This window comes from Schistosoma haematobium, chromosome 1 (genome assembly GCF_000699445.3).
Source record: "Schistosoma haematobium chromosome 1, whole genome shotgun sequence".
Classification (NCBI taxonomy): domain Eukaryota; kingdom Metazoa; phylum Platyhelminthes; class Trematoda; order Strigeidida; family Schistosomatidae; genus Schistosoma; species Schistosoma haematobium.
The window spans coordinates 13496420-13601128 of NC_067196.1; the positions used below are offsets into that span (position 1 = coordinate 13496420).

At 34.2% G+C, this 104709-nt stretch overlaps 2 protein-coding genes across 5 annotated transcripts; both read right to left on the reverse strand.

The window, feature by feature from the left end:
• Positions 1–389: 389 nt before the first annotated feature.
• Positions 390–34862, reverse strand: SAAL1_1 (Protein saal1; the record flags this gene model as incomplete). 3 transcript variants are annotated; one of them, XM_051210623.1, is made up of 14 exons in its annotated part: positions 33550–34862; positions 28914–29100; positions 26858–26996; positions 24196–24482; positions 21482–21620; positions 20545–20646; positions 18417–18588; positions 15693–15888; positions 11967–12080; positions 9926–10173; positions 8504–8617; positions 7602–7835; positions 5185–5214; positions 390–1893 (listed from the first exon to the last, which is right to left on the reverse strand). In XM_051210623.1, the coding sequence occupies exons 1-13, from the start codon at positions 34738–34740 to the stop codon at positions 5206–5208; spliced, it is 3132 nt and encodes a 1043-aa protein (XP_051073185.1). In that variant the 5' UTR covers positions 34741–34862. The 3 variants fall into 3 exon arrangements, with proteins under 3 accessions (XP_051073185.1, XP_012797951.1, XP_051073186.1); XM_012942497.2 differs by lacking the exon at positions 5185–5214 and having other exon boundaries at positions 1813–1893; XM_051210622.1 differs by lacking the exon at positions 5185–5214 and having other exon boundaries at positions 1813–1893; positions 7602–8617.
• Positions 34863–47051: 12189 nt separating this feature from the next.
• On the reverse strand, positions 47052–99390 carry KIF6_1 (Kinesin- protein 6; the record flags this gene model as incomplete). 2 transcript variants are annotated; one of them, XM_051210639.1, is made up of 18 exons in its annotated part: positions 99317–99390; positions 92522–92610; positions 92234–92478; positions 90928–91075; positions 88167–88282; positions 85512–85644; positions 78842–78960; positions 77992–78079; positions 77581–77806; positions 76222–76365; positions 74862–75052; positions 73843–73960; positions 72412–72550; positions 71248–71538; positions 53148–53306; positions 52453–52772; positions 52003–52066; positions 47052–48650 (listed from the first exon to the last, which is right to left on the reverse strand). In XM_051210639.1, exons 9-18 carry the CDS (start codon positions 77662–77664, stop codon positions 48430–48432), a joined length of 1731 nt encoding a protein of 576 aa, XP_051073187.1. In that variant the 5' UTR covers positions 77665–77806; positions 77992–78079; positions 78842–78960; positions 85512–85644; positions 88167–88282; positions 90928–91075; positions 92234–92478; positions 92522–92610; positions 99317–99390. The 2 variants fall into 2 exon arrangements, with proteins under 2 accessions (XP_051073187.1, XP_012797949.1); XM_012942495.2 differs by lacking the exons at positions 47052–48650; positions 52003–52066; positions 52453–52772; ... (1 more) ...; positions 77581–77806; positions 99317–99390 and adding exons at positions 63664–63720; positions 67328–67383.
• Positions 99391–104709: the final 5319 nt, after the last annotated feature.

Here is a 104709-nt window from a genome sequence, read left to right on the forward strand (position 1 = left end):
TTTCATCACGAAATTTTAGGAATCATAATAACCGTTCATTAAGTGTTAGCTCCAATCATTCATTTTTTCTTTTGAGTCCAATCAGGAAAAAATCAGATCTATGGTTACAGCTAAATCATCGTGAGTCCGAGTCCCGCATGCGAGATCGTGGATGCGCTCCAATGGGGAGTCCCATACTAGAACGAAATGGCCGTCCAGTGCTTCCAGGTTTTCAATGATGGTCAAACATTGGTCGATTCCTGCTCTCAAACATAATCTCCAACACAACTACTATTTACATCCTAGTGATTAGTGATTTATAAACTCATTTCAGTCCACGATGAAAAATATCTTGTTAATTGAATAAACACTGTTAAACCCCCTAAAAGAAATTTTATGAAACAACCTTCAAAGCACTTTTCTTTCCTATTTACCGTACAACTTTATATCCAAATATTGAAACAGCAAAGAATCCATTCAAAAGAAATATCAACTTTTTTTAAAAACTAAACTGTTGATTTTTAATTGAATAAGGGTTAAGGGTAAAAAGCATTGCAATAAACCATACAAAGATTTGTAAATTGAAAGCAATAATCGAATAATTTGTAAAATGTATTACCGTTTTCTTGCTTACGTACATGCACATCCCATTATTTCCGTCCGTAATAATTGAAAAAGTAAATATAAACAATATTGTAGAATTGTATTATATTTTGCTTTAAAGAAAACAAAATGTTTGTCTAAATTAATTTATCAGAATAGCTGAAGGAACGGGAAATGTAGGTAGGTAACAGTGAAAATTTAAATAACTAGAAACTAATACCAACTAATGTCAAGGTTATATTCAAGGTTTTCCATGTATCTGATTCTTTCTTTCTTTTTGCATGTATGTATGTATGTATGCATGTTTTCTACAGTAACTAAGACGAAGTTTGCAAAAAAGACAGACAGTTTAAGTAATAAAGATTTTCATTTGATCATTTTTTTTCTCTTTTTTTTTTCTAGACAGAGTGTGAATCTAAAGTCTAGTTTAGTATAGAAATAAAAAATAAGCTGTTAATGTTTACATCTACTTTCATTTTACCATTAAAAGAGAAAACAATATTACTCTTCATTTCTTTTAATGTGATAAGAAGAATGTATGCACATACATAAACATAACAGAATCGAAGAATAATTGACTAGGGCATAAATCATTGTGAACTATACTAAATGAATGGTTGATTGGTTGGTTGCTTGAATGCTTTCATCTCTAAGATATAGATAAATATAAACTTTGAATAAATGACTTTAGAATTCATTAAATGTCATCAATAAACAATGTAACGCTTTGTTTTGTTATATTGATGGATGGAAAGAAAGAAAAAGAATCGTTAACAATAAATTAAGTGAATATGCATGCAATATATTGTCTAGTTTGTTATTCAGCAAGTGTAATTGAATGTAAACTATCTTGGTTTGTAATGGCGTTTGCATTTTTGTATTTCTTTTTTTAGTGGAGTCATGTCAGGTTGTGTGCTTTAAGCGAATTCATCCGGTTATAATAATAATGATGATGATAATAGTAATAATAATAGCGATAGTTGTGAAAGGGTAAGACATACATGAAGCCAAATGCAATTGTTGAGAATATATTTAATTTTGTCTGTTTGTAAAAGCTTATTGGTTGATTAGAGTAAAATGAAACTGAAGATCAGTGTAATCTGAGATTACAATGTTAGAATTCTTTCAAAATCAATATAAATATTTAATTGATTATTGATAAGCATTGATAATTCACTAATATATTTTGTTTTGTTCTGTTTTATTATTTTGTATTTGTCACAAAATATATTAAAGTTGAATAGTGAAGTCTGCGCTGACAGCATCAGAATAAGCCATTTGAGTAGGTGAAGGATCAGAGAATTGCATCATCTGGAAAAAATAATAAACATCACTTTAAGGGATAACTATAGTAATTTAGATAGAGTAGAAAGAATGTGTCTGGCAGTGGAATCCAGGATACGTAGTTCGTTATGTCTAATACTTTTCATTTGGATTTACCTGCGTCCTACAGTTAATGTTTAACCCAGGATTCAAAATCAGTACTCTTCAGTTTAAACGTTCAACGCATTATCTGCTAGGTTACTGAATCAGGGTAAACGACTTTTTCAATGGGTATGAACCGTAATTCAATTTGTACTGGTTTAGAGTATCTATTTGTTGACATTTTGACTAAATTTTGATTATTCTTAGTTGCTATATGTGCATCCTATGTAAATCGTCTTGATAAAGCCATAATATCACATGTTTATATAGAATAAATAAAATGTGGCTGTTTGATGTGTTTTAAAGCAGAACAAAACTTTCGTCAAGGACTCCATTTCTAGCCATATTTCATTTATTTCATAAAAACCTATAAAGTATTGTGTACATCAAAACAATTCAAACAGGATGTACATATTCCTGCTATAAATAATCAAAATTCAGTTAAATTATCAACAACGGGTTACTAGTCCAAACCTTTAGAAATAAAACTCAAACTACAGTAATTACATAAATGATTTATCGCGATTAAAGTATGCTATCCTCATCTCATGTCTAATTAGAAGTCAATCATGTAAACGACTGTGGCTTTTCTCTTTAATACTAAAGACATATTTTGAGGAAATGATCATAAAAATTAGGAACAAAAATAAAGTAATTAGTTTAAGTATTAATAAAACATGCGCTCAATCTATTTAGGGGTACACATTGTTGCTCAATTATATAAAGAGATCATTATACAAATTATTGGCTCTTATATCTATCCTTAAGTAATAATCATCAATTGTACCATTTTGAAAGTATAAATATTATTGGATAACAAGTTTGAGGACTGAAAAGAGGGAAGTTGTTATAAATTGTGCATTAATCTGGCGACTAGTGGGAATGATAATTTTAAACTACAGTTGTTTTAATATTATGTCTATTTTTTTCAATCTTCATACTTATACTATCAAATCTTATCGTTAAAGATAAAGATGCTCACTGTTAAGGAGTCCCACAATAGGACGAGACGGCCGTCCAATGCTTTCAGCTTTTCTATAGTGGTCTAATTTCAATTGACTTATGATCTCAACTATTAAAATTACTATAATATCCACAAAACCCTTTCTGATACTAAAAAATATTACATTCATTGTTATATCAGACAAATAAACAATCTCTACAAATTGTTATTACTAATATGTACATTAAATTGTGAAATTCAATGAATTTTACCATAAACTTGTTAAAGTATTTTTCATCTTTCATGTTGGTTTCCAACATAAGAGTCTAGAACTCCTAATAACTTGTAATCAAAATGATTTCTAGTTTGATTAGAATCTTCTAGCGTTTCTAATCATCTGTACAAAGCCAACTAATTAAAACTGAAGTTACCATCTTTCTTGATATTCAAAAAAAGTGTCATGAAACATCAATCATGGATTATATTAATTATATTTTGACAATGATTCTAGGACTATGACAAATTCATTGATGGAACTAAGTCTGGAGTTATATAAAATTTATTTTAATCCATCCAAATGCATGTTTCGGAGCATTATATACCTCAGTTTCGTAACGAGCTTAATAGAAATAATTTACTGTACAGTTGATTATTCTTAATAAAGAAGAGAACATTTTAACTCTAGACAACTTGTAATGTACCGTCAGCTATACGACATGATACTTATTCTTATCAACACAAATCTTCTGCACTTCATTAATGGGAGATTGATCCACTTTCTTTATACGCAGTCGTTTTTTGATAGAGTGAAACAATACTTAACCAAGTGTTATTTCTCAATCATTTCAAGTAAGGTAACTGATTATGTGAGATCAATGGTTACTTCCGTTTATTTTTTGGTTCACTCCACTGTTCACTGTAATTGTAGTGGACGAGAATTCAGGTGGAGAAAACCATTTTTTTATTTAATGCGAAATTACAGATTGTCTTCGTAAAATATAAAAACCATACATTAGATATATTGTTTGCACATCTTTCAGTTATCTTAAACATGTTTTGTGATTCTTTCAATTCAGTCGTTATTACAATTGATCTCTGCTTACTTTTTTGTTCTCTTCAATTCAATCTTCTTAATCTCCTGCTGACAGACATTCCACTTCTGATTGCTGCTACATACTACTCATATATGTCAGCTTAAGTAGGATACACCACATAACGAGTTATTGTTTGTGTCGTGAATGAGTTGAACTCCGTAAAAAAAAGTGGTTAATCGGCTCTTCTGTTAAAAAAGTAGCTACCTATTTGTCAGTCAATAAACTTTCGATTATTTTTCTTGTTTAAATAATGAGAAGAATATTTTATTTCCACAGACTGACATCATATTTGAAACTATTGAAGAATAAAGGATAATAGAGAGTTGTTTCATCCTTGTTTCAGATCTCACATCAGTATACATTTAGTCAACGAATGATTAGACTTTACTAGAATTCTAATTTAGTAACAAAGACTCTTCAGTTTATACTGATCCATGATAAAAAAAATTACCTTTAGATTGAATCATTTGCATGGATAGATATGTTATTGAAACAACAATCGTAAAATGCATCTATTTGAAATTATCTCGATTCATATTACTTAAAAGTAGTTATAACCACTACTAAACAATAAGGATAATTAGAAATAATAACAAATAGCTACGATGAAAATGTCTAAGTCTACAACATTTAAATGACCAAGCATAAACATGCACACAGACACACACACGCATAGAAGGATCTACACGTATGAAAGATGAAAATGAACGTATGAATGTACACGTATAAAGAAAAGTTGAATTATTCTATAGGAAAATATGGATTCATGTGATTTGATGGAGTCGATTGTTGAGGATGATAATAATGACAATGATAATGATCATGATCATTATGATAATAATAATTATTATATTGGAAGAGTGTAATATGAAAGTAATCACTTCATACTGTTCATCATACACATGCAATGAAAACTAATAAAGTATACATGTACAGATGATCAGTGTAAAACTCATGGAGAAATATATAAAGGTCAAGGATGAATACAAATAAGAATAATAAGGTAATATATTACGTTAGTTTACAAACTACCTAAAATGACTTTTTACTAAATGATAATATCAATCAGTGAAACTAACTAGGAATAAATTTAGAAAATCTACTATTATAGATAAAGTGCATCTATTTTAAGTAACTTACTGTGTTAGCAAAACCTATGAATTAGTCTGACTTGATTGATACAAGAAAATTGTGTGTAAGTTGATCATCAAAGTTCATTGTAAATTAATGTATATCATTTACAGATCACAGGATTTACGTACTCACCATCAAGTCAAACTGTTTATATAACCGGTAGTGATACTAAAATTCTGCCTAAAACAAGTTAAGTAAAACAGTATTGGAAGCTAGAATAAAATGTTCGAAAGTCGAAGGTTTTTTGGTGATGAAGCTACTGATCCAGTTTCTTAGCAGTAGTAGTGTAGTGAACGGGAATACAAGTGAGGACAACCAAATGTACATTACAGAATATCTTGGTAAAATCTGAGAACTATACAGTAAATACTTCATTTGCAAAATATCCATCAACTGTCTCAGACTTTGTTGTTCCTTCGTTTCAATATCGATAATTCTCTGTCCTCGTTCTCTTCTCTTCAATTTTCTCAACCTTCTGACGCCAAGCATTCCACTCTCGATTGGTAACACATAATACTTAGATCTGTCCTCATCAGTAGCAACCATCACGGTAGTGGTTCTTATCTTATTTTGATAAAAGATTTTTTTTAAATATAAATTTGGCATTCCAAAATAATAAAAACGTAGATCTTGAGTAGTTTTCGTGTATATCTTGCTGAAAATACTATGATCAATAAATTTTGTATGAATTTTCCATATTCACGTTTGAAAAGGAACTATTCCTTGAATTTTCAACAAGAATCCGTCAAAATACTTAAACTGTCCAAGTTGAATACGACATAATGATACCTTTATTGTTATGAGATAATTATTAATTTCATGAAGAGATTTCTTATAGGTATTCATTCAGTTTACACTGTGTCGTCATTAGTCCGATAAGCTCATTTTATATTTGATGTAAGTACTCCAAGTAATAGCAAACAGCTAAGTCACATTAATAAATAAATCACTACTATTTTATTCCAATGATAGAATTGACATCCTTATAGAAGCATACTAGCCAAATTACGTATAGAATGTTAATCAGGATACGTACTATCATAATGTGTAATGCTGACAATGAGGCAAATGTATATCAATTGTAGCTAACCCTTGAGAACCGTATTTTGGTCTAATAATAAAATTTTTTAACATTTTCACTTTTTTCTAGGTAATAGAGCTTTCTGGGGATGACGACGAGCTTGATTTCTGAAAATGTTCAACACTTCAACATTATTTTTTAATTAAAATTCAGTCGAGATCAATTCGCTGTTTCCTATTGTCGCGGTTCATATAAAACAGAATGAAAAACTAAGCACTTGAACATATATTAAAAAAATCTATTTCATCAATATATTGCACAACGTGTTTAATACAAATATTTTTAGTTTGATCAAATGAAGGATAAAGCCGACAACAATAAATAAAATTTGGCCGTTAAGAGTAGCTGAAGTTTACTTTTGTTTGGACATTGATGAATTAATCATAAGGCCTATCGAAGAAATGCTTAAACTTACGTTCTGTGTTCATCGTTGAGCATCCATACAGACTGTCGTGAAGTTATACACATCTGTATATTTTATTATTGTTATATCCTCAATAAGTTAAACCAACTATTATTTCTCATTGCTGTCTGTACAACAGCAAAACGGATCTTGCTCTAGACACAGTACTGTTGTGTATTCCTTCCGCATTAGTAGCTTAGTGTTTGTCAATGATGGAATGGCAAAGCAAAATTCAATAGTGTTGGATAAAACATTAGTCAGAATAACAGAAAGATCAGGTCGAACATCTTGTGTTCTTTAGATTACCCAGGTCTGAAATACTCGCTTAATTATAAAGCATTATGACCAATAAATTTCAATCGATATACAGTTATTAAGTAGAATGAAAGCTCACTATCAATGTAACACGAAAAGCAATGACCCAACTGTTTAATCAATATACAGGAAGTATGCAAAGTTATTCTGCCCAAAAATAGCTCTCAGTGTCATAGTTTTCATTTTTCCAGTTTATGTAAATAAATAGGAAACATAATTGTAGACGGTAGCGGAAATTTATTCTGAAAGCCTAAAAACAATCTTTCTATGGATGTAGTTTTATTTATTCAGTTTTAGTATCCAGATGTGACTGGATAATATTAACTCAAAACATTTTTGGCAACCGTTACATTATCAACAACGAACTGGTCTTGATTAGACCAAGACTGAAAACCAGGAAGTACTGGAAAACTGTTTCGCCTCAGTATTAGGGCTCCCCAGAAGTACATACTAGCAACAACACATTACAGGGCACCAAACCAAAGACTTTCATTTTATGATTTAAATTATGCACATTCTACCATCTCAAACTCTAATGCACCGACATCTGTATTTATAGTTACCAAACAGACAACATTCATAAGCAAGAGAAAGTTAGTAAACAACAATAATAGAATAACTTACAGAATTCACAATCGGTGGTGACATTATGGGAGATGACGGTGGTGGGGGCAATGTCACATTTTGAGCAACAGGCGCCATAGATGGTGGTGGCGGTGGCGGTGGTGGTGGTGTTGGCTTAGCAGGAGATGGAACATTCCGTGGTGATTCAACTGGTGTTTGTGTTTGTCCAGATGGACTAATTGTTAATGGCTGTAACATTTGTATAGGCGGTGAAGGCTGGTCCGGACGTTGATTCTATAAAAGAAGAAAGCACTTTTACAGTCTCAACGTTACAGGAGATCAGTAGCAGCTTGGATAGCTCAATCGTAAGCTGCTTTGACCGTGAAGCTGGTTGACACTAAATCATATACTCCAGGAACTATCACTTCTGTCAAGATCAGTTTCAAAAGCGCAAAACCTAGGCGAAGCAGAGTTCTTTGTTAACTACATCCAAACACCACCTTATAAACAATCTACTCATTCTTGGTGTTTTCACTTACTAATCTTCTACGGTTTGTCAACTGTCTAGTCGAGTGATCAATAAGTACATTATTCTCTATAGACCAAGAATTATGAGCGAGAAGTTACACTTCTAAGTAAGCTATACTGAAATTATCATCTACTAAGTATCATTTAGAAAGTGAATATTTTTGTTGTGCATCATCAGTTAGTTTAATATCAGACTGCAGTGAATAGACCAGTCGTCCATCTTTTTGGAAAACTGATAACTAGAATCTAAATGAATATATAATATAATGTAATTTTTATTGAAGCATTTGACTAGTACACGACCACAGTACAATGAAATTTTTAAGCTCTCTAATTGCTTACAACGCAATTTTGTAAAAGTCTACAAACTCAACTGAATAAAGTTTATTCCTAACACTTATTCAGTTGTTGCGTTATACCAAATAAACACTTACAGGTGCTGCATTCAACCTGATCACTGTTGTATTCGGCTGTTGCTGCTGTTGTTGTGGTGGTGGTATCGGAGCTTGAAATTGAGGTCCAGGCGTTGGTTTTTGCATTGCTGGTGGCTAAAGTACATGAGAAGTGTTTTTATCAGTATACGAACATCGTTATTTTTTCAACTCAAAAGCTATAACAACAAGAAAAACCGTATGACCTCTCTCTCACTTTCGCTGATCCAATTATCGATCAGTTCACTTATATTGCCAGTAGGGTTAATAACCTCCTGTCTACCTGTTGGCACATCGACCAATCAACAGCATGCAAGACTTTAAAGATTTTCGTTCCTCAAGTTTCATTTAACTCAATAGCTTATTAGAAGACGAAGATGGACAGCAGATCTATTCGTTGTTATAATTAATTTAACCAGGACCGAAAAGTCATACAGGAATATGACAACAATAATCAGACCATATAGAAACATATTTAGGGAAATATGATGTGTGTATAACTTAGTTATGTGGTACAAAACCATAGTTTTTAGTTCGGGGTTGTAGAGGTTGTTGAATTGCATCGAATCCATGAACCGATCAATTTTAGACCACCATTGGAAACCTGGGAGCCTTGGACTGCATGTGGAACCCAGCAGTGCACACCCACGCTGTGCATGGGGGATTTGAACCTAGCACCTTTGGCCTAACGCGAGAATGCTTGACCTCTAGATCGCTGAACCAGAATCCATTGGCGTTAATGTTTGACTTCAACCAATGTGCGATGTCGCGCGACCATTTTCCGTTGCCTAGGACGAATGGGCCGTTCAGTATTTCCAGGTTTTCAATGGTAGTCTGACATTGTTCGGATCATGGTTTCCATGAAAACCATAGTTATAAAGGAATAAATATATAGTGATAAATCTGGAATAATGATATATATGACGATGAAACATGAGTCACAATAGCTTTTAATAGGAGAATATAAAAGCACAACAGTAAAAGCATCCAATAATTACAATAAAATATCAGTAATAATCCTTCATATCATACTTCCGCACTGTTCGTCCTAATAAATTGGCAATCCTACATGGGTGGAATTCTAAAATACATTAGTTTACAAAAACTTGTCAGAAGACACGAATGTGTGTTCGCTTAAAACTAGTATGTAAACTTTTGAAGTCAGTCCTAGGAGAAAGGTAAGTGTATCTTTTTACTGTAACTGCGCTTCTGCACGCTCCAAGTTAAGAAAAGAAGTATAGATAGCTCTTATAGGTTGAAACTAATCATGCGAACGGGATATTTGAAGGACTAACTACCGTTTTTCTTTGAAAGACTATTATTAAATATAAACTATTGACTAACTTAGTAAGTCAATAGTGGTAATATCTCAAAAACACGTATGTCCTCAAAATGTTAGATTATCATCAATAAAAACCCATTTACTTGGAAATTTTGTTGTTGGTGTTGTTGGTGTTGTGCCTGATACTGTTGTGTATTTGGTGCTGTTGTTTGTTTTTGATACTGAACATTATTTGGTTGAACATTCTGTAGTTGAGGTTGTGAAGGTGGCGGTGTTCTTGGTGGTACACTAGAACGTCTATTAGTACGTAATTGAGATTGAACACGTGAATATAGATTTTCTGTTTCTTCAACATCTACACCAGCAGCAGATCGACCACGAATTTCAAGTGCTTAAAAAAACAGATACATGAAAAATTTTTAGCACTTTTTCTAAATAACTAACGTTACCAGGTGAAAATAAAAAAAGAAATAAGAAACATTGGACAGATGTTGTTTTTGCAACTCTTCACCTGTAAGTACCAACAAAGATCTTTAAATCTTATGGTGTGACTCAGATAATATAATTTAATGTATTAAAGGTAAACAAATTAAAAACCCAAATTTTGAAAATTCCCATATTGTGAATTAAAACAACATAGATAAGCGAATAATGCCGTTTTGAAGTGGATCCTCATCAGGCTTTACTCTAACATACAGTTGTTATTCTACGTATATACAAAATTATTAAACCAATCAACACATAAACATATGACAGGTGTACTAGTTGTAATAGGATTAACAAGGGCTTGAATCAATGTTTCATAATAGGAAATAGGTCAGTGACTTGAAATATTTGGACACTGAAGTAGCATTAATAAAAATTTTAAGATAATGTAATACGAAGTGTTCAATGAAGCGCATACTTGAGAAATGAAAAAAACCGGTGACTGATGAAAAACAAATGGAATAAGAGAATAGAAAATAATAAGGAGTAAATTTTTTCCTATTGCAGTTAATTCGGTCAAGGAAGAGGCAAAGGTGTCACAAATTTCTTATGAATACAAAGATTTGGATTGTTAGTTCGAATCCTTACAGCTTATGCTATATGTACGAGACGAGATCGAATCCCATAAGAAAAACTAGTCGGAATACGATAAATCACTTAGAATAACTTATTTTTATCCACTACGTAACCGCTATCGATCGAGTGTGGTAGAACGGAGCTGCATCTTGTTTTGATGATACCCTTTCTTAATCATAAAGGAGGCATTCACTAACTGGTTGGCTTAGCTGTCTGGTTTTGCGCTCAATACAGGTTTCTCCACAGGAGAAGCTGAATTCGTAAATACCCGTAAATGTTTTAATAGTTGAATTCATGTGTTGATCTAAGCTACACCATCATTGAAAACATGTAAGCACTGTATGACTACTTCGTCTTAGTATTGGACTCCTCAGCAGAGCGTATTCACGAACGCTCATGCGAGAAATAGGACCAGGTAACTTATCCTTTGGTTAAGGAATCACCATAGTTCGGATTGAGAACAACAGACAGAGGTTAGCTGCGCTAAACATTCTCTTCACTGCTCTATCTTGATGAGGATCCAATTGAAAACAATATTGTTCGCCTATATGTTATTGTGAAAATTTAAAACTGATGGTTTTACGATCCAACCTAGAAGCTGTGATACTTTCATAATCTAATATGAATAAACTAACTGTAAATTTGTTACTGATTTCATAAACCGTTTTCCATTATATACTTTACTACAATACTCAGTGTTTTAGTTTATACATATTTTGAACTAAAAAAGCCTTCATAATCCAGTATGAATATTTATAACTTAATTTAGAATGCATTCCTTCTCGCGAGATTTATAAGTAAGCAATCAGAGAGAATACTTGTATTAATTTATCGACTGCTTGGAAAGTTAAATATATATCTGTTACGATAACAAAGCATTGAAAATGCTCTTAGATTTGCTGTCATCCAAACACAAAGATTTTATATATCTAGTTTAAAGATTGTATCTACGGGATAGCTTTTGTTCAGTAGAATCACCTATTCTAAAATAGTTTGTTTTCTTTCTTCAACAACAATTGCAAATTTTCACATATATGTATGTGTGTGTGTGTGCGAGTATAGCAAAAATGAATAATGTGTAAACATAAAGTAAAAATAACAAATGGAAACACTTGAGCTCACCTCGTTCTAAACGTCGTAAATCAAGTGCTTGAGCCTTTGGTTTACGAAAAGCTGATGAAAGTTCATCACTACATTTTACCTTTCTCAATTGTGCAAGTTTTTTGAATGGATTTTCTACATTATGAAGATTAAAATTAAACAATTTATTCAAATACAATCTTGAAGTGTTAGAAATTATTGAAATAAAAATCTCAGATGATTTTTATAAACAGTAACACAGAAAAAGCAAAAATTACATTGTTACGGATACAAACTGTACAGTATTGAGAGACATGACTCACCAGTCAAAAGCCTAGTTTTAATTTCTTTACTCCATGTATACAACTACTTTGAAGATCGTCTAGCGCTCTAAGCTTCAACTAATTCTGCCTCCTACTTCCCTGGTACGACCAGGGGTATGAAAAGTTCGCTCTTCTTCTCGAAACGCTCTCATATAGTCACGCGTACACAGCCGCTGTCAGAAAAGTCCTACTCACTGCCTTCCCGCGACATTACTGTTGCGTACGAAATTGAGAGGACGAAAAGGGAATGTTCAGTGCTTTAACCGAGTTGGTGGATATGGAAGATCCACCTCCATACGTTGCTCCACTGCCTTGTGAGTCAGACTTTTAGGTCGAAGTTTACGAGTGTGGCTCGGTCTGAGCACCCAGGCAGTATCACAGCCAACACAAATCAAGTGACTTGTGTGGCGCATATGCATGTGGTACTCGTTTGTATTAACGTTTATGTGTTCAAATAAATAAATAAAAATCGACTAATTCTACACTTTGACTGGCTAGATTAACCTTGATTGCAGCCGAGACTAAACGGTTCAAAACGTATTCTCTTGAGTTCGAATAAGAAAACAAAGTAGTAAAGATTTTATTATCAAATTTCAATCACCCAGTATATCTCCTTTAAAGACTCATTACTTTATATACATGACTTATCAGACCGCAGTGCACCTCGAATTTGAAATCATACTTTACAGAAAATCACGCTATTAGAGAACAAGACAGTAATGAAAGGATAGTGAAACGTATTGCCATAGTTAATAGGTCTAACAGTAACTTACAACCCATTGAATGTAGAAATACAATAAATCACTTATCTGACAATGATATAATTAAAATATAGACATTAGCAATCTGCATGATAGTTCCGAAAGTTCTGATGTCTTCAATAACACATCTCATAATTTCTGTATCTTAAACGGATTATAAGCATACACTTTTATACTATGTAACTGACGTAACGGAAAAAAGTGGATACTTGGATTTATATAGAATCGATGTAATGTGGCTTGCAGTGGGATCCATGATTCGTCTTACCCGAGACTCATCAGTCGAATGCATCTGCATTCCATAGTTGATTAAATTTCACTCAAAATACAAATAACAGGGTCATTCAAACGATTCAAATCAACTTGATATACTTGGATTTTATCGAAACCCATGTGATTGGGCCGTAATTACAGAATGGGAGTTGTATTAACCTCTCCAAGCATTGATTATTTTGCATAGATCGTCTATGTAGTATTAGTGACTTGGTAATCGATGATATGATAATAGGGAGATAAAAGCTGAGAACAAAACTTAAAGATTGTTGGTCTAAAATGCAGTTCTACTTTTGCTCAGCCAGTAGCCAGAAGCGGACACAGCATCAAAATCATATTACGATGAACGAACTCGCTAACAAATACCTAGATTTATAAAAGTGACATTCATGGATAATCATAGCGCCAGTATAATGTGATTACGTACTGTCCTTGAAATTTTATTTCATACAGATATCATAGAAACTATATAGATCAAAAGTGATGCTTATGTCCTGCAAGAGTCGACAGTTGACTTTCAATTGTCTTATTGATTTTAATAGACTAATTAGTTTACTTCTTCCCCTCTCATTATTATAACAGATCCAAACCTTTTCTTATCTCTTTAATTACATTGTTTATCAGCCAGTTTCCTTGTTATTTTACATAGAAGAATTATAAGTTGCTTTATTCTAGAACAACAACTCGATTTATTTATTTGATAAACGTTTTCCTGCCAGAATTATTATTTATTTCACAGTTCTATAACAGATATTTAACCTTGTATATGTAGAGTAATACTGTGATTAAACTATGATGCTTAGCTAAAACGTAGGTTACTTAAACGTAATATGGGACTCCTCAGCAGTGCGCATGCACGATCCCGCAACCCGCGAGATTCGAACCCAGAACCTATCGGTCTCGCGCCAGGCACCTAACCAACAAGTGGATGCGCACTGCTGAGGAGTCCTGTACTAGGACGAAACGGCCGTCCAGCGCTTCCATGTTCTCCATGGTGGTCTAGCTTCAAATGACTTATGATTTCAACCAGTGAAATAGCAAATATCTCTCAAAGATATTACAACTACAGAAAATCATTTTCGTACAAAAAAAAACAAACTGAACTATATTTTAAAATAAACAACAGTCAAATATCAATTGTTTGGTCGTAAATTATGTAAAATGTACTTTCTATTCAATGACAAGTATTAAATGTCACTATTGTGACATTTTAATGAACACATGTTACGATATTATACACGTTATTTTTCTTTCTTTTTTTTACATCTTCGCAACACAGTATACACTAAACTATTCTATTTGGAGGGATATTTTTTTAATTTTTACATCAAATTCTTTTGACAGTTAAACTATATAAGAACTTGTAAATTAATTTCAATGTAGAGCATATATGCATAGTTTTGTTACATTGGAAAAAAAAGGACAGACAGCTTTTTGGATAGATATCAGAAGAAAGAATAAATAGTACTTGGCAACAATTAGGAAGGACAGCCCAGGATAGAATAGGTCATTTGGATTCTGGTCAGCGGCATATGTTTTCCAAGGAGTAACTGGTATAAGCAAGTAAGTATATCGCATCACAAGAAAATATTATTATACAGCCATTAAATCAAAATAATTGTTAAATTTACATCTTACAGTTGATTCATCGACTTGTGAAATTTAATCTCACTTATCAGATGATATCAGGTACGTTCTAGCTTTGTACTTTTATGAAGTGTCTAAATGACATAAAAACATAAATTTATAGGGTAAAAAATATTTGCACATTAAACTCACCCCAAGTAAAGTTGTACAGTATGATCAAATAATAAAATTCTATTTGTTTTGAAAAAGTAAACAAGATTCTGACTTTTTGATTGAGATCATGAATTGACTGATGTTAGACCATCATTAAAAACCTAAAAGCACTGGACGGCCGTCTCGCTCCATTGTGCCACTCCTCAGCAGTTCGCAACTACGATCTCACTCGTGGGATTCGAATCCAGAGCCTTCAGTCTCGCAAGCGAACGCTCTACCTCTAGACCCCTTAGCCGGAATCCGACGGTGTTAATGTCTAACCTACACCAATTCACGAAATTGTGCGACCATCTTTCATTGTACTGAGGCAGATACCTGTCTCTATCCGACATGGATTAGCTCCATTGGTTACGGCTTCTCATTAGAACCTCGAGAATTCTCTCACGAAGCTAGTAAATAGTGAACATCAGTGGATTCATGATCTCAATCAAAAACTTGATAATCTTCACAACCCTATACTAATAAAATTGTGACTTCTAAGAAAATGCAGAAAAAATTGAGATTAGTATTCATTAAAGTTGGAAGAGTAAAAAAAAAGAAAATAACCGTGAAGAATGAGTTCATGTTGTGAAACATAAGTAAACAAATTCAGAAAATTTAAATCTATTTACCTGGTTCAACATGACGTAGATCTGGTCTAAAGTCTAATTGTGGTTCAATAATCAATATTGTTTCAGCAGCAGCTTCACCCATATTATTTCTTGCAACAGCTTTAATATGTAATTCACCAGGTGTACCAACACGATGAAATTCTAAATTACTAATACCACCATCTTGAAATATTCTCCAATTTCCTCCACCTCCAGACTAATGATAAACAGGTGATTAGAAACAATGGGAATTCATAGTTTACATTGATATGTACGTTTTTATGTATTGAAAATGGCCTATTTTTTATGTTGTTCATTAATACATAAATTATGTGTTTAGGTTCAAATAGAATTAATTTCTCAGCTAAAAATTCACTCAGTAAATATTCTATTACCATCTCATCTTAAGCATCACCATTGCAATACTGAAAATCATGAACTTCAGAATCATACTGATGTTTATATCATTTTGTACAGCGATTAACTTATCAGTTAGAACTTGATTTCAGAAAACGAGCTAATCTTAATCATGTTTTTAATTCACTTCATTAATACTCGTTAAGCAATGATAAAGTTTATGATAGTAAAGCCAACAATCTGTATTGCTTCATACTTAAACCATCCAGCTTAGAGAGTGAAACATCTCAAACACTTGTATCTTGTACTATAAATATTCCTCATCATATCAAGATGAATAATTTAATATTATCTATTCCAACTTGTAGAAAACATGAAAATATTATGAACTACATAGACACCTATACATATAATTTTCCGTAGCTGACATAAAAAGCAAACTTTTAACATACTAGTTGGTTAGATTAAATGTATACATAATTTGTCCAGAACAACCTAATTGATACCTTATAGTTATCATATAGAACTCGAAATCTTAATGATCGATATATGGAATCCTGTTCCAACGTGATCTCCTGTTTAAGTAACTTAACACCATTGTGTGCGTCTAGATATTTTAGGCAGTCAAAGCTAATCCAAAAAAAATTCCAGACTTATTTGGTACTTGTCAATAAAATGTAACCGTGATTGTTAGGGCACAGATTTTCCAGTGAAATGGGATTGAACTCTCATCAGGTAGTATGTCTGACATTTTAACTGAGTTATTCATGATAGACAACACAAAATTGGTAGTTATATTTTGTCAATTTTGTGCCCCGTTTGAATTGTATGCTTTAATATCGATGAACTTGGTTTTCTACCTCCAACATCGATCAGATCTTTTGACACTTATTGGTTTTGAAGCCATCTAGGTACATGTTCCATGACCCTTGAATGCATTGTTCGATTACTCCTCCTTATGTATGTGTGTTATACTTTGGCCGATTGTGATCTGAACATCTACATTCTACAGAAGGTCAATCATGATCTAACTTCTTCGTACCACCACCTACGGTTACCAGGCGACCTTTGAAAAGTGATCTGAATGTCAGACATCAATGTATATTACTACATATCATAACTATGAAGTTACCACCGTTACAATATAGAACAACATTAGTTCTAGTTGGGAATGAAGAGTTTTACAATACACTCTCACTAATCAGCATATATTTATATTTAAATTTCATAAAAATCAATTGAATTTCCCAAACGTCTTAAATAATACTATTGTTGAGAGATACTTAAAAATATCCCGACTATGTAGTCTCATGCTGAGATTTAATTTTGTTGAGTTTTTAACTGAATACTGTTTTCAGTGAAAGTAATGAAGTAGATTGTTAAGTAGATCAACCTCCATCTCTTCAGTATTGACTTTATTTATGGCTATCTTATTTATTAGTTTAGAGCCTTAATGAAAGATGAGTTGAAAATATGTGTTCCTTCGGTCGACTTTTGTTTTTAATGACTTAATCAGAGTATTTACATTTAAATAACATTCTGTTATGAAAGAATAAGAATTAACAGAAAGGGGGTTTTGTGGATATTGTAATAATTTAATAGTTGGATTCATGAGTCGATTAAAGCTAGACTACAATCGAAAACCTGGAAGCACAAGACGACCGTTCCGTCCTAGTACGGGACTCCTCAGCAGCGCGCATCCTTGATCCCGCCAGTAGGATTCGAACCCAGGACTTCAACACACAATAGAATATGTCATACATCAACACTGTCAGATGCCGGCTCAGCGGTCTGGAGGTTAGGCATTCACACATGAGATCGATAAGTCCTGGGTTTGAATCCCGCGGATTGAATCGTGGATGCACACTACTGAGGAGTCCCGTACTAGGACGAAACGGTCGTTCAGTGCTTCCACGTTTTCCATTGTGGTCTAGCTTTAATCGACTCATTAATTCAACTACTAAATAAAGATTAAGTTTGAAATTAACCAACTGTATATAAATGTTCAGTATTATTTTTAAAATTAATAGTATGAGTACGAGTACAAAGAAAACTAAGTGATCAGATTATTAAGATGTAAATCACGTAAAGTTATGAATTTATGTGTGGACTAATGAAGTAAGACGTTTGTTGGTTGACTGTCATTGTGTTGAATGAACATCGTCTAGACTACACCCAGGTTCCATATACTTGAGCATGAACAGTGTAACTCAAAGTAAAGTGATCCAATTCGTTGTATAGCATATCGCTTGTGTATCCAGCGTAGTGGTGGTATAACTCTCGATTATCGTTCGGCTATATTATCTTATAAGTAATAGTATATCGTACTATAAAAGAATATAGAGCTATCTAGTTAAATAATAAAAGTTCAGTCATTTATAAACTTACTGAGGCTATCAATTCCCCATTAATATACCAGAATATTTTAGGCCTTGGATAACCACCTGCTTTAACAATAAATTTAGCTGGCGAACCTTCAGTGACAGTGACAGCAACAGGGAGAATATCGAATGACGGTGCAGATGGCGGTTCTTCTTCTTCTCTTTTAACTGTATCATAACTATGAGGGAATTAAATGACAATAATAAAAATAATTTATATCATCATTACAAAAGGTCTTAATTTCTCATGTTTCGCTGATATTCTTGACTGAATTTTGACCGGTATAGGTTGGCACTATGTACGTTCTGTGAGGACTACCTAAATATAATCAATCTTCATAACTTTTTATAGAACAGATGGGTTGTGGCTAGAATTGAGACTCTAGTTGTGCGTTATATTTAATTTAGAACTCGTCAGCTGAATTTATATACAATTTTGCGTCTGTATTCACACAGCGACTACAAACTTGATGTACAAGTACATCTTGCTGGAGGGTCCCAAATAGGAAGGAACCTGTAAGTCCTAGATAGATGTTTCATCCTAATATGGGACTCCTCAGTAGTGCTCATTCACAACATCACCACAGGGGGGAGAAATCAGGACCTGCAGGGCTAATAGCAAATCTGGAACATTAGATTACTAAGTCAATATCCAGTGGTGCACACGTATAACTTCAAATAATTCACGATATTACGCGACGGTTTTTTGATTTTTTTAATCAAACAAATAGTTAAAGACATAAGTTTTTCATATACATTTCATTACCAAACAATGATTTCATATCTTTTCTACCAAATTCTCTTTAATTAAGCCCATAAAACAACTGTACAATGTATGTTGCTATTACTTGTTGTGATTTTCTTCCATTTTGTGTCTCAACTTTTAATTCTATCAGTTTTCCAAACAGAAACTTAAAATCATTATGAGAATAGTTAAACAGTGGCTTGCAGTTGAATGAAAGTCGTGAATTTGTTTTAGATATGCTTACACCTTAATGTTGATGTTCATATTAGAAATCGGATTTTAGTACGTTCAATATGTTATCTACTAATCTACTGTGTCCAAATAATCACTATCTTGTATGTATTATTATCCCGTTGTTGATCTTAAGGACTGCAATCGTTTAATTTTTTTAAAATTGCTTATGATTCAATAGTAATATCAACATAATGCTCACAGGATGGATAAATGCTAAAAGAAATCGATCAACCACGGGAGGACTCACGGTATACCATGTATATAGTCAACTAATTCGTATTATAATCTAATATACATATATGCATAAATAAATAAAAATGAAAAATCATAAAAATTTGCTACCAGTTGTCAGTATAAATTCCTAAATGTAATATTTTTTATATCTGAAATGAATAGCTATTGGAATCATTTCATGATACTATGTGTATTTACAATGATTTGCTCTATCTAAGATTAATACATTTCTTAGACTTGACATCATGAACTGATTATAGTTAGACATTCATTGAAAATCAGTCAGTATTAAACAGCTTTTTCCTCCTAGTATTGAAAGGACAGTTCATAATAATAGCTTTGCTGCTCTATATAACACTTGTGTGGGGTTATTCTAACTTTCGAACAGACGGATAACTCAGATAGTATATAACTATTGCGACACTTTTACCGTCTTAATTACTCTGTTCTGTTCATAAGACATATCTCTTTTATTTATATCCTTATGGTTCTGCACTTTTATGTATTGTATGTGTTTGTCCATACTCTTGATATTGTCTTATTTCATGCTTATCTTCTTGTTAGCTTATGCATTGTCCATTATGACTAATATTAACACTTGTATTGAGTAATTTTTTGACTTTCTATCTTCTCTACTTTATATATTTCTGTTCATCTGTCTTCTAAATTAAATGTATGAAATACATACATCGTAACCGCTTTCGTATTCGAATTTTTATTATCGGAGTTGTATTGACGTAGTTAGTTGATAGAATCTATGTGAACCTAAGAAGTATGACTCATGTTTCATCACTATTGCTGTCATCACTCGTTCATTATGAAGTCAGCAATAGGGACTAAGACACCAATCCTGGTGTACATTAGAATATACTTAACAAGTTAATATAACAATTATATTAAATAAATTCATTATATAACCTACCCAGCCATTGCATCACTTTCCCAAGCATCCAAACTTTGAAGATATGTAATTGATTCTTTCGATAATACTGAACTAGTGACAATATGTTCATCTGCATTACATCTGTGATATAAATTGAGGTGGGGGGGGTAGTATAAGATATCTTATTTAAAGACAGAACATTTTCAATGGAAACATTCATTTGTCAACAGATTACACCAGTTAATTGACAGAATCAGCAATGTAGGACAAATAAGATTAAGTCTTTTATATGAGGGGTCGCAAGAACATTCACTGACATATAACGTAAATATACTGATTATGAACTAATTCACTAAAAATCACTTATATTTCAATAAATGGGTAAAATGGATAAAATCGATAAGAAACAACAGTCATTTAGAACAGTTTGAATCAAATAATCGTACCATTGAAGTTCATCAGGACACCGAAGTGTTCGATGAAACCTTATTTTCAGATAAACTGCTGTTCGTTTAGCTATTATTCAAAATATCATGTTAGTCAAGCAACGAACATGTTCTTTGTGAAACATTGTACTGCAAAAATTAAATAGTTTTTATCATGATTCGTAAGTAACTAATAAATTGATAAATTTGGTAAGTATGGATTGAACAAGCTTGAGATGTGAAATATCATCTATGCTTAAACTAGTATTTTTGTTTTGAAGCTCAGATATACTGTTTTTATTCATAGTATTTATTAATTCCAGGTTATATATCCTAATACACTCTACATCATTAGATCTGGAGATAAACTTTGTCGTTTTCTTCTTGAGAACATTGTTTTCCACATTGTCTTATAGGAGTATCATTTTCGTGAGTTGCAAAACTACTTATCAATCTAAAAATAAACACAAGCATACAGTCAATGAAATCAATAGTCTTGTCATCTACCATAGATATTCATGTAAATGAAAACTTAAACATTATTTACTTACTGTAATTCAACCACGTTGCTTTGTACCTGTCCTGCTGCATTACGTGCTACACAGAAGTATGCTCCATTGTCTTCTGGATAACAATAATGAATATCTAGCATAGCAAATCCCCGGTCCAATACAGCATTAAAACGACAGCCTATATAAAAAATGTTTCATAAAGGTTAGTGTATTAAATTAAAATGAATGAAGTGTTTAGTGTTCCATGAAAATAAATAGTTGCCTGTATTAATCAATTCTGAGGAAATAGAACGTTAATAAAGTGAACAGGCATGATGAACAAACGGTTTTGATCAAGTTTCAGATCTGAAAACAAGAAATTATGATCTCCCTTCATTTAAGTATAGTTATTTATGCTAAATATGCTTTTTTAATGACTGAACATGAAACAATGGCAAAACATAGGAATCAAAACCCACTACTGAAGGTTAGCGGACATGAGTTTAACAACTTCATACTTTTTATAAAAGGATTTGCAGAAATTGTGGAGCTTTCTTAGTTTACATCATAAACTGACATTGGTTAGATCACCAATGAAAGTCGTAAAGTACTGGGTGGCTGTTTGCTCTTAGTATGGGACTTCTCAGCAGATAGCACCCCCGATTCCACTGCAGGAGATTAGATCCAGGATGTTCGGCCTCAAAAGTGAACCCCCTGACCTCCAGGCCACTAAGCCGACATCCCATTGATGTGCATACCTAACTTCGATCAATTTGTGATATTGCGTAACCGTCGTCCATAACTTGCAGTAGATAAGTATCTACAACCCGACACAGTTGTAAGACACGGTAGTCAAGCTTAGATCATGTTTGAATCCAAATGTATTATTCGTAAAATGATTTTGATCAATTCTCAGGCCAATATATATTTTCACTAAAATTGGTCAACTTATTATAAGCACAAACGGTGTAAGGGTAACGAAGTTTATGCAGAATAAAATGGGTTCATCAATTTATTTCACATCTTCTTACTAGCTGTCTACAATCAAAAAGTGCATTTGTTAATATAATTAGAAACAAACTGTTTAACATACTTTAGTTTGTGCAGTTTAGATAAATTTTCGAAATGTTAATAGACGAATCATATGTATGAACAAATATAGTTGAGATCGATATGCATTTCTATGTTAAAGAGTAGTAATTCAGAGCATAGGATGTAAAGTTATAGTTGCTAGTAATCATACTCAAAATAAGCGGAGTTATTTGCCCCCAATGAGACTAATAGTTCATGATTTCAATCAATAATCTCCACAACCTCTATACTGGTAATAGTTGATTGCATAATCACTCAACATGATAAGAAAGAAAAGCAAATCAATCTATGAGTATATATATAGGTCAGGTCAGAAACGTTTGATATCTCTTGCTTCTACAAAATGGAGTAAAATTAGTATTGACTGTTTGTTAATTATTGTAAATTCATAACCTACATTTGCTCCATGTTCACTATCTAAAAGACACCTGACAGCTACACTTGTGAAAATCTTATTGCCCTTCAGGCATGAATTCCTATGACTATCTTCAGAAAACCTAGTGAAAATTCTTCTGACTATCCTTCTCACAAACTTACTAAATCAAGTACATGTTAGATCATAGATACAATTGGAGGTGATGTTGGATGCGTACTGATTTACCTTTAAATGGTATAACGAACACTCGTTATTGTTTATTGAAACCAACTGGGGTCAGTGAAAACTTTCTATCAGTGTCGCTTTGAATATTTCTTCAATTGTACCTGGAAACTCGTCACTAAATTACTACTTTTCGACATAGAAATGCATATTGATCTAAACTGCATTCGTTCATACATTTTATATCCCATTATTCTGATAACTACGATTCGTCTATTAACATTTCGAATATTCATGTAAACTGCACAAACTAGAGTATGTTAAACAGTTCATTCCTAATTATATTAACAAATGTACCTTCGGACTATATACAGCTATTAATAAGCTGTGAAATAGATCTACGAACTCATTTTATTCTACACGACTTTATTTTCTTGCACTGTTTAAATTCATCAAAGGATTTAGTTGCAAGAAATTAACATATCATATTGAGTGCTGAAGGTCCTGTATTCGAGTCCCTCGTGCGGGATCGTGGATGCGCACTGCTGTGAAGTCCCATAGCAGAACGAAACGGCCGTCCAGTGCTTCCAGGTTTTCAGTGGTGGTCTAGCTTCAATTGACTCATGAATTCAACTATTAATTTACTACAAACTCCACAAACCCCAAATGTAATAAAGAAAAAGATGTCATCTACAAAAAATTTGGTCAGTAGTCTGTCTCTTTGTTTTAATCAATTTTAAATTTTTTAATTCAGTACATAGTTCAACGATTGTATTATTGACGATCGCAATGAGGTACAGCTACAAAATCTTCCGGATAATCATCAAATGATAAAACAATCCCAAAAAAAGATTTTCTCCACTAACTCTAGTTATGATAGTTTGTATTAGCTAAAGCTAGAATACAAATATTAAAATTATTTATTCCAAAATGATAATGATTGATAAATGACATCAACTTAAAGATCTGAGCTACATGCTCGATGATATAACCTGTGATATGAACTACTTCTTTCATTTTCTCAATTTAATAATCATTATACGTGGATATTCACAACTAAAAGAAGTTTCAGTGAAACAAAACTTTAACCTCTTTAAACATTTGCATTACACAGTCGATATAAAAAAAGTATAATTATTCATACCCATGCTAACAGGTTTGCCATCTTTATACCATTCAACTGTTAACGAAGGATCATTTGTGGGTTCTACACATGTTTCGAAATGTGCTGGAGCCGATTCACGAAGGCCAACTTGTGGTGCAAGTGGTTTAAGAAAATTTGGTGGATTTGTTGGACGTATATCGTCATGATAACGATTAGCTCTATCTAATCCATTTCTTACTAAATGATCTTCCATCATAGCTAGATTTGCAATCATAGATTCTTCTGGTAATTGAGTTTCAGTGACAACTCCCTCTTCTGGTATAATTCTGAATAAATAAAATAAAATTAACTTATATGTTTGATAATTAAATAAAAAATGAAAACGACTAATAAACGGAGACTACACAATGGATACTTTTACGAGAAAATAAAACTTACGAAACAGTTGAACCGATTACCCTATCTAATTTAAAATTTCAGGGAACGCGAGCTAGAAAATGAAAATGGTTGACCGAAACTGCATTAACCTTTTCTTATACTACTTGAAATAAGTGCAAACAATTAGATAGATATTCCCATTTTAATATAAAACTGTAAAACTTGTTGACAAAAAAGTGAAATGCAGAATATAGTCTTTCGATCAACGAAGATAGAACTTTCGGCCGAATTTGTAGACATTACTTTAGACTGGAGAAATCAACACCAGACAGTCTCTTACTCATAGTATGAGATACTTCACTGTTAATCAACCAAAACCTTATCAGAGGTCGAATTCTGGAAATTCATATATATATATATATATATATATATATATATATATATATATATATATATTACAATAAGTGAGCTGTTTACAGATCAATATTAGATACCTAATGATTGTGTATCGTTGAGGCATTTCAACTAACCTCATTATTTGATAACAATGAGTTCTACCACGCATATATCTGTAATTTCTTATCGTCTGATTTCAAGAAACAAAACTCAATAGTAGGTCAGTATAAATAATGACCGGATTGGTTCATCTTAGTAAAATAAACTGTAACATTACTGAATATTCTGAGTTTACCAAGGGAATGCTACGCTTAACACATTTATAATTTTTATATTGAACTACTCTACCAGAGCTGATTGTTCCTAAAAATCATCACCGATATAAAGAGAGTTTACCCACATTGTGTAAAATTCCACAAACATTTCACTAATAACCTTGTGACTTGAAGCAATATCGAAACAATCCGCCCAGAACGCCTTTATATCAAAATAAGTTGATCACTTGCAATCATAAACATCAGTCGGAAGATTCAAACAATCAATAGAAATGAATAATTTCACTAATACTTACTCCGTTAAAACAAATATTGTGGGACTCCTGGATTAGAATATCACGAGACGGGATCATGGATGCGCATTGCTGAGGAGTCCCACAATAGGACGAAACGGCCGTCCAGTGCTCCCAGGTTTTTCATGGTGATCTAGCTTCAATTGACTCATGCCCTCAACTATTAAAATCACTATAATATCTACAGGAACCTCGTCTCATATTATCAGAAATTATCGGGTCTAAACCTTGGTAACCATACTTACAGACACATTAAATAGGGTTAGTGATGTGTGGGCAAGAATGATAATGATTGGTTGTTTGCTTAGTCAGACATGTAGATAGTCTGACAGGTGTCATGAGTTATATATTCCCCTATCCTTATAATTATTATTGATTGTTCATTGTTTTTGGATTGCGTCGGGTTTTTGGTGTGGAAATATATTTACGTTGTGGTCAGGCTAATCACGTTTCCTTGATCTGAGTTGTTTTGACGTCCTGTAGAATAGACATTTGGAGGGAATCTAGTGTAGGTATTCGTCTAAGATAAATTAACATTCCACATGTGTAAAAGTGGAAACCCAACCGTTATAACATTAGACGAAGTAAAACCGAGCATTGTAACAGTTAGTATCTTGGGAACGTTTGTATTTGTTGTTATAATATAATGTATTATTACATCAATCAATGAACTGTTTTGTGACCCAAATTAAAAACCCTTTACCTTCTGTACAAATCGCGTTTAAAATGAAAATATACAAGTTGATGATACGGTATGATATGCAGAGCGATTAGACAACCTCTGAGAAAACATTGAAAAAATGGAACTTTTAAATTGTACATATTCCTTAAAACTAACAGTTTCTATCGTAATATAACTAGTTAGTAGTAGTTATTATAATGAACGCGTAAATTTATATTGAAACTGACACATTTTTGTATTGAGTTATCTTGTTTCATAATATTTAATTTGATGAGTAGCGTGAATAAAGACAGTTCAACTACCATGAAATTAGTAATCTACACGTTACATGTAATCAAATTTATAGGTCGGTGAAATGGTACTTGTTTCACTGGTGCCAATACAAGTAGACCATTATGTCTCATACACAGTAAGACAATTTTTTTATCTAAACATGACAACCAGTTGCTGTTTTAATTAACTAAAATGTGCAGTTTATCACTACTCAATGATTAATTCTGATAATCACAAGATAATGAGAAAATTTTTTGGTGGTATAACTCAGTGATGATGTTATCAGTAATTGGATTTACCACATTCCTGTAACATCTTACATTGTCATGTAGAAGAAAAAAAAGCGCTGGTGAAAAATGAAACAGAAGCTTCATTGAAAAAAAACAGTGATTATAATCACTCACGTCACATGACAACTGCTTGATTGGTCTTGGCCCTGACTGTTCGTTGCTACACAGGAATAATCTCCATTGTCATCCTCATTCACGTATAGAAAATCGAGCACTGCGTAGCCTCGATCAAATGTCGTTGTGAAACGAGAAGCTTGGAAAAGAAAAAGACAACATGGATTTACTAAGATAAAATATTGATCCACTTGAAAGAATACACAATCTGTTATCTTAACACACTTCGTTACACACCAAATGTCTCAAACGTACTATGGCAAATATGTACTTCAAACATTTCTAACATAATTGGATAAACTAGTTAGTGTATCATGTATCGATTTATATTCAATAATTTTGATGTTAGATTATATTTCCTTGAAAAAGTATGGACCGAATTTACAAGAGAAACATTGAATTTACTTAAAATTCAATCAGAGATTTTAAGAATATAGTCTCATTAATATAAAGCCTAATGTGTGGAAGATCAAAACTGTGAAAAGTTGTACTTTTATGCTATTTTTGGCTGTTTTAAAACTGATTTAACACAGATTATTATGGAATATACGAGAATGAGCACTGTAAATTTTGTGTTGCTTACTTGTTACGTTTCTTTTGAATTACATTTGCATTGAATACGAAAGCAATTTTTTTATTCATACGTTATGCTGAAAGCGTATCCCATAGGATTCCCATATTTTATATTTGTTTCATGAAATCACCCTAGTTAAACCACCACTAAGAATCAAAAACCGCTTGACTGAAGCTTCGTCTTGGTATGGGGTTAATCATCAGAACGTACCCGTGATCACCGTCATGGGATCAAATAAAAGATCTGTGATTTCGCGCCCGGACCCTTAACCTCCAAACGAGGGGAGTCGGGATTCAGCGGTTTACATGTCTAACCTCAACCAATTCACGATATTATGTGACTACTTTCCAATATCAACTCATGTGCTAACTTAATTTCCCATGCACAAATACAGAGGGTAAATTGTTGGAAAAGGTACAAAGAAAAATGGTCAAAGAAAGCTACCCGTCTTGTCAAATAGAAAGACTAGCTGAGACTTAATCACGATCTACAAAATACCGAATAATAACTTTTTTCTGATGTCCTCAATTTATTTGTCTCTCAGAACAGAGGATTTACCAGGATACTCCAATATCCTAATCAACTACTTGTCTGGTGGCTACTGACTTTTCTATCGAATCAACAGGCAGCGGAACGACTTACAACTCAACACGTGGATGAATTTTTAATCAATCGATTTATTCAAAATAAAGTTCGATCAGCTGGAGACTTTCTGTAGCCAGGTGTAGTGAAGTCACCTCAGCCTCCTTTACTTCTCAAACTTAAATTGTGACAAATGTTGTCACAGTAGTCTTTATGTATTTATTCGCTATTTCTTCCTAACCTTGAGTTTTAATTGTTATCCCATAAGTTTCTACTTTTTGATTGCTTTCGTTCTTTTCCAAGTTCTTCAGTTTTCATATTATTAACTTTCTACTGATATATAGGTGTGAAGTCTTAGTATCTGTTTTCAACTCCACTTGGAATCGATGAGGAATGATGAGATGATTTCCTTGATTAAATCTGAATAGTTTCGCAGACTTAATTGCATTAATGAATAACGGAATACAGTAAGTTAAATTTGAAAATGTTTTTGGATACATACATTTCATAAATCTGTTAATTCAGACAGACAATAAGAAGCGTAGGAGAAAAACACACCTATTGTTATCTTTGATCAGTGTACATACGTACCAAGTTCTGGACTGCTCATTTATAGCTGACCGATTGAGTGTATCAAATCAAAATAAATTTCGTGCTTAAACGCATCAGGTCCACGTCAATATCATGAGTTTGTGACAGTAAACTAATGGTCCATATGAAATAAATGATTGTATGACCCTAGTGAAGTATGCTAGAAGGTCATTAAACTATTGTTCATAAATATACACTTAAAATATTCTATCAAATGAATTTTATAATAAATCTGTCTAATATGTATAAAAATCTAATGATAAATTAGGAGAAAATAGTATAATGAGGATTTACAATATAAATACATACCTGCTGGTAATGGCTTGCCATTTTTATACCACTCAACAATCAATGTACTATCACCAGCCGGACGTACACGAGCAGTTATATTAGCTGGTTCACCTTCTGCTATGGTTAGTTGGCCTACAGGATGGACAACAAACTGTGGTGAACCAGATGAGTCAATACCATCTATGCTAACCGAATTACGCATTGGCTAAATTAAAACAAAAACAATCAGTTGAATTAGATTGTAAAAAAATTTACAACGTTAGTGTACGTAAAAGTAATAAATCATATTTATATAAACAGAACTGGTTCATAAGCGAATCATGAGTGGAATGCGTGTGATTCTATAAAATATGTATATTCTCAACTTCTTAGTAATTCTGAACTATCAGGTAATATCTCCCTAATAATTTTCTTTATCTATTTTTTCTTCATCTGCTTTTCATGCATCATCGTGTTACGACTATTGAATTATAAACATAAATCTTTACTTATCACGTAATAACTGTCTACACTAACATGGAACATAATCTTTATAATATAAGTATTCATCGGGTTCTTTGGTAACGATTCTACAACAAAACAAAACTAGGATGTAAAGTTCATGATGAAGGTAGCTGACACTAGTTTCGATATAGTCATATGAAGTAATTTATTGAACGTACTTAGTGAATATGTTTTTGCAAATTTACATTATTTTGTTTCAGATATTTTTTATCAATGAAACTATAAACGAATTAACTAACTATAATTAACAGAAATTGTAGAAGAATATAACATATGTAGGCAAATGAATTGGTGGGTCATCCCATTATTTATTTCCTAAACATTAATATTGCAATTCATATGAATAAGAATTTTAAACTGATGATCTTCATCAATCAGTCAGCTACAAAATAAGACTAGGTACATATATTCATCGGTCTAAGTTGTTACACCCCATTAGCACAACAAGATAAATACCAAATTCATAGAAGTAGTTACTTCAATGGTAATAATTTATAAAAGAGAGATTGTGTATAAGTATACAATACAGGAAGAAAGCAAATTAATTCGTAGAAAGAGAAGTATAAAACCATTTTAGTCTCACAATTTAAGGGAAGACAAAGAGTGTATACACTGACGCCATTGTGATCGATTCTGATCTAAAGTAATTGATTTACATACTCAGATAAATAACATGAATTGATGAATATGAGAAGTAAAAGAATTGAAAATCTGTTGCTTGAAAATACAAACTGATCATATTTGCATCATTATGAACAGTTAAGAATCAGTTTACAAGAAATGTAAAAAAATATTAGGCAAAATGATGATTAATTAATTGTATTGGATGTGTAATTGGTACATGAAATAAGTTTATGCCAATTTATTTAATGTAAATTAAAAATGATCTAATGACATATAAAGGTGAAGAACTATAGGACAGAAATTGGAGTATGTAAAAGTTACGGAGGCTGTCGAGTTACATATACAAAAAGAAAAAAAAGTACTGATGGCAAGGAGATTTGATGATTCAGAGAATATTATACAGCAAAGTGTAGGTCGTACTTGTTATATCCCGACAAGAATAATGATTGGTAACTGTTGGGATCTGTTTAGAGATTAATACTATACATTTATTTTTATTTATAATTGTTAAGCAACTAAACTATGTATATTCATATTCCTCTTATTATAAGCTTTATTTTGACCTATGGATTATTATTATACAATTTACTGTTCTTACGTTATGCTCATTTTATTAATTACAGTCACAGCCATTTTCTGGCTTGATCTTGTACAAATGTAATTATCTATTTTTTATGTGGTCTGTTTGGCTTGTATATAAACCAATTATGTTTGAAATATATTATTCATATAGCGGAGGCTGAAATTGATTTTCTGGGTTCAACAGGCAGGGATAGCGGGAAAAGGATCAATCAGGACTCTAGGCTGTTTTTACAGGTGTATGCTTCATTAGTTGGTCGTATATGTCCGCGTATCTAAATTTGGCAATCGTATTCGCAGTAATCGTAAAGTTAAGGAAATAACAGTACTATCATGCTAATCATGAGGCCATTGCAAAACGGGCAAAAGAATATAATCATGTTTCAGATAAAGTTCAAGGTAGATACAACGGTCTATATTGTACCAAAATATAATATTGAATAAAGCCATTATTATTATTAGTAATAATAACAATAACACAAAACAAGTAATCAGTAAAATACAAGCTCAAGCAGCTTCATCAACAGAAGTGACACATTAAAATGGTATCTACTCATTTGTCATATACAGTGTTAGTCCAATTTGTATCTGTGATTCAGATGAAGTAGATAATTCGGAGCGCGCGATATAACCATTAGGCCTTTTTATCAAATACAAGTCCATTGGATGCAGTACAAAATTCACTGACTGAGTACGAAACAAATGTGACAGGGGAGAATCTTTTTTCCACAGGATAGTGAATCGGAGAAGAAATTCATTTTGATGTTTTCTAAAACTTAGAATGTAGAGATTTTGGAAACATAACGCCATAGATACGTCGATAGAACATTTAGGAACCCGCCTCCATACTCATACCTAGACGATTCATACTACAAAATGCTACACGATCATTTCCTTGGTTTACATTTTGATAAACGGAAAAATTAGGAATTTGTATTTGTGTTCCTTCAACTATTTGAATGAACTTTGAATTCATTAAATATCATAAATGATTAGAAATATTCAGTTTTAACGGTATTTCGAAAATTATATTCAAATTCAGTACAAAATGGTTGCTTGTTCCACTTGAATTAATGTATATGGTGGAGACTGCAGCAATCACCATACCTTCAACGTCCTACAACAGTTGAAAATCGTTCTTTGCAGAACCGTTGTTTGACAACATTAGTTAATGCACTAGTCACAGATGCTACATCTGCATATGACAGTAACGGAGTTGACATCCTACGTAGGGATTAAAGTAAAAATTAGTGTTCGCGAATTATTCTAAAGAGAGTTAGGTCGGCGAACAAACAAGACTCGAAGATCCTACTGATATAACTTTTCAAAGCGTACTGTGAAACATCTATATTCCTGATTAGAATAATTTCTGTAATACAGAAAACAGGGTAGATGGATGGCATAGAGGCTTTAGTCAACTAGTTAGTCTTACTCTTCTAAACGTATGGAAAATGATTAGTACTCTAGGAAAGGAACAGGGACTAACTGGGATGATACCCGAAGAGTTTGTGATAGAAGTCCAGCAACAGCATATATGAAAGAGGTTCAAGAAGATAACAGTATAGAATAACCTGGTAGTAAACGATTATGAAAACAAATTGATTACTAGACTATTTAGGCAGAATATTAAGGACGTTTAAATCGCCTATTTAGACATGTAAAACTGTTATAAAAATTGTATTGTAGATATACACAATTACAAGCACATTGTAAGAAAAAGTGTTAGTAGAATATTCTGACTAGTATATACTATATCGTGTATTGAAGCTTCAACAATCTATTACTTCTTAAACGAGGTTATATTTTGTTGTGATAATTCTTTTACATAACGAATAATTCAACCGAAATGATTGAACAAATGAAAAACACTAGTTCTTTGTATAAATTATCCTACAACGAAGTAATCTTGGACATCAATTATATAGTTACTGATTATTTGAAGGTTTTCAACTATTTCAGCACACACGTTAGATCATAAAAGGGACTATGTTATGATGAAATAATTGATACCTTTGTAGAAAATCATGTTCCATAAAATTAGTTATGTTTTGCACTTTCGTATGTAAATATCGCCAGGAAAAAAACTCACAGAGCTTAGCATAACATCAATTTGTAATTTGTTTATCCGCTTATTTCAGTAATTATTTAGAATCAGAGAAGGGTTTTGTGGATATTATAGTAATTTAATAGTTGAATTCATGAGTCAATTGAAGCTAGACCACCATGGAAAACCTGGAAGCAGTGGACGACCGTTTCGTCCTAGTATGGGACTCTTCAGCAGTGCGCATCTACGATACCGATTCGCTTCCAGGTTTTACATAGTTTTCAGGCTTCAGTTGACTAATGAATTCAACTATTAAACTAATAAGAAGTATGTTGATTAAAATATATATTTACATAAGTTATTAAAAGATAAACGAATAAGCTTCACATTTCTAGTCCTACAATTTACAGTGGATTTTATAATTAGTTAATTATTCCTCCATTTTAATTGAATATTTCCTTGTCAAATTTCTATTTTACAAATGATTATAAAAAAAATACACAAGGTTATTCAATTAAGTAAAAGTACCTCCTAAGTGGTATTCATTACAAAGTGATATTGTCTTTGTTGTATCATCGAACTCCTTCTTCATTAGTAATTATATAATTCGTCCTAGAGTATGAGTCTGCTTGACAAATTACTAATAAATGTAAGTTATTTTAATATTTTCTAAAGAATAACTATTGAATGATTCATGTGAACATAACTGATATTCTGTTTCCTTCTTAACTAATGAGAATATCAACGGTTCCCTTATAGAGAAATATCTGTGGAACTAACTAATTAACTATTCATCATATACAGTCAATTAATAAACAATTATCGATATATATCGACTTATCAAAAAGTATCAAATCTAAATATAGTTTAATTATCGAAATTATATTCAATGTTACTACTTACCAGTGATTTGACCTTAATTTGTTTTGACTGACCACCAGAAGGTATACGTCTGGGTACTTGTTGATCAAATCCTTGACTAGATACAATAGGTGGTAAAGTATTCTGTGTGTTGAACTGATTAGTTTGAACTTGTTGATAAGTTTGAACTGGCTGTTGTTGTTGTTGATAATATTGTTGTCTTTCTCTGTTATCAATTACTTGATTATTAGCTTGTGCACTCCAAGTGGATTGTGCAACTTGTGTTGGTTTCTGTTCAACTTGATTAAAATTAGTTTGTGAAGTGTAAGGTTGTGCTAGTGATTGAGGTTTTGATTGAATTTGAGAATAAACTTGTTGATTTTGCACTTGAAACTGGGGAGTTTGTGAAGGTGGTAGAGGATTTGACACGTGTTGAAATCTTGATGCCTGATTAAAATTCTGCTGGCCTGTTTGATTAACCTGATAACCGGGCTGAACGCTGATTGGCTGGGACGAAGGTGTTAGCTGATTGGTTGGCTGAAAGGATAATGCGCCTGTGTTAGCCTGTGGTGTAAATTGTGCTTGAGTTGGATAGGCAGTTCCTGGAGGAGCGTAAGACTGACTGGCTGGTCTTGCATATACCACTTGACCTGCTTGCTGTTGTGTTTCTGGATGGTAAGGTTGCTGTAGCGGTAATTGCTGCTGAGTTTGTCCAGACTGACCGAAGTAAATGACATTTGGTTGAGTGTTGTAAGAAGGTTGCGAATTAATCTGACTTACAGGATAAGCATTCAGTTGCTCCATGTTTGTAGTTTGCAAAGGAGTTGCAACAACTCGATACTGTTGCGGTTGTTGAGACTGTTGAATTTGCTGTCGATACTGAGTTGGCTGCATTTGAGATGCCTGACTAGAACCAATTGTGAAAACTTGGGGTTGCGCAAAATTTTGAAAACCTGTTTTATTAAAGTTGTTATCAGGTTGTCCAACTCCTGTCTGACTGGGATAAGCATAAAATGGGGGTGATTGACTTTGTTGCGTTGCATAATTATAAGCATTTGTGTGAGTGGATTGTTGTGGGGATACTGATGTTGGATAGGCACCATATGCTGGTTGAGCCAAGTTGACTTGGGCTCTCGAAAGATTAAGCACTTTAGTTGATGTTGTCATATTACCACTCTGAGGACTTATTTGAGAAGGTGGCTGGTACGCCATACCAACGTCTGCTGATGCCATGATTATCGTCACCGAAATCCAAAGAAACAACACTACCGTATCCAAATAACCGAAATACTAAAAACTTATAATTCAACTTATGTCCTCAGAATAAGTGAAACAATCGAAGCTATGTTAAAAGTAGTTTGTTTTTGTTTTTCCCAGTTTATTTATAAAGCACAGATTGGTTACTATAATGAAACCCAATCTAGTTAACCTATAAATTTGGTTTAAAATTGCCTACGCACTTTTGTTTCTAACGATTGTGGGTGTAGTAAAATCAAATTCATATATAAACATGTAAATGTGTTGATTGACACTGAAATACTCTGTTGCAATTTTTAAACAGTCCATGCTTTTTTTATGTAGAAAGATCGGTTGAATACATTTCAGTAAGGGGTTGACTATAGAATTAATTCATTATATCACTATATTTATGTTAATATTGACCTTCTTGTCACAAATACTTCAACAAACGTGGGTGTATCATATGACAGTTAATGTAATAGGTTGCTTCAATAATATCTTTTTCTCTTTTTAAGATTAATCTACATTTCAGTTTTTAGATACCTGGAAAATCACTTTCAATCTGAAAGTCAATAAGCAAGTTAAGCCTTCCTGTCAATAAAAAAAATCTAAGCTTATTATTCCAATATCGCCATGTATAAACTTTCTTATGAATAGTCTTAAACTAAAACGTTAATTTTTGTCGAAATTAATTTTTGATGACCAGTAAATAGTTGTAAAAAACGGAGAAAGATTGAAGGTTTTCATGGTGTAGCTTACGAAGTGTAATTAAAACTCAATAGAAAATAGATAATCATTTATTGAATACAATGCATTAATATGCGTTCTTTAGAACTAATACCATTTCCATATTTACGGGTCAGATAAATTCCAATGGTAATTTTAGTGCAACTATATAAGACGAAAAGTTCCCAGTATCAATTGATGATTATAAGAGTGTGTAATGTTGAATAGTTCCAGATTAAGATTAAATGACTAACTGACTAGTGTTTCTATATTTTCATTGGTCCTCCAGGTTTTAGTTATCCCACTGGTTTTAGTTACCTCCCCAAAGAAGTGGAAATGAGCTTTGAGAATACAGTACCACAGGACACTGGAGAATATGTGTATTTAGGGAATAGTATACCAGTACAGTGTTCATTGTAGACATATTCTTATTGACCTACACTACTCTTTTCCTATCACGTTTGGAATCTTTTATCTAAGCCAAAAGCTTTGATAAGCTACTACTAATAAGTAGCTTCATATGGATATATACAAATGCAGGTGTCAAAGATACATACATTCCCGAGGTATACATATAGGCATAGATGGGCACAGTTGCTAGAATGCTGTACATGTAATTACGGAAAACGTAGGAATGTCCACATCTCCCACAAATACACATATGTATAGAAGTTTTCACTAGCAAGTTTACGCGATATATGCATATATAGAATGCGTAAGCTAGGCCCCATAAATTCTATAGTATACAAATAGGCATAGATGCGAACGACCTTGGCCCTCAATCCCAGAAGCATTTGCACTGAATGAACATAAAGTATTCAAATCAGTATGTAAGTCACCATGGGCGATGTGCTCACTTCACGTTCTTACCACAAGTCTGTTTTAGTATCGACCACTGTGCACTAGTTACGTTACAGCTTATTTTTTACTCTCTTTCCCGCACGTGCCATACCTTATAGGCCCTTTCAGACTAGTGTGTTCAGGTACCCAAAGGGAAATTTTCTTTAGCGCCTCAGTCGTGGTCCCAATTCAATAAGAGCTCTCTTCTCATTCAATCAAGGTTAAGACAGAGCGGGTGATTAGTCTGATCTCCAGCTGACTATAGATTAGTTGGTCAGCCTGGTCTCCTCAGTGCCTTTTCTGTTAGTTTATGGGGAAAAAGATCACCCACTATCTAGGGGGCACGACGCCGAAGTGCAAGTCGAACTTTGACCCCCCATTGGCGATCCGTTTAATCTCAATTTGAAATGTAAATTAATTGAAAATGAATAATCTCTAAGAACCGCACTATACTGATGATTGAGTAAATCTATCGTATGTGACTCAAATTCTACATCAGCTAATAGAATAATTTCTGTATTCTGTTAATTAGTAATTCTGTCAACTTGATAACAAAATACACCTCACATAAAATCTAAGGCATAGATTCAATTAGCTGTTACTTTTTACAAGAGATTGATATAATCTTTCCCTAGAAGTGTTCTAGTAGTAATGTGATATCTAGGTTGTAATCGTCCCAGACGAACCTTACTATGAAGTACCTTAGAAAACCAGAGCTCACCAGACAGTTGTTTTACATTAGTACTAGACTTTTTAACAGTGCAAACTTACGACCATATGATGAGTCGAAGCTGAGACTTTTAAAGCACACGGAGAACAATTAGTCATTAAACCATTGAGTTGGCATCCAAAGATACACATATCAAGTTGAGTAGACTCGAGGCTTAAATTCACGACAATTTAATGGATCAGTAACGACTATTTTACTACTGATATAGTTAAATGTTGACAAACAAAGTCGAATGAGTGATCATTGATGTTTTCATATGAATTACGTATTGTGAAAGTTTAAATTGACATTCTGATTTCATCTGATCACATTTTGCTAGACATAGTGTTACTGATTGATATTGGTTTTTAACACCAATCAAACAAATCTTTAGTTGTCGTTGAAAGTGAGGTTATTAAATTTTGTGACCTAAAACTAGAGATAAGGTGTGATGAGTACTGAATTGAAAGTAATTCTAATAATTATGCAATCTAATGTTTTACGAACGAATAATCATAACTTTTAGTGAGAGTAGTTCAACGGGAAGAAATTATAAACGAGATGCCTCATTGGTCTCTCAATTTTAAAACTGAAAGTATTCGGTACTCATAATTCGATCTATCTTCCGTCATCAGTAATCACCATGCTAATGCATGTATAAGGTCGATTCATCTTCTAAATACTAATGGACAATAATCTCAACAACTATAAACGCTCAACTTAGTGTCAATGTTATCGAGATCAAGTTAAGTCATACAAAGAAATCTTGGCGTGCCGCTGCAACAAATAAATACCTATTCCAATTAAATCTCAACGTATAAACAAAGGTATTCTGACATTTATTAAAATGTTTTAAATGCTGTTAAGACAAGTACTTTTGGGATAATAAATTGACGACCAATAAATGGAATGTTTTGTGTTGGGTAAGCTATTATTCATAATGAATCTTCAATCATTTAAGTGAGTCCGCAATGACGAGTAACCAACTAAAAAAAACTAATCAGGATAATTGGCAGGACTATACCATCCTGATGACCTTCAGCGATTCTAAGAGTGATGTTGAGAACAACCAATTAGAAAATGATCAACCAGAATGCAGCTTTTTGTGAAAGCTATGTAAAGTACTAAAGAATGTCGAAATCGCAGACTTAATAGCATTGACACAGGTAATCAATCTGAAAATTCACAAAACCCTGAACTCGTTAACCGTAGCTCCTAACTCTAAAACTATCGAACGCTGAATCTCTGTAGAACTGATACCATTGCACCCCGAAAACACGAGTTACATCTTCTAGATTTGTTGCAGTTGTGACTTAAGTTCTGATAATTCATTCAATCATTATTTGTAGAGACAGAAGCTTTAAGTCGGCAAGGAATGTACCATAGTTTATAGATACCTTTGACCAGCATCTTCTGCAGAGTAAAATAATATCGTCCTTCACGTCTCCACTCTCTACGCACTGAAGTTCGTCATTATAGTATAATCTGACCGGTTAGTGTTGCTGACAAAACAAGAGCAATGAATCATCACATTTAAACTACGATGGAATGAATGAATGTGCATTGTTTCAAGACAATATTTAAAAGCGTAATTCGAAAAAGTAAGAGATACAAATTTTCAGCATCATATAATTTAATTATGAGGATTCAAGCAATCTATGGTGATAACAAGTGGTTAGTACAAAGAGTAAATTCGATACCTTTAATTAAAGATCACTCACGATCAAGGAGTTGACAACCGACCTGAGAAACGGTTCAGTGACTTCACTTTCAAAATAATTTCACCGCACAAATATATAAATTAAAAGCTAATTTGAACAGCTGTTGACCATTTCTTATTAACTATACTAGTGATTATATTTTTGCCTATTAAGTATATGTCATTGAATAATCAAATCAGTTCTGTTTTCCAATACAACAGCTGTGTATAATATTACGAATACTGTCAACAACGTTGATCGTATTAAAAGGATAACACATTTTGTTTTTTAATGAACATATAAATGTTTAAAGTGCATTTCAAAACATTATTTGCTATTGAATAACATTGTATTATTCTTTTTTGTATTAAATAAAATCTACATAGATTATAGACAGGGTTGAGAAAAACTGTTGTTCATGATATTTTCAGTCCTATTAATTTCAGATGATATGGAATAGGGCTATCAATGGAATCCAGAAAAGGCGTTTCGTCTCATTTAGGACTCACTTACTGTATGTACTTACATCCCACAGCTGATGCTCGTCCCGGGACTCAAACTCGGAACTATTCTCTCCAAACGCAACTTAGTTATTGACTCCGGATAGCCGTTCAGTTGTTCAATGGGTATGAATCTTAAATTAACTTCTAATATTTCGGATTATCCAGGCAGGTCCAGCTGACAGGTCTCAAATAGGACGAAATGAACATCCTGAATACCACTATATACACATTCCATCTATTCCAAACATCTTCGTACAGTTTGAGATTCTGTCTATTTGAGTAGTAATGAAGCATTGGTAACAATGTTTTATTAAGAATTGTAAGCCCAGGCTTTCCTATGAGTCCTTATAAATCTTTATAATAAGCCAAATAATCCTGATACCTCTAAGAGCTGAGTAGACTAATTTTAAATTTTCGCATAGTGCTTTAAGCAAATGTTTCTCATTGCTATTATGAAAACACCTTTCATTTTACTTTATAACATTTAAACTACAACTGAAAAACTTTTAAACTCAGGAAAGTAACTCATTCAGTAAACTAGGATATTAATTATTACAGTTCCGATACTATTACAGACACAGTTACTAAAAACAAATATAATTTTAAAGTTATATAATTAACCCTAAGAAAGTGAAGTACATTTAAGGGCGTCCAATCAATTGTCTGGATTGATGTAAAATATGTGCCCGGTCGGCGACTGTACATAATGGTCAACTTAATGAAACAAAGCCACAAATGAACAACGACTAGAAAGCAGCACAATCTACCAGAAACATTTATTCATCCTAACAATTTCGCGTATCTTAATATAAATATTTAAAGTTAAATTAACCACAACTGAAAGCAAATTAACTGGAATACGTCTCTAGGAAGCTATGAAGTAAGATTTTATATTCGTTGGTATTTGTGTTAGCAAGAATGATTTGTAATGCTGAAAGTATCAACTCCAAAACACTTTGTTTACAACCTGTAGTTTTAGAAGTAAAATGTCAGGAAACTAATATTTTATAGATTGATCTTACTAAGGAGATACTGATCAACTTGTCTAATTACAAACTGTTGAAATCCGTCCATTCACTAGCTCTTCCTTAGGATATCAAAGGTAGATCACTAATAGATCTTCAACGTCCTACGTTAGTTGTTGACTTAGTTCAGTTTCAAATGAAGTGATGTCACTTATATCCAGTATATTCCAACTTTTGGTAAAAGTAACCATACAGTTATCATTCGGAAGTTCACTGCTGGTATATTTTACCGTAATGATATACCCGTCCATCATAGCATCTGGGGGCCGATATAACGGGGTTAAAGTCAGCATACATATCAATAGACCGGAAAATCAAAACTGACTCAAAAGTCCCAGTTTAGGACTTATAGAGACATTTCAGAAAGCTCTACAATCACGTGATGTAAGCTTTAGTTCTTGATCTGTCCCAAAACAAAAGAAAACACGGTCCCCCAAGAATCAACAAGGAAATTAATTGTTTTTGAAGCAGAAGATACGATGTTACTGGTCACTGTAGGTTTTAACACCACAAAATCAAAACATCACTATAAAACTATCTGAGGTAGATATAAAACCACAAACTATCGGTCTCAAAGGCGATACGTGACTTAATATGTACAAGTTGCAGTTAAGCCTCCGAAGCGCCTTCCTCCAATATAATTTATAGTAACAAAACCTTTCAAAGCATCTCTTCTAAAATGATCAAACTTCAGGTGACAGATTAGGATAAAAAAGAGGCAATGGTCAAATTCTTTGGAAATATATGAACTCACAACCCTCCTCTCAAGACATATTTAGTTCCTGGATAAATGTCACTGGCTATTTTTCTCACTGTAGAAGAAATACAAGACGATATGCATAAAGCACTAAATTATTTAGATGGGAAGAAGTCAACAAGTCTGACGGAATAACTTATAAATTATGTAGTTGATCCTCTTATAGCAACTTTTTGATCTCAATCAGTGTATTCTTTCACTCTGCCCACTAACAAGGCCGAAACGCAATTCTTTAAATTATTGTTCAATAAGCCTGACGAGCATTGTTATAGAAATCTTAGAAAGAATGATCAAAAATCTTTGTGATCTCGGTCAAAAGCAACCAATTATTAAGTAGAGTAAACCACCACCTTAGGAATAATCTATCAAACATAATAAAGCTTCTACTCCCAAGAGAGAGCTCGATAGAAACGCTAAATTTCAGGAACTCTATTGAAAAGGTTTCACATGCTTGGCTTTATTGAAGCTGAAACGATTAGGGATTTCTGGACACTTGCTTGGATGGATTGAAACGTTTCCTCTTGGTCATTGATGGTTAGTATTAATCGACCCAAAAGTCTTTACCAGGAAAGCGGCACATATTGAAGCAATTCGGAGCTCAGTGTCAGATCTATTAATATTTATTCTACGTTTTAGCTCATTTTGGCATATAGTCAAATCTCACGGATTACATTCATGTTAACTCGTTTTTATCCATAAATCATGAAAACGGATTACATTACAAAATAAATTGAATGCAGTTGCAGTAAACTGAAGAAAACTAGAGAGACTGTTAATTATCCTACTGAGCTATTGTTTAGAACTACTCAGCAACGGAAACCTACGAAATCACATTGGATTCATTTCAATACCTTCATTTTATGAAGTTAATGAGACTCCTACAACTTGAAGAACCATTTCCGATGAAATTAATTTAAATATTTTATATGTATTTATCTAACAGTTGATTAATATTTATTTAATTGTAAGTTTTGATTTGACTTGTTAGATGTTACGAGATCTTTTAGTTGAGTCTGTCAGTGTTATATCTGCCGATATGCTTAACTGACTTCCGCTTTGTATGAGAAATCCTAAACACAAAGACTATTTCACTGGTTGAAATCATGAGTCGATTGAAGCTAGATCACCATGAAAAACCTGGAAGCACTGGACGGCCGTTTCGTCCCGGTATGGGACTCCTCAGCAGTGAGCATTCAAGATCCCGCACCCCGCGGGATTCGAACCCAGAACCTACTGGTTTCGCTCGCGACCACTGAGCCGGCATCCAACGGTGTTAATGTCTAACGTCAACCAATCCACGAAGTTGCGCTACCGTACACCATTGTCTTCAGTGAGTTCCTATCTCACAACAGACCTGGTTGAACTCCACTGGTAACGACTTCTCACTAGAACACCAGGAGTGTCTCCTGGATTTCAACCAGTGAAATTTCTAAAAAATCTCCACAAAACCCATTCTGATAATAAAGACTATTGATAAGGATTTATTTGACCCCTAAAATAGATCACTTTTATGTGATTTATTTACGATCAGATTTACATAAACCGAACTGACTAGTATTTAACATCGATTAATCAATAAGTTACTGAGTGAATACAATGTTTACAATGTAATACAATTTGTTATCAGTGACTAATAGATATAAGAAATTGACTAAGTAATGTATTTATTCCATCTGATGACGTAATTATATGTAATAGACAATTAGAAAAAAAAATTCAATCTTATATTATCATTCACACTCCAATCGATTTATTTATTGCTCACTAAATCACTTTTATCGTTGATCAATTTACAGCTAATTAATTATAAATATATTATTCTGTGGTATATTGTTGGTATTTCTGATGTACCAGTCTATGGATTGAAGGTGGGTAGATTTTGTATTAAGCTGTTGATCCTTGACGTTCGTGGGCTGATTTTTAGTAAACGTAAGAGAAATTCACGACACTCCAACTCTCACGATGAACACAACAGCGTCAATTATAGCTGAAAGTCAATGATCTGTATATTTCCAGCTTCAATTGAACAGTTAGTGATAACAAACTAGAACAAAATAGCTTTTTTGTAATCTTTTGTAATCTAACTATGGTGTGGGCGCAGTCATCTCTCACATTTTTTCTAATGAGTCTGAAAAAGCTATCTCTCACACTGCCAGATCTTTGACAACGACCGAAAGGAACTATAGTCAAACTGAGAAATGTATTATTTTATTTTATTTTAACACATAGATATTGGTGCAAGGAGGCACCAAATACATATGCGCTACACAGATCTCATTTGATATGTGTGAGGGGTGTGATACTGCTCGGGTGCCTAAACCGAAGCAGGTGATTTTCTTAGGGGGCCACACCCGGAGCCTTCGACATGGTCTGATCCACGAGGCAGTGGAGCATCGTAAGGAGATGGTAGCCGGTGACCAATAATTGGTCCATACGCCATTTGTTCCCTCTGGGTACTGGAGCCCATGGGCACCATTGGTTTGTAATCAGGGTTTTCCAACTCCCCTAGGTGGACTCTCCATGTCCACCAACCCGGTTAAAGCGCCAGACATTGGCTTTTCGTCCCCTCAATTTCGTAAACAACACCCGCGGTGCGAGAAGGCAGTGAGTAGGACTTCCCTGGCAGAGGCTATATACGCTTGGCCATGTGAGAACATTTGGAGAGGGAGAGCGGACTCTCCCCACTCTTGGCCGTACCAGGGCTCTTGGGGGCCGAAAGGAACAATAGTCAAATTGAAAAAGAAGCCCTATCAATTATCTTTACAGTGAAAAAAATTCCACAAGATGATATATAGTCGACATTTTACCCTAATAACAGACCATAAGCCACTACTTGCAGTTTTTGGGTCAAAGAAAGGAATTCCTGTTCATACAGCTAACCGACTTCAACGATGGGCAGCCACACTTCTGGGTTACGACTTCAAGATCAAGTATCAGTCTACTACCGCCTTCGGGCAAGCTGACGCATTGTCAAGATTAATAGGCTCCCAATCAAAACCCCCAGAGGAGACTCTTGTAGCAAATATAAAAGCTGAGAAAGATGTTCATCGCGTATTGGATGACGCAATCAATGAACTCCCAGTAAACTTTGAAACTATTAAGAAGACCACTGAAAGTGATAAGACATTGAGCACGCTTAAATGGTATCTCTCGACCAAATGGCCAAACAATCGCCTTGATGAAGAACTTTTGCAATATTTTCGTCGACGGGACTCACTAGTGGTTGTCGACTCATGTATTATGTTCGGTGATCGAATTGTTATTCCGAAGTTATTACGTCACAAGGTTCTCAAGCAGTTTCACAATGGCCATCCTGGAATCAATAAAATCAAATCGTTGGCTCGTAGTTATGCTTATTGGCCGTCAGTGGACAAATATATCGAGAATAAATGCCGCAACTGTCCATCATGTATTCAAGCTGTTAAAAATCCTTTGAAATGCGAACCTCAGTATTAACCGATGCCTGCAGGACCCGAGGTAGGAATTCACGCAGATTTTGCTGGTCCAATCCAAGAAAAAATGTCTCTAATTATCGCAGATGCATTTACTAAGTGGCCAGAAGTATACACCATGCCCGATTGTACATCAGAAACAATCCACAAGTTTTCTACCATGTTTAGCTGCTTCGGAGTTCCAGAGACCTTAGTAACTGATAATGGCTCGCAATTCATCGCAGAATCGTTTAATTATTTCTGTAGCACAAATAGAATAACTCATCTTCGTTCCCCACCCTATCATCCACAATCAAACGGACAAGCGGAACGCTTTGTGGACACTTTTAAACGAGCATTATTGAAAGGGTGAGGCGAAGGGACAACTGGACAGGTGGTCACAAAATTTTTAATGTCCTACAGAACCACTTCGAACCCAAATGTTCCAGATGGTAAGTCTCCTTCTGAAGCCATGTTCGGAAGGCGTATTCGGACCTTTTTCAACGCCATGTTACCACCCAAATTAGTGGACGGGCACAGTCACAATCCAAATATCCGGAACTTTAATGTTGGCGACGAAGTTTTCATTAAATTCTACATCGGGAAGAACCGATGGGAGCCGGGAAAAGTTGTACAAAAATTGAGAAAAGTTCTGTACAGAGTCCGAGGAACTTTTGAAACATGTATACGATTTGCAAATCAGATCCATAAGGACAAAAGCACGAAGAAGACTAGCAATAACCGGCCGAATTTTCTGTTAGAGTTAATCTTAGACACACCAACGCTACATATGCCTAAGGACACTGAAAAGAAGCCTCTGATATCGAAGACGACAAGAATAATGGAACGCCGCCGCAACTCAGTCGTCGAGCTACAAGTAGATCCTAGAAAGAAATCTTATTCGGGGGAGGTGTTGAGTCAGCTTTCCGAGAACTGCAACGAAGCCTCCAGAGGCCCTAAAGGAGCCGAAGAGTCTTGGCCAATCAGAGCATGATAGAGCTATCTAGAATATCAACGTGGCGTGCTACTATTGGTCAGTAGCATAATATGTCTTTTAGCGGATTGGTCAAAATATGATGTTGATTTAACAAATGTTAACATCTATAAATACCCGTGTTTTTCTGTACAAAAATGAACCTTTGGAGTAAAGCGTTTTTAACTTGTTTTGCGCCTTTTCTCTTGGGTTCAGGTCGCTGCTTAGTTCTAGCTTGCGGGTTACCAGAATAGCTTAGGAACCGAATAAAGCGTTCAAATTAACAAGACTTATCAAATACTTTTAACTAAATCGAATTTATGGGAATTGATTTAATACGTGGATCGCATTCGTCACGGTTTGATCTCACTTGAATTGTCATTGCAAACGAGGAAATAATAAACAATTACTCTGTTCTAGTAAAGAACTACTCAGGACTACCCACGAAAGATCACATCAGGAATTGAACGTAGGACTTGTAGTCTTACCGTAAACACTAAGTCGTTAGCACCACTTAGTTGGCAACTGATGATATTTGTACATCAAATTGTATCCAATATCTGACTTTAAAAGATTCTTGGGTATCCGTTATTTCCTAGCAGATTGTATCAATAATCTTTCTTTACTCTGACAGCTTCCTCATTACCAATGTATTTTTCAATCAGCCTAAAATATCCCATAAAGTTTTACACTTCAGATACATGTGTAAGATCAGTGTGATTTGAAAATAACCATGTTAGACTATTTATGAACCAAATGGATTTTGAATAGACTTGGACTTAGTAGAAGGGGGATTTGTATAGATTGTCGAATTTTCATGTTGTAAATCACAGACTTGTTTTCGCTAGGCCACCTGTCTCACAACTATGTAAGGAGTGAGACAGTAATTCACTTCATTCAATAGATGAGGGTTAGGCAATATCATGAAGTGATTGGAGTTAGACACCGCAACACCATTGGATGTCTGCTAATTTGTCTAGAGGTTAAGCCTTAATACATGAGGCATAAGATAATTTCCTCGGTCACCTGTGTTGAGGTCATTGATACGCACTGCTGAGAAGTCCTACACTAGGAGAAAAGGCCGTCCAGTGTTTTCAGGTTTTCAATGGTGGTCTCAATAAGAGTAGCTAGTGATTTGATCCATGGAAAGACCTGAATTTATTGAATTCAGCTAACGGCCTATTATTCCAGTTAATTCCCATGGTATTACTGATTACAATGTTGTCAGTTGATTTCTCATTCGAATAATGTACTTTATCAAGGTTTTTTATAAGGACTGTTGTGAAAAACAAATTTTAGATACTATAATAATTTCGATGGTTAAGATCATGAGTCAGTTGAAGCTAGACCACGTCGTGGGTTCGAATCTCGCATGAGGCGAGGTCGCGGATGCGCACTGATGAGTCCCACAATAGGACGAAACGGTTGTCCAGTGCTTCCAGGTTTTCTATGGTGGTCTAGCTTCAACTGACTCATGATCCTAACCATTGAAATTAATATTGTGAAAAACAAATTATAGATCATCTCAGGAATCGAACTGGAAATTTTTTTCAATAGAAATGACCTAGAATAGGAAATTCCTATTTTTTTAATTTGCCTTTTATTTGTATATTTTATAAATATGAAATATGGTGTTTACTAGATATGTATACAATCATCAAAATTTATATTCACTTTAAACAATAACATATTTTTGTTTCAAGGTTATTGCGCAAAATTTGGGCTGACCTTATTATAGATAGCCTGTATTGAAACTATTCAATCAATCTATAAAAATAGCTAAATAGAAAGGAAATACAAACGAACAAATGAAATAAAATCACAGTAAAACATACAATGCAATATGTCCCATGTTTGTGCATACACAATTTCTGGTTATCATTTCCCCAAGTTATTGATCTATAGAGAGTGAAATAGTTTTTGCAAATATCCATCCATTCAGTGTGAACACTATCTATCCCATATACACACTAACACAAATGTATTTCTCATGTAAAAAAAATGATGGTAGTAAATTTAATAGAAAGAAGCAATGACGGTGGTCATTACAACAGATAAAAATCAATAAATCGTGCACTTTTTTCAGACTAAGTACGTGGATCTGTAGTAAAAGATTTGGTAGTAAATATGTGGAAGCTATCGTAGAATGATCATATGCAATTGGAAATTATTGTCTTGTATTTAATCACTGAATTTTAGCGAATATTCTATACTGTAGTATCGAATCTTTTAGGTATGTTTATTACATGAATTTACAATTATTAAACATACTATTGTTTAGACATTAACCAATACTCTAATAGAAACATCTCCATAGTAAATTTTCAAGATGAATTTCGCACATATAATACTAATTTCCCAGTTAAATGGTATTTACTCCGTCATACCGTCAAATAAATCTAAAGTTGACTGACTTTACAGAACAATCAATGATATTAGGTGATTATCACATTGTATCGATAATTGACCACAGTCGAAAATAGTGCCTAAAAAAGTTTTATTTCAAAGGTGATTGATTTCACATGATTTATGGAACCTGAAAGTCACAGATTTGATTGTGAAGTTTGACGTACGCAATGCATAGGAGTTATTAGTTTAGGATAATATAATTGCTTAGTGTTTCTGATTCTAACAATTTTCCAACTTTTATAAAATCAGAATGAGGATAATATGTATCTGGTTCCAGTGACTTGAATGTCCATCGGTTGAATGTCCTTAATTAGTTAATTTCTGAAGTTAGAATACATTAGACTTGTAATTTATTGTAATACAGTCAAGAAGATATACAATTAAGAATCTATTCAAAGAGAATAATTAATTAGTAATTGGAGTTAGGTTTTTATCAGTTGTAGAATTGTATGAAAGTTGTTTTTATTCAGGTTTCAAGTTTCACAAGGATATATGAATCTACTATCCATTATATGAACTAGTTTGTATACAAAATAAATTATAGAAATGATCAACTTTGACTCATTGTTAAGAAAATACATGAAATACAATTATATCAAGTATATATAGATTATTCGATACAAGGACTTTTTATTTGTTGATTCATGTTTAAACGTTTTGAACGAATTTTCTCTCTAGCTCTTATAAATGTTAAAATATCTGCATCAACTACAGGATCACCAGTCATTGGAATTGAATGATTTAGTTGATAATTCACTGAATTATTATTGAGATGTTCATTTAACTGTACACTTTCAATAGATGATTTATTCAACTTTGAATCTGTATAAGCTATTTTCAAACAAAAAGTAGAAAAATGATGATCAGTTTAAGTTTTTACAAGTAAAATTATTATTAATTCAGATGAAAAGAATTGTCTGTATAGGTGTGAGGTTGTGATGCTTGTAAAAGTTTCATACATTAAACGAAAAATTGATACTAGTTGGATCATCTGTGAAAATCTGGAAGTATTGGATAGCTGTTTCATCCTGGTAAGGGTTTGTCAGCAACGCGTATCCAGGATCCCACCATAGGAGATTGAACTTAAGCATTCTATCTTGCAAATGGTCGCCTAAACTGTAAACTTCATAGCTAACATCGAACGGTTAATACGTTTAACTTTAGTAGTGCACAGTTTAAGCGTTCACACACGAGACCGAAGGGTTAGATCATGGATGCTCACTTCTAAGGAGTCTCGTGCTACCACAAATTAGTGCTTCTAGTTTGTTAGTGTATGTCTAATTAAGATTAATCGATGGTCCCTATGTCCTCTTTGGAAATAATAATATAATTACAAATCAGATCAAATATTCAATCGAAATTATGTTTTCAATAAGAGGTAATAAAGTGAGGATAAGCCATAAGTTCTTCATATGTTTACAAAAATAATAATGATAATCATACAGAAATATGTGAATAATAATATCAACAGTAACAATATTTAAATAAGTTGGTTTTAAGTTGTGTACGTACAAAAGGAAAGAGTGTTTTTAAACTAGTCAGGTGAGATTACCCTATAGTTAGGATGATTACCAACTTGCTGAGTCTAAGGATGAGCAAATTTCGTTTTTGTACATATTGATCTGACTTTTTACGCTGAATAGCTGATGCGACTGACGTTCGAAGGACTTTGTTTTGATACATCTTTAACAGACTTTAACTTGATAAGCTACAAAACGTACTGATTTATACTGAGACTTAGTCAGTCAGTAACAATGTAGAACTTTGTACGTACGTACATGATTGTCGATTCAAATCCCGTGGTGGTAGAGGCAGTAGAAGTATAAGGAATAATCGGGAAGATTAGGGTTCGAAGATGTCATTCAAGGAGTATAATCCATTGAAGTGAATTTAGAAAGAGAAAAAAATGGACATGAAGAGTGCAGAAGAGTAGAATTCGGGAGAGCACAAAGAGTGGATGCACATGCGCCATTGCAAACGATTTTGAGCCATGTCATTCAAGGTCTCCAATTATCGGTAGCCATCGTCTCGAGGATCTCAACATGGCTCAGTCCACTTGTTAATGACTTCATGAATTTATCCCATGTTTAGGTCTGGCCGCCCCTAGCTTTCTTCCGACATACTCCTACACCATAAAACATCGCTCGTTGGGGCAGTCGGTGGTTGGGCATACGTAACGCATGTCCCAGTCATCTCGACTGATGAAGTCTCACTACTTCATCAATTGACTTGCCATTCTTACCTAGTACCTGTTTTCTAACAACTGCATTACTATGAACAGTTTGAACTAATTGGACAAGTACTGAACCACCTCATATTTTCATATTAAGTTCAGATATTTTTATATATACAAAACTATCTACAACTCTACATGTAAGTAAAGCTCACGGATATTGTAGTTTATGTATGTATTTTAACAAAAAGATTCCCATAAGTTAACGAAGTTATAAATCCCAATAGACGATTTATAGTTCGATTATTACTTTACAATACCCTTAGTCCGTTTTTGTAAATTATGAATTTAGGCTAAATACACAGAAACGTACATTAAAAAGTAAATAATTTTACTACGGATAAAAAATATACACTTTTATATTTTCGGAAGGGGTTTTGTGAAGAGTTTAGAAATTTCACTGGTTGAAATCATGAGTCAATTGAAGCTAGACCACCATGGAAAACCCGGAAGCACTGGACGGCCGTTTTGTCCTAGTATGGGACTCCACAGCAGTGCGCATCCACGATTTCTTCCCCACTCACTAGTGATTGACTTGAAGAGACACTCCTGGAGTTCTAGTGAGCAGCCGTTACCAGTGGAGTTTAACCGGGTCTGTTGTGAGATAGTAATTCACTGAAGACATTGGTGGATGTTTCACTCAACTTCGTGGACTGATTGAAGTGAAACATTAACACCGTTGGATGCCAGCTCAGTGGTCTAACGGTCAAGCGCTCGCGCGCGAGACTGATAGGTTCTGAATTCGAATCGCGCGGGGGAAGAGGTCGTGGATGCGCACGGGTGAGGAGTCCCACAGTAGGACGAAATGGCCGTCCAGTGCTTCCGGGTTTTCCATGGTGATCTAGCTTCAATTGACTCATGATTTCAACCAGGGAACTTTTATATTTCCCATTAACGGAGTATAAACAACACAGAATATCAACTTATACAATATAACAAAAATAATTATCAAACGATAGCATATATACATATATTGTAAATGAAGTAAATAAGAGGATTGATCTACGATGATCATTAGTTTTGAACATATCTGAATGAACATTGGATTACATTATGCCCAAACTCCTAATAAATTGTGAATTAGTCGAGCCTTAGTGACATCATTTTGAATATACTATAATTCGTAAAACGTGTAATTTTCTCATACATGCATAGTCCATCGAACAAAGAGATGACAATAAGTATGTACACTACGTGGTAATTCCTCACGAATCTCATTTGCATTAATTGACCAGTATTATCTCTACTCACCAGATGTAACCTTTAAAGATTTTCTTGTTTCTAAAATCCACTGCGATAGTGTGGCTACGGTAAAACGTGAAATAACAACACAGATGGAGAGTTTGACTCCTGAAAACTTACAGATGTGTCATAAAAAATGGAAGAGAGGACAGTACTTCAAGTGTATAGCCATAAGTAGGAAGTGGATCGAAAAAGGATGAATTTAGTGTACATATTTGTAGGTCAAATCATAAACATAAATTAATTTCAAATAGTTTGGATTTCCCCACTGAAATTTGGTCAGCCTTGGTTATTATATGTGCAAATTTCGCTGATTGTCCCGATGTCGCCAATATGATATAAGTTTATATAGAATAGAGGAAACATGGATAGCAGTGGTATCCAGGACACGCCTCTCGTCCAATTATGGGCTTTAACTGGATGTACCTGAATCCCACAGTTGATGTTCACCCTGGGACTAGACACCCAGAACTGTTTGATTTAAACGTTAAAGCCTTAACCACTTATTCTACATAAACATTATAAACTGATATAGAGTTACAAATAATTAAAAATATGTGGAATATATTTATTATACAAAGAAGTTTTTCTTTTAATTTGATTTGTTTGGTCATTGACAATTATCAATGATTGATCATACGCATAACAAATAAATATGATTGAAAGAATGCATCAATTTACGGCAAGTAGAATTTATGCGTTACTTACATTGTTTTGAAGATTCAGATAGATTTTTATCTTCTACTGTGCAAACTGAGCTTGTGTCATTCAACTAAACAAAAGTAAAAACATGGAATCGGTTGAAATTGTTTTAAGAGTTGAAATTGCGAAGTGATCTTAGTTATACCACAATTGAATACTTCGAGTCACTGATTTCATAGATAATTGTAATAGCATAGTCCAAAATTGTATACAAAGAAACAGTCCTACTATCAGCCAAAAATATAAGTGAGGATGATTACTTGTCAATACACTTTGACTATTTATCCGTACAGAACTACGGATAGATACAGGAATTTTGATGAGTTATTATTTTTATACGTTAATGTTTCTTATCATCATTAGGCTAGATACATATAATCAAAATATATTATAACCACACTTATATTGAAATAAAAATATTTCTGAATGTTGTTTAGAGCCAATTATTTTACTTACCTTCACATTCTTTGGGTCATTCAAAGAATTTAAACTATTCGATTCATTCCGTTGTTGATGTGAAATATTATCATCACTTTGTTCAATACTCATTTGATTCCACCAAGATTCAAAATCTTGAACTAAACGCATTTTAGCCAATTCCAATGAATGTTGTAAATGTTCCACTCGTTGTTTCAATTCTTTGAGTGAACTATATGAATCTCGATATTCAGTTCTTTTTAATTCTAACTGATTGCGTAATTCTGTCACTAAATGTTGTGTTTTAGAATCATTTTGATCGGTTTGCATTAAGGAGTTGAGTTGAACACGAATAGCACCTGACAGTAAGTTCAAAAAGAAAATATTTATTAAACGAAGAGCAACTACTTGATTGCATCTACAATGAAACAAATGAACACTAGAGTGCCGTCTTGTTCTAGTACGAGGAATCCTAGCAATGTAAACCCGCAACCACGAAAATGGTTAAAGACAGGACCTTTAAGTACTCGATCATTAAACCATAAAGTTATCACCCAATGGTACACGCTTCTAAATATAAAATGACGGTTATCCAATGCTTTTACTCACAAATATTTCAATTCCGACGTCCATTAGTCATGACTCTCATGAGAAATTCGAGAAAGCATGTTGATTGTTATTCAGTCATAGGTGTCAGTGTTTTATTATAGAGCAAAGTATATTTATCCACTTACCAACTTCTTCTTTCGCCTTGGACATTTTACTTCCTTGTAGTTTTGCTTCAGCATAAAGTGACTTTAATTCTTCCTTCTTTTTGTTGATTTCATCTTGAAGTGGATAATCTTGCTTAAATATATTGAATGCTTCTTCACGACCCAAAGATAGTTGACCAACTTGATAAGAAAAAAATTATTATAAAAGCAATTTTCGGTATAAGGAAGGGCTTGTAGAGAATGAAATTTTCGTAATTTAAATCATGATGTGATCTTAGGTGGACAACTATTGAAAACCAGAAATCATTAGAAAGTTATTGCTTCTCAGTGTAGAACACATCGGTAGTGCATATCCCCAACCTCATCACAGGGAATCGTGTGATATCGTGAACTGATTAAAGTTAAACATATTCACCATTTAGTATAAGCTCAATAGTCTAGAGGATAAGTGTTCGCATGCAAGACTGAAGGTCCCGAGTTCCAATCTCTGTGGTGGGGTAATAAATGATCACTGTTAAAGAGTCCCATACTTGGACGGAAAAGCAGTTCGATGTTCCTTGATTTTCAGTGACAGTCCAAATAACATTATTTCACGATATGAACTATGAAAAAAAAATTTGGAATACAATATGTACACTTAATAATAGAAATAAAACAATTTCCGATGTGCACCAATTATTTAGTTTGTTTCCAGTAAAGATAGATATTACACTAATCACAGTTTCTTCCTTATACTGTTGTTTCCCTTCACAAAATTAAGCAAAGCAAAGACGACAGTATTTGCAGAATACGATGAGTTCATTGTATTTCGTTACTTTTTCTCCAACTATACACATACAGGCTAATATGCTTAACTGTTTTTAACAAAACATTGGAAAAAGTGAACTATCAATAACGAACAATTTATGTAGTGTGAAGGAATCTAAGAATTGCAATTTTAAGAGAGGAGCTTCTTTTTATAACGACTTGAATTAACAGTTCTGGAAGGTTAGGATTATTTCATTTGTTAGGGTTTTTGACAGTTTAGAAAGGAAAGGAGAAAGCACAAGTTCAACTCACTAGTTTGTAATTACAAATTATTAAAGAAAATCAGGGTCAAAATACTGCCAATGAATCTTTTTGAATACAAAGGTCAAGTTCATGCCCCCTAATTGTTATGACTTGTGTGGATTTTAATGAAGTTCATTTGAATTGCTTATTGATAAGTTTGAACTAAATCATTGAATCCACATTGTGCCCAATGCCTAATAGGCAATGAGCTATTGAACCACATAAACACCTTTTTGCTTGAAGGTATAGTTTTTTAATGGAATAATCTCAACAAAGGAGAAAAGCGGGCTTCTACTAGTTTTCATAATTAAAGATAATTAAACATATTTGCTAGTATGTATGTAATTGGAGTGAACGCAACGAAATACAATGAATTTATTGATTTCTGAAAATACTATCATTCTTATTTTGATTACATTCTCCGCCTAACAAAAGTTTATAGATGATTCTTGATTCGGTATTTTTTTTAAATTGATTTTTCTATTTAACCATGAAAATAAGGTCAAGAAATCTCGCCGTTTTTAATTAATCAACTATTAAATAAATTCTCCTGGAGCACTTATAGTGTTACACCTGGTCGAAAAAAAACTCTAACCAGAAAAATAATTCAAACCACTTAGAGTCTACCCTGACAGTTGAAGGATCTCCATTCAAAAGAATTATGGCGACTCGTGGTGAAAGTCGATATTCTTCGAAAGTCAGGAGGACAATGCTCCTTCTAACGACCAGAGCAACAAGCGATATAGGTACACCGAATGCTCGGACAATGTGGAAGACCGGGAGGAACAATCGGACAGTTACGGAAATGAAGAGTGCTTGGGATAAGCGAAACCTATTGGACAAAACAGGTTAGATTAAAAAGAGGTGCTGCTGTACTCTGGTCACGAAGAAGAAAATGCTCCTCACACTCAGGGGGTTTCTTTTATGCTGTCCAAAGACGAATGAAAAGCACTTGTAGGATGGTGGGCTAATAGATCAAGAATCACTAAAGCATCCATCAAAACAAAGAAGGAGGAAATCACAAAGAATGTTATCCAATGTGATGCACCGACCAATGATAGCAACGACGATGATAAAGATCAGTCCTACAAGAGACTGATCGTCGAATAGTACTCAGCAAAGCATCTGACCACCCTAATGGGGGACCTAAACACCAAGGTCGGTTTGAACAACATCAGGTATGGAGATATCATGGGACGACATTGACTGACTGGGAGAAAAGAACGAGAATGATGAGAGATTCGCAAATTTATGTGCATTCTGCAAAATGGTTATAGGTGGGACAATATTCCCACACAAACGAATACGCAAAGCTATATGGGTCTCAATGAATCACACTACACAGAATCAGATCGATCATATTTTTACCAACAAAAATTCAGAAGGTCATTGGAAGATGTGAGGACCGAGAAAGGAGCTGAAATAGTTTCAGATCACCACCTAGTTGTGGCCAAGATGAAACTGAAGCTAAAGAAGCATTGAACAACTGGAGAAACAGTATTACAAATCTTCAATACAGCCTTCCTTCGAGATACTGACAAACTCAATGAATACAAGACAGCTGTCAACAACAGTTTTCAAGCCTTACAGGACCAAAAGAAGAACTACTATGGAGGACAACTGGAAAGGGGTCAAAAAAGCATTAACATCAACGTGTCAGGAAGTGCTGGGCCGCAAGAAGTATCGCCATAAGTAATGGATCTCTATCAAAATCTTGGTCAGGATTGAAGTAAAGGAGAACAAGAAGACAGCAATTAACAACAGTCGAACAAGAACAGAGGAAGCCAGGACGCAGGCCAAATACACAGAAGTAAACATGAGAGTGAGGAGGACCATTACAGCCAACGGACAGAAATACGTGGAAGACCTATCAGTGACAGCCCAGAAAGCTTCAGGAGAAGGAAATATGAGACAACTACATGATACAAAGAAAAAAGGCTAGAAGAAAAATATAATAAACCAGAGAGAATAGTCAAGAACAGAGAAGGTGAGACAATCACAGTAATTCATGAACAGAGGAACAGGTAGGTAAAGCACTTTGAAGAACTCTTGATTAGACCAGCCCAAGCGAACCCAACGAACATCAAAGCAACACACACAGATCTTCTCATAGATGTCGCTCCACCAACGATCGAAGAAATCAGGATGGTCATCAGATAAATCAATTGTGGGAAAGCAGCAGGACCTGTCAATATACCAGCTGAAGCACTGTAGTCAGACATAGAATTAACTGTAAACATGCTCCATGTTCTATTCAGGAAAATTTTGGAGGAAGGAAGAGTACCGACAGAATGGAAATAAAGAGACGTCATCAAGATACCAAAGAAAGGAGGTCTCAGAAATTGTGAGAACTACAGAGGTGTCTCATTACTATTGGTAGCAGGAAACATTTTTAACAGAGTTGTAGAACCGGATGTGATATTGAATGGACCCCAACTTCGGGATCAACAGGGTGGATTCCGTAACGATCAGTCGTGTGCAAAGCAAAACACGACACTACGGATCACTGTTAAATAATCGATTGAATGGAACTCATACATCAACTTCCCTGACTACGAGAAAGTGTTTGACAATGTGGATGGGAGAACTTCACAGAACCTTCTCTGACACTATCGTGTACCTGAGAAGGCCATCACAATCATACGGACTACACTGCAAACTCATCAAGGAGGACAGCAGACATGTATTCCAGTCGGACTGGTGTCAGACGAGGCTGCTTGTTCTCCCCTTTTCTCTTTCTTCTGGTGGATGATTGGATTGTGAAGACCTCCACATCTAAGGGGAATCATGGAATACAATTGACAGATTAGATGCAACCAAACGATTTTAAATTTGCAGATGACACATATACACCAGCAAGTGCCGGTCAAGACATTCAGTGTAGCAGCAGCCCCCACCACATTGGGCCTCAAAGTTTACAAGCAAAAAGCAAGTTCCTAAAATACAACACAGAGAGCCCCAACCATGTCACGCTTGATGAAGCCCAGAAAGTAGTGGAAGCTTTTACGTAACTATTCGGCATCATCTGATGCAGATGTTAAGGCACGGATTGGAAAGGCGAAGGCCGCATTCCTACAACGGAATAATATATAAGATTTAAAACAACTGTCTTTAAACCAACATCAAAGTCACAATTTTTAAAACGAACGTCAAGACAGTACTACTATACGGAGCTGGCACTTGGAGGACTACTAAAACGATCATCAGAAAGGTACAGGTGTTCATAAACAGCTGTCTATGTAAGAGATACTATAGATCCACTGGCCGGATACCATCGATATCGTTCTACTTTGGGAGAGAACAAACCAGCTTCTAGATAAGAAGAAAATTAGGAAGACACCCTGGAGGTGGATAGAACATACATTGCGGAAATCAACAAACTGCATCACGAAGCAAGTCCTAACTTGGGATACTCATGGCAAAATTAAGGCATGCAGAACAAAGAACACATTGCGTTGGGAACTGAAGGCAGACATAAAATGAATGGACAGCACTTAGGAAACAAATTGAAAAGAGAGCCTAGGACAGAGTTGGTTGAAGAATACTGTCCGGAAGCTTTCGCTTCTCCATGAGGGGTAACAGGAGTCAGTAAGTAAATAGTTATTTCTGTCATCAAGAATATATGGCATAAGATTGTAATTTGATTTCAAGTTATGTGATTGAAATTAGTCATTAAGACACTCTAAATTTATACTTCGTTCTAGATGACATTTATGGACAGGCTGTAACTATCGCTATTAGGAGAATATTTCTCGCTTTTGGGGCTTTAGTCAGAATAATCGAATGTCACATTCAGATACATAACTACCTAGCTATTTAATCTACCGAAGATCGTCGTTATGTTCATCTGATGAGCGCTAGCCAAAAAGGACCTTGAGTCAAGAGAATTTTACAAGTTATCTCCTATCACTTACTATATTGTGAACAACACAGACCAACTCATAACCACATATATCTGCAAAATGAAATATTGTCTTTAGATTGAAACGTGAATTAAGTAGACTGAAAGTTTAATGTATAAAAGCTTACATCTAAAGGCTTATTTAAAATTTTGAAGATACTGATATTCTTCTAAAGAATCGAAGTAATACCAATTATTCACTTAGGCATTAAGTTCAAAACTTGGTGCCGATTGTTTTTCACTATTCAATACTTGACATATTGTTCAACTGAATGACTAAATATTAAGTATAACATATAGTGATATGACGGGATTAAAAAGCAAAATTGCATCCTTTTACTTATCATGATTTTTGTAGAACATTACTTCCGTTTGATTAATTTAATGTGATGATTTCTCAATGTAATATTTGTATTATTTTCCAGTGTGATATTTTATTCGTTATGACATTAATTTATTTGAATGTGATGTCTATCGAAGATACGACATTCTTGTACAAAATTAACGTTACCTATGCTCAGGATGACACGAAGTATGTGATTTGTTATAAGTCTGGGTATTTTGCATATGTATGACAGTATTTTAATTAATAATCGAAATGGGTGTACAATCAATGTATGAGTGTATTTTCGACTACAGTCGTCGTGCTTTTGATTTATTAAATCTTCATTTGTACTAATCTTGGTGTTCTTACTTCATATTTTGGGAATATTGTAGTGGTTCTTTATTTTACAAGTATAAGTAATAAGCGATTCTGACATAACAATTAGCGACGACCAGTCATAATACATAGAAACTATTTAGTTTTTATTGATAAACAGTATAAATTTGAATGATAAACAACAATCAGTCAAAACGGTTGCCATCTCTTAAGTTGGTCAAAACCAATCGATGTATTTAAAATAGATCAAAATAATTTCTAAAAGCTGTTACAACAGATTATAGTACCTATTTACATGTCTGTCAAGAAGTTCACATCATTAATAGAAGAATTTGTTTAAAAGTGGACAAATAACCTACATTCAATTTTGACTGTGTTTATGCATTGCTGTTTATTCGTACAATGAAATCAGCATGCTATGGGTCGATAAGTTATGAAGAAGTTCTTTTTTACGGAAAATGTTAAGACTAAAATCATTTTATGATCAGACTATGAATAGGTTAAAAGATGATAAGACGATTATTACACTGTTAAATTAAAATGGATTCCTTAATTTATGTAAACGTTGAGATTTTATAAACACAAGTATAAGAAAGTAGAACAGCGCTTCGAAACTTTAAGTCATGTAAAATATCAATCATCATATTGTATTTATTCTATGTTTCATGAAGTTGACCTTTCAAAAGTTTTTAGCAGATTCATTAGAAAAGTAAATTTTATATACATAGTTCCTTTTATCATTTTGAAGAGAGCAAGAACAAAGATTCTAGTAGGATAGCATGAATGTTTGATCAGATTGTTTCAAATTTTTTATGGAATTACATTATCTTTTTCAGGTCGAAACTGTCTTTATATTAAAGAACCTGGAACGTATGATGTTAACTCATACATAAATCAGATTTTTTTGGATAATGGCTAGCAGTTTAATACGTTTATTTTATCACTTGGATGTACTGGCATGAAAACTATTGATGTTCATAATGAGAATTGAACTTAGTATCGATTATTTGAAACCCAAAGTTTTATCGAGTCTTAGATTGAACATCAACTCTGAGATGCAGGTACATTCAGCTGACGAGTCCTGGATTCTACTGCCAGCCACTATCTATCTTTGCTTATAAACCACAGTTTTATTTATTAGGCTACAGGATAACAACAGTCTAATGAGTAACATACTGCCATTTTAAAGTGATCAGTAGTAAGTTCAGTTTACCATATAAACCTTGAAAGTCTGATCCATAAACATCTGGCTGATAAAATGTACATATTACACTTAAGTTAATACTTAGATTTATGTAGAATAAACATAATGTGGCTAGCAGTGAAATCCAGGACGAGCATTTAGTTTTTTTTAATTCGTCAGCTGCATATACCTGGATTTGAGTCGATGTTTACTCCGCGATTCGACCCCAGTATCTTGTAATTCAAATGCTTAATGGGTAATCTAACGAGCTACTAATTTCAGGCAGCTACTTACTCCTGCAATAGTTATGAATTTTGTTTGAATCTTGATCAGTCTTATTTGATATCTGTGCACCCTTTGTGGATTGTTGTGACATAACCATTGTATCACAAGTTTCTATGGAACAGATAGAATGTGACTAGCAATGAAATCTAGGACGCGCGTTTCATTCTATTTGGGACTGTCCTCGAACTCTAATGCTAACTGCACTTGATATATTTCCTATAAACTTATGACATAATGGCTATTTCAGAGAGATCCGAATAGGATGCACATATTTTAACTAAGACCGATCAAAATTCAGTCGAATTATCAGCAGCTGAATGATCCCGACAAATTAACTCTTTAAGGCATTTAAATTCGATTTCTTTAAAAAGCTATCTTGAATTATTCGCAAGATAAAGAATATGTGAGTGAAAAAAGTCTCCTTAATAACTTCATTATTAATCTCGACAGTTATCAATTCAAGATTATCGTACTACAAAAGTCAATACAATGCGTACACATTCAGGATAGAATTAGTTAGTATAATACGTTAAAATAGTAAAGTTTTGCACAGATTACGTTTTAAATGCAAAATATGTCCTTTGTGAAGATTTTTTTAATTATGTGTTTTACAGTTTATCACTTTTACAAATGACACGTTTTATATGTACTTAAATCGATGTAATGTTCACTATTGCCCGTCATAACAGTTTCTGATGTCATTATTTTACCCAAACCCACGGGAAAAAAACAAAATTCCGGGATGTTAATTTCAGCAGATCAGCCTAAATAATTTTGCAGCAGCAGTAAAAAGAATTTCAAGCATCACAATTAAAGATGATCGAAATGATGGCACGAAATTCTTCAGTCCAAGTATTCGAACAATGGGGCTCAACTACCGAATAACAGATCGATTAAACGAGTGAGTTTCACTTTGATCCTGATGCAAGCATCACATTTGAAGCATGGTTCAAGAAATATGAAACGTTTTGCAGGTTGATTTTTTTCATCACGATGACGCTTCTTAGGTGAAAATTCTTCTTCGGAAACTTGGAGCAGCTGAGTATGAAAAGTATTTAAATCTTATCTTGCCAAAAGACCCATGCCTTCACATTTGATACTACCATACAAAAACCAACAGAAATTTATTATTGTCTTTGAACTATTAAGAGATCTAAAGATGATTATGTTTCATATGCTATGTTTGTTGATAAGCAATCCGAGAATTTCAAGTTGCGATCACACTCAGACGAAGAATTTAAATGTCTTATTTTTGTATGCAGATTACAATCATCGTCAGATTCAGATATTCGCACCAGAAGTTTGAGCAGAATAAAGTCAATTTCAATATTAAGTTGAAAGATATTACATATAAATGCCTTTGTGTTATTCATCTTAAGAATGATACTAAAATGAATGAATGCCCGAATGCTTATCATACATCTGCTGTTAATCCTAATTCAACACCGAAGAAATGATGCCCAGACCCAAAGATCATCAAGAAAATAACGATTCCCTCAACATCTTCAGTTAAATACAAGCAGCAAGACTTATTTTTCAGGAGGTAAAGGAGATATAGTAAGCCAATCAGAAGTAGCTAAATGAGGTCAATCGATGGCAATCAGAAGTGACCTGAAGGAAAAGTGTATATCATTGGCTACGAAACGGATTAGTTTCCTAACGGCTAGAGCTATATATATATAAATGAGTATTTGCACATTTTGTTTGGTGGCTTAATATACTTTCTCATCCACTTTTGAGTAGTCGGCTGGTGGGTTATCAAATCTAGGACACTGATCATCATAACAAAAGTTTTTTTCCACTTATTTATCTAACCAAGTACAGACTCTCTGCTCGAACACTATTGTCTAAGTTAAATTTCAAGATGAACTGTCATCAGAGTTATCAACTTCAAGTTGTATTCGTTAGGGCTGTCCATTTACTTCATTTTTATAGAACCTTGTCATTGACATTAAGAAAAACAACTCTGTCATCATCTGACTTTTCAAGGGTTGATTTTCTATTAGGTAGTTAACTTGTGAACTCAAAATACTCAAACGATAAAATTCTGTTTGGTGATAATGTTGATAAAAATCACTGTGTTCTAATGAAATTGCACAACAATAAAAGTATGCTTGAAATGCGTTTCCACTTTAAATGTAAGATTTTACTTTAAGACTGGTCTGCGTCAACACCTGAACTGATAATAGGGAGCAAGTTAATTAAGTGTATCGACCACTTCACTTATTTTGGAAACTTAGTAAGCACTGATGGTTTGGTGCCTCATAGAATTTCGGCATGAATTCAAAAATTTCAACGAGATGATCGTCTCCTAGACTGTCTGATGATAATGACTGTCTGGTAGAGATCCGGACGTATAAATCCATTATCTTAAAAATTGACTGCATAAACAATTGATATCAAATGACTTACATTCTGGAACCATGGGTTTAACGATAAAATTTTGACTAAATTTGCTTGCTTATACTCTAATCCCTTATCAGGATCACTTATTGTAAACTAGAAAAACTGTGGAATATTCACGTTATTGAAATTGTAAAAAAATGTTCTGAAAAACTTTATTAAAATAAGGAAGTAACTGAACATAGCAAAATTCCAAAATCCAGGTGAAGACGAATAAAATTAGCATATTGTGTGAAACTTATAGTGAATGAAATGGTATTACTTTGATACTAGAAAAATGAACTAACTTTTAAAATTTTATCAATCCAACTATATTTTTACAGTTTCCACTACGAAATGACTTTAGTTAGAAAACCACTGAAAATCAGAAAGTGCTGGACAACTCTTGCACTCCAGTATACAACTTCTCTAACAGAGAGCATCCATGGCTCTGTAGCGGTTTGAACCCAAGACGTTCAGGTCTCTCAGTAATCAGTTCGTAGAAAAAACTATTTCTTATATTATTTCTCATATGTAGTTGAGAAAATGATCCTTTAATAATAAAAGCTGAATATCGTATTAGGAAAAAACAGCTGATATTGTGTCGGTTAGCATTAAATACATGAATGTCACATAATCACTTTAAGAAAATGAACCAAGTTACATTCGTCATATCAGTTTGTCAATTAACTAGATCATGTTATTACTAGTGTGTACTGATGTGTATCTCAAAAATTTACAATGATCTTAAATTATCATAAATCAACTTGATGACTTTTTAAGGCTAATTAAAAGCCAATTATTTTTAAAAGTATACGGGGGTTGTGGAGATTATTAAGTTTTCGATTGAGGTCATGAACCGATTGATGTTAGACCACCGTTGAAAACCTGGAAGCACTGGACGGCCGTTTCGTCCTATTGTGTAACTCCTCAGCAGTGCGCATCCCGCTCATGGGATTCGAACCTAGGACCTTCAGTCTCGCGTGCGAACGATTAGACACTAACATCATTGGATGTCGGCTCAGGGGTCCAGTAAGTTAAGTTAAACATGATTAGGAATCAGGTAGACTATTTGTTACATTGCTTGAGACTTGACAACACTGGTTAGTTCGGGACAGTGAGTGTACATAGTCTTTTTATTGAGAGAACATCAAATAATACTAAATTCGAAACTGCACATTTTCGATAGTTTGATGCATAATATATAATAATGAAACACAAAGAATTTTACAATCAATCCCACTAATTTTCAAGTAATTGTTGTAGGCAACTTTACCTGTTGTCTTTCACGAACATTCAATAGGAGTGTAAAAATGTGTTATTATTGTCTATTTCTTTTAAATGTGATATAATCACAAAAAATCAACATCTATCAAGTATAAATCGGAATAACCACTCTTCCCTGTCTTTTAACTAGGACATGTTTTAAGTTCTGTGTTTATCCCTCATGTACACAAGTATGTAACCATTTAAACTGTTAATTTGTATGCTTATACGTATATACTTTTGTAATACATAGTTAAAATCAAAGAATAAACTAATTGTTTGATAAAGTAATACATAAAATTCTACAATTTTATATAAAGAAATATATTATTAATAGTAAACAATTGTTTGAAGATGGTGATAAAAACGATGTGGCCTTTTCAAACTAAAAAAAAATTGAATGTACAACCAAAACCAAGTCAAACTTCAATTCAATTTTCAATGATCTAACTGATTAAAAAACACAAATCCTTCTGGTCAATTTGAGTATAAAATTTGAGTAAAATCTCCACAAAACCCCTTCTGATAATAATCATCTGCTCACTAGTGACTGACTTCAAGAAATACTCCAGGAGTTCTAGTGAGAAGCCGTTACCAGTGGAGTTCAACCAGGTCTGTTGTGAGGTATCAACTCACTGAAGACAATAGTATACAGTAGGGTAACTTCCTGGATTGGTTGAAGTTAGACATCAACACCGTTGGATGCCGGCTCAGTGGTCTAGTTGGTTAAGCGCCTGGTGCGAGACTGATAGATCCTGGGTTCGAATATCGCGGGGGGCGGGATAGTGGATGCGCACTGCTGAGGAGTCCCATACTAGACCGAAACGGTCGTCCAGTGCTTCCAGGTTTTGCGTGGTGGTCTAGCTTCAACTGACTCATGATTTCAATCAATGAAATTTCTAACATCTCTATAAAACTCCTTTTGACAAAAATTTTTAAACAAATTTAATCACTTAGTAAAATGGTCATAATGTATGAATTCGTTTACGCTATTACTAATTAAAATATTACTATTATTATTACTATTGTATATACCACTTAAATTTGGAATGTTATAAGTGAATATCAAATAAAGGCATCCATTGAATACGAATTAAAAGAACACAACAAATTTTAAACTGAACGATGGAGATGAAAAAATGAGATTCGATTCTTAGAGTGGTAGAAATGGTATTGAACACTAGTAATATAATAATAATAAATTCATTCTAAAAGCTATTTAAGACTACATAAAGTGTTTAAAGTAAAGGTAATTCAGAGTCAAATGAAGAAATTTTATCCAATTCTAAGATAAAAGTAATAATAACTATTCAAGAAACAAGTTCATTTAGAATAAATGTAGTATGGCTAGCAGTGCGTCTTGGAGTTCATTACTATTCATATTTCATATATTCTATATAAACTTATGACATTATGGGTAAGATCAAAGCAATTCGCACAAAATGTATCTATTCCAACTAAGATCGATTAAGATTACGTCAAAATACCAATAGTAGAGTAAAGCAAATTATGGCAGATTAAATTAATACCCCGGAAACATTCAATAATCATTTGAAAGCATTCAATATTTTGTAATCACTCTTTTTGTATTATGATTTTCCTTTCGGTAGAAGCGAGTCATAGATACAAATCAATCGGGATTGAGCAAATGACTTAGCAGTTTCTGAAAAGTATTTAAAAATGAATGACATCTATGTGATGTATTTTATAACGAACTGTGGGAAAACACTCATATACTGTTTAGAATAATTAAAATTGCAACAAAATACTATATTTCTTTGTCATCATAAAGTGAAAATGATAGTGACTGAGTACGAAAAAACTGAGAGACCGAAAGTCCTGGATTCAAGTTCCGTTTGTAAGATCGTGGATGTGCGTTACTGAGGAGTCTCACACTAGGATGAAATAACTGTTCAGTGCTCCCAGGTTACCAACCGCAAGCCTTAGCACTTATTCCCATTCCTAACCTTAAATTCTGACGCTAAACTTTAATCAGAAACAATGTGAGAATTTCTAAAAACCTATTCAAGCTTTTGTAATCTCTCAAGACTAATATTTTAAGATCTATGTAAACGAGATTTATTTGCCGTTGTTTTTTTGTTTGATGAACACATAGAAAAACTTTTTAAGTACTTTAAATGATTCAATAGCTATGATTTACAATCTGTATATTCCCTTACAATACTATCAACTTTTCCATAAACTATTTATTGATAATGACTTTTCTGATTGATTAACAATTAAAATTTATTGTGGTTATTTTAAGAATCCACCAAACTCATTCTGATACTACACTCTTAACATTTCTTCACATCATCATTATTCTGATAGGTTAGAAATGATGAAAAATTGATCAGTGTTATTGTAATAATCATTTCAAGTTTTTAAGAGAATTCAACTGTTAAAATCACAATCTCCACCAACACTGGATGGCTGGTAGTCTAACAACAATTGATTTATTATCTCAATCAAATATTTGAAAATCTCCACAACCCCATACTGATAATAATCATGTGCTCACTAGTGGCTGGCTCCAAGAAGGATTTTCTGGAGTACTAGTGAGAAATCGTGAGCAGTAGAGTCCAGTCCGTGTCGAGTAGAGATAGGTATCTACCTCAGACAATAGATGAATGGTTGCGCAAGACCATGAATCGACTGAAGTTAAACAATAACACCTTTGGATGCCGGCTAAATGGTCTAGAGGTTAAGCGTTCGCGCTTGAGACCGAAGATTTTGGGTACTGCTGATAAATCCCATACCAAGACGACACGGCTATCCAGTGCTTTCAGGTTTTAAATGGTGGTCTAGCTTACATTGACTCATGAATTCAACTGTTAAAAGTCACTACAATCTCCACAAACCCCCGTTATAATAAGAATTAAATTTAACCAACTAATAAAGCTCATGGGTCTAGTACAGAATTAAGTTCATCAATTTGAGTTACACAATTATTAATAGGTAGAATAACATTACTCAGTCACTTAAATCAAAGTTAAATGTAACAAAGTTTTATTCATTACTCCAATCCTATATAAACTAAATCATTTGTGAAATATAACATTTATAATATAATTAAAGACACTAACTTGAACAATTCAGCCTTTTGAAAACTTTTTTATTCTATATAAATTACCGAAATTCTTTTCAATAGTAGAAATACAATGACAGTAAAATATATGTACCACATTTTAAAATTATGATAAATTAATGTAGAAAAATGTAATAAGAAACAGTATGTCACACACACACACATACACACACACGAAATTACAAGATCCAAAGATTGAAATGATGATGATGATGATGGGATATTGTGGGGAAAAAAAGTTGCCAAACAATATAAGCATAAGCGGTAAGAAATGTAATGTATATACATATATATATACTTTCTTATGAATGTTAACTTATTCTATTTAACCTTTTTTGAAAAGGTCATTTCATAATAAATAAACTATTTAAACAAAATCATAAACCATTTCTACAAATAGTTCTCTTCTATTATTACTATTATTATCATTATTACAATAACCTTTAGTGAATTTGAAATTAAATCAACTCATTCCATGATAAATATACATGTAAATATACTCAGTGTATTCAGTAAATTTTCAATATTAAATGTAATTTATAGACTGATTTTGTTTTTGTTTGTTTATTTGCTTGTTTTCCCCAGCATATATTTCACTAATTCATATTTTTCTTATTTTAATTTAAGGTTGTTCTTTTTTTACCCGGAACATTTTTCTCTTTACGTAACGTAGAAAGAATCATGAACCAGTAATAAATAAATAAGGCCTTTCTAACATTACATTACAAAGTACTATAGTTTCAACTTTTAAAAAAAAGGGATTATTATTGTTAGTTTATTGCCTTGGATCAAATGTATTCATGATTAATTAATCTTAAGTTCTCAGTGAAACAAATGATAGTGAGTCATTCTCCTCTTTCTTATATTATTAAAAGATATATATCATGTTTATTGGAATGTTGTAGCCTATAAAACTGTTCTTTTAGATGCCAGCCCGCCAGCCAGTTTGATTAGAGAATTGCTAGTCCAAAAGCAACAAACCCATGGTTCGAGTTCTGAAATTTACGGCTGATTTTAAAGACATCATACCCCATCTTACTTCACGGATTTCCATCTATAGCGGTAAGGCCTTTTCTAAGTATTGAAATAGCACATTAAACTTCTCACGGAAAGGCTATGTATGACCCTACTTATGCGCTTGTCCGCTGAGCTCTTGAGTTACGCTCTTAGGTCTGTATAAAGACTACTAGTTCAATTTCTTTTATAGGTCCCTCAAGAAGAAATATCCTTCTGCCATATGGTCAAGCGAAAGGTGACAACAACCTTATACCTTTAACACTACCAGAGATTCTCTTGCTGATGCCTAACTGACTGCAGTACACTTCAGTTTAACAGCTGGTGTTTCGCTAAGTGTAAGGCTATTTTTGGTGATTGTAGATAATAATAATCATATAGAGTATTGCCATACATGAAGCGATAACGAGTTCACCTGGTCTGCGAACGGAACAAAGACTGTGACCAATGACCTATAAGCTAGATATTCTGATGCGTCTCCGCCTCGCCAACTAGAGAGAGAAGTCGAAGTCCAAACGGGGAAGTATATTCCGTAAGTATCCAGAAGCTCGAGCGATAACGACAAATACAAATCAAAAGTATATATAAAGCGTTACAAAATAGAATACTAAAATACACAACGGACCAATAGCGTTAAAGATTCTCCCAAGGGTGAAAATACGACATGAAGGTGAAAAGAGCACTTTTGGCGCGAAAACAAAGAAATTCACATTTTCAAAGTAAAACTACAAAATTAAGGTATTTACCAAGTGAGTTCCAGAGATCTAACATCCCCAACAAGTACGAATAATAATTATGTGCAAACTAGTGACTAACTTCAAGATACAATTCCTATAGTTCTATTGAGAAGCAGTGACCAGTAAAGTTCAACCAAGTTGACTTTGATACAGTTATCTACACATACAATTGACCAGGTTTGAGTAATATATTGAATTGATTAAATGTAGACATTATTATAACTGGATACCTACTCACTTGTCCGAAAGTTAAGCGTTCACGCGTGGGACAGAAAGAATACATTTTAAATGTGGAGAGTGAGCTAAAAATCAGATTTGAAAGTTTTAAGAAAACGTACACCGAATAAAAAAACAGAAACTTAAAGAGATGAAACGTATCTTGGAAGAGGAAATAACCGCCACCTGAACGTTAAAAACAACTTGTGAAACATGGAATGCAAAGAAATCTAACTGTTAAATTATAAGAAATAGAAAAGAAATCGAATATAAATACAACTAATCATCACCTGAGATAATAATTGTTTCTGCTAAACTCACATTTCTTAAACGAATTAGTCTAATTTTCTTCTGTGTATTTCAGTCTTAAGTAAAACAGATCAAATACACTCAATTTGAAAATTCTTGGATGATTACATGATATTTTTACTTTGCTTTATTTTACTTCATTGAAAGTATAAATATGAGGTAAATTTTCATGCTAAACAGTTTGTACTTTGATAACAGAAGAAATATAAATATAGATTAGTCAACGTTTTAACTTGTACTAAATGCTGTTTACTGTTATAGGTACGACTGTTTAATATGACTACAGACTAATTCCTATCGGCTAGTTATTACAACACAATGAAACTGCTGTATCGATGAGATGAAAAATATGAATGTTGTTCATAGAGACTAATTTCCTTACTTAATACTTAATACTATATCCATAATAATAATAATAATATTTTAAATGTTAACTGAGTCAATAAGTTTGAGTGAACCGGAGTTACAACTAATCAATGAGCACGAAATTTAGAAAATCAACAAATCAACTGGACTGACTGAAAAATACGACACATCCCTGAATTTTGTGCTCGTTTTCTTTATAACCACTAAAGTTTACATTTTAAACTGTTTCATTTGAAAAGGTTCATTATTGTATTGTTAATTGTATGATACTGTAAAAAATATTAAAGAGATTGAAATTAAGCTTTCGTTCATTAGTTTGAGTATAAACGTTTTTACTTAGATTATGAAAGTAATGAGTGTTCAATGAGCTTTAGTACATCCAAAACCTGAAAACCTACTACTCTAAAGATTTGTTAGTAAGAGTAATAAGTATATCATTAACTAATGTCAAAAAACTCATGACTGTTAACACAGCAATTCAATAAATTTTTAGTTTTTGCCAAAAAAACATATGACATAAACCTCCGGTGAAATATGGATCTGAGCTTAATAAGATAAAATAAGCAAATTATCTCATAGACCCTGACGCCATTCCTTATCGAGGTCCAAACCATTACTCAATGGTTGGCAGTTAATAGAAATATGAACAGAGGAAATTCCGCCAGTCAGCTGATTAATCAATTCTAATGCTAATAATGAAGAAAAAAATTTGTCACTGAGTATTAAAAGGCAACCCATTTTAACAAAGCTGTAAACAAAGTAGTTTGTTGAATTTTACAGTTTACATCATGGATCGATGTGAGTTAAATAACCATTAAGAATTCAATTGTGAAATTTGAAGATCATGAATCAGATACCAGATGAAGACGGGGATGCACAGTGGTATAAAATATAGGCTGGCCAGTGTTGAAAGCATTGAAAATTTTGGAATTATTTCACAGATTGTTATAAATATTTTTTTATTTTATTGTATACTTATTAGATAACTGGATTATTGCAAGGGTCCGTCGGACCTATGAGCTAACCTTGTACGATTTATTATTCTTTAATGATCGCCAATTAAATATCGGTTTTCAGCCATATCTCATGATTGTATGTGAAGTATGATTTCAAATTTAGTTTGCGTTTTAGTCTGACAATTTATATAATGATCCATATAAACTAAAGATACAAGTAAACAACATCAAGTGAATTTAAATTAAAGATTGTTTGAAACAGATGTAATGGATGACTGCAGCATGGTAACAGAAGCCTGAATTCTGTGTTCTCCCCTTTCGATTTAAGGTTATACATAGAAGACGTACAAATAGACAGTTAGACAGGAGTTAACCTTACGTTCGTTTCGGTCCAAGGTTAATCGCGTCGGTCGAGACATACCGGTGGTCAAGGCTTAGGACGCTAACGATAGCCGAAGTAACATTCGTGGGGTAAAGAAATCACAATCGGGATTCTCAGTCATAAACCTAGCAAGCGATATCAACGAACGTCTCATATACAAAAAAGATCCCAAAATAATTCATTCCTTTTTACAGACATTTCGTAACTGAATTTATTGTCTAACATGTTTTTCAAATCTTCAAATTACACTATCCAGTTAACTTGAAAAATAAAGAACCGAATTAGTAATCAACAAACATAAAAATTTTGCAAGCCAAACACTTACGTAATTTTCCTTTGACTTGTTGTTCTAACCATTTTGTCACATGATCAACTGCACGTTTGGATTCATCCAATAGTGTATTTGTTTGGGTTGTTCGAAGCGTTTTATGTTCTTCAATATTACTTTTATTTTGTATTTTACAAGATTCAGTTGTTAATGTATTTTCTATACATTGTGAATATGTATCTCTATTGTCATCATGATTTTGAATGTTTGTATTAGTGTATACATGTGGTGAGTAGTTCTTTGGGATACTTTTTTGCTTCTGTTGTTTTAATAGCTTAATTAATACACCTATTCGACATTTTTTTCAGTTCTTGTTAAGAATTGACAATTGAAGTTATATTTAAGTGTTACATAACATCTTTTGGAAAAATAATTTCTGGGTTTATTTAGAGTAAATGAAATTTGGAGATAGTTGAGGTAACTCGGAGGCATGTTTCATCGTGTTTAGAACTTATCAGTTATATGTGCCTGAATTCAAGAGTTGATTTCCACTCTGGGATTCCAAACCAGTGTCATTCACTTCAAGTGCCACTTAGTTACTCAGTCTGGATAGATCTTGGTTTTTTGTAACGAGTTTGAAATTCAATTGAATTTGAATGATTTGGATAATCTCGTTACTGATATTTTGATTGAAATTTAATGTCTTAGTTGAACTTGTGCCATCATGGCTATATCCAAGTGGTCTAAACATAATACTTATTTACCAGCTAAGACTGATCAAATATCAACCAAATTATCAAAATACGGAATGACCCTATACATTACAAATCCATATAAAACTACCAACTTTATTTCCATCAGTAGGTAGTAGAACTTTGTTATATTACATAATTTGTTTAGGGGATTTGACACTGTTAAGTACTATATACGGTGTTAGATGACTGAAGGTAATCAGTTGGAGTACGTACACGTAAGATTTCATGCTAGTTAGCATTCATTAACAAAATTATTCTACACTCTTAAGGGAACGACAGCTACCTGTAGGAATCAAACGGGAAATGTTAAGTTGGTGAACTTGTCAAACTCCTCCAACCTTCCAACATAAATTACCGCTTCTTGAATTAGATATCAAAGCCGTATTTGCTCAAATTTAATAACAATAATATATATATATATATATATATATATATATATATATATAAATTCTTCTGTAAAGGATACGAATTTCATGATCTCTTTGAGCTAAAATTTCACGTAACTGATTTGCTTCTTTGGTAGCGTTTGGTAAAGATGGAACTACAACTTGTTTGGCGGATGCTTTAATTGATTCAAATTTCTTAGTATTTTTCCAATATAATGCCTAATATATAAGTATTTATAAATTAGAAAGTTGTACATGTACACTATCAACATTTATGAACAGTAAAATGCAAGAACTTCAAACAATCTAAAATCGAGTTAAAACAACTATTGATTTTCAAGAACAAAGACCTACTGATTAATTGTGTCAGCATTCTAGTAGTATTATAATGAACGGAGACTTGATGGAGATAACCGTTTTGTTGTTTAATACGAAATTACAGAGTTTATTCGTAAAATATGAAAACCATACGTTAAATACTTCATTTGCAAATCCTCCATCATTTGTCTCATACTTCGTCGTTCCTTCATTGCTATTACAATTACTCTCTGTTTACATTCCCGTTCTCTTCGACTCGATCTTTTCAACCTTCTGCTACCAGGCACTTAACAATCAATACAAAACGTAGTTCTTTCAAACGTACAATGAAAACTCTACTTTTAACAAATACTGTGATTTTCTAACTAAGTAACAATTTATTACACTTATGAGCCCAGTGATGTTATTTCATATATCTCTTTCGATAAACCAAGTTAAGAATTTAGTCTACCTCCTTAATAACTAGTATGGTTTCCATCAAAAGTGAGGTTTCGACAGTTTGGCTTTTCACTTACTACTGAATACCATTTTGACATGATATTCTCATTCTACTTATTTTAAGCAACTGACCCATGTGTCAATAAATACAAATTACTTGACGGCACAGACTATTAAAATTTATGTCAAGTATTTTTAAAACAGACTAAATTATATCGCTGATGGATGATTTGGAGATTCTTTAGGATAATGCTCTATCTGTTCTGAGAATGTAAATCCTATTACAGGCACACGTAAATATAAATATAGTTAACTAAAAGAGGTCTGTCATCCAATTTAGATTATTTGAGTAGGCTTTCCTTTTCATAGATAATTTTTAACTTGAGAGTAAGAAAGGTGATTTCATTGTTGGCTCTCATTCGATGCCTATGTACACTTCGAAATAATGTTCTTTGAATAAGATTTCGTCAAACATTTCCTTTCAGAGAACACTGATTAGCTGTAGAATTTAGTCTATTAATTTCATTTTTTAGTCGATAAACTTGCAACTTATCTATAAAGAAAACTGAATTAAGAATATGCATTATGACATATGAACACCCTCAATGATGTCCATCCTTTTCAATCTCACCCTTTTTCACCCGTACTTTTACTCGCACCTTTATTAATATTAACTAACTAAAACAATACATTTATCATGTATTAAAGGAAAACAAATTACTGTATAATATACAATTGGCCACTTCATAACTTACATGCATTACTGAGAAACCGAAATTTATCATATGAATATTTGAAAGAATTGGAGCTGGTACACATACTTCTTCATTAGCTGATGGTGTATTTAAAAATTCTTGAATTAATTTCTCACATCTAAATTTCAGAAAAAAAGTCTATTAAATACTACAGTTTATTTCAAAAACAAACTCATTATAACTACAAGCATCATGAGAAACTTTGAGCCATCTAAGTTGCTACCAAATGAATATATATATATATATACGACTGGACCGTTTGTGATATTTCATAATCATCAAAATAAGTAACGCAATTAAAATGTGTACTAACTAAGAATCTTTCGAAAAGTTCGACCATTAAGATTCTCTTCTAACTTACTCTGTTGGTAGTGGTACTCAGACCAAGTTACCTTCTTAATCTGACGTTTTCTGGTGACTAGTGCGTGAGTTGAAAGTAGACTAAGGCTTACGAAAGTAAAACATGGCATCAGTTCAAAAATCCACTTATTGATTGTTTGAGACGTGATGATACGAGAAAATCGTCTCGTTGGTGTCTCCAGGGCAGTCTTGATTTGTTGTCAGAGACCGTTCGTTGAACAAATCAAAAGTGGTAGCATGGTTATAAGTTATTTAAAAAACTGGTTAATAAAGAATTAGGGTTTTTGTCACTCATGTGATATTGAAAAACGGCCTGGCTACCAGGTTATATATGAATATAAATATTAATAAATCTGTAATTTCCGGTAGTGTGAACATCGACAAGAGAATGCAAGTAGGTTCAGTTGACGAGTCCTAATCCGGGCGATACGCTCGTCTCAGTTTACACTGTTAGCCACATATTAAATACATCGAAGTATGAATAACCTATAACTAACACTATCTGAAAATGCTCATAATCAACTGTTTGATAATTATTCATCAAATATGTACAAAGTGATTCACTAGGGAATAGATACTCAAATTTTATATTTCTTTTTCGTTACCTACTCTTAACAATTAAAAATAATAATTGCATGATGAATAATGAACTTTCTTACTTTTCTTTATCTTCAGCGTTCAATGTAGCATCTTTTTCTATACCTGTAGCAAACGCTAATTCAGCTTTTAAATGTTCGATTTCAGATTTTAAATGATTGATAGTTAAGTAAGGATCTTGTTCTTCATTAAGGGTTATTTCATTTTTAATTAAAGCAACACGCTGTGCAAAACGACACGTTGATATTGTTTCCTAAAGTTTTGAAAAATAATAAGTATTAACTACAAATGCGACGAAAGTATACTACACTGAAAGTCTTGGAGTTTATCAATCAGAATTAAGATATCGCCTGTTAGATTTTTGAGTGAAACTACAAGTTCAGTGAAAAATAATTTGTATCTCATTATAAACTGAGTGAAAATTGACGGTATGTGGTCTTTAGAATCCTCTAAATGGATAAAAAAAATCTTCTTTGCCACAGGTGCTTAAGCCAAATTGAAAGAAATACCTGTTTCTAATGCAGATTGTATACGAAAATACTTGATGTTTCTTGTTAAGTAGTACCCCCCAACTCTAACTCTTAACTCTATATCTCAAAAATCCCCGACTAATATGAACGAGCTCCTCGAATTTTCTAAATTATTCCTTATTAGAAGTCTGGGATGAAAATTATCTCAAATACACAACGTATAATTTTAAAATCTCAGTTCATTTCGGCATACAAATAACCATCTTTAAAGTTGGTTGCACTCGAAATATCATTCATTCTAACAATAAGATGGTTAGAAGCCATCGGCAGGATGCCGTGAACTTTAGTTTCATGTTAGTTGGATATCGTTAGCTAGGTGAATCTGAAACAACGGATGTTGTTCGTGGAATTTAAACCAGCATCATCTATTTTCAAAATCAGAAACATTACATCTCTATTCATGGATCGACCGACCTCCTGTTGGACTGAGATCATCGCAATGATTCATTATTGAGTAATAACCAATATTATGTTTGTCCAGTCATTAGTAGTAATCGAATTATACAAATGAAGATTTTTTCGAATAGATACAGTTATATAATAGTCTTAACAAAATGCACTGAAGTAGAAGACGTATAGTTGGTAGATGCTGTGTTGACAAACCATCTTATTCATTAATTAGTTCCATATATAAGATAGCAAAATGTCAATATACGTTTCTGTTTATACACGATAAAAATCATTTTTCGTTATATCTCCTTTGTAATAACTACGTTCACCATAAGCAATCATGGATGGTGGTTAACAGTGGAATCCAGGACGCGCATTTTGCCTTATCTGGGACTCGTCGATTAGATGTACCTGCATCCGACACATTGCAAACTTAAAAATAAATAGGATTTACTTTCGATGGGCACTAAAAAATTGTAATGTTTGTTTTTGATAAACTTACTTGTAAATTTTCTTGTTCAATACTACATGTAGCAATCATTGATGTCATGCAATTACCGCCTAAACTATCTCTCAGCATCATTGTCATCATACTGTTACGATATGGTACATGTGTACGTTGTTTTTCAGCTAATGCTATAATCACCTGTAAAGTAAAATAAATTTAAACTTCAATTGTAAATTAACATAAATTTCTGTATTTATGTATACAACACGGAAAACACCATCCCAATCACATTCGGTGAAAAAACTCTGCAAGAGATGTAAACTTTCACGTACTTGAGCAGCATCATCAAGGAGGATCTGTAAGGGCAAGGATTAGCAAAGCAAGGCAACATTACTACAGTTGAAGAACATAAGGAACTCAAAACAACTGTCAACCAACGTCAAGGTCAGAATCTTCAATATGGACGTCAGGACAGTTCTGTTCCTCGAGGCTGAAACCTAGAGAACTACAACATACATCATCAAAAAACAAGTATTTATAAACAATTGTCAACGTAAGATGCTCAATGTCCGTTGGCCAGATACCATCAACAACAGGCTACTGTGGGAAAGAATAAACCAACTTTCAACTGAAGAGAAAAATAGAAAAAGATGATGGTAGTGGATAGGAAATACATTGCAGTAATCATCAAACTACATCACGAAGCGAGCGCTAACTTGGAAACGGGAAGGTGGAAGGCCAAAGAACACATTGTGCCGAAAATTGGAAGCAAATATCAAAATGATGAATAGCAACTGGAAAGGGTTGTCCAGGACAGAGTTGCATGAAGAATGCTAATGGGATGTCTATGCTCCTCCACGAATGGTAACAGTCATAAGTAAGTAATGTGTACTAAACGATTAACAACACTTTTATAAAACTCGATCCTTTGATAAATATAGACAAAGCATATATAACAAGATTTGAAGAATGTAATCAATTCATTATTTATTATGAGACTTCTCATCAGCTGTAAACAGCCTGAAGTTACAATTAGTAATAATCGAGAATGTGAGAAGGCTATCTGAAAAGTTTTTTGAACATATAGTTCAAGAAAGCAAGTTTTGAAGTAAAGTGTTCACAACTACGATCATGAAATATTTCATGGATAGCAGACATGAAGTGGATATCACAAACTGGGTTCAAAATAATTAGCCGGCAACGAATGCCGATTTTACTTCTATTTGGAGAGCCCGTTACCATCACTCACTTTTGAACTGGCATTTGTATATAGGAAGAGAATATGATACGCTTATCATTGGCACACTAAAATAACAGTAGTAATATAAATTTTTCTATTTCATAACCACACTAAATTTAGTAATAAATATAAACCATACCAAATGATTTATCACATAAAATTGTTCAACTAACTGAAGCAAGAATTCCAACCAGAAGGTACGGTTTCCAGATGTCATTTGTGTACAACAGATATGCATCCGTATTTATTTCACGCATATATATATATATATATAAATGGCAGAAGTAGAATAACCTTAGTTTTTACTTGTTAACTGCCAGGTAATTCATATTCATATTATTTTGTTGAATACTCTGTATTTAAATGGCCGTCCAGTGCTTCCAGTTTATCAGCGGTGATCTAGTTAAAATCAGTTCAAGATTAAAATTACAACCGACATCTCTTGATCATCATAAATGTATATGACTTGGAAAACATACTGATTTCCTATAGAAAAATGTAACTAATAACTAAATGCTTTAGGTTGATGGAGAACATATTTACTTAGTAGAAGATAATGACTAGTCATAATGTAATAAACTCACCTGTTCTAAATAGTGTAATGACAAATTAATGTATTTTGCCTCTGTTAATAAAGTACCATCTAAACCGCATTTATATACTCTTTCTGAACTATAAAAAGGGAAAAACAACAACAGTACAATAAATAACTGATTTTAATGGACGGATTTGGATAGTATGAAAACAAGTCTAAATTAAAAGTTGATAACTGTTGAAATTTATGTTTGAAATAATAACAAGTCCGATTTACTCAAGGGCGCTACTGAAAATCCTAAGCAAGAACACGAACCTCCCTGTATGTGTTGGTATCTCCAAAAAGTTCCCTCCTACCGAACAACATTGATACAAAGCAGTGGATCATAAATAAAATCATTGTTAGATCAAAGAAGAATAATTCACATTCAAATTCACACAGTTACACACTGAACGCACTCAGTAGTTGATGGTTAGTGAATCCATTAAAAATCAAATGGACAAAAACCATCTAAAACCAATATATGATCATACAATTGATTTCTACTTAATATGTAATTCGGAGGGAGGGCGTGTATATCATCTTAACGACTTGCGTACTATAGACTTTCCTCTTTGTCATTATTATTATTTACCGTCAAGTCCTTCAATACTAACACATTCCTTGAAGAATGCAGGTACGCCTAGCTAATGAATACCGACTAGCACAAAATCAAGATCAAGGGCTTACTGCCCGACTACCTTCGAACACCGACTGTTCTGTATATCTTCTAAAGGTCAATCGTCACTTACCTTCTGTAGTATAAAATCATACTTAACCATAAACTATTTTATACCAAAAAAAAGATTCAATAAAAAGATCTAATCAGGAAATAAAATGAATCCATTACAATAAATTACCCAGCTAAATCAACAAGATGCAATTTTGAACGTCGTATAACTGATGAACCATGCGGACGCGAAGTGATATGTATGGTGAATATACAATGAGATCGAGTTGAAGCTTCATTCATCGGTGTCTAGAGTGATTTAACCATTCAAAATAAATGAAATTTAACAAACTTGTGGATATTACAAATGACTAATAAAAGTGCACTATATATATATATATATATATATATATATATATATATATATATATATATGCGAACACGCACATAGAGAGGAGTAATTACGACTTGCATGTCATGGTAGCTGAACATGTAGCGAAATGGAGACATAAACAAAAGAGATCAAATAACCCGTTATAACCAGATGACAAACACATCTCTCTCCACTGGAAAACACGGTTAAAATGGGTCATAAAATCGATTGGGATAGAATAGATGACTGGGACTTTTGAGCGTACTTGCGTTTAAATCTTCAATATGTGTGGAATATCTAGCATTTTCCCGTTCACTAAGTGAATGTGGCATGTAAGAAAGAGCATAATTTTCCCTGGGGATTTCACTCTAAGTTCTGGCTTTTACTTTATATTTGTTTTGTCATCCAGCAAGCTTAAATGCGCGACATTAGAGTGTTCACAGAATACGTCTGCATATGGCATTAGATGAGTGAAATAAAATCCTCAGCAAAAACTATGCCGTTGTATGCAGTACTCACTCACAAAGTGAACGAGAAAGCTCCTAAAATAACTAGACATTTCACTTTTATTAAACACTGAAAAAAGGATATTTATCCTCATTTAACTGATCTTGACTTGACTTTTATGACTTTGTAGAAGAGTCGTTATTAACAATCTTAAAATGAATGATAGACTCCATGATCAATAGATTAAACGAATAAGAATTAGCTGAAGGATGACCGCTAAGCTGAAGAGATTACAGCTTAGAAATGCTTGACCATGAGAAAACACAATAAATGCCCAACATGATTAATTCACTGCATCATTTCAAACAGTTATGAGTAGATTTCGTGTGACATACAGTTAATCCAATGTCACAAACTATTGAAAACAAGGGAATACTAAATGTCTACTTCCTCATGTTATAAAAACAAAAAGAAAATTGACAAACTTGGCAGCCTCATTTTCCAGACGTTATCTATGATTGAATAATTCAGTAAAAAGTGACATGTGATAGTATTGAAGAATATTAAATACTCATATTTGCAAGTTACGGAAAATAATGATTATGATGGATGTAAACAGATAACAGTCTTTGATCGAATAACAGATTGTCATCGAATTCGAAATTAAAGGATTTTAAAGATACAGATTTTCGTAGTTGAAATCATGAACTGTTTTTAGTTAAACCACCACTCAAAAGCAGGAAGCAATGGACACCTGTTTCGTCCTCGTTTGAGACCCCTCAGGAGTGCACATCAAGCATCTCATTTTACAAGGGATCAAACCTATCATCTCATCAGTGAAGATTAATGAAAGAGAAATAAATGTGAGGGGAATATAAAAGATATTTCCATGCCAAGTAGTGTGAATATTTATAAGTTGAATGTAAGAATATTCTAGAATGAAAACTAAGAAAGTTATGTAACCCTTAAAACAAATTAACTGAGTGCAGATCACATAAGAAGTGGGGATTAATTAGTGTCATGAAAAGAATTGAGTAGCGAACATTTATGAAGGAGGTCACCACAGTAAAGCAAGGTTGATAACCGAATCTTCTTAGATGCCTAAACTTGGTTTCAATCTCTTTATGTCAATCGCCTCAGCAAACAGTAGTAAATTCGATCCTTTTCATTTATTCATGATCTTAAATGACTTTGAGACATCAACATCATGACCTCTGTCATGCAGATAGTGTCCAATAGCACTGTTGAAAACGTGTTGTCATCTTAGTCTAAGCTTCTGTAGCATGAGCACAGAGATGTGAACAGTGACGCCCCTTTTCTGTTCTTCCAATGTATGCGCTTTGGCACGCACATGTGGTCTGTACTCAGTTGGTTAATAGTTCTGTTTCTATATACTTAGTTTTTATTTTAGAATATTCTTGTATTCAATCTATAAATATTCACCTCAACTAACATATGAAAATATTTTATAGTTCTTCCAAAATTATTGCTTTTCTTTCCTCAATCTTCACCCGATCGAAGCTGCTACCTTGACGCGGTGGTCGGGCTTGCCTATCGTGATGACCCAACCGAGCTATATTGGCTGGAACATATGTTCCTGTAGGTTCTACCATGCCAGGCAGGTCGATTGGTGAACGGTAAGACTAAAAGCAGCAACTCAAGGTCTGAGGGCGAAGTCGTACTGCTGACTGTAGAGGGGTGTGACAGCAGTAAGGTGTTTCCCTCGGACAACCAGCATGACAGCGATGCTGCCTTCCCACAAGGAGGGGTGGGGTTAGAAAAGGTCGACCCTAAAAATGTCACACCTCACCTTACCTCACGGATTTCCGTCTCCGGCGGTAAGGCCCTTTGAAGAACGGAGCTAACACGTCAAAAACCTTCCACAAAAAGGCCGTGCGCTACCGGCCTCAAGCAGTTGTCCCTTGGGCTCTGCGGTCACGCTCCCAGGTCGTCAAGACCAACACTAATCCAATTTCCTTTTCAGGTTCCTCAAGAAATACCCTTCCACGGTGTGGGCAGCCGGGAAGTGATATCAGCCCTCATACCCGTAACAGCACAAGAGACCAAGGTGGTCACATTCAAATCCTTCCTATACCTTCTAATACCTCTCTTATCTCCCCGACTAACCCTCCTCACGTCTCTTTATCACCTCGCACCGGTAGGGCAAACGATTCGAGTACGTGGAACGCTATTCCTGGTCTCCTAAAACCACGCTCTAAACTACACGTAGGAGCTTTTAACGTACGAACACTTTGCCAAATAGGACAGCAGGCTTCCTTAGCTAGGACTTTAGAATCCCGCGCCATCGATGTGTGCTGCGTCTCCGAAACGCGCATACAGGATCCAAGTATCGTCATTCATTTGACCTCACCATGCCAAAATAAAGAACCGACTCGATTTACGCTTCGTGTATCTGGAAGCCCTGATTCTGCTTCCCGTGGCCTCGCCGGCGTAGGTATAGCATTGAGTCCTAGGGCAGAACTAGCTCTCTTAGAGTGGATCCCAGTAGACAGTCGTTTGTGCGCTGTCCGACTAAACGGAACAGTAAAGGTCCGAAAAGATAGGGACACTCGTCGTTGCCTCTTCGTCGTCTCTGCCTATTCTCCCACTGACTGCAGCTCAGATGATGTAAAAGATGAGTTTTACAGAAAGCTTTCGGACGTTCTCCGAAAAGCTAAGCGCTCGGATGTAGTAATAGTGGCCGGTGACTTTATTGCTCAAGTAGGTAAACTTAGCGATAGGGAAAGACACCTAGATGGATCTTATGGTGTCGTGGCTTAGAGAACAGATAATGGCGACCGTCTGTTGCAGCTATGCTCAGATAACCGCCTGTTACTTGCAAATACTAACTTTAAACATAAGGAAAAACATCTTTTAACATGGAGACCCCCTAATTCGTCCCAACGTTGGACCCAAATAGATCACATCGCTATCAGCCACTGATGGAGGGGCTCGAGAGAAGACTGTCACTCATTCTGGAGCACATGCCTAGATTCAGATCATGCTCTAGTGCGAGCGCGTATTGGCTTGCGTCTTACTGGACGTAGGAAAGACGCTGCAAGGAAACCTCTTAGGGGCCTACTTAATGATAGTCAAGCTAAGAGTATATTTCAGGAACAACTAGGAAAATAGTTAGGCAGCCATGTATGTGATGCCCACCCTGAGGCAGCATGGAATGATATCCGAAAAGCTGTGGAAACAGCAGTGATATCTGCTAGTAAGGTAAACCAGAAGGTTAGGGAGCAACACTGGATCTCAGCGGCATCTATCTCACTGATAGATGCTCGGAAACTCATTCCACCTGGCTCTGAACATAATGAAGAGCGCAGTCAGCTTGAGCGCAAGCTGACAAGAAGTCTACGCAATGATCGCGAACAGTGGTGGGTAGCGAAAGCAAGAGAGATGGAAAAGGCAGCGGCAATAGGTAATAGCAGACAATTGTTCAGACTCGTTAAGGAAACCGGAATTAGGAACCCGACCGTTAGCGAAACAATCTCAGAGAAAGATGAACATATTATTCATTCTCAATCCAGGAGATTGGATCGATGGGCAGAACACTTTAGGGATCAGTTCAACTGGCCTTCAGCCACACTTCGGTTTCTCACGATCTCTAGTCAACCTGAATGGCAAGTTAATGTAGGTCCTCCGTCCCTTTACGAAGTTGAAAAAACCATAGGAAATCTGAAACGAGGGAGAGCAGCAGGCCCTGACAGGTTTACTCCTGAGATTTTTAAGGATGGTGGTCCAGTATTAGCAATGAGATTAACCGAGGTCTTAGGTAGGATTTGGGAACTGGACGTAATCCCATCTGACTGGTCTCAATCACTGATTGTGCCAGTCTATAAGAAAGGACAAAAGTCCTCTTGTAACAATCACAGAGGAATCAGTTTGACTAATATAGTGTCTAAAATATTAGCTTCAATAATACTTCGACGCCTAATCAAAGCTCGTGAAGAGCAGATTAGAGAAAACCAGGCCGGTTTTCGACCTGGACGTGGTTGTATAGATCAGATATTCACACTACGTCAGGTTCTAGAACACAGACACACATTCAGACGCCCCACAATGGTAGTATTTCTCGACCTTAAGGCGGCATTCGACTCTGTTGATCGTGAGGTTCTATGGCAGTGTTTGTCACTGAAAGGAGTACCAAAGAAGTACATTAACCTTATAAAGGCTCTCTACTCGAACACAACTGGTAGAGTGAGAGCTTACGGCGAACTGTCAACAGAATTGATTACCTCAAGTGGTGTTCGTCAGGGCTGTCCACTCTCCCCATTCTTGTTCAACTTTGTGGTCGACGTACTTTTAGAGATAACACTCTCCTCATCTAAATTTACAGGGGTTGAACTTGTACCGGGAGGTTCACTTGTTGACTTAGAATATGCTGATGACATAGTTTTATTTGGTGAAGACGCTGACAAAATGCAGTCTTCTGACCACTCTAAGCAACAATGCAAGCATGTTCGGGATGCGATTCTCTCCCTCGAAATGCAAAATGTTGCTTCAGGATTGGGTTACATCGACACCCGAACTAGTGATAGGGAGTGAAGTAGTTGAGTGTGTCGACCGCTTCACTTATCTTGGAAGTCTCATCAGCCCTTGTGGTTTAGTGTGTGACGAAATCTCAGCGCGGATACAGAAGGCTCGACTAGCTTTTGCCAACTTGCGTCATTTATGGCGTAGGCGAGATATCCGTCTATCAACCAAAGGACGTGTTTACTGCGCAGCAGTTCGTTCCGTCCTACTTTATGGCAGTGAAACATGGCCGGCAAGAGTAGAGGATATCCGTAGGCTACTAGTATTTGATCATAGGTGTCTTCGAAACATTGCTCGTATATCATGGGACCATCGAGTAAGTAACGGAGTTGTTAGGAAACGGGTACTAGGTAAGGATGGCAAATCAATTGATGAAGTAGTGAAACTTCATCAGTTGAGATGGCTGGGACACGTGTTACGTATGCCCAACGACCGACTGCCTCGACGTGCTATGTTCAGTGGTATAGGAGTAGGTTGGAAGAAAGCTAGGGGCGGCCAAACCAAAACATGGCACAAGTCCATGAAGTCACTGACAAGTGAACTGAGTCATGTTGGTAGGTGTAGACTACCTGGTTGGGGACCGCGAGATGATAGCAACCGATGGTTAGAGACCCTGAATGACATGGCTCAAAATCGTTTGCAATGGCGCAGGTGCATCCATTCTCTGTGTTCTCCAAAATTCTAATCTGAATTCTTCATGTCCCTTTTTTCCTCTTTCCAAATTTATTTCACTGGATTATACTCTTTAAATAACATCTCCAAACCCTAATCTTCCCGGTTACTGCTTATACTCTTATTACCTCTACCACTACGGGATTTGAATCGACCACTGCATCTCTGTGCTAATGTGGTGTGGCAACTCGAACTGATGTACGTACGTACGAAGTTCTACGTTGTTACTGACTGACTGACTGACTGACTGACCTCAATCTTCACTGATGAGAACATCTCCGATATTGTGATATAAAGTACATAACCTGATTTTTAATGAATAATAATATTATATTTAGGTTGTTAGGAGCTGATTAGAAACCATGAAATATAATGAATTCTTGCTTTAGTCAAAATAGATATCATTGTGATGTTCACATTAATGTAATGTGTTGGAATCCAAGTCTTTATCAAGGTGTCAATATCAAGATTTCAAAAAACCCCAATAGAAACTTAGACTAGAAAATTTTTAAAAGACTACATTATAACAAATCTGTTACAGGGATTATATATTATACTGTCTATTTATTCCATAATAAAATATTCCTCGAATTCAATACAGACATACTCATGTAGATACATATTCTTGTTAAATAGAGAAGATATAAAGTGTTTAAGCAAAAAATATTAGAATGATACAATAACAATTTTCGTTTGAATGTCCTACTTCATTCATCCATTGAATTGAATAGTTTGTAGGCAAACGTTTGATTGAAAACTCACATCACACAAAAAACATGACCATTTCTATCAAATAAATAAACATTGATGTTTTTTGTCATGAACTTACTTCAGCAATAATTCGATTTGTATCACCCATAAAAAGTAAATTTAATGCTTCATCTGTAGTTGAAGCTGAATGAATCGATAAATTCTTCAAGTGTACTGTTCCAGCTTCAGTATGTTCGAATAGAGTGACTCGTCTGTAAAATGACAGTAATGATAGTAATAATAGTAATAATAATATGTGTAACAAATGTTTAGTTATCATATCCTACAACCGATTAAAAAGGGTAGGTTTCTGACTGACGAATGATATGTTCAATACATAAAAAAATGCTTAAATCATTAGCGTATTATGCCCAATAAGTCTATTTTAATTATAATTAATTAGACAGTAATTAGTGACCAATATCGTGTTTGTGTAGTTCATAATGTTTATTGAATTCCGTAAATGAAGTTACAGTGTGATCACTTGTCAGCGATAAATTATTCGTAGATATCTCAGTTCTACAGGAGGTCAATCGCTGCTTAAATAACTCTGCGGTAATGTCTCAGAATAAGAAGCTGGGTAATGAGTGTTCAAATCTTAGAGAATGAATTAATTTCTTCATAATTATGGGTAAACCTTACTGACGACTCTCAACTAGCATGAGACCACGGTTCAGGATTTCTTTTCGACTACCTCCAAACAATGAACAACTGTTCAAACTATTTTCGTACTAATTATTCTGATAGTACAAATAAATTATAGTCTTGTGGATCATTCATTTATCGTTTTTATTTGATGACGAGAATTTTTCGAAGTCTCTTAATTTATTTAATATAGATGTTTCTACCCTGAACCAAATATAACTTATTGATATCGAATAAGCTAGATGCACATTACTCATCCATATATACATCAGTAAAACTATGATATTACTATTGCCTCAAAATCCAGATAGTGACTTTCAGTTTCCTACTTGAACTCCAAAAAAACGATACAGCTTATTTTTTTAGTTTAAGAGAAACCCAGAAGAACATATATCTATGTACCGTTTACAATTTAAAGGATTTACGAGGAAACATATATTGTATTATCATAACGTGGAGATAAGATTTTGTCAAAGCGTGTTAAATACTCACTTTGGCAAGTTAACTGAATAACAAATTTTTCTAGTGAAAGTCAATCTTCTAGTCAAATTGTGTTATTAGCAGTTCACTGAGTTATAGGAATGTACATCACACACAAATGCTCAGAAAGTTATAGCTAGAGAAACACTGATTAAAGTATAACTTTAAAAACTATTTTACTGATTGTTGTTACTTATATTTTTATTGTATAATTGTTAGATGATTGAACTTTAATAGTTCTATGCTTTCTTCATGGAAAGTTTCCGTTGAACCGAGTTATCATTGCCATACACTTTATTATTCTTTAAATACTGTTAATTAATTATTCCTGGCTTGGATGGCTAACTCCTTTTTCTGCTTATTTATGCATAAACTATGATTCATACATTAGTGGTTCGAAATGCATATAGATAAACGTATGTGTGCTAAAAGATCATAATACGAGCTTGTCTGTGGCGTTCTCTCACTGAGACTCAAGCCTGGGATGCGATTGAAGAAGGGGCTTAAATCGACGGACCATTAAAAGTCAAGATCATCTCGTCAGGCCGCATAAAGAAATTCTAACTACCAAGTTAATATAATAAACACTTTCATGGTCAACATCAGAGCCAATGTTCTCCATGAAGTTGACTGACCTGCCATAAGATTAATATTTATAATAAATATGAAACACAAATTTTAAATTCTTGCATTCAAAGAACAATGCTGATAAACAGATATAAACAATTTTAATTTTAAAGTAGAAAGTTCTAACATTTTTAATACGGTTTAGGGACAATATTAAAACAACTGCAACGAATTTTCCGATAATTTGTAGTCAGTCAGAAAACAGCTTTTACAAATGGATGGAAGAAAAACAATCATTTTATAAGGTGTAAACAAGTTTTATATAGTTCATGAACAATGTCTTCTATTGGTTATTCTGCCTGTAAATCGAAAAAAACATATAAACTCGCCCTAATGGATATACATTGTTCAACTTTTCGAACCATTAAAATGAGCCAGATAGATTCTTCAGTCCCTCAACTATTCCTACTCAGGGTTAAGGGTTTTATCACGAACTAACATTAGCCAAAATGCGAAAATGCTCGGTATACATCTGGATAAATGGATTTCGAGCAAAAATGCAAGAAGCGCTATTTGATTAGTTCATTTAGAAGATATTCGAGTACGATCAGGTTACACTTTGTTTCAGGATAAAGGGTTGAGGGTTACCATTTGAGAACAGTCGATCAGTCAGCCACAACGTAGAACCAGGCACATATATGCGTCGGCCCAAGTTATCACATCTCATTAGCACAACAATATGAACACCATTTGATAACAGTGTTGGTTTGCCTGTTATATACGACCTACAGAGTTAAAATCGAATATTCGACACAAATAACACTGTCATTTTAACTTGGTTATTCCGAAACACTAGTTTACGCTATCATATTAAACTTTATGAACAGCATAGAAAGGTATTTCTACATCTCATTATACGTCATATTTAAATTTCGCTCAAAAGTCTACAATTTTTGTTCTTAAGTCTGATTAACTCATCCCCATATCACACTTTTACCTTTAAATACGACACAAGTAATGACTTAAATGTGATTAGACTTACGGCAAATCTTCAAATTTCGACGTCATACTATTGTGTCTAGAATCTAATAAATCATAGCCAATTTCATTATAAATCTCCATATAAGAAATTTTTAAAGTGTATTCACTTGATAAATCCTTCAAATGAAATACAATGGAAAAAACAGCCAATAAGTACAGATGATTAAGCGTTTGCGGTGTACAAAATATAAACTGAAGTTTCCAAATGATAAATCATTATTGAGTTCTGACTAAAAAGCGTGGATAATATCACATCAAAAGAGATCAAGTTTTTTTTCAAGTTTGATCTCAATATTTGATGGTGATATGATGGGATAAATACGATGCAAAACTGAACATTAAGAACTATTCTACCTGACTTTATTGTTTAGATTTTCGTTGGATACTTATTAAATACTGAAGTTATTGTACTTTGTATTTTTCTATTTGTCAGTTTATTAATGATACATAAACTGTGAATGTATATTGTACCTTTCTTCACATACTGTCAATTTAGTATGAACTCATTAATCAGTTCTCTCCCACTTATAACGTGGTTATGCTAAATATTGTAATTTCTGAATGGTGTTGACGCATGGTTGAGATTTTACTCTTTACTGTTGTATAAGCTGTGTCATGAAAGTGAACTGTGGGGTTTGAAGTCTTCCATCTGTTGTATCCTGTTCTATTCTAACTATCAGGCGGGCGAGAATGAGAGAACTATGTTGTGGACAAATTGTTGTTCAGTTTTATTCTCATCTATCGGCTCACTATCATAGTGTCATTGTTTGGCCGAAGGTCGTTGGCACTAGGTAAAGAGTCTAGACAAATTGATAAATAGTAGGACTAAATCAATATACTTACTCTGTATCACTCTCTGTACCCACAAACCCTAAAAACAGCTAGAAATCTGTTTCTTACCTCCACATCAGGTAATGAATTCACACTGTTAAGATGTTTAAGAACACAGACAAAAGAGTTATCCATTCCCCCATGAATTTCAGTGTACTTCTTTAGTTAATACAATTTTTTCATAAAACAAATCGTCAAAATGACTGAAAGGCTTGTTATGATCGGACCGAATGTGACGCCAGTCTATGAATGGTATATTTCAGTCATGTTTAACTTCAGCTAACACGAGACATATTGTGATTATCATCCGATATCATTGATGTTTTATGCGAAGCATGATCTGGCTAGTTTAATTAACTAATAAAAATGACCACAAATACTTGTCAAAACTATACACGTCCAACGGAACGAATAAATATGATCGCATTACGTAATCAATCTGAGGAAACATGTAAAAACTTTCTGTTGCTCTTTATAGTTGAGTTTTTATAAATATGTAATGTAGTTCCTACCTTTTTATTTCAACAGAAATTGAAATTGAATGTTTATGCAGAAGAACTTTCAAATTAGCAAACTTAATTGTGTTTATTACGTATTTTGTTTCTCATGAAAATGGAATAATCCAATTTTACAATTACACAATTCAAACATTTCTTCCAAATTCCAATAAATTTAACTTTTCACAATGTTAAAGTTTTTAATTACACTTCAAAATTATAGAAATGACTAGTCTTCTAAAGCTTTCAGCTATGTTTGATTCAAGAGAACTGATCACCTCAAGGAGTGGAACAGAATCTTGCGATATTGCGAAATGACTGAAGTTAAATATGTAAACCATTGAATAGAGAATTAATGGTTTGATAGTTAGGCATTCACAGTGAGATCGTGAGATCCTGAGTCCGATCTACTGTGGAATAGTGGACGCTCACTGTTACTAATGGGTCCCACATGATTAAACAGCTATCCAGTACTTTCTAGTTTTCAATGGTGGTCTAACTATAATCCTTGTAAACTACGAAAATTCAACAGTCTCTATTGAAACGCTTCAGTTTATTCTGAAAGATTTGGTGAACTGTTTAATTGCTTTCATAACAAACAGACAGCAACAGCAAAACTAATGAAAATCAAGAACCGTTGAATAATTATTTTGTCCCAGCATAGAAATTCTCAATGCCGAGTCAAATCCACAACCTTAAAAGATCACAAATAGCCCGATGTCTATAGATCAATTATCTGGAATTCACTGATTCATATTTCCAACACCAGTCACTTAGTATTAACATAAGATCATAACTTTTCTTTAAACAAGCCGAGCATAATTTTATTCCCGACTACTCATTAAAGCTTTTACAATGAAATAACACGGGTTATACCAGCTGATATTTAAGAACAATCTTTGAGATATAACACTTTGAATAACTAAATTGTTGATATAACTTGTAGCCAGACCAATCTTTTTTCTGATGACAGTAATCCAGAATGAAATATCGGTTTTTAACTGTAACCAACCCAATATTTATTTTGTTTAACATACTCTTGATTGTTATATGTTCTCTAAACTGGTTAGTTTAATTATAAAGATTTCATTGCCATTCTGAACAGTATCATCAGAAATTTCTTCTCGTAAAAGTGGACCCTGAGCATTTCGTTCAGAATGATAATGAAAGCTTTGTGATTAAACCACCCAGCTCAGAAATTACAACACATCCGTAAGTACTCACTTCAACTAGAAAGCTGACTACTGATTTAATAGATCTCCATTACTTGAGACAGTCAAAACTTCTTCAGCCCATTGAAAGTCTTGAAGTACTTAAGTGTTTACATTTTACAATGGACGAGATCGGTGGGGCTTAAGCTAATACCGAATTCAAAATATGTTTTCAACCAGTCATCGAAATGAAAAATGTTGCCAACAAACAATAGAAGCTTACTTTTTCAAAATGATCAAACAGATAAGCAAGACATCTTGGTATGATACCTCTTTCTGAGTATTTCTCTGCGCCTCCTGTGATTGTATAGGTTTTTCCACTGCCTGTTTGACCATATGCAAATATTGTACCATTATAGCCTAAAAGAACTCTTGGAAGGAGGAAAAATTCAATCTAATCAGAATAATTTTGATACATGCAACGAGGCAGCTAGATGAAACAACTTTGAATTAAACGTCATTTAGACTTCTTTTAATAAAAAGAGTTCAAACAACTATGATTTACGGTAAAACACCACTAAGATATTAAATTTCAATCATGTGATTGGATGACAGTGATAAATATCGACGTTTTTATGCGAAAAACGAACTCATCTTTAGAAATAGACAGAAATAAAACGATTATTTTAACATGGTCACAGACATTTACATAAATTATCAATACTAAGCTAAGATATCAAAGAATTTTGTCATAATTGATACTATTGTTACTTTGACTCCTTTATTTCTCATGTCATTGTTGTCCTCTCGACATGGTGATATAGAGTGTAGTGACTTGTAATGATGAATGTTCTTGGTAGATCCTACTTTGTTTATGACTGACTGAATGACTAATTAGTTGAATTACAATCATATGTATTCATCTTAATGAATGTTGGATATTGAATCGCCAGGGGTCACCAGAAGGAACTTTAGAATGCTTATCAATCATATTTGAACCGAAAATATTATCTCTCATTCTGATCCCTCAAACCTTAAGCTATGAATATTAGTTTTAGTATGTTTTTTCGGGTTTTTTAACACTAAATATTTTTGTGATGGATAACTTATTGGAAATGATTTTCACCGTGTCAAGTGTTAGGAAAGTACCCACCGAAGACAATGGAAGGTGTTTGGGCAATGTCATAAATTCATGAACATTAGATTTGGGTGCCAATGCACTGCAGCTCAGTGGTTTAGAGATCAGGAGCTTTCGCGCGAAACCGAAGGGTTGGTTGAAATCTCGTGTGGAGAAGTCGTGGATGTTCAATATCAGGGAATCCTATACTGGGATTAAACAGTAGTTAAGCTCTTCTAGATTACCAATAAAACTAATTTAAATCGGTTCAGCTCAGAAAGATGATAAAGTACTAGACCAAAACAATTGTATCTATTGTCAGTTTGTGTGTTCCTAATGGCGATGTCTTACAATTTATGTACATTTCCTTTGAGTCATATCGTTAATGACAAATTAGAAAAAAATATATTCAAAATATTGGAATAGTCACAGTAAACTGAACTATTTGACTTAAAGATACTATTCCACCTACTTGTCTATAACTGACTTAGCAACATCATTGAATACTTGATTTTGTCCAACTTTTGTATCAAATATGGCATCAAATTGAAAATTATAAAATTCTTTTCGGTTACATATAACTTCATCTTGTTGAGTATTTCGAGTACATTCAAAAGTGATTTTAGGCCTTTTAGACTGTTGACGCTGTCCTTGATGTTGTTGCTGTTGTTGTTGATGATGATGATGATGATGTGTTAAATCATCAATGTTGTATTTCTAAAGTGGAAAATTTAAATATATGTTACATTATTTAACTTACTGATATTTGTTTTTGATAAGGAGATGGACGAAGACGAAGATAAATTTGAATAGTTTGTCTCACCATAATAATTTCTTTTCATTAAGGGACTTGAATAAATATTTTACAATGAAAGTTTTAAATAAAAATTCATATTATTTATATAAATTCAGTAATGAAAATATTTAAATATCAAAATTCTTAGCATATATTAATTGTTTATTATACATAAATAGAAAATGTCTATTTTTCATCCATTTAAGTATGTTAACTGTGGATTATTAACATAGAAAGATATGTTGATACTTGATTTTCATCAAATATTTATGTGAAATGAACTCTTAAAAAGCTAAAAGAAATCAGATAGTTGTACTAGGTTTGAGTCTATTCATCAGTGCGTAGACGTGGCCACATAATGGGTCAAACTGAGAAGAATCAGTACGTGAGAAATTGAAAAATATCTTTGATTAATTAAATCAAATCCCAATACTCTAAATTTTTTTACTTAATTCAATTCAATATATTGCTTAAACATCATTCAACTAATACTGGTAAAAAGTTATTTCCTCTTCGATCTGACTGAATTTCATTAGTCCAATTCAAAAACCTTAGGAATTCATCTCAAAGGTATTCTCACCTAAGAGTATACTATTAGTGTATTATTATCGCCACTCTAACGGTAAAGTTTACTTTACAGAAAAGGAAGAGTAGAATAATCAAAATGGCACTTGGAGAGAAAAGTGTTTCCCGTATAAAAAACTGTGAACGTTATACACATTGATTTTAATCTAAACCTACCAAGTTTTCCTGACAAAATATTTAGTATTTGTTATATCCCGATAAGAATAATGAGTGGAAATTTTTGGGATCCATTTATGGACCAATACTATGAGTATATTTTTATCGTGTAATTGTTATGTAACTAAACTGTTCATATTCATGTCCCTCTTATCATGAGTTTTATTTTGACCTATTAACTATTATTATACGATTTACCATTCTCGAACTATTCCCTGTCTGTTAATCACTACCTCCCTCATTCACAGCCACTTTTGACCAAATATTGTACAAACGTTATTTTAAATTTTATGGTACGTTGTGGTCTGTTTGATTGGTATATAAACCCCGTATGCTTGAAATAAAAGATTCATATTGCAGAGTCTGAGATTGGTGTTCTGGACTTAACTGGCTGGGCTAGACAGGAAGCGAGACCAATCAGGACTCCAGGCTGCTCGCACGTGTTCATGCGTCACTTGTTCGATTGATAATTCGCTGCCCTCTGATTGGCGGTATCGTTGCGCTATACAATAAACAGGGTACACAGGTTCACAAGTTATAACAGTATTTAAACCACCAAACGGAAGAAGTATTGTGCTAATTGATAATCTGATTTATACGTTATAAATCAGTTGTGACACGGAATCAAATGAATTGTTTAGTGAAAAAATTACCCTAATTTGTGTACCCGATTCTTGTATAAAGAAATCTTGGAAACTACCGTCAGAAGAAGTGGTGTCTGTGACTTCAATTGACTATTCCGAGAGAAAACTAGACATTCATAGAAGCTTACTAAAAAAGACTAACACAGGCAAACTGTCCCCATGACACAAATCTGAATCTGAAATATTTTTTTCACTTTCACATAAATTACTTATCAATATTTAAGTAGATGTTAATGATTTAACGAATATTTTCGAAAAAATGTCAAGGTGTTCATATCCAGTTTATAGAATTAGTCGAACGAAGAAAGCAGAAGTGAATCCAATTACTACCGGATGAAATGAAGGTTAAAATAGTTCATAAAAAGTTGGCAAACAGTGACTAATATCCTTTCGTAGTATTCTTTGAGCTGTATTACACATCATCAAATTTATAATGAAGTTGCTCTTCCAACTATTGATGAATGTCAATACGTAGTGTTCATGAGCAATTATTAAGAAATTTAAAGGTCTTGAACTGAGACATATAATGTGGTTTGCTTGAAAAAAGGATACTCATTAATATGATATATATATGTATATATCCACCTCCTGTTATACTCCGGCCATGAAGATGAAAATGCACCACATACACAAGGAGTTGCATTGATGCTGTCCAAACAAGCGCAAAATGCGCTTATAGGATGGGAATCTCATGCACCAAGGATCATCAAAGCCTCGTTCAAAACAAAGAAAGAGGGTATTTCGATGAACATCATCCAATGCTATGCGCCTACCAACGACTACAATGAAGACGCTAAAGATCAATTCTACAATAGGCTCCAGTCAATCGTCGAGAAGTGCCCAAAAAAGGACCTGACCATTCTGATGGGAGATTTCAACGCCAAGGTTGGAACGGACAACACTGGATATGAAGACATCATGGGACGACACGGACTGGGAGAAAGAAACGAAAATGGTGAGAGGTTTGCAAATCTATGTGCCTTCAATAAGCTGGTTATAGGCGGCACCATATTTCCACATATACGCATACACAAAACCACATGGACTTCACCGGATCACTCTACACAAAACCAAATCGACCATATTTGCACCAACAAAACGTTCAGGAGGACGGTGGAAGACGTGAGAACCAAGAGAGGAGCTGATATAGCATCAGATCATCACTTGCTGGTCGCCAAGATGAAATTGAAACTCAAGAAGCATTGGACAACGGGGCGGACAATATCACAAAAGTTCAATACGGCCATTCTTCAGGATACTAATAAACTCAACAAATTCAAGATAGTCCTCAGCAACAAGTTCCAGGCCTTGCATTAGAATTATTATTATTTGAATTATTTGAACACATATATATTGGTACAGGAGAGCGCCAAATATATATGCGCCACACAATTTTAGTTCATTAATTGCGTGTGGGCTGCGATACTGCCCGGGTGCCCAAACCGAAGCAGGTGGTTATCTTAGGGGGCCATTCCCCGAGCCTTTGACCTAAAGGTCTAACCCACAAGGCAGTGGAGCATCGTAAGGAGATGCAGTCCCATGGTAGCCGGTGACCGAAAATTGGTTCATACGCCATTTGTTCCCGCAGGATACTGGAGCCCATGTGCATCATAGATTTGGAATCCGGTTAAAGCGCCGGATATTCGCTTTCGCTTTTCGTCCTCTCATTTTCGTAAACAACACCCCCGCCACGAGAGGGCAGTGAGTAGGACTTCCCTGGCAGAGGCTGTATACGCGCGGCCGTATTAGAGTATTTCGAGAGGGAGGGCGAACCCACCCCGCTCTCGGCCATACCAGGGCATTTGGGGGCCAAGCCCCCAAATGCCCTGGTATGGCCGAGAGCCTTGCATTAGTGATGTTAATAATGGCTCTACAAAACAAAAGCGCAGTCTAAACTTATGTACACGTGATCAAACTTCGCGTAATGGGGAAAAATCGACACGTGCCAATCGTTGTGTTCCTAAACATACAATTTTGAAGTGAGCTCCATATAACCATGTATCTTTGAGATGGGAACATCCGATAACTCTCTGAATTTGAACGTTAGATCAACGATTAATTACGAAGACCCAAACCAAGAAGCTATCGTCTGCCGACATGGATAGGACCAACAATTGGTAACTTCATAGCCAGATGCAGTGTCTTGACTTAGCCTGCAATACTATTCTTCAAACCTACTATGCCGCTGACAACCATTAAACGTCGAGGTTAGCGTTGGTTTAGGATATGTAATATATGTCCCGGCGATCTAAGCTGACAAGGACTCACAGTCTTGTCAACGGACACTTTTATCTTTGCTTAATGTCCTATGTATGGTTTCAGGACTGTTCACTCAGTTGTTCTATGATACGAAAGCAATATTACGCAGACACCTACACTAAAAAATTGCAGTTAACTCACGTCCTTTAGTTCCAAGGGCCGTGTTTGACGATCACGAAGTAATGTAGAGTGAGGGCTCCTTGGAGTGTACTCCTCCATTGGTTAGTAGATGGATATCCATCTCACATACACCACGAGTGACGTAAGTTGTCAACAGTCAAGAAAATTATTTAATTTTTCACTGTAATTTTGTGTTAGATAATGATCTATACAAAAAGTGTTTTTTTGTAGGTATCAGTTCTCGCCAATCGTAGACCAATTGTTCTATTTCGACGTTCAAAGGTCCAGTGAAACGTAAGGTTTTAGATGTAGTAGTCATATTTGTTGTTGATTTATTCGAAGCGGTTTGTATTACTGTATTAGTATTCAGTGAAATTTATACTTAAAGTTTGGTTTTGAGGATTTTCATGGATATTATTAATTGGCAAAACATTACTGTATCCACCACAGATATTTATGATCTGTCAGAAACAAACATTCTTTAAATTATGTCTTTTTTGTAAATTCTCTCACCAAACTGTTCTTTATCTTTATCAATATAGTCAATTATGAGCAGCATATAGCATGGCAGAAATTTGTGTTAGCCCAAGTTCCCACATCTGTCTTGTTTATTTTATCAACGGCCGAACAGAAATGTGATAATCGGCTCAAAATTCAAAAAGCAGATCTATGTACTGTTTGAGATCGAAAATACTTCTAATCTTCCATAGAGGAGATTTGAGCAGTTTTTAAAACACAAGCTGTAGAATATTACCCTATTTAAACTGACATATTAATGCCAAATAAACTGTAGAACAGCAGATTAGTAGTCTAATTCCAACATCAAACACATAAGCAAAGTAAAGGATTAGCCCTAAAATTCTTACGCCGCACTTTCATGGCTTAGGCTTCAAGATTTGATTATGTTTCTGAAACATCTTAGACGATTCCCTGTTCATACATTCATGTCAATTTAAAGTAGATGCAGCCCTAAACTTTATCTCAGTACCTTAAATAACGTGTTTACAGAGCAAATATGAATTATATATGTGAATTGGCAGTATTTTGTTTATTACATATTGAGACATATTTGCTGAGAGGAGATTAATATAAAGTAAGACGATAATTTATTGCAGAATATTACAACTAAGATATAAAAAAGACATAGCAAAAGTGTACAAACATAGTTAAAAATGGAAATAAAGGACATAAAATATTAGCTGATTTAGCTTTAGTTGGTCAAAAGATCATTTCAGTGAGTTTATGGTAAACTAAATGAACTTACATACATTTCGAATTTCTCTAATAACTCATGCAAGTCATAAAAATACTGTATAAAGGAACCTCGAAAAGAATATGTGCTTGAAAAAAAGCTAAATTTTGTTGACTATTACCAAATTAAGATTAAAACCTTCCTTCTCAGACCACCAGGTGTGATCAAACATTTGAGTACGTGTGGTATTTGCACGAACTGATGATCTCTTTGTAATTTATTGGGTGCTGATCACGAGTTTCAAGTATGCATTAGGTTCATTTCTGTTTATCTAGCTCCACCTGCCTTGGGTGGCACTATTTCAGAAATTCTTAGTTGGCGAGTAATTCAAATACTTCGTTACTTCACTATATTACTGGACAGTTTAGGAGTCAAATTTTCGTCCTAAATTCTGAGATACCTGCTCAAAAGGCATTGAAGTACATAGTGTACACCTTGTCTGTTGGTCTAACCACTTGTCTCACTATATTTTCTTTCTATTAAATTCGAGTTCTAGGTTAGTAGGTATGCAATCATCTTGAAAATCTCAAAATATATTTTAGTGTAAGCTTTAAAGGGGGTTTTAAATCAGCTTTTATAGCAGCCAGTGAAAGGGATAATAAGACAGCCAAATTCAAAAAACATCAACACACAAGTTAATGGAAGCTTCAGCGTACCAAAAAAGAACAGAGTTAAAATCTTCTAGGGGTGCATTTCGGCAATTGCTTTACTTAGAGATGAATTTTTGAAGTCACTGAGATTTTCTAAAGTTTGGACAATCATGAGAAACATTCCGATCTATAGCATTACTTTTTATCGCCTCCGTAACGCCACGATAGTAAGCTCAGTAGGTCTCTGATGAAACTCAAAAAGACTACATATTTGATTATTAAAACAGAGAATGAGTGGCCATCTAGTTAAGACTATATTTAACTATCCGTGATTTTATTCACTTTGTATGTTCGCTCTCATTGTTCTTTATGTTATTAAGGAAACGATAGTCAGCTATTTTTATATAACTGCGTGGGAAAATATCCATTCAAATGACTAGTCAGAAATGAATAAGTCGACGAGACTCTAATTTAGCGACGACCTTTGAACGAATCTTAAATGACCTTGATGATTATTAGCCAAATTGCTCAAACGCTTCTGATTGGCTCGTCGCTAAATTAGAGTCTCGCCAATAAGTCAAATACTTTAGTTATGGCCATAGTATTATCAACGGACGAAACTTAGCGAACGTATTATATATATATATATTACTTCAGCGACAGAGAATAACTTCAGGCGTCTTAAAACTCTGATCAGTTTGTCAGACTAGACGTTGGGACGGAAGCTTGTAGATAAATATATATCGATTGAGTTCCAATAATGACGAGTCACAATAAAGTCAACTATTCCTGAGCGATGACGACGGCTGTGCTTCTTCGCACTGTCAGTAACCGCAGAAATGTTAGAAGAGGCAGCGATAGCTGAATATTATGAACAAACATTGGGATCAGTACACATACGAGAAACCTGTTTCACACGTGTCATAACTGTTAACACCACAGTATATTTATATTTTTCACCGAGAATTCAGTCTAAATACATGTGTGTCACCTATGCGTATATTTATGAATTGTTCCGTAAAGCTATAATACACTGTACCAATATATTGTTACAGCTAGCTATTCTAATTGCTAAAGAAATTGCAGACGGTGTTTGTAACAAATTCACTGGCAAAACCCTACATATAAATGTCGTAAAACTGAAGTATATTACCTGAGCAACATATTACGGTTCTATTATTGACACTACTACAAAAGAATTCCATGTTTTCAAACAAGCAGGTAGTGTCAAAAAATTCAAAAGCGTGCGTTTTATTATTTACATGTAAACAGTGTAGTCCAGGTTAAAACGAAGTGTCATGAATTTACCGAATATGATATTGCAGTGATAAGACTAGAAGAACTATGCGACTGGATTTATGCTGTTCTCAGTGGATATTGTTAATCATCTAAGGGTTGATACGATAAGCTTTACCAAGTTGGTGTCTGTATCCTTCAATCTAGTCAAGGCTGGTGAATAAGTCCCTTCGTGAATGTATGTTATTAACAAGGGTTGCTGTTATATTCATTAACGTAGTGCTTGACAACAGAGAACAAACGAAATAAATAAGAAGTTGGACACGGATGCTCCTGGATATATGTTTGAGTAGTTGGATTAACTAGTACACAGTATTATTAAACAATCAAAATATAAAAGGATTGAGTCAACACCACTGAACTGAAGTGCCATTAGTATTAGGATAAAGCCGGAATTAGAATTGGCTTTATATTGACACTGGAGGAGCATAAGCCACTCACCAACATTCTCCATCCAACTCTGTCCCAGTTGTTTCGAGTTGCTAGTCGTACTTTTCATGTCTGCTTCCAGTTCTCGGAGCAGTGTGTTATTTGATCTTCTTCTCTTCCTGTTCATTTCAGGATTTCAAGTCAGCGCTTGCTCCTGTTTGAGGGAAAGCTGGAGGGTAGCCAGCCTTGTCTGACTCCGGCCCTCATTCGTAAAGCATCTGTCGGCTGTCCCCTATGCACATACTTGAGACACGCTTACTGATCGACACTCTACTATGGAGGACAACTGGAAACGGATTAAGGAAACACTAACATCGACATGTCAGGTGGTGGGCTGTAAGAAGCATCACCATAAGGAATTGAACTTCAATGAAACCCTGGAACAAGAGAAGAACAAGAAGATATAAATTAACAACATCACTAATATTTCAATTATTCCAGAGGTATATAACGCTGCGTTTCCCAGAAGCTCTCAAATTTACGTTTATACTTTCGCCAGCATCAGTTGCACGTTGGAACGTAGCCTCTTTAAAGCGCACCAATTCTTGTATTGACAACTTGAGTCTTATTAACGTTATTTGTATTCATATGTGGGAAGTGTTAACCCCTTGATTCTACGACCCATGTGCCTTGTTATATATCACCCTAAGTGACTAACTTATTATTGTCAAGTCTGTATCATCTGTAACAATTTGATCTCGCATGTAATCTGAATTACTTCGTGTAACATATTGTTATTTGAGAACATATTACTATTATTATTGGTCTGATCCTCACACAACGTCAACATAACAAAATGATGGTAAAAATTAAATAGGAACAACAAAATACCGCCCACTACATGAGTCAACACTAAAATCTAATACGTAGTTTTGTCTGGAGAAGATATTTAAATAATGTTGTCAAAACGTTCTATGAGAAACCCACTATGTTTGGTTTCAAACGGAGGCGAATCAGGCCACAGATTATTTGTGAAACCTTATTCATCAACGGAATGTTCACACCCTAGAAGTGAACTCGTCAGTCCATTAGGGAGCTCAGTGGCTCTCTATTCAAAGTAAGTATCAACTTCACGTACAGTGAATGTCAAAGATAGACTATATTCATAAAAGTTTCATTAACTGTCGACAGAAGAAATCGATATTAGTATTTGTCTCAATATCTTGCTGAATGAGCAGTACAGTGGTCATTTAAGATTGAATTTTCAGCTTACGGTAAAGTAATGCTTTGTGATTGATACCTAAAGTCACTTTTCCTATTAAAATAAACAGAGCGAATGGTGTGGTGGTAAGGTTGGAATAGAAGTCGGAAATTCGGCATTCCAACATCAATAATCAGAAAATGTTTAAGAGACAAGTCGTATCACTTGTGTTATTTGCATACCAGATAGTGATAAAACCTTATACAGATCACATGAATGCAATAAGTCGACAGAAATGTAATGAAACTACTGGACAACGGTTGATAACTAAGAGCAGAGCAACGCACAATGTACAAAGATAATATAAACAATTCAAACTTCATTGGTAATTGGGAGTTGATCATCAAAGTGATTGAATACCAAGTTCAGAGAAAGGAGGTGTTCATTTGACTTTGATTTGATTTGTCCAGTGATCATAGGGAAGATTTAACTTGCCATCACAAAAACACCGCTTAAACAAAGCATTCAGAATTCATCTTTCCAATGACGCTTAATTTGACTTGAAATGCTCAGGTGAGTAGTATTAAGAAAAGCATAATTTGCGCAAATAAGAGTCTTTTGGACCACCAAATTTTCTTTCTGATACGCCTTCTAATTGAACGTTAGATTCAGCTCCTAAAATCTTCTAGTAATCCACAGGCTAAATCTACTAGGCGACTTAAACATGAGCGAAAGGAGTGAAATATAGAAGAATGTTTTACTCTAAGTTTCCCTTATGTACAGGAAATCTAGAGTTTTCATGATATTTTGGATGGCCTCTGGTCCCTGGAAAATTCTAGTGCACTACTCAACATAGCAGCAGTACAGACGATCATCCAATCACAAACCCGACATGTGCCATTTCACTTTCTAGACGTCTCTGGCAACACTTCTAGTGAATGCTGATCGGATAAGATGCGTCTCAGCGTTTTCAGAGCCTTATAATAGCTCACGTGAGATTGAGTTTGTTCACATTTAATTTGGTTAAGATATTTTGTTAACTTATTTAACGGACAGAGTCATTCGTACAATAAGAGCTTATCTATATCACTGTACCTTTATTGTTATTACACTTGTATGAATATGTATGCTTGATCATTGCTTACTGCCTACGCATATATTCACTCTGCTAGCCTTACTATCAACCGCTTAATTGATTCGATGAATCATTCATTTCACTATGTTATATATATGTCCATTCTAATCATGTTCATTGAAATCGCATACTCGTACTCTTATTCGCTGACTCGCTCGCTCGCTTGCCTGCTAGCTTTTCGGTACTAGTCTTTCATGCTTGCTGTGAGTCGGCAGCAGAGTTGATCAGAAAATTACAACCCAACGTTTCATTAAGTAGCGAAATGACCATGCAAGATTTGAAGTAATCGGTGATACTGAGATATGAGAAGTGTTCCGAGTGAAACACAGATATCTTGGTTCACGTTTTCATAAATAGTACTGTCCAGTGTCTGGATAACAAATTGCTGAATATCAGTGTCGCCCACCATTCCTGCCTCTTATTTCGAAAAGACGCTCAGCTATGAAATTCGGAGGATTACGATTGTGCTTATGACGTCCCAGTTGTGAGTCTGAAGGATCGAAATTTCCATTATTCTCAAGGTTGGATTTATCATTGTTATTATGGCTGCCATCTAGAATGTGATCAGAGCCGTCAACACCTACAGAAGAAAACAGGACCACATTATTAGAGAAACGTTGAGGAATGCAGTTTGTAGTCACACGGCTTAATTAAACTTTACCCGTATGTGAGTATGTAGAATTATGGTCTACTATGATATTAGTACTACTCTAATAATAGACCTAATCCTAAAATTGTAGATTTGTCATGATATAACTGCCTAATCTATAAGATCTTACGTGGAAGTCACACCATCGACTACGCCAACTCAGTGTGTCGTATCAATTACCAATACATGATGAAGAACAAGGTTAGGCTAGAGAAGGAACAATATATTCAATATGAATAGAAGATATAAGGTAACATTCAGAAGGACCACGCCTGCATGGCCGAGCCATGCCATCCAATCAACTCCCATTCATTCAATTCCTTGTTCGCGCCTTCTTCATTGTTAGATATTTCTCCGCGTTAAATATTGAATATCTATTTTCCGAGTAATCTCGTATTCAGCTTTGAGGATTGTGTGGTTATGGTCCAACGCCACTACAAGTGTGCGAACGAGAACACAATTCGAATTACTGTTCAACCGCACACTTGTTTACCACTGCTCTGTCCAGTGGTCAGTCGACTCAATCAACGGACGACTACTGATAATGTCCGAGAATCCAAGTGAAACGGGGGCAATCTGAAACAGTAGGTCATTTGAGTAATCACAATCCGTTGCTAATGTTGCAAAACGCTGTCTCAGTGAACATTGTTCACAACCAAACGTTGGATGCTTGTCGCACCTAACAACTACCTTCATCTTGTTATCCGACTCTAGCAACGTGAATCGATCGGTCACACTGGGATTTACCATTGTAGATTGAGGTTGAGGATTTCAAGTTTAACATGATTCCTAAATGTTTACCTAGGAAAATACATTTGTGAAGTTCAGTAGGAATTACTTCTTCTGATGACCTGACTGATTAGGTTTTATTGATAATTACATGGATTTGATGAAATTTCGTGACTGTAAGACAATGCTATGTCTTACTCTCTATTTGGCGTTGTACATGTAACCATATTTGCACTAAATATCTGTTTTTCAATCTGCGTCATTTGTGAACTGACGTTACTTGTGTATTATCTTGATACTTCCGTTGCTTTCAAACAAATATCTTCATAGTTCATTTCTTTACTTTATTGGCCACAGCCTTTCATTAATGCGTACAAAAGTATCGTATTCTCCGTTCACGGCGCTCAAATCTACGTAGGATTATTGATCTGAACTATCTCCTGATGGAATTATTGGACTCGCATTTCTCTTTGTGCCGTCAGTGACATCCCAGTCGGAAGATGTTTATTATTTGTGTACATTAAACTTGTGATGGTTATCCAAAAACGAACTCTCAAGCAACATTATTTAAACAACATGGTAACCCACGTTTTAAGATTAAAGAATTAAAGACCATTCAGCAAAAAAAATTTGTTCCAATTAAATGATTTACAGGAGTTGAACGATCGTACTAATATTTAACTAACAACTAAAATAGATTACTTGAAAGTAGGAGAAAAAATACAATGTATCATGTATCAAGAAAAATTGCTAACCAATCAAAAGTTTGAAGAAAGATAATAAGGTAAAATTATAAGTGTTAAAGATAATTGTCAACTTGATGAGTATGGGAAGATGAAGAACAAACTTAAAAAGTGAAGATGATATTGATGAACGATCGAAATAAAGATACAAAATATCAGAAGGATGTACTAACAACCAAATTGCCGTTTATGACAGCTAAACGTTAGGGCCATAGAAGAATAAATAATCGGGCGAATCACTTTCTCACACTCAGGATCTAATAATGTGGATTGCCGACCCTTTTGCAGTGCATACGTAATTGATTCACTCATCTCTAAGGTCAAATCACTGTGTAGACGATTTTGCACAACTTATCAGGTGGGAGCTGAGTTAACAGCTCAGATGCAGCTAGACGATTTTGTCGCCTCAAACAACCTAATTTTT